Source organism: Carettochelys insculpta, chromosome 1, assembly GCF_033958435.1.
Source record: "Carettochelys insculpta isolate YL-2023 chromosome 1, ASM3395843v1, whole genome shotgun sequence".
Classification (NCBI taxonomy): domain Eukaryota; kingdom Metazoa; phylum Chordata; order Testudines; family Carettochelyidae; genus Carettochelys; species Carettochelys insculpta.
This window is the reverse complement of record NC_134137.1, coordinates 283,647,435-283,753,276: the sequence shown is the minus strand read 5'-3', so window position 1 is coordinate 283,753,276 and position 105,842 is coordinate 283,647,435. Positions and strand designations below refer to the sequence as shown.

Genomic DNA, 105,842 nt, shown 5'->3' with positions numbered 1-105,842 from the left:
CAGAAGAGGCAACTGAGGACTCTCACCTGCATCCTTGCATGGCTGTTGCTGCAGGAATGAACCAGCAGGCCCAGGAGGTATGCAAGGCAATGTTCTTAAGCTATTGCCTAGTGCTAGTAAATGGCTTTCACATAAAGGCTCTTTGGACTAAAGAGCAGCAGCACATCCCTTTGGGCACTTTTTTTAAACTTTAGATTTGTGGACTTTTGCCTTCCCCCGACCCTCCTGGGCAAAGCTGTGCCATGCCGTACAACAGGGGTCAGCAGCCTTTCCGCGGCAGAGTGCCGAAATTTGACCTTTTGACCTCTGTGTACGGTCGGTGTGCCAGTGATACTTTTTAAAGTCACTAATAGTCCTACTTACGACAGTGTCATTAATAAATAAATGACGATGCAGAGCTTTATTGTTTAGGTGGTTGTTGGTAGCATTAGCTGCTCTTTTGTTCATCCACAGGTGACATGGCTCTGAGCAAGTTTACAGCTGCATGGGGGAGAAGGGGTGGAGCTGAGCTCCCGCCTCACATGCTGATGAAAATCAGCTCACGTGCCTCATCAAACTCCAATCCACATCTCAGGAATTCAGCTGAGACATGCCATCTGGAAGTCTGCTAATCACAGAATACCCTAAGAAAGGACATTGCCAGGTAACCTGATTGTGTGATTCTCCGTTGTGAACACTATCACAGGCAGAAATTTCCCTCCACATGGACCAGGGTATAAAGAGGATCCTGACAATCATCATTTGGTCTCAACTCTGCAATCTCCAGCTTGTCTGCGATCTCCAGGCTGCAGGAACATCTCTGCTATGAACTGAGCCTGAATGGGCTGCTGACCCATCCTAACAAAGGAAGTAGTTCCAGAGACTATTAAGATACCATCTGCTGCATGGCTGCATTAAGGAATTCATGGCTGATGTATGTAATCCAACCTTTTTTAACAATCATTACTCTCACCCTATTCCTCCTTTATTAATAAACCTTTAGATTTTAGATTGAAAAGGACTGGCACCGCGTGTTGTTTTGGATAAGATCCAAGTATAGACTGACCTGGGAATGTGGCTGGTCCATCCCCAGTTCACCTTCCTCTTTCTCTCTCCTTCTCTGCCCCCACTTAATTGTCTTGTTTCTTATACAAAACTCTTCAGAGTGACCTTCTCTCGCTGTCAGCCCAATACTTCTATTTCCCCTTGTGATGTAGAAGTGTTTTCATCCATACCATTGGGAGGATGCGGGCAAGACCATGGGGCAATGGAGAAAAGGGCCACACTCTTGCATAAAATACTGAGGAAGCACAACTAAGCACCTCTAAACAAGTGTACCTCAGATACAGGTCCGACCAGCAGTACATTGAGAGACCTATGCAAGGTAAAGACTCAGATTAGAAGTGAGTGTTGCAAATCTCAATAAAGACGCACTAGCAAAGATCTTGGGAGCCAGGGTTGGGCTAGCAGGTACCATTGGGCAGCAGGAAGTATATTTGTAGAGCTGTGTGGGGCTGGGACAGGCAAAGGGATGACAAGGAGTGGTGTGTTTAAGGCGTGAGGTGTATTAACAGACCTGTGTAGAGAGCTCAGGACTGGGATAGCAGAGGATGTGCAGGTAAGGATGCAGGTGGTCATCTGGCTGGTGGAACGTGAATGCCCTCCCATCCCCCCACGAAGCATGCATCTAACCTTCATTATTCCCTATTAAAAATATTCAGACCACAAACATTTATGACAAAAAAAACCCCTCCAGTGATGTGAGATAGCTACTAAGTAAGAGAGAATAATATTGATCTGAAAACCTTAACTACAGAAAAACAACATGTTAACAAAGCCTAGAAACACTAACCCCAACCCTATTCCCACCTGTGTTCCCCAAGACAGTACAGTACGTAACAAACCAGAAACATTCCTGCTGCATACCCCCGGGAAGTATTTAATGTTTGCATCAAAGCAATTGCACTGACTGTGGTTCTGACTGGCAACTGGTGAGATGCTTGTTTTTCCTTAAAGCTTTCTTAAACACCTGAAGTCTTCTCTTTTCATCTTGCTTGGGCAAGTTTTGGGCATTAGCAGAGCCCCTCATCTCCCACAATTCTTCAACTACTCAGTTTGCTGCAGAATCCACTGCTGAAGAATTGTGCTAGCGGGAAGTCAGATTTTTTTTTCCGTTAAGAGTCAGGGTTTCAGCTGGTGTTAACAACTTGTCTACATTGCAGCATTTTATCAACAAAAGGCAGTTTTTGTAGACCAAAGAGGGGAGACGTACAGACTACAGTGCTCCTTCCCCCAGCAAAACTCTCCTGCTCTGCTGATGACACTAAACCACCCCAAAGAGAGCTTTCTGCAGCAAAGTTATATTGACAGGCAGCGTACATGCTGAGCTTGGCTATGACCCTGTAAATGGCCTATAGGTGGTACCCTGCACTGCCTACCTGACCACTCTGGTCAGCAGTTCAGACTCTTGTTGTTCTGCACCCAGGTGCACAAGCTTCTGCCCATTCTCCTTTACAGGACTGTGAATTTCTGAAATTCCCCTTCCTGTTTGCTCCGTGGGGGACAACTCCTATTGCATCTTCCCAGCTGGCCATGACAGCTCCATGAAGCAAAGGCTCCCTGCTTGGAGCACGGCTGACTTATTGGTCTGCTGGCCAGCCACAATACCATAGACTCCTAGGGCTGGAAGGGACCTCAGGAGGTCATCGAGTCCAGCCCCTTGCTTCAAGCAGGATCAACTCCAAGTAAGTCATCCCAGCCAGGACCTTGTCAAGCCGGGACTTAAAAACCTCTAGGGATGGAGAATCCACCACCTCTCTAGGCAACACATTCCAGTGCTTCACCACCCTCCTGGTGAAGTAGTTTTTCCTAATATCCAACCTACCCCTCTCCCTCTGCAACTTCAGACCATTGCTCCTTGTTCCGCCATCTGGTCGCTACTGAATATGCTCATAATGTGACAACGGCAGTAAAGAGCAGCTCAGGATCCATCTGTTCGGAGACGGTAGGCACAAAGTAAAAAGGGATTGTTGAGAAATGCTGTGAAACACAGTCAGAAAACTACATTGTGGGATGCTGAGCCCGCATTCAAGATGACACACTGCAATTCATTCCACCTTCCCACATCTCCTAGCTGCAGCAGGTGGTGAGTAGCACAGCGCATAGCTACCCACAGTGCACTGCTCTCTCTGTCAGTGCTAGAGCACCAACTGTAGATGGGCTTTGCCAAGAGGAGGATTTGGTAAACATGCACAAGTCACGTAATAACAGTGCAGCCGTTTCTGAGTGTCCGCACAACTTGCATTGACAAAACTCTGTAGTATAGACACCTACTCTCCGGATCATCACCTTGTCGTGGTGAGTGGGATTGTGTGTTTCAATGAACCCAAGAGCGATGCCGCAGGGAGTCTCATGCTCCCAGCAGGGTCACCCATGGCCGCAAGATCAAGGGGAATGGTCCAGCCAAAGAACGATCCTGAAAGTCCTGAATGGCAGAAGAAGGGAGGCTAGCAAGGGTAATGCTACAATGGCTGTGAAGGTGGATGGAGGCTGCAGTGGACAGGAGACTCCCAGCTGTCATGGATTCCAGGCCATCGGACCTGCGTTTTCTGTCTGTCAACAGTCACATGGTGGCTGCCGTGCGACAGTCCTCCCACGTTAAAAGAAGTTGTGCACAGGCATCTTCCTCTGTGTACTGTTCTCCCCAACCTACACCCTGCAGCGACTGGTGAATGGCGACGGGAGCAGGCTTGTGAAATCTACAAGCTTTTAGTCATGAACCAGCACGTAGCTGGTGGATGTATGTATCAGTCATTCCATTTCGAGGACTGAGGTGGTAGAGTGGTCCAGCTGCTGCATCCATGACTGAGCAGCCCTATTTAGAATCCACTCTGCTCACTCCACATGGGGAGTGGGCTAGAAAAGGTGCCCTAAACACAATCCACTACAACCCCCTGACGGGATAATCATGTCCAGTGGGTTCGTCTCCATGCAGTCAAAATTGAACCATCAACTTTGAACCATGGAATATTTGGACTCTAATGGACAACCCAGACAGTGAGAGACCCGAAAGATGCATGGCAATTATCACCCATGAGCTGCGATGATTCAACATCGACAGCGCTGCCCTGGCAGAAACACACAGACCAGATGAAGGGACGCTAAGAGGAGGCAGAGGGCACGCCTTTTTCTGGAGAAAACCTCAAAGGAAGAAAAATAAATTCACGGAGTAGGATTTGCCATCAAAACAAACTGACGAAGGTCCTATCTAACATCCCTGTCAGCATCGTATGACTCTCCACTTGACATGTGCCAAAAACCAACAGGCAACTGTCATCAGTGCTTATGCACCAACTCTAGACAATGCAGATGATACGAAGGAGAAGTTCTACGCCCAACTGGACCCAGTCCTGAAAGACATCCCCAAAAGAGACAAGATTATTCTCTTGGGGGATTTCAATGCCAGGGTCCGAAGAGATGCGGATCTCTGGCAGGCTGCCACTGGGAGAGAAGGAGTTGGCGACAGCAATGCCAATGGAGTGCTCCTGCTTACAAAATGTGTGGAACAGGAGCTAGTCGCCATGAATACCCTGTTCCACCAGAAAAACAAGTTTAAGACCTCCTGGCAACATCCTCGATTGAAGCACTGGCACCTCGAAGACTGTGTCATCGTCTGCAGTTGGGATTGGTGCAATGTCATTCTCACGCGTGCATGACTTGTGCTGATGATCGCTGAACCGATCACCGTGTTATTCAATCCACAATGGCAATTAGAATTGTCATCAAATGGAGAAGTCAGAGGAAACAGATCTGATGAATGATCAATGTACGAGGCTTGAAGGACCCCATCAGATGAAGTGACTTCCAGATAGCGCTCCAAAGGAAACTGCTGACAGTACGTCCTGAAGATGAGGAAGAACACTGGTGTCAATTGAAAAATGCCATAACTGGAGCCTGTGGAGAGACCATTGGCTACCAGACCAGGAAGCATCAAGACTAGTTTGATGAGAATGATGTGGAAATTGAACACTTGATTGATGCAAAAAGGAAAGCCTTTAAGGCCTGGCAAAGTGACAACAATTGCACGATGGAGAGAGAAGCACATGCCAAGGCCAAGGCAGAAATGCAACGTAAAACAAGGACTCTGAAAAAACAGTGGTGGACTGATAAGGCATGAGAACCCCATCATCTCACAGACATAAATGATACAAGAGGTTTCTTCAGTGCTACCAAAACTGTCTATGGACCAAGAAACTATGAAATCAATCTCCGGAGATCAAAGGATGGTACCCAACTCTTGAAATACAACGCAGCCGTTGCTTCTCACTGGAGGAAGTATTATAATGAGCTCTTGAACTGCCCCTCCACTGTGGTCCTAGAATCTCTTGACCAAATCCCTCAGCAACTGCCTAGAGAAAATCTTGCAACACTTCTTACCCTGAGTGAGGTCCAAGCTGCCATCAAAGCAATGAAGTGCAACACGGCAACCGGACTAGATGGAATCCCCACCAAAGTCTTCAAAGAAGGTGGGCCAGAGCTCCACAAACAGCTCCATCTCCTGATTCTCAAGATCTGGGATAAGGAGCAGATGCCACAAGATTTCAGAGACACGTGGCTGTCAGCCTTTGCAAGAAAGGCGTCAACTCAGACTGTGGAAACTATTGTAGCATCTCCCTCCTGGCAAGAGCAGGGAAAATCTTAGCTTGAATCCTTTCCAACCACCTCCTGCCACTCTCAGAAGAAATTCTCCCAGAATCTCAGTGTGGCTTCCAACCATTCTAAGGACCAGCAGACATGATCTTCACTGCCTGGCAACTGCAAGAAAAATGTTGTGAACACAATCAAGCCTTATATATGAGTTTCATCGACCTGACCAAAGCCTTCAACTCAGTCAGTCATAGTGCCCTGTGCAACAAGCTCTCAAAGATCAGCTGCCCCAAAAATTCATTAACTTTTTAAGGCTGCTTCATGACAACATGACTGCCACGGTATTGAGCAACAACAGATCCCAAAGCAAACCCTTTGAGGTCAAAATGGGAGTCAAGCAAGGCTGCGTCATTGCGCCATCATTGTTCAGCATCTTCATCGCCATGACCCTTCATTTCACTGATGGCAAGCTTCCAGATGGTCTGAAGAGTGTGTATAGAATGAGCTTTTCAATCTCAGGAGACGGAAGGCTAAAAGCAAGACCTCCGTAACCTTGATCATGGAGGTCCAGTATGCGGATGATAACATGGATGTTGCTCTCTCTCTCAGAGCTCTTCAGACCACATTAAGTGCCTTTGATGAAGCATATGAAAACCTCAGCCATGCACCGAAACCCAAAAAGACCAAGGTGCTCCACCAACCTTCACCAATGCAACAATCTCCTGTACCATCTATTGAAGCCAATGGAGAACTGCTAGAAAATGTGCAGTACTTCCCATACCTTGGAAGTCATCTTTCCACTAAAGTCGACATTGATGCAGAAATCCAGCATCGTCTGAGCCATGCGAGTTGTCTTTCACCACTTAGGACAAATGGTCTTTGAGAGTCAGGACATCTATCCCAAGACAAAGCTCCTTGCATACCGTACAGTGGTTGTTCCAATGCTACTATATGTATGTGAAACCTGGACAACATACAAGCATCATCTGAAGGCACCTGAACAATATCATCAATTCTGCCTCAGGAGAATCCTAAGTATCTCTTGGGAGGATAGGCGCGCCAACACTAGCTTCCTGGAAGAGCTGAACATGACCAGTATTGAAGGCATTATTGGTCATCAACAACTTAGTTGGACAGGTCACGTGATTCAGATTTCTGATCAGCGCCTCCCAAAACAGATTCTGTCTTCTGAATTGGAGAAAGGACAGATGAGTGTTGGGGGCCAGTGGGAGCGATACGAGGACATGCTGAAGGCACACATGAAAAAGTGCAGCATCAGTGTTGACACTTGGGAGACACTTGCCGAAGACTGTCCCCGCTGGAGAATGGCAATCCATAAAGGGGTGGTGCAATCTGAGGGGTTCTGCTGCAGTGCAGACAAGGACAAGAGGCGAACAAGAAAAGAGTGTCAAAAACTACCCCGTGCCCCCTCTAACAGCTATCAACCTCTGCCCCTTCTGTGATAAGGTGTGTGGCTCCAGAAATGGGCTGGTCAGCCATCAATGGACTCACAAATAGGAGGGTGACATGAAGATGTCCTACTTATTATTGAGTGATAGCCAAGAGGGAAAGAGTGTAGACAAGGCCTAATTATCATTGCTCCAAGCTATGCTACTTTATACTGGCTAAGAATCTGGTCTTAAGTTTCTAGCTGTTCTAGTTGTGAAGAAAATCTTCCAGATGTGAATGGAATATATATCTTTTACCCTCAGTGGATGCAAACACTCTGAAGTAATAGCTCCGGGAAAGGCATAAATCTGTAGGGGAACATTTTAACCTCCCCAGACATTCAATAATGAATTTAAAAGTCGGCATTCTTCTACAGAAGAATCGTATCTTCCAATTACAGAGGGAAACATCTGAATTGGAATTAATTTATAAATTGAACACCATTAACTTAGTCTTTAATAAAGATCTTAACACATGCTAAGAATGAGGCACATACAGCCAAATTTATTGGTACTACTAATGACTGATCCTTCCTTCCTTCCTTTTTTTTTTCCTGCTACACATACCCTGGATTTTGTTATTTCCACCCATATAACAGGTGAGTTTTAGCCACGAAAGCTCTTGACCTATTAAATGTAACAGAGAGAGAGCCATGTTAGTCTATATACTATCAAAACATAAAAGCAGTCCAGTAGCACTTTAAAGACTAACAAAATAATTGGTTAGGAGATGAGCTTTTGTGGGACAGACCCACTTCTTCAGACCATAGCCATTCCAGAACAGACTCAATATTTAAGGCACAGAGAACCAAAACTAGTAATCAAGGTTGACAAATCAGACATTATTGTCAAGGTGAGCAAATCAGAGAGCTGGTGGGGGGAAGTCAAGAATTAGATAAAGCAACATATGTAAAAGAGCCCCTATAATGAGCTAGAAAATTGCCATCCCGGTTCAAACCACGTGTTAATGTGTAGAATTTGAATATAAGAGAGAGTTCAGCAGCCTCTCTTTCCAAATGGCTGTGAAAGTTCCTTTTCAGTAAAACACAGACTTTCAGGTCATTAACAGAATGGCCCACTCCATTAAAGTGCTGGCTGACAGGTTTGTGAATCAGGTGTGTTTTTATGTCTGTTTTATGCCCATTAATACTTTGTCTAAGAGAGTTTGAAGTCTATCCAATATACAAAGCATCCCTGCTGCTACTGGGGAACTTTTTCACTCAGACATACTATTTGAGCCCTAACTTGGATTATTCTATTTATTTCCCAAAATCCACAAACCTGGAAAACCCCGGACGCCCTATCATTTCAGGTATTGTCACCCTTACCACTGGACTATCCAGTTACATGGACTCTCTCCTCAAACCCTATGCCACCAGCAACCCCAGCTATCTCCAAGATACCACTGACTTCCTGAGGAAATTACAAAATATCGGAAAAGTTCCTGACAACACCATCCTTTCCATCATGGATGTAGAGGCTCTGTACATTAATATTCCACACGAAGACAGATTACAAGCAATCAGGAATTCCATCCCTGATGTCACCACAGCCAATCTGGTGTCTGACCTCTGTAACTTTGTCTCATCCACAATTATTTCTGATTTGGGGACAATTTATACCTCCAGATTAGTGGAACTGCTATGGGCACCCGCATGGCCCCACAATATGCTAATATATTTATGGCTGACCTGGAACATTCCTCAGCTCTCGTCCCCTATTACCCATCCTCTACTTACGATGTGTCAATGACATCTTTATGATTTGGACCTATGTTATAGAGACTCTAGAACAATTCCACAGAGACTTTAACAATCTGCACCCCACCATCAACTTATGCCTCGATTACTCCGCATGAGAGATACATTTCCTGGACACTACAGTACAAATCAAGGATGGCCTGATTGGTACCACACTGTACCAGAAACCCACTGATCACTATACTTACCTACACGCTTCTAGCTTCCATCCTGCACACACAACTAGATCCATTGTTTACAATCAAGCCCATAGGTACAATCGCATTTGCTCTGATCCTACTGACAGAGACCAAAAACTACAAGAACTTTACCAAATATTCATAAACCTGAATTACCCACCAGGAGAAATAAAAAAAACAAATCGACAGGGCCGGACGAATACCCAGAGACCAGCTACTCCAAGATAGGTCCAAAAAAGCCAAGAACAGAACACCACTGGCCATTACCTACAGTCCCCAACTCAAACCACTGCGACACATTATTAAAGACCTACAACCTATCCTTAATCAGGATGCCACACTCCAGAAGGCCCTAGGTGACAGGCCTGTTCTTTCCCACAGACAATTTCCCAACCTTATGAGGATTCTCACCAATAGCCACAGGCTATACCGCAGGAACACCAGCCCTGGGACTTTTCCTTCCAACAAGGCCCATTGCCAACTTTCTCCATATATCTGTTCTGGAGATACCACCACTGGACCTAACCAGGTTAGTCACAGAATCACGGGCACATTCTCACGTTCCTCAACTAACATCATATATGCCATCATGTGCCAACAATGCCCAGATGCTTTGTATATTGGACAGACTTCAAACTCTCTTAGACAAAGAATTAATGGGCATAAAACAGACATTAAAATACTCCTGATTCACAAACCTGTCAGCCAGCACTTTAATGGAGTGGGCCATTCTGTTAATGACCTGAAAGTCTGTGTTTTACTGAAAAGGCACTTTCACAGCCGCTTGGAAAGAGACGCTGCTGAACTCTCTTTTATATTCAAATTCTACACATTAACAAGTGGTTTGAACCGGGATGGCAATTTTCTAGCTCATTATAGGGGCTCTTTTACATATGTTGCTTTATCTAATTCTTGACTCCCCCTCACCCCCTGCTCTCTGATTTGCTCACCTTGATCATAATTTTTTGATTTGTCAACATTGATTACTATTTTTGGTTCTCTATGCCTTAAATATTGAGTCTGTTCTGGTATGGCTATGATCTGATGAAGTGGGTCTGTCCCACAAAAGCTCATCTCCTAATCAATTATTTTGTTAGTCTTTAAAGTGCTACTGGACTGCTTTTTTGTTTTGACCTAATAAATGTGTTAGTTTTGAAGGTGCCAGAGGACTGCTTATTATTCTCTATAGCTGTGTGAACATCAAAGCCTAACAAGGACACTTGAGATGATAACATTAAATATTTCTCAACTGATCATTTTAGGAGAAACAGCCAGTTAATGTACCTATACATTGTGGTTGGATGAAATAACAGACAATGGGGAGACAGGATAGCTTACAAAGGAAATGAAAAAAGCTGCAGCCTCTCCTCAGTGTGTAAAAAACTTCAGCCAACCTCCCATGTGTCAAAAACATTAACTGACACTCATCTTTTATTAGATACCAAATTTCTAACACTGCATTGTCAACCCCCAGTGTCTCTCTAAAAACTACAATGCAAGCACAATGCAAGTAGCAAACACTGTGGCATGTTAAAATTTTAGGGCAGCATAAATAAAATAAATTGAATTTAATAACAAAATAAATCCTACAGAGAGACACAGCACTGGTTATATGAGTTGTTTTCATATTTAATCCAATAAAATCTCCCATTTTAACTGAATCTCCTACAGAACTCAATACCAGAATAGCACAGACAGCAAGGGACCAAGCTGCTGACAGTCAAAGAGGTGTACTGCACACAGCATAATAACAGCAGAGGATCCAAGTTTCTAAAACTAAGTTGACTTTTCATTAAAAGAACTATTTAAGGAGATGCTGAAATCACAGCTAGTGTTCCAGCCATCTGCACCTGGCCTAGCTTCCTGATGCCCCCTGTTGGAACCTGTGCTCCTCCGTCCAAGTTCCATGAAAGGTTGCTATAGAAGCTGATATTTAGTGACATCATTACAAAACATTTACATTAAGAGCTATTTGTTTGATTATGCCTCTTGTTCTTCTTTGCCAATAAGTTGTCTGAGGCAGGAACCGCATTTACCTAGTATAATGTGACCTGGATTCCATTTAGGCTTCTAGCAACTACTGAGCTAGAGGGGCCTGTCCTTTGCTCCCCTGTGGCCTAGTGACTGCACAATGCATCCCCCAGCAGTGCACTGAGGTCCCCATCTCAGGGCTTGGTCAGTCACAGTCCTGGCTTGGCTCTCCAGACTGCTGTCCTTCTAGGCACAGAAGACATAGAGAGGGCAAGCAGGGTTAAGTACCCCCACTATGATTTCTGCTTGGCTTGCTGGTGATGGTGGTGTTCCTTTTCCCACTGTGCCTTTCCCCTTCTTGGTAACTGAGTCTGGGCAAGAAGTGGAGGGGCCGGGGCACTGGCAACTACTCCAGGTTGCTGCTCTGTTAATAAAGTGTGCAGGCTTCCCACAAGAACTTGGTTGAGGAGGCAGGTGCTTGTCCCACACCCAGGCCTGGCTGTTGAAGCCAGGGGCTGAGCCTACCAGACCCTTTTCCCCAGGATATTTCCAGCTCACTCGGCCCCTCAGGGCCAGCCCTACCAAAGCTGCAGCACTGGCACTTCTCTCTCCTCCTCCACAGTGACTCCTCTGCATGGAAGGGAGGCCTGAAGTTATGAAAAAGGGGTTGCCAGCTCTCTCTGACTGGAAACAGAGAGGTAGCTGTGTTAGGCTGCATTCCAATAAAACAAACCAGCAGTCATGTAACACTTTAAAGACTAACAAAATGATTTATTAGGTGATGAGCTTTCGTGGGACAGACCCACTTCTTCAGATCAATAGCATTTCCAATATAGACTGACAGTTATAGAGAACAGAGGTTAAAAAAAACTGCAGTAAAAACTGACAAATCAAATACGTAGGAGTGAAGGAGGGAGGTGAAGGGTAGGGGATGTTGAGCGTCTTGCTGGAGATAATTATGAACATCTAAAGAAGGGAAGCAGCCCTTGTAATGTGTGAGACAATTGCTGTCTTTGTTCATACCAAGTGTTAACATGTCGAATTTTGAGTATGAACCCCAGTTCGCAAATCTCCTGATGTAATCTGTTTTTAATTTTTTTTTGTTATAGGATGCTTATTTTCAGGTCTTTAACCAAATGGCCCACTCCATCTCTCAGACTGGACACCGTTCACTGTCATGGTGACTGGTCAGGGAGAGTTGGCAATGCAAGAGCAGGGCCAGAGGACCAGCAGGCTGCCCGCTGGAGAAGCAGCAGTTTTGAGAGGAGAATGCCACTTCTCTACAGCCACCCGCTGTGCAGCTGCTCCCTGCTCCAGTAGTTCTCTGGCTCTGAGTGGGACTGGGCCCTTAGGCCTGGGAAGGTGTCTGGGGGCCACAGCCACCCACAGAGGGCCGCAAGTGTTTGTATGGATGGTGCACAGGCACGCATGCTCGGTACCCAGAGCAAAATTCATTCCACCCTGGCTGGAAAAAATAAGAGGGGACAGCAGAGGGTAGCGTGAGCCATGGGAGGCTTATGCCCCGCCCTCCCTGGTGCCCTAAGCGGCTGCATATGTTGCACAAGGTAGGGACGGCGCTGTGCAGTTAGAGCAACACACTGGACGAGGGCGAGCACTGTGCCGTGCACGAAGACAAGAAGAGTTAATGGGCACAAAACAGACATCAAAACATTCCTGATCCACAAACCAGTTAGTCTGCATTTTAATGGAGTGGGCCATTCTGTTAATGGCTTAAGAGTTTGTGTCTTACTGAAGAGGAATTTTCACATTACTTTGGAAAGAGAGGCTGCTGAAGTCTCTTTTATATTCAAATTCGATACATGAACACGTGGTTTGAACCTGGATGCAAATTTTCCGCGACATTATAGGTGCTCTTTTGCATACTTGGCTTAATCTAATTCTTGACTCCCTCCCCCCCCGCCCCCCGCTCTCTGATTTGCTCACCTTGATAATTTTTCTGATTTGTCAACCTTGATTACTGTTTTTGGTTTTGCCTTACATATTGGGTCTGCTCTGGTATGGCTATGATCTGCTCTGGTATGGCTAGGATCTGCTCTGGTATGGCTAGGGTCTGCTCTGGTATGGCTAGGATCTGCTCTGGTATGGCTAGGGTCTGCTCTGGTATGGCTAGGGTCTGTTCTGGTATGGCTAGGGTCTGAAGAAGTGGGTCTGTCCCACGAAAGCTCATCACCTAATAACTTTTGTTAGTCTTTAAAGTGCTACGTTACTGATTTTTTGTTTTGATAGTGTATAGACCAGCACCGCTTTCTCTCTGTTACAAAAGCAAGAAGGTGGCACCTCACCCTCACCCTCACCCTCCCCCGCCCGCTCCGCAGAACCAGGCCCTGCCCCAGGTCACCTCATCGATCCCGTATGTCAATCACCTCCTCCGACCCGCCCCTGAAAGGGGATTGGCCCAGCAACCGGAAGTCACCTGGCCAGTAGCTGGGAGGCCGCTGCGGCGCGGGCTGATTTGCCGGCGGTGCTGTGGCCACGCGCGGGGTACCCAGGTGGGCCTCAGGGCAGCTGCTTAAGAGCCAGCCAGGTTGGTCCTCCGGCAGCTGATGGTGTGTCCCGCCATGCGCTGCGGCATGACAGAGTCCAACTGTGCTGGGGGGGCACCCGCGGGCCCGTTCGCTCCCGGGGTGTGCTTCGTCACGTGATGGGTTATTTCGGGGCCGCGTCGTGGTCCGGCCCCGGCCGTTGGCGCCGCTCCCCGCTGCAGTCCGGGCCCCGTGGGGCCGCTCGGTCCGGGCGTGCGCTGGGCCCCGTGGAGGGGCTGGGCCTTGCCCGGCGCGGCCTAGGGGCAGTTCGAAGCTGTGCCCGGGCTCAAACCCTGCGGGATCCGCTCCCTCCCGGGGCCGAGTGTCACTTGTCTGTGGCCGGGCTCCAGGCGCTGGCCGGGGGGGGTGGTAGGCGCGTCACGTGCCCGGGAACAGTCAAATACCTCGACGAGGAGCACGTCAGATTTGGGGCTCCGCTCAGGGCGCTCCGGGCCGCTGAGGGGCCGAGGCGGGGCAGCTGCCCCAGCGCCCTTGGCACGGCTGCTGCTTCTAGTCCCTTTCAATTGCCGCAGGAGCCCTGGGGCCAGCGGGCAGGGACGCTGAAGGGCTGACTGGGGGCGGTAGCTCCTAGTCTCGCCCTGCCTCTACTAGGGTCCCCCTCAGCCCAGTGATGTCTGTCCGCAGCGTGGGCCACCCGTGCATGTTTACTACTCCAAAAGTAACTAAAGCTTATTTTCCAAAATGCCTGTTAGTCTATAAGGTGCCACAGGACTTCTTGTTATTCTTGAAGGTACAGACTAACAGGGCTACCTGTCTGATACCAACACAAAATGCTTTTCCTGATTTTTCTCCCATCCTGCTCATTTTTTTGTGCATGTCCCTTTCCTGTGGTGTCAGGTTTGAATTATTGGGTGCAGCAGGAAAATCTTAAAATAAAATACATCCTTCTTTTCTTTCTTCTGGTAAGTTGAACATTAGAAGAAATATCGTTACGGGACCTCAGCTGGAAGCAGGAGAAAATAATATAGCATTCTAACTGCTGAGGTCAGTAAAGAAATTTGAAGTGTTTGGTCCACCCCCACCCCCTGCTGGTTGGGGCTGTATTTAAGCTTTCAGTGGTGGTAGGATGGAAGAGAAGGGGCATAGATTGGTTGGCACTAGCCTCTGAGTATTATAAATGATTGGCATTTCCACAGATGTGGTAGAAAGCCCAGAAGTATTAACTACAGAACACTGGGGTACATGAGCATCTGGCTTATTGTAATTAAGGATCAGTTTGTATTATCTGCAGTATCTAATTTAGGGATTTGTAATGTGCCCATCATCTTAATACCTATTACCAACTCACTTTTAAAAAACCATGTGATTTTCCATTCTTTGTTCCTATATATGGGGGATATTATTTTCAGTGGGGAAGGTTTAGGTAGTGTGGGTTCAAGCAGTTGCTTCTTAGACTGCATGAATGAATGCCTTTTCTTTCCCCTCAACCCATAATTGAACATGGCTCTTATGTGGTAATTGCCAAATGGCATCTTTGATTTCCTTCTGACTGTGGCCTAATCATTCCTTTAGGCAGGTAGTGTAGTGGTGCGAAAATAGGGTGATTGTATTTCCCTATGCCACGTATGGGACACCGGGTAAAAATGCTCAGATTTAAGGGAGTTGAACGGCCATCAGTCAGAAGAACTATACAGTACAAATGTTCAAAATAACTTTGCTGATTGAGCACCCATTAAAAGGACACACCGCTCTATAACAAAAATGGGAAAAAATAAAAAATATATGCTTACAGTTCAGTGGTTACTGCTCTTTAGAAGTGCCTGTCTTGTCTTCATCTTGCGGTCTTCCAAAGTGTGGGTTGGTAATGTGAGAGGGAGCTACAGGAGCCAGGGCAGGGAGCTGGATGTGTGTTGGGGGGTGGGCCTGGGTATGTGTGTATGGGTGAGCTGCAGGAGTTAGGTCTGGGAGTGTGCAGGTTAGGGCAGGAAGCTGGGGTATGTGTGTGGAAGGATAAGAGTCAGAATCAGATGTGTGGTGGGGAAGCCCTGGGGCCAGTTACCTACCTTACTTACTGCGGCAAGGGAGCTGAGAGCCATCTGCTCTGGGGTACTGCTGCTGGGAAACCATGAGATGCCCCCTGGATTTTTCCAAGATGCTGCAGGTAACAGTACATGCCAAGGACAGCATGTAGACTGCCCAGTGCACAGGCTCTGTTTAAAGAACTCGCCCCAGCTGTCCCTTTATTGACATGGTGATCCATACACGTGTGCATGAGATGTTACTTACCCTTTGCCTGCTGCAATGTTTCAGGAAAGTCAATGTAATTACATCTGCTTGTAAATTCACAAAAACAAGCAGTCCTGTAGCACTTTAAAGATGTACAGTTTTATTTATTAGGTATTAAACTTTCTTGGCTAATGCCCAGTTCATCAGGACTGCTTGTTGTGTGGGTTTTTTTTTTATTTTGTTTTTAAGCTACAGACTAACACAGCTGCCCTTCTGCGACTGTTTGTAATTTGTGTTGTGGTCATGCCAAGGGGCCTTTAGTCATGAATTAAGTACCCTTGTACAAGCTGCTGTGTCTTCTGCCATATTTTTTGGTTTATTGATTAGAATTTCAGACATCTGAATTAAAATGAAAATATACACAATGGTGCACTGTAGAACTCCGGGGAAAACACTAGGTAGAGAAATGCAGGAAGATCATTTGCCATTTACGAAAGCAGAAAACAATCAAGAAAAGGAAACCAAAGAGAGAAACAAAACACATAGGCAAAGTGTCAAGGTTCAGAGGACAAGCTATGAAATAAGATGAGCAAGAAGGAGCAAGAATAGATACAGTAAAGCAGCATAGAACATACCCTCTTCTGTGAGTTGTAGAAGCCAAGGAAAACTACACTTGCCGTATGCTGTAGTGTCTGGGACATGGTTGCTCTAAAAATAATTGTGTATGGTACTAGAAACTACATGAGAACTCAAGGTCTTACTCTGGCCATGGAAATTATATTTTTGAACTAATGGGAAGGAGGAACAGCACTACCCACCCCACCCTCTCTTTCCCATAGTATTTGCTTGGACAAGGATAGAACATCATACCCTCTAAGGGAGGAAGGTTAGTACCACTGGTGTCCAGTGATGCGGGAGACTAAACAGCTTGCAAACACATGACCAAGGAAATGACAAACTAAACGTAAGATGAGACAACTGTGGCTAGCATCACAGACAGTGGAGGCAGGAGTTGATGTCTTTGAACACTAGCTCCCTGCTGTTTGAAGAGTCTGCTCTACCATCTTCCCCAGCTGTCCCAGGCAGCTCCTTAAACGGCAGCGTCATGCTGTTTAAAGAACCCACCCCACTTGTTCTCCAGCCCTCTCTGCCTCCCAGGCATCCCTTTAAATAGCAGATCAACATACAGAACTACTTGCCCATTTTGTTGTTGTTTTTTCCTCCCCCCTTTAAAAATGATGGTCTCCAAGAAGCTGAAATAAGGGACTCGCATATTAAGAATGGGATGGATGGTCACCCTGTTTTCTGGATGAGCTAAGCACCCAAGTTCCCTGCCAATCATGCTCTCTTAAGAGTCCCTTTCAAAGCCAGAAGGGGGCACAACTCCACACTAACATCTTGGGTTGTCCCCAGCAATGTGAAGCTGTTGGGCTCTCAGCCTGCCTGGCTTCCCACAGCTGCAGGCAGCCAGACAGGCTGAAACCCCCTTCACCCTGCTTCCCAGAATGGCACCGCTTGATAGCCCCCGTTAAACCCCATGCTGGCTCACCCCACCCCAACTCCCCTGCCCCTGTGGCCCCAGCTCACCTCCCCCATTGGGGGCTCCAGCTGCATGCAAGGAGCTCCCCTTTAATCCCCACAAACTGGGATCCAACCCCTGGGGCTCCAAACCATGCCCCAAGCACCCCACCCCGGTGAACCCACCTTCAACCCCTCCCCTGCACTGCTCAACCCTCCAATGGGCCCAGCTCACCCTTCCCCCCTCATGTGTGGGGCTTCAGCCCTGGTGAGCTGCAGCCGTGAGCACTCCCAGACTGAGTCCTTGGAAAGTGGTGGCAGCAGGCACTCCTAGCCCTGGGAAGGCAGCATCCGCAGGTGCTCTGCCCCCACCCCCGCCACCCAAGGGCCTAAATATGGCACAATTCGTCCCTTTCAAAAAATAAGTTGGGATGCCTTTTTGGCATCCCACATATGGGACTGTCCTGCCCAAATATGGGATGCTTGGTCACCCTATGAAGCGGGAGGAGCGTGGGGGTGTGAGCTGCAGCTGGGTGTGGGGTGGTGGTGTCCAGTAGTCTGTAAAATTTGGTAATCTGGCACGAGACAGGTGCCGGATTAAAGGAATTTTACTGTATTTGGATTGAGATTGTGTTTAGAACCCCTTGTTGTTAGGCACTGAACACCTGTGTAATAACGAGGTGATCATTGTCCCAAAGAGTGTGTGATTATAAGGGATTGAGTTGGAGACTTGAATGGAAAAATTTTGGGGTTCACAGTGCAGGAACTTCAGCAAAATAAATATAAAAGATCATTTTGCTGCCTAGCTGAAGCGCTTGTTTGTTTTATTGAGCCTGACAGATGTTATAGACATTCCATAGCATGACATGTCTACAGTGCAGGGACTGAGCAATTTCCCAGACACTTCACCCAACTGTTAAGAACTGTTAGGGCATCCTAGGCCCACCCTGATCTGAAAGGGGCCTTGAGCTTTTAGGGTTTATCTACAGAACTGAAGCTTGGCCTGCATAGAGAGTTCTCCTGGCACAGCTAGGCCACCTTCCTGAGCAAGGTTAGCTATGCCAGGGAAACATGCTGCTTTTGGCACAGGTGTGCATGTGCTGAGGTATTTGCCAGCATAGCCACGTCAGCTAGTTGTGTGTCATTTTCATCCCCTCCCATGCTTCCTGCTATTGTGGCAAAACTTTGTCATGTAGACCAGGTCTCACTGGCCCTCTGCTCTCTTTCTCCAGGGAGACTTGCTACAAGCTACAATGTTTGTTCTAGTGGAGATGACTGATACGGTACGGATTCCTCCCTGGCAGTTTGAAAGGAAACTCAATGACTCCATTGCTGAAGAACTAAATAAGAAGTTAGCTAATAAGGTAAAGCTTTCAGCGCTATTCTTGTGAAGAAGACTTCTGTGCAGCTGTGGGTGACAGAGTAAGCAGCACAAAATTAAATTCAGAATGGTTTGGGTACAAAGATCATTACCAAGATTGAAAACTCCCGAAGGGACCATATACAAAAGATAATGATCAAGAAGATTGAGTTGGAGAAAGTGGTGTGTCTGATGTGATTTCGAATTACATAGAACAAGGAGGAGAGAGAGCATAATATTGATAATCGGAGGGAATACTGAACTGAGAAGAATGCCAGGTGGAGCAGAGAAATAATCAAAGGAACTTAGAGAAGTTGAAAGTAGCAATAGGAAACGCAGGCTAGAGCCACACTGCCAAGGAAGAGCAAGCCACTTACGGCTGTCTTCTGGGGTTTTGTTTTGCACACGTGCAAAACGACGCTTTCAGGGGTCTGAGTTGATCACAAGAGGCAAGGAATAAACAAGAAAGGTCGACAGGAGAAACGCTCCTGTTGACCTTCCTCTGTGTAGGTAGACATGGAAGTTGACCGCTAATAAGTCGATTTTAGCTATGCAGTTGGCATAAATGGGTAGATGATACAGTAGACTGGTGTGGAGCTACTCAGAGAAACTACGCTGCTCCGCACTGGACAGGGAAAAATGAAAAGCAATAGTGAGGGAGGCATTGGATGCCAGTGGGCAATGAACCGATGATTGATGGTGATAATGATGAATTGGCATAGCTAAAATTGCATATTGGTGGTCAACTTCTATGTCTAGTGTAGACATAGCCTGAGCCTTCTGCATCTTGGAGGAAGAAATACCTCTAAACTGGTAGTGTTGAAAGGAAGCATTGGTTGATAGTATCTAACTGCTGTGCAGTAAGCAGTTGAAATGTGATCAAGCACCAAAAAAGCTGATGAGACTTGGTACAGCCTGTAGAAAGGCATCAGACCAAAGACCAGAGAAGTCATGGCCCCGAAATACATAACTACTGGGCCTATGATTAGAATGCAACACACAGTTCTACATGGGAAACTGAAGGGAGTTAGAGAAGGGCAGAAGGAATGATGAGGCTGTGAATACTGACTTATATAGAAATATTAAACGTTTCACTTGGCCACCGATGGCTCAAGATGAAACGATATCTACAAGCTTTTGAAGAACAGCAAAAGAGACGGGGGGGCGGGGGAAGCACAACTGGCAGGGTTGTCCATGGTTTTTGTGGGTTGGGGTGTAAACAGAAGTAAAGGGTAAAACTAACCCAAACTGAACATCAGAAGAGATTTCTGATAGGCTGAGGAGTGATCTCCCAAAGGAATGGCAGAAGCCAGCCCCATTGTTGGGATGCTTCATACACTGAAAGTAATCTTCTTCTACGGAGCGAGTAGTAAATCTATTTGTAATTTGGAAGCTGAGGCTGCCCCAAGTTCATAGGTGCTTTGTCTTGAGTAGGCCAACACGTGCCCTCCCATACCTGTAAGAAAGCCAGAGGGGTCCCTAGAAAGTGGTGATGATGTGCACTGTCTTTTCCCCATGAGGCCTGAGGCCTGCACCTCTACAGTGCTTTGGTATGACGTAAACAGATCTCTAGTTTAGTTCCTCCTATGGCAACTCATCTGGTTGGCCATTTGCATGAGCTTCCTGCTTAAAAACTTGTGTGAAAATGGCATGCGGCAGAGGTTTGAGGGAATTTATGATCTGGGTTCCAAGGCTTTATTGCTTATAGACTTTTCTTTGAACAGGTGGTGTACAACGTTGGCCTCTGCATCTGTCTGTATGACATCACAAAGCTGGAAGACTCGTACATATTTCCTGGGGATGGCGCATCGCACACCAAAGGTCTGCTACTACTTTTTCTTAGTTGTGTGTGTCTCAGAACTATCTCTGATTATACTAGGAAGGCTGCAGGGGAGGGTGAAGACTCAAAACCTTCATTCTGCCAAGGTGGAGATCCTAGAAGGAGCATCACTTGTCCCAGTCAAGAGCAATTTGCTCAGTGCTCTCTGCAACTTGAAATGGGCTCACCTGCTCATACACTCCAGCAGGCCTTCTCTGTGCTCTGAGCAGCATCGCTGCAGTGGGAACTACCTGCTGCTAGATAAACAAAAATGTGAGGGAGGCATCCAGCCTCACTCCCTCTTCTTGGCTGTGTCTATGCTACCTCCCTGCTTTGAAGGGAGGATGGTCAGTAGGGTGTTGGGAGTTTATTAATGAAGTGCTGCGCTGCATATGCAGCACTTTATTAAGCAAATTCCCCCCCCACCCCCAAGCAACTCCGAAGTGTTAAACTTCGAAGTACCAGCTTGCGTCTAGCCGCGGCTCACGCACCAGTACTTGGAAGTACTCCGGGCGTTGTGAAGTACTGGTGGGTGAGCCGCGGCTAGACACAAGCTGGTACTTCAAAGTTTAAAACTTCAGAGTTGCCGCGGGGGGGAATTTGCTTAATGAAGTGCTGCATGTGCACCACAGCACTTCATTAATAAACTCCCAACACCCTGTATAGCTCCCTTTGAAGTAGGGAGGTAGTGTAGACAAGCCCCTCGTGTTTGGCCTGAGGGACAATACGTGGTGAGGCTCCAAGGGGGCAAAGTGAAGGTTGTGTTGTGTGGCAAGTACCCATTTAATTGGATTTCCTGGCTTTCTGATGCTTGAGGGTTTGTCCTTACCCTTAGCGCCATGCTTCCTTGTTCTGTCCCGTTTGCATTTTGAGAACTCCAGCTCTCCTGTGCTGGAAGGATAAGGTGTGTGCAGGAGGCTGTTGAGCACCTGCAACCTCACTTCTGTGTTAACAAAGGCCTTTTTGCCTGTGAACAGTTAAGTCAATTCATCTGTGTTTCAGAACAGCCACTGGCTTTACCTGCGCCCTTCCACTGGGCAGAGAGAACTATTGCAATATCTGTCCCTGGGTTTTGGGGCAGCCTACAGTAGAAACTGTATACGACTCTCAGGCATGTGTTAAGCTGTAGAAATTGTGCTTCTGAGCACTGCTCACCAGCACCATCCTGCTGCCTGCATCTCAGCCACTCCTTAAGGTAAATTTCACCTGTTGTAGAAAGCATCCGCAGCTCCTCTCTGAAACACAGAGCATCCCAGTAGCTGGGCGGGTTCCCAACTGGTAACAAAGGGTGTAGACATTCAGGTATTTGTGGTGAAAAAAGTGGCACTGTCTGAAATTAGCCTCTCCAGATAATATGTCCATCTCTGTTCCCATTTTCTCTGTGCTCATGGCAGTTTTAAATGGGCTCACCTGTTCATACACTCCAACAGAGCTTCCTGTGCTCTGAGTGGAAATTACTGGCTGCTAATTAGATAAAAATGGGAGGGGAGCATCCAGCCCCATTCTGCTGGAGAAAGACTTCATTTGGTTAGTATCAGCCCTACAGAACAGCAGAGTTGGGTTATGTTCTGCTGTGTCAATCATCAGAATAACCAGCCAGGGTTTTTTCTCCAGGAGCTTTAATGCAGGGGTGATCAAAAAGAATATCCATTGGAATCAATAATCCCCATCCTGGCCACTTTGCTCCTATATTATGCCCCTTTTGCCCTCTCTTCCTCTTTTTTAATTCATAAAGTCTATGGGACAAGCATTTGTCTGTTTGGCCGTGTGTACACCAGCCCCAGACTTCGAAATGGCCACGCAAATGGCCATTTCAAAGTTTACTAATGAAGCGCTGAAATGCATATTCAGCGCTTCATTAGCATGCGGGCGGCTGCGGCACTTCAAAATTGCCGCCGCTTGCCGCCACGCGTCTCGTCCAGACGGGGCTCCTTTTCGAAAGGACCCCGCCTACTTCGAAGTCCCCTTATTCCCATGAGCTGATGGGAATAAGGGGACTTAGAAGTAGCCGGGGTTCTTTCGAAAAGGAGCCCCGTCTGGACGAGACGCGCGGCGGCGAGGCGCGTCAATTTCGAAGTGTCGCGGCCACCCGCATGCTAATGAAGCGCTGAATATGCATTTCAGTGCTTCATTAGTAAACTTCGAAATGGCCATTTGCATGGCCGTTTTGAAGTTTGAGGCTCGTGTAGACGTAGCCTTTGTGTGCAGCATACTTGTAGTGTTCCCACAATCTAATACAGGGGTGGCCAACCCATGGCTCTTGAGCTATTAAATGTGGCTCCTCAGAGCTGCATGCTGGGAGTGCCTGCGCCTGCTCCGCACGCACCCCAGTGCTTGGTGTGGGACAAGCTTGTGGGAGAAATGCATGATGGCAGCGGTGGCTCCATTGAGTTGCTGGCATCAAACTGGAGCAGGGGAACGGGGAGGGGATGCCTGGCTCGGGGAGGGGAGCAGAGGGGATCTATAATGTACATATATCATAAGTGGCTCTTTGTGCTCTATGCACTGCTATTTGGCTCTTCATCTCTAACTGGTTGGCCACCCTGATCTCATATGTAGTAATAAATATTGGTAAAGGTTGCTGTGGGAGCCTGTCTGAAATTCCGTGATAACACAGAAAATTGAGGCTGGTTTTAATTCCGTTTTGGAGCAACTTCTCCCATCACTTCCTGGGCAGAAAAACACCTTTTTATAAAAATAAGTAAGTAATATGCAACTTTAAAGAGAGATTCCCATTTTGAAAGTAAATTTCAAAAATATCATCTGAAATTGAGCTTCACTAATGTCTCTGCTATGTAGCAGTGCTGTGCATTGTCATACAACTACCACATTCCACCTCAGTGCCAGTTGCTTTTCAATAGCAGAGGGGGTTATTTAGGCATTGTGATAAAATGGCTTAGACACTGCCTGCGACTTAAGAAACCTGGGTTCTAGTCTTAGTTCTGTCACTGGCCTGCTTGGACAAGTCACTGCCACTCTATGCCTCAGTTTTCCTGTCTGTAAAGTGTGAATAATGATATTGACTTTTGGGAAGTGCTCTGAGATCTGCTGATAAGAGCTTGATGGTGTTATTTACTTGTAGTGGAGTAATGCCCAATGGGGGAGCAGGGCTTTATTGTACTAGGCAGAAAGAAATAGTGTATGGCACACTTGCTTACTTTTTGTATTAGAACAGGGGTTCCCAAACTTTTGCTGGTCATGGAGCACTTGGGCATCATGGCACTTTGTTCAGAACACTTATCTCTTTTACATCATCATACTAACTATGAGGAACATTACTAACAGAAAATATTTCCTAATAATATATTAATTATTGCACGGTAAATGCAACTCCACAAATAGGAACGAGACCAGACATTACCAAAACAAATACAGCAGGGATGACAGATAAAACATCCCAACTTTTTTTTTTCCCCCTGAGAATGGGGACGAGACCGCCTTTATGCAGTTTTACTGGTGGAACACTTTGCCATCGCTTGTGGAACACAGTTTGGGAAACACTGTATTAGAATGTAAACTTCCCAGAGCAAAGAGTAGGCAGGGGAGTGTTACAGTAACAAGGTTATTTAAACCAGTAACACATGCCACATGGTCGCTGAGAATTTTTTAAGTGTTATAGGGGTTTGATTGTGCTCCAGTTATCACTGGTGTGGGGTTGAAGCTGCTAAATAACCATCAGATACAAGATTTGGAGGGGGTGAGGTAGAATTTTTTTTTTTAAATGGCTGTCACCCAGAGAGAATCAAGTAGGTGACTCTCTCAGGCATGGCATCTCTGCTTATTTCCAGTGCATTTCCGGTATGTGGTGTTCCGTCCCTTTCTGGATGAGATTGTGATCGGGGAGATTAAAGGCTGCAGTCAGGATGGAGTTCATGGTAAATTGCAACTTCTGATATTATGGAGGCCCTAGCTGTCGGGCATTGTTTTGAATCCAGCACCCTAGGCTATGAGATAGAGTTGAATGTCTCTATATGTTGGACCAAAGTCATCGTTTATAGTTTGGCTTGGTCAGCAGTAGCTAAACATGACTGCCATCTGACCGGGAACCAGCCTGAAATGCGCATGGGAGCAATCTTGGTTAAATTGTTTGCTTCAGGGTGTGGGCCCTCTTTCCTGAGAGTTTTGCTCAGACTCATATGTCCCCTTTATTTAGTCCTGTATGCACATCCTGAAACTGCTGGGATCCAGATTGTGCAGGGGGATAATCTCACTGGCTGGGGGAGTGGCATGTTTGCCTGGTCTGGAATTCATTTAGCCATACCTTCTGAGAGTCATAATTAAAAGGGTTAATTCATTATCACTGTCCATCACGGTCAGGCTTCTCTTGCCTTTCAGTGATTAGATGCAGCGTCTGTGATTGCTCCCTGTGTTTGAAGTTAGTGACATTTTATTTTACTCTGTAGATTTGACATTTAGTTTATAGTCCGTTTGACACTATTCTTCCTTGTTTTGAGGGATTTTCTCGCAGCAAGTGGGGAGAGAAGCACTTAAAAGAACAGAAGAGTGGGAACGTAGAGCACTAGATCTGCTCATACCAATCCCACCCCCCCACTGCCAAAAAAAAAAAAAAAAAAAGTCAAGTTGATGTTTTGCTGCTTTCCTGTACTTCACCACTGATGGCAAGAGCCTTTACTTCCTAATTTGATGCTTTGCTTTGCAGTTTCTCTTGGGTTCTTCGATGATATTATCATCCCTCCAGAGTCCCTGCAGCAGCCAGCTAAATTGTATCCTTTAACCTCCTCTGTCGTGTTGACTTTTTTAAATAAAGGAGGGAAGTGGCTACAGTTCTTAATTGTCACCTTTAAAACCTTGCATGCCCCATACTGGACTATCAAGAGGCTCAGTAGCAGCAGCTGGAATAATAGGCCTGGTCCAGGGTCATGTGCAGTCAGCTATCAGAGCTGGACAGCTAGCCTCTTTGGGGTCACACCAAGTGAGTTTTGTTGGGCTACTTTGCCATCTGCTAGAAATGAACGGCAAAGTGACTTGAACAGCTGGGGCTCTTGTCTATATCCTAGACCATCAACCTTTTGGCTTGCCTGGGCCACATATAAAATACATAATATAGTTAATGTATATAAATCACATAATAACGTTAAAAGTTTACGATCTTGTGGGGCCGCATTACTAGCTGTCCAGGGCCGCATGTGGCCTGTGGGTTGGACATGCCTGTCCTAGACATTCTCCAGTCTTGTAATTTGCCTGGATCTGTGGCCAACTAGGGCTGTAAAATCCTGTTTAATTTGTTAACTGATTAAACGCAGGAGGGTGGGGAGAGTTGCTCTGGCCAGGCTGGAGAGCCTCTGCCTGCAGCACTCCTTGGGCTACTCTGGCTGGGCTACAGCGACCCTGCCCACGTTACTCCCGGGCCAGTCCTGCCCTGGCTAAGCTTGAGGGAGCCCCAGTGGGGCTGGGGCAGGCCCATGCCAGGTGGGGGCTGTTCCCCATTCAGTTTAGGGTGAGACTTACTGGTCAATTGTTAACATCCCTGTGGCTAGCTCCCCTGCCATAATGTGATGCACTTGGCCAACTGGGTACAGCATGGGTGACTTCTCCATGGAAGTGCTTATGCCTTGGAAGCACGAGCACCGATTACCCTTTGGTGGCTGTAAAGCTAACAGAAACCCGCCTGGGTTCTAGAATCGTGGTGAATCCTGGGCTTCAAACCAAGAACCTCCTACCCCCATGGCTCTCAGGGAGAAGGGCCTGTTGAGCAAGGGAAAGTCACTGGAGTCTTGTGGTCTGTTTTACTGCCTTGACTCTAGAGCTGGCCAGCGATGAAGCAGAGCAGGTCTGGGTGTGGGAGTACGAGACAGAAGAAGGGGCTCATGACCTGTACATGGACACGGGGGAGGAGATCCGTTTCCGGATAGTGGATGAGAGCTTTGTTGACACATCCCCTACAGGTCCAAGCTCTGCAGAGGCCTCTACCTCAGGAGCCACAGAGGAGGTGCAGAAGAAGGAAGCACCCTACACCCTGGTGGTAACTATGTATAATTCATACAGCACCATAGATGTGTGCAGCATTTTAAAGACAGTGCCCCTTCCCCAACTAGCTTATGATCTAATTAGAGAGGGCACAGTGAAGGGTGACAAAGGTAAGAGGAGGTTACTGAGCTCAGTTTTTTTTAAATGTGTATCTGGGGTCTCTGCATAAAACGGAAGACTGAAGACAGGGAGTGAGGTTGCCTTGGGCATGTGGAATAGAAGCGTACCTAGTGCTGCACAGTAGCCTTGTGTCCAACCATTTCTTCCCCCAAGGAACTTCTGATTTAAAGGCCTGCCCAGCAGAGAGGCAAGACTCTCTAAATTAGCACCGCTGCTCACTTACACTGCACCTTCCCAGGGATGCAGGGGGCTATTTGTGTTTGGGCCAGTAGCTACGTTGCCCTCAGGTGATGCTCTGGCCAACATCTAAAACAGTATTGACCAGGTCTGGAGGAGGCTGGACCTCTGAAGGTCATTGTGAGACAGGGAGGAAAGAGGAGAATTCCAGTAGATGAGTCATGGTATTCCCCCTCCTTTTGAATACCCCACCCAGTTGATTGAGCCAACACAGCAAATGTTCACTTCTATCCACTGGCCTCTGACCTGTCTAAATTCTCATCTCATTCTCTCTCCTTCTCTCTGGACAGGGATCCATCAGTGAGCCTGGCCTGGGCCTCCTCTCTTGGTGGACAAACAGTTAGCAGCAGTCTGAACAGGCTCTGCATGGAACGTATGGGATGGATGCTTTCAGGGATTGTGGGCACAGCTGGTGCATTCCTCCCCTCAAGGCCAGGAACAAGAAAGCAGGGCTGCCGTGTTACGGTCTTCGAACCCCCCCCCCCAACAGGTTGAGCAGGCAACTCTGGAGAAGTACCTCCATTAGAACTGTGCAAGCCAAATTATAGGCACAGAAGCTATGTCAGCCAAGCAGCCACGTACTCATCTGGGACTTCGGCAGGCTGTCAAAGCAAAACTGAGGTCAAATGCCAAGTGAGTCTGCTTTTTATTCAAGCCAGCATGCTGTTTTAGTGGCAAGATGGGTGGTGTTGTCTGGCCCGAGGAAGCTGGTAATTTCTTACCACACCCAGTCTGGCTTGAGAAATGTAATGCGGTAGTTGCAAGGGCCTGTGTCCTTCAGTGGAAGTGTTTGGATTTCTTTGGCACAAAACAAGGAGATGTTGTCTCAACATGAGGAAACTGTGAAGTATGGGAAAGGGCTCCATTCCCATACAAGCCATTGTACACCCTGGCACTGAAAGGACGGGAAAGGCTTTGAGAGCTGAGCAAGGATGGTAATTGTGCCCGTGGAGGAACATTCACTTCATTGTAACAAGGGAGCTGGTGTTTTTATAGAGCCTGCTACAAAAATTGAAGGGTATTAGTTTACTAGGAAGCAATTAAGCTGCTGTTTTTAATCCTTTGCTATCTTTTGAAAGCAACTACCTGCTATGGTGCTAACGTAAGATGCTCACAGTGGGATGGGTTGTGGACTTATGCAAAACAAGCTCAATTCTACTAGTGGCTTGGCTGAAATGATTATTTTAAGAGAAGAGTGCTGTATAAGGCCATGCTGTCAATCCCTTCTGGTGGGGAGCAGGGGGTGGTAAGTTTGATGTTAACACTAGATGAATAAATTATTAGCCATACACAAACCAGCCTCCTGTCTCTCAGGAAAAGATAACCCAGCCTCCTGCAGCTTGGGAGACTTACTTCATCTTAATGCAGATACTTTCTGGCAGCCAGTTAATGGGGAGCAGCATTAAAGAGGCAGGAAAAAAATGTTACTTTTGCTGACAGCCCTGAAAGGAAAGTAGGGAACAAAAAGAATTAGTGGGAGCCTCCAGGGCCTAGAGCCAGCATGGTAACGTGTTCTGCATGATTAAACAGCAGAGCTTTTAGGGGCCTAAAATTTCAATAGGTGGCACTTCTGCTAATCATCCTGTATTTTCTGCCAGCAGCTGTGCAGAGAGCCCACAGGTTTGCCTACTTTCCCCTTCCCTGGAGAAGTGGTGGGGGTGGGAGCATGGGTGGCTGCCCCTATCCCTGCTGCTTCCTCAGGGCTTGGGGAAGGGGAACAACAGCTGCCCCATCCCTGCTGCTGAGGCTTGGGGAAGGCAGAAGGAAAGCACCACAGCTGCCCTGTTCCTGCCGCTTCCTGGGACTTGCAGGAGTCTTCCACCTGGCACTGGAGGTGTACCTGTACTCCGCTTCCACCAGGTTCTGCTTAACATATGCCATGTGAAACTTCATTGCTGGAGCTATTGACACTGGGCAAAGAATCAGTTAGGATTTGCTTGTAAATAAAGGAGTAAGTGACAAAGGCCCTTGTTTTGGTCTCCTGTGGGTAAAGGTGCTGTACTAGTCTACATCCCACAGAAGAGCTCTCCTCCTCACAAGCCTCCCGTATTTATGTCAGGGTTCTGGTGGATTGTAGCTGGTGTAGGAGGTCAGAGGGAGCAGTGAATTCTTAAAGCCCTCTCTGGAATCAGGATGATTTTGATCTGTGGAGTAGGGGGGAAGTGGGGTTTGTATAGAGTAGAATTGCTGAGCAGCAAGATTTTGACTAGTAACAGCTTTCTGTAGGATAGATTAATTTATTTCTAGGAAAAAGGGGCAATAACCAGCTCTGGCGCTCAGCCAGGGAAGAAATGTTGGAGGACAGGTGCATGCTATCATTTGACCAGTTCCAGCCAGAAGTGGGCCTTTAGGGCATGTAGGATATACACAAGTGTAAAGGGAGACTAAAGCTGTCTGACAATTGGAGTGCTGCTGTCCTTGATAGTGGAGGTTGGTGCAGTGAAGGCCCGTTTACAGCTATAAGTGACTTCAGAAAAGCCAAGGTCAGATTTAGTCAGGGGCGTTCTGACAATTCACAGTCCACGACTACCAAAAATACCCTAAATCTCTACTTCTGGCACTCTAGTACTGGGTGTGGATTGCTTCCTGCCCCCCAGGTCTAGAGAGCTGCCCATTTCTAGGGCTACTGCTGCTTGAGCAGTCCCCATAACCAGCTGTCTAGAGCCACCTGAGCAGCAGCTGGTGCACCTGGACTGAGGGCAGCCCATAACCACTTCTCAGATGCTTCCCCAAGCTTCTCCCTGAACAGCTTGGGCAGTTTCCAAGACTAGCCCCTGCTCAGTCCCCAGGGCTGCCTGAATAGCAGCTGATGCAGCTGGCTCACAGGATTGCTTATCATGTGGTCCCAGGACCAGCAGCCAGTGCAGCTGGCGTCAGCTGCACCAGCTGCTGTAGAATCACAGCAAGTCTCACAATGAGACTTCTGTGAAAGAATTTTAAGCCTTATTTCCAGCCCGGCTTCAACCTTGTGTGTGCTGAGGCGATAGTGATCAGAAATATCAATACGCTGTGTCAGACCAAAGAGGTTAGTCAATCTTTATTTTGAATTTTATATTTTCACAAGAATCAAAATGTTCCAATTTCTGCAGCCATCCATGAAGTGATTGGGCAGAAAGAGCCAACTGAGCCCTTATCTTCAGAAATAAATACAAGGGAAATCTGAGTCAAGGAGCTAGGGAGTTTGGAAACCAAGCAGCAGCAAACAGCTGCACTTACTGGTCAGTGTCAGTGAACTAGAACAGTAACAAAACAAAGCAGCTATGGTTACATTTGATCAGGCATGTCCAACAGCCATGGAATTGCACTTTTATGATGCCAGGGCCAAGTCCACTGTGTGCGTGTGCTGGTGTTTCACTGTTGCTGCAGCTCCTTCATTCTGTTCAGGGCACTGCCAGCCCGGAACCATTCTATCTGTGTCTCGTTGAACGTGTGGTTCAGCAGGATGGTTTCCTGGCTCCCATTGGGATGTTTGATGATGCATTTCAGGGGCTAGAGAGAAGGGAAGCAAGAGTTTGGCATCTGTGCCTCTGCCAAAGGCTGTCTTCCATCACTCCCTTTAGGAGCGGATAGTCATAACCCTCCCCACACTAGAAGTAATTCTGATCTCTGCGGAGCAATATGCCGCTTATTGCTACAATAAGAAATGCATTGGGTTACCTTTCCAGGTGCAAAGTCTGCCAGACCCACAATGCTCAGCTTGTCTACAGGATGAATCTTGTTGTAGTCAGCTGGGTCAGCAAAAGTTAGAGGCAGCAGGCCTTGTTTCTTGAGGTTGGTTTCTGTAAGAAAGATAGTAAGGGTTAGCCACCCATCACAAAAGATACAGGACAGTTTAATGAACCTGGCATGTGGGATAAATACCATCCCACATTTATTAGGTACTGGAACACAATATACTGACAGTGAAAGGGCTGTCCCTCTGGCAATGGTAGCTTCACAGCCCGTGCTCATTTCATCCAGCAGCTCTCACTTCATTCTTTGAGCAGCAAAACAGAGGACAGTATCTTCCTCATTTCCCCCCTTCCATTTAATGGCATTGGTAATTGGACAAGGAGGAGCATTGTTAGGTGGAAGGGAAGGTCACAGAGGACAAGATGGAGAGGCTCAGAATCAGCGAGAACAACATTCAAACAGTAGTGGTGGATCTTGCACTGTAGAAACAGCTACTGGTTGTCTTCTACAATTTGCTGACACCTCTAGATGCTACAATACAACTATTGATGCTAAGTGTATATGGGGTCTTTCAGCTCTTGTGCATAATGAGATTTCACATTTCCACTACAAAGTTGCTTGACCATGGAATGCATGGCTCAGATTTGGAGCCTTTATGTATCTATTACAACTGAAGAAACAGGTTTTGCTTTTTAGGGGCAGTATGGTAATATTTTATCTGGGCTGTAAGATTGTTGTCACAGATCTCAGATCCAGCACACATTTAACAGTGCAACATGGCTGAAGTGTGAAGAAATTGGGAAGGGAAGCGGCCAAGTGCACCCAACTCTGTTCTGATGCCAATCTTACTGAAGCAGCTCAGGTTGCTTAAGGCACATTTTCAGTGTATATAAATGGAAACAACTGAGATGGGTGGAGATTCAGCCGCAGACAACTTTGCCAGACTGCATTCTGTCTATCACCACTGATTTAGTAACCCCCTTTCCTTCAACAGCCACTTACAAAAAAATCTAAGTCACTATCTGGTGTGTCACACACACCCCACCCTACCCCTTTGATACTTGGTCTGCAGAGCAGAGGAACATGTGGCATGTATTTCTTGCACACCACCTCTGAGAGGAGTACTACTAATGAAGAGGTGGCCAATAATTTGATGCGGTGGGAAGGGAGGAGACACTCCAAGAATTTGTAAGTGATCAAGGACTGCACTCTTCCATATTAGTGAAGAGTATGCGTGGTCTGGGATAGAGCTTGGGTGCCGAAGGGAGCTTGGGATAGAAGACAGGCACAGGAGAAGGCCTGGGCTGTGCACAGGGCATGGGTGTGACCTGGAGAGTGGGACTGGGGTGCAGGGTACAGCTACAGAAGGTGGGATGCAGAGGGTTTGGGTTGTAACTTGGCAAGGAGTTGGAGGGAGGGGGATATAGGTGCCAGGTGCAGGCTCTGCCCAGGAGGTGCTTAGCTTAAGGGGTTCACAACCAGCAACCTAGTGCCACCCTAGGGCAGGCTCCCAGCCTGCTCTGCCCCTGAACGCTACTCAGAGTGGCTGGCTGCAGGCCACAGGCCCCTGGCGAGCCTCCACACACTGCCTGTGCCACAAGCATGACCCAGGCAGTTCCCATTGGCTGAGGGTGGAGGCAGTGCAGACACACATATATGGCCCCCCTCAGCGAGCCACTTTGAGTGTAGGTGGTGGTGGTGGTAAGGAAGCTGCGTGGGGGCCTTAATAGGCTACAGGATGGTGGCAGGCTGGATCAGGCCTGTGGGCCATATTTTGCCTGCCCCATTCCAAAGGCTTTTCAGGCAATACAAAGTGAGGAATGCAAAAATTTAGACATTATAAAAAAGACTGGAATTGTACGCTTTTTGGGTCCCCGTAAGAGTGGACTTCAATGGAGCGTCACCTGAGGGACGTTTGTTCCTCTGTGAAGAGAGATTCATGGATTAAGACCGTAAGAGATCATTAAATCATCATAATCTGACCTATATGCATCACAGGCCACAGAATTTCACCTAGTTACCCTACTATGGAGCCCCATGGTTTGTATTTGGTCAATAAACAATTGCCAAAAAGCATCCACTGCCGAAGACATCAAGGGTTAAGAACCCACCACTTCCCTTGGTACTCTGTTCCAGTTGTTAATTACACTCAGTGAAAAATTGTGCCTTACTTAGTCTGATCAGTTTCCAGCCATTGATTCTCAAACTTCTCTTGGCTAGATTAGACTTTTTAAATGTGGTATCTTTGCCTCAGGACAGTCCTTGTTTTGATAAATGAAACAGATGGAAGAAAACACCCATCTAGTAAAACAAAGAGCTTAGTCTTCTGTTCCTGGTGTACCGCACTCTCTCAATACTTCCTCTTACAAATGAAGACTTGAGGTTTATGACTTAATCTAGCCATGTGGCAAAAATAAAGCTCATATAGGGGCAAAGTCATTCCCTGCTCCTACTGTCCCGTTTCTTCATTTGCTCCTTTTGTCACAGCATGGCCTTTGGAGTGATGAAAAGGATTTGATCTGCCTCTGTACACAAAGGCTGGGTTCAAGAATACAGCCGTCCCTCCAGTCACGTACCTGCTTAGAGCAGCCGTGGGTGATCTTGGGAAAGGAGCAAGCTAGAGGATCACAATCTTTAAGAACAGTGGTAAAATGTCCATTATTTAGTGTCTTCCTATGAGCACTATATACACATACCTGAAAATACCTGTGGCAGGGAGGATGAGTCAGATATACAGGAGCCACAGCAGGCTGGAGCATGTGGGCTCTTTGGCCCTTTGCCCAAGGGGGAATATGGGATTCATTCTCCTATCCCCATCCTTTGGCAGGGGAAACAGCAGAAGTTTCTCTCACTTTGGGCAGAGGTTCTTCCAAAATGATGCCCAGTCTCCATGAGTGTGTGGGTGAAAAGGAGGAGAACTGAGGCAAGCAGTGATGGAAGTCTGACGGGGCTGGGGCACAAGGGGTCAGTGCAGGATGGGTTTCTTTCGCAAAGGCAGAACAAAAGCCGTACTGTACTTTCAGCGAGCTGCAAAGCCAAGCACTCAGAAGTATGCCAAAAATAAACATTACTTATGCGTAGTTGTCCGTCTACACCAGTGATGGGCAACCTAGGCTAGTGAGTGGGTATATGGAGTGGCCACCTTCAACTTGGGATCACAAGATTGTCATAACCAAGATGTTCACCTGGATGGGGGTAATCTTGCTAACTGTGCTTATGTACCTAAGGTTTGCAGGGCGTGCTGACTGAACCACAGCAGCGTTTTGATTAGCTGCAGAGGAAGCACGTGGCTCTTAGTGGTGTGTGCAGTCAGCACCTACCTCACTTCACGTGCCCTTGTTCTGTGCGTGTCATTTTAATACCAGCAGAAAAAATCCTACGTGGACAAAAGTCAGTGAAATCTGGCAACCCTGCACAGGGGCAATGGTAAAACAAACCTCTGGCAGGCCACCTATAGCACCCCCTTGGGCTGCAGGTTACCCATCACTGATTTAATACCTTCATTTTGCGAGCTTACTGCAGAAGGGATAGTCTTTTGCATCCCCAGCACCTCCATAATAGCATCCCTACCCTGGCTTGGGCCTTTAGGCATTACAGCAATAAAATACTTCTGTTACTAATAGAAAAAGCAAAACCAGTCACATGTCAAGCATCAAGTGTTAGCTGCTGGCAGGACACCAGACTACACAGACCATGGATTTGTCCCAGCAGATCCTGTTCTTTCCTGCCCTCAGTGCTGAACACATCAAGGAAATGGGTCTCCCAAGACATAGGCAAAGTCCTCATACACCACACAGTATCCAGGTGCTGCTGGTTGTACTCACCATGAATCCTGGCAAAGTTCTTTGTGATGATGGCTCTGCCTCCCAGGTGACGTGGTTCCAAGGCTGCATGCTCCCGACTGGAGCCCTCACCATAGTTTTCATCCCCAACGACCACCCATTTGATGCCATTTTTCTGTGACCAGAACCAATGCAAAGAACTTTATATTACACAATTACACACAGAGCGTTAAGGTGGCAAAGCCAAGCACTAAGAAGTATGCCAAAAATAAACATTACTTGTGCATAGTCACCCTCTTCAGTTCCTTAGTGCTCTATGGGTTAAAAATCTGCTGAGGAGTTTTCCAGAATGCTCCCTGACCCCCATGTCCCTCTCCTGTCCTATTAAGAGTTAGGCATGGTCATCCTTGGCTATGAAGACCGGAGGAGGCTTCCACTGGAGGCAGCAAGGTTGCAAAAATTTTGGTGGTGCCCAGAATGCAGAGGTCACACCCTTCCCCCTTGTGAACTCCCCACCCCCACGTGCCTACAGCTTAGGGAGGGAATTTGGGTGGAGGCTCTAGACTGGAGCAGGGGATTAGGGGGATCAAAGGGGTGGGGAGGGCTCTAGAAGGGAGTCTGGGTGCAGGTCCGGGGTGCAAGCTCTGGGAGGGAGTTTAGGTGCAGGTGGGGGTTTGGGCAAGTATTTCCTCTAAGCTGTGTGCTTATGCAGCAACTCAGGAGAGATTTAAATGCTGGCCAGCTGACTAACAGAGCACCCACAGCAGGCAGCATGTGTTTCTTCAGGTGGTGCACATAAAATATCTATTCTGCATATGGATGGAAAATATTAGCGGGGAGCGTAAGTCTGGGATGCAGGCTCTGGGAGGGAATTGGGTATCGGTGTCCTGGATATAGGCGCTGGGAGGGAGTTTGGGAGCTGGAAGAGAGAAGGTGCAGGCTATAGAGGTAGTGGATGGTGGGGTGCCATGTTTACTTGGGGCACCCCACTCTGGTAATGACTCCTGGGGAGGTGGAGGTCTCCAGGTGCTGCCGCCCCTGCGCATCGTTCAGCTCTCCCTGCTGTCCTGGGTGATTTAAAATGGCCTGGAAGGCCACAAGGGCAACGCAGCAGAGAGTGGCTTCTGGCTGCTCATTCACCCCAGCTGCCAACATGTATGGCCCTGTGGCTGGAGGAGGGAGATGAGTCTGTGCCATGCACTGCTCCATGTCCTACCGCAAAAGCCTCCTTCTGAGGTCTGACCTCCATACCCACCTCTTTACTGCACCCCGGCTTGGCTGCCTGCTCAACCCAACCCTCCTGCTACGGGTCTGCCCCCAACACCCAAGCTGCCCCTCACTGTAGCCTCACACTTGGGGGATGGGGCTGCCCCGGCCCAGCATGCAGAAAGGGCGGCTCTGTAAGCCACCTCACCCAAAAAGCTCCCTCAGGCAGCAGCTGGTCAGGTGCAAAGTCCCTCCTCTCCTTTTGTCACAGGAAGCCCCCTTGTGGTGGCCCTGGCTGGGGGGCGGAGGGGGGCTGGAAGCACCCTCCCCCTCATTGGCACAGCAGTCAAAAGCCCGCCCTACTGCTGCCTCATTTGCCTCTCTGCAAGAAGCAGCTTTCAGACTCACTGGGGAGAAGCAGGACACCCCCTCAGGCAGGAGAGAGACCAGGGTCCCCGGTCCTGAACATTCATGGAGCTCAGGCACCTGGGGCCGTGGAACTCACTGCCTACGGTGCCCTACACACTGAAATACCTCCCTGGCTGCTGAGCAATCAATTCAGACTAGTCTCCCAGCGTCATTATCCTGCCAGTAAAGGTCATGTAAAAAACAGGAGACGTCACGTCACATGTTCCTGGAACTGCTACTGAGACCCATAATTTTTCTGGTAGATGGAAAGTTAATCCATCAGCGGGCCATAGAGAAAAATGCCTTTAACAGTCCATCCTCCTCAAGTTCATCAAGAAGTTTTCGAAAAGCGGAGTAGTATCAGATTGATCACACAGATGGAACAACGCCAGTGGAGAGAGATTCCACCAGAGCTTAAAGACACAGCTATGCTCTAAAGGGCCACATCTTCCATCACCTTGAGATTTGAGTGCCAAAGCTCTAGGCCACTTTCTTCCAAGGAGGGAGAGAAAACTGGTCATTACCCCACATGATCCAGCTGAAATGGCATCTTGTGGATAGCCCAAGCAGTAAGTGGTGAGATGTGTGTGATTTCTACGCAAATTACTGAGACTGAAAGACAACTGGAGCACTCCTGGAGCCAGCTAGAAGTTTTGTCCCAAGACAGAGTGAACTGGAGCAGACTTGTAGATGACTTAGGCTCCACGTGGTTAAGTGTTCGTAGTTGCGATTAAATTTAATCTGACAGTTACATGAGTGGAAAGGGGCATTTACACTCAGCCTCCAGGAGGTTTGAGAGCTAAGCAGTCACCGGTACCTTTTACCAGAACACCTCCAAATGCCAAAGCATCTCTGGGTAAGTGGGTAAGTCTCACCTTGTAGTAGCGGGCTGTGTCTGGGACTGGCCCAAATTCCTGGGTTAATGCATTCCGCACGGAGTTGGCTTTACCATTCTCAATATTGATGGCTCCGATGAGCAGGTTGTTAGAGATATTGTCCAAGTGGCCACGGAATTTGAGCCAGGGACCAGCGGCAGAGATGTGATCTGTAGTGCATTTCCCTTTTACCTGAAATGCAGGGGGGGGGGGGGAAAAAAAAAAAAAAAAAAAAGATGAGAAATCCTCTCTCATCAGAGAAGGCGTTGGTAATGACTGACTGCATCTCTGGAGCACATTCAGGCCCATATGGGGGTGATGGGCAGCAGGTATGAGAGGCACTACCTCCCCTGGATGTCAGCATTCAACCTCTCCCATCTTTCTGTCCTTATTCTGATGGTTCCTGAAGGCTCACACAACAGCAGCTTTAAGACTCATGACTCTTCCCCTGTTAACTTAGAAGTAAAAACCCTTCCAGCTTGTCAGACCTAGAGGCATAAGATGGAACATGTGAAAGAGACACACAAATGAAGTGTTTGTGGCAGGAAGTGGAGGAATTTCCTCCCCAGACATAAGAAACTCCCAGACAACAGCTAAGCTGGAATGTGCTACTGTAACTATCCTCTTTAGCTCCCTGCTGCAGGGTATTACTGATGTAAATAGATGAGACTCAGGAGAGAATCAGACACTTCTCTGAATAGTAAACAGTGGCACTAACTAGGGTAGGCTAATACCATTACAAGGCCTCTCAAGCCTCATGCTCCAGGATACAAACTGTTCAACTGGCAGTCAGAAGACAACTTCACCTCATGATTATGCTGCTAACTGCGTTATTGAAGAGGAACAGAGAGATAGCCATGTTAGAATGTAGACTAGCAAAACAAACAGCAGTCATGTAGCACTTTAAAGACTAACAAAATAATTTGTTAGGCGATGAGCTTTTGTGGGGCAAACCCACTTCTTCAGAGCTGTAACATTTTTAGTACAGACTGAAAGTTAGAGTAGAGATTCCAAAAGAAATAAAAACCTGACAAATTCTATATATTAACACTTAGTCTCAATAGATAGCAATTATCTCACACATTACAAAGGACTTTTTTTCTGATTTGTCCTCCTTGCTTAATCTTTTTCTGATTATCTTTTTCCGATTTGTCCTCCTTGCTTACTTTTTTTTGGTTCTGTGTCTTAAATATTGAGTCTGTTCAGGTCTGGCTACGGTCTGAAGAAGTGGGTCTGTCCCACGAAAGCTCACCTAATAAACTATTTTGCTAGTCTTTAAAGTGCTACTTGACTGCTTTATGTTTTGATTACAAAGGACTGTTTCCCTTCTTTTGGTATTCATAATGATCTCAGGCAAGATGCTTATCTCGTAACCCTCACCCCCACCCTCTTCAGTTCTATATATCTGATTTATCAGTTTTTACTTATTTACCTCTGTAGTCTATAATTGTCAGTCTGTACTGGTATCAGAGGGGTAGTCTATCTTCAAAAACAACAAGAAGCCTGCGGCATCTTATAGAATAACAGGTATTTTGGAGCATAAGCTTTTGTGGGCAAAGACCCGCTTTGTCAGATGCATGAGTGGTCCAGAGGAGGGTCTAAATATAAAGACTAATGAAAAGGAGGGAGTATCAGTCAAGAGGAGGGCCATGACTGAAATGACCTTGTCAACTCCGGCCCTCCCTCCTTTTCATTAGCCTATATATTTAGACCCTCCTCTAGGCCACTCATGCATCTGACAAAGTGGGTCTTTACCCACAAAAGCTTATGCTCCAAAATGTGTGTTAGTCTATAAGGTGCCACAGGACTTCCTGTCATTTTTGTAGTCTGTACTGGAAATGCTACTGACCTGAAAAAACGTCTGTCCCACGAAAGCTCGTCACCTAATGGAAGTATGTCGTTAGTCTTTAAAGTGCTACATGACTACTGCTTTGCTTTGCATTAGTGAAGGGTATTATTTCCTCTAACACAGACTTTCTGAACTGAGTGAGGTGTGGAGGGCGGGGCGGGGGGCGGGGAAGAGAGATAAAGCATAAAGAAAACAAGTCACTCACCCACCCTTTCCATGATGAAGAGGGCACATGTGCTGCACACACTTGTCATAACTGCTAATTCCAATGGATCATTAGAACAGCTTGTCTGCCAAATCAGATCACCCAATTCCAGGGATTGCTTCAGGTAGTTCTAGAACAAGTTCCTAGAGTCCTTTCAGACCTGAGCCCAATCCACACCCCATTACTGACCTTGATGAGGATCAGCAAGTCTTCCAGATCCTTGCCATCCCACTTATCGAAAGGCTCAAGAAACTGCAAGCGCTGGCTGGTAGGGCTAACATCCACATGCTGCCCACTGCTGTCTTTGGGGGGGTACTGATAGGTGTCCTGGCCTGGGTCAAACTCCTGTAAGAGAAGAAAGATTGAGAGTTCACTACCACTCTCCAACTTCACACTCACAGCAGCATTCGCAAGAAAGAAAAGCCACATTCTTGTATTCACAAGAAATGAGTTCTGGCCTTAACAACGGGAGCAGAGTGGTTGGTTGTACATTAGAGGTCCTCCATGAGCAACATATAGTTCTCCTCCACTGTGCCACCCCCTGCTCCCTCAACAGGGTAGTCCTCTACTCAGTAGTCTCCAAACTACACAGATGCAGCAGGAATTTACATTTCCACTGATGTTACAGCCCCTCCCTTCATCCCTACTTGGCGGAAAGTCAGTCAACAAGAGAAACATTACCAATGTGGGCAGCTCATCTGCATCAGGCGCTTCTAGTTTAAACTGCTTCCCATCGGTGCCAGTCAGTGAGTCTGTTTCAGGATTAAATTTCAGGGTACCAGCAATAGCCAAGGCTGTGACAATCTAAGAAAGTATACAATATCTGCATTAAAAGCACATTTTGCTCACTTCAGCTCTGATTTTCAAATCAGACCTTCAACTCTGCCAGACACCAAAAACTGACTCCCAAAGTCCTCACTATGGGAACTCAGATTTATTTGACCTGATTTCGTTTTATTGGTACCCAAAGCAAACTGGCTCCAATCTCTTCAGTAGTCCCAAAACTAAAGAGCTAAATAAGTTAAATTTAATGGTCTAGTTATGCAGCAGAATAGGAATCACAGCAGGCTTTAGAACCTGTTTGGGGATTTTAGATGGTCCAAGAATTCATCTTGGTAGCTCTTGAGGCAGCCATTGATCTTTCAGTAAGTATTTTATATTGAGAGAATCAAAGCTAATGTTTGCAACAGCCTTTGAGGGCCTTGTCTCATATCCTATTCAATTTAGAGCATTGTCATATGGTCCAATCCATATCAGGGCTGCTATATTCTCTTTGTAATCCCTCTCCACCCACAAAGCAGGACCTTCTCCAAAAGACAGTGTAGTCCTAGAAAGCCAACTCCTCTAATAATTCCACTGAGCTAGCTCCCTTCTGCCATCCCGTCTACTGTACCTCTGGAGAGGTCACAAATGCATGTGTCTCTGGGTTAGCATCATTGCGGCCAGTGAAGTTTCTGTTATAGGATGTAACAATTGTGTTCTTCTCTCCTTTCTTGATGTCTTTCCTACAAAGGATTGCAAAGCAAAGAACATGTGTTCCAAATGCCACCAGATGGTATATTGCTTCTAGAGATACTTCTAGAATTAGCATGATGTTAAAGAGCCAGCTGGTCTGGTTTTTGTGACATCCTCCAGCAGAAGATATCACGCTGTACTTTAAGAAGAACTGGGTCAGTGCTCTGAGCTAACATTTTCTCTCAGGGGTATGGGGTTTAGAGCGCAACACTGAATGACCCACTGATGAGCACTTGAAAAAATCTTGATATTTAATGGGAAGTCAAGCTCTCCATATCTCAGTGCTATTCAAATGATAGTCGAGCAGCACACAGTATTCAGAAAGGGATGCAATGCTATGCCAACACTTCACAATGAAAACGTTAACACACCACTCTCTGAAGCCCTGTACCACTAGCTCTGGAACAGCTCAGAGGTTAGAGCACTGGCCTTGTAAACCCAGGGTTGTGAGCATAATCTTTAAAGGGGCCTTTCAAGGGTCTGGGGCAGGTTAAATTTAAATGAAATCTGTCAGGGATGGTGATAGGTCTTGCCATGAGGGCAGTGGACTGGATGACCTCTCTAGGTCCCCTTACCAGTTCTATGACATGAATCCCTTTCTATGCCACACCGGATTCAGGCCAATCACCACCCTTCTTCGTTTTAAATCCCAGCACAGCCCTAACTTCATCTCTCTCGCACATACCTTTCCTCTTTATTTGCCTCTTCCGCCCCTTCCTAAAAATCAAGCCACACTTGGCAAGAGCCTTCTCACTGCAGTTCCCAGTATCTCACCCACCTCATGTTAAATCTCAGCTGAAAAGTTCTCTTGCCTGTAACTCTTCCTCTCTCTCCTATTATTGATCATGTGTAGCCAAAATGCACCACTTTATTCACTTGGTACTGTTAATATTGTCAGTCTCTGCTATGCCATTATCAGTCTTATTGTACCAACTATGGAAAGTGCTGCAGGATACCAGTCTGTACGGAAAGTGATCTATGAAATCAAGCAGCAGAGGGTTTTTCTTGTGTGCATTCACCCTTACCTGTCCCACTGCCCAATGCATGGCCCACAGGCATTGGCAAGGACCACCCCTCCGACATTCCGCAGGACTTCGGCCTGGGGGAGGAAAGGAAGAATGGTTATTCAGCAGAAAAAGCAGCCCAGCTGTCTGCAGTCCAGCCATTCAGAGTGCAGCTGCCATGTTTCTGGCAGGAGAGATAGCACTAGCTGAGGCATCTTTGCCACAAGCCACTTATTTTCTTGTGCATTTCATCTGAGTCATTTTGAAACAAGTTTGGTCCATGAAAGGCTGTACATTAGTACTGAGGGAGGAGGGATGAGCACTAGTACTGCTCTCCATCCTGCACCCATCTTAGCAGGTTTTGCCTGCCAGTCCAGCACTTGCCCTAAGTACTAAGTTCACTTGCCCAGAAGCCTTCAAGCCGCCCCGCAGGTGTTGGCGTACTCCCTCGTTTCCACATATGGGGCACATGCAACAGAGCGTCCTACAAACAAACATCGAGGGTGGGAAACAAGGGACCCCAGGGACTGTGGGCAGATTTGTTCAGAGGCCGGGATGCCCTATGAGAGGCTGTAATGTGCAGGTTGGAGACTGGACACGGGGGAGTATCAGGTACGTGGAATGGGGTATTTACACACAAGTATACACCAGCACTCCCTCTAATTTTTTCCCCCCATCCATGGGCAGAGTAACTTTTGTTATGTGCACCAAGGCATGTGCCAATATGAACCACCAGTACAAACACACGCTGCCCACTGAGAGTAGCTGTGAGTTCTCTGCTAATCAGTTGCACAGCATCTGACTCTCTCCTGGGCAGCCACCCAAGCACTCAGCTTATGGGGAACAGTGGTGTACACCCAAAAAACATGCAAGGGTTATATGGCAAGTTCACAAGTAGTCCCAGTTTGTATGGGACAGCTCTGGATTTTATTAAGCAGTGGATCTGGTCAGAACGTGGGTTATCATTCTTGCATGCAGAATGGTTTTCTGCCCCTACTGCAACTATTTTTAATGGAAAGTTTTCAGTCAGCCTTACTAAGCCATTTTTTGGGCCTAGTATGCTGGGGCTCTGGTAGTGGGAAGTGGCTATGTGTACACAGCTTTGTTCTCTCTCCTCTGATAGCTCCAATTCCTGCTGGCTGCTCTAATTTCACACAGTTCCAGCCCTGCTGTTCTGAGCACCATGTGGAGATAGCGGGGCTCGTGGCAGCTGGCCCACGTTCTGAAGCCAACTCCTCTACAGCTGGGAGCAGGAAAGGTGGCCAGCCCACCAGTGAGGATATGGCAGCAAGAGGGAATCTAGGGATCAGCAAGAAAAGACTTGAAACTCTCCAGCCTCTGCCCCCTCAAATTCTGTGGCAAAAAGCTGTTCCTGGGGAACAGTTCAAGGATCTCCTTACTGAGGGCTGAGCGCTGAAGGGATGAGGGTGTGCTTACTCACATAGCCATCCCTCTCAATGGTGGCTCGGATCTGCTCCGAGCCAGGTGTGACAGTGAACTGAGACTTGCATTTCAGCCCATGCGCTAGTGCCTGCTTTGCCACGGCAGCAGCACGCCCCATGTCCTCATAGCTTGAATTGGTGCAGCTGCCAATCAGACCTGTGTGGGTTGGATGGACAAACAGGAAGCAGATATTTTACCAGCAGGTATAGGTAATTTCCTCCAGACCCACCCATCAGGGCAGAAAACACACGGATGTTAATCTGAAGTGCAGACAACATAAAAACCAGAAGAAAGAGTTAGGAATGGTTTCAGGTACTGTACCTACCCCAGCTCTCACTGGGAATCTCTGTAGTTTTTCAACCTTATGAATTGCAAAGTGCTGCTTTAAGCTATGGAGGACCTGATCTGTCATCTACCACAAATGGCAGCATTTTACTCAGTTACCCCATTATTGAGACCAATAACTTGTATCTGATTAAAACATATCTGTCAAAGGAATTGGTCTAGACGAGGGGTAGCCAAAACATAGCCCGCAGGCCAGAATTCAGCCCACGGAGCCTTTTCATCTAGCCCACAGAGCTGGCAGCAGCGCCATTTTGAAAGCCACCTGGGTGGCTCCAAGCTGCATGTGGCTCTTTAAGGAGCCACTTGCAGCTCCTGCCACTGCTGACTCCTCCTCTGGCTCCCTGTCCTGCTGCACTGAAAGAGTAGAACTCAGTTTAATTGGTTTAATGGCCAGCAGAGGGGGTCTGGCCATTAAATCAATTAAATTGAGTTCCATTATTTCAGTGCAGCAGGGCAGGGAGCCATGCACACTGCATGTGGGTGAAGGGAGGAGGGGGGCTGGGGGGGAGCCATGCAGCCACCGTGAGGAGGAGACAGCAGCCCAGCAAAGGTGCAGCGGGGGATGGCAGAACACAGAGCTCCTGTGTGAGGTAAATTAATCCTGGGTTTGGGGCTGAGAGGGATTAAGCCAGAGGATGGAAGCTGGGGGGGTAGGCATTTGGGGCTATTTTGTGTTTGGCCCCCAGAACACAAAAAAAATTGGCATGTGGCCCCCGATGAAAAGAGATTGGCCACCCCGGATCTAGATTGAACAGAAATAGCAAGCCACCTCCTCTTGAGGCCAGAACAGTCAGCTAGCAGGAAAAACTGCGGGCTGGGAAACAGGGTACTCACCAACTTTAATATCTACTGGCCAGCCCTCCTTCTCTGCCACAGTGCCGATATCCACCACAGGGTGCGCCAAGTCTGGCGTGAAAGGTCCATTGATATGTGGTTTTAGCTTTAAGAAACAAGTAGTTGAGGAATTGCACAAAGGCTCAAGGGTCACGTTTAACATGTCAACCCCCCAACTCAAAACAAAATGCCCATTTTACCCAATAACAAAATTATAAAAATAATTTATTTCCTCTTGACCTGGAGAATTCTTTTAAAATGGAGTTCTCCGTTATCCACATCAGTTATAGAAAGAGAACAAGTTAGAGAACACTCTCCTAAATTCTGGCGAAGGAAACACCAGAGGACACAAGGAACTCAATTTACTAGGCAGACATCTCTGGACATTCAATCAGGAAACAGGGTTTGGAATTTAAATTTGTCTAAGAAGGAACTTTATAGCATATCATGAAGAAAGACATTTGCTTGAATTGAGTCATCGCATGAGAACTTTGATGTAAAACCTCATCCTTGCTTCAGCCACCTCCTCAGCTGTCCATCACACCTGTTTGTTGTGTCATAAGTTTGGACATTATGGTCTTTGGGGCAGGCACTCTGTTTTTATGTCAGCTGTGAAGTGCCTAGGATTCCCAGCTAGTCTATATACCCCTTGTTAGACTCTTGCCCCTTATTCATCCAAGACAAAGTCATCTCTAAATGTTCACAAAAAAGGTACAAGAAACAAGCTTCACCTCACTGAGGTTAATTTCAATTAGCTGGTCATATTCACAGCCGGCATCTGGCACCAAGTGTCCCTGGAATTCGTCTGCCAAAGCAGCAATTTCTGAAATACGAAAGGAAAGCTGGAAAATGTAGAGGTCAGGAGAGGCTGTGCACTCTGTCTTCAGGTGACTGCCCACGGGCTACTGCCCACCATCACGGGCTGACCTCCACACCCACACCATGTAACCCAAGGGACCACTACTCAGTTAACATAGTTGACCTGCCCTTCCACATTGCGCACACCCTTGAACTCCCTACACACCTGCTACCCTTGGTGTGCAAAAAACCCCACCTACTTACTGCACCTGCTAGTGCATTTCCACCCAACCTCCACAGTGAGTAACATGTGAAATAATTCCTAATGAGTTTGACAACAAGATTCAATGGGGGTAATCTAATGGGGATGAAGTTGGGATTGGAGGCAAGAGATTTTAACACCCTAGCCTCTGACCAAAAACCCTCTGCAGAGGGCATGAAAGCCTCTCTTGATTCTGATCTTTCTATGGGTGCTGATGAGGAGCCCAAGAGCTCTCTGCTTCCCACAAGGGAGAATGTGGTGCTGTCTGCCACAGGCCCCACCCCTGCACTGCAAGGCAGAGCACCCAAGGCTAGAGGAGATAGGTTTGGGGGAAGGCTGGTGGCAGGGTGCGTCTTACCAGCTCGTCCAGTCTTGCTCAAGTATTTCTTCATTCGGTGGTTGTATGGGAAAAGGGAGGTGGTGGCACCAATCTCTGCCCCCATGTTACAGATAGTTGCCATTCCTAGAGAAGGGCCAGAGGAAAGATCCACTAACTAAGCAACAGAGGATCCAAAAGCATTCAGTTCCTCAAACAGAAGCAAATCTAAAATGGGGGAGGTGTGCACAGGAACTTAAGAGTCCAAAGCAGCTCAGACTAAGGTCCATCTGATCCAATAGTCCATCTTAGTAATGTCAAATATTTTGATCCTTTGAATGCACATGACTGTAGAGAAGTTTAAGTGTGAAGATCAGGCCTAGGGCATTCTAGAAGGTAAAAAGCACCTCACAGGACATAAATTACCACAGTTTATCTGATGAAACCACAAAGCATATTTTGCAGCAGTCTCTTTACTACCCGCACAATACTAGGGGCAGTATTCCAACTCCCCCCCCCCCCCCCCCCCCCAATCAACTACACAGCCTCTTTAGTCAGATGAGTCAGTCATACATTGGTCTTGCCAACTGAAAGGAAGTAGAAGTTATTCTCTCACTGACTGAGCATGGAAAGTGAGAACGTTCTGACGTCACTGGCCATTCAGCCATGAATTTCAAGAGCACAGCAGTGAAGCTTTAGGGTGGCGGGGGGAGAGAGAACCTATAGCTCATGGTCTGGATCCAGCACCCAAGGTTCAGGGCTCCCCTCCCCTGCACCCAGCCCACTGGGTGTGGAGCCCTGAGCCTCACAGGCCAGAGTCGCACAAGCCAGGAACAGATCCAGACCACAGGTTCTGCCTGGTGAGTGGGGAAGAAAGTTCTGTGCGCTGCTATGGCCTCTGCCACTCATCCAGCTGGGGGAATGGCAGCACTGCCTGGAAGCTTAGTTGGTTGGCTGGAATTGCAGGCAATAGAAGCAGCAAGAGGACAGAGCCCAGGAACAGCGGGGGAGCACAGAGGGGACATGGAGCCATATGTGCCCCCAGGAAGCTGCAACAGGTAAGTGGCCCCCACTGCCTAATCCCCCAATCCCCAGCCCACTCCCTCTCACCCGGACTACCCACCCCACAGCCTGCTTCCTGCCAGCCCCTCGCACACTGAACCCCTCATTTTTGGCCCCACCCCAAAGGCTATATGTCCTGCAAAAATCTATTAGCCCTGGCACCCCTAGGCTCTGGAGCTGGTGTGTGAGGGAAATGTGGAGAGTGTCTTTTTTCCTGTTTTCAGTAGGGGACCACATCAATGGAGGGGTGGGGAGGGAGGAAACCTGGTAGCTTTTTGGGGGGGTTTGTTTTTCTTCTCACTCCTATTGCCTCCAACTGATTTTTCTGAAGGTCAGTGGCCCCCAACACACAGGTGATTCCCCACCCTGCTGCAGAAACATTTTAAACCTCGGTAAGCGTCTCATTATGAGAGTGCCATTTTTCACACCCCAACAGGGAAGCCCAAAGCTTCTGTCTAGAGTTCCAGAAGCACAGATCACTAACCAATCCTCTTTGATCCACCCCTCATTGCAGTTACCTTCACACACAAACACTCACTACCTATCGCCAGCTTCATTTTCCTTCCTACAGTTACCCGGGCCTGATCAGGTGTCTAAACCTAAGCCCAGGAAGGTCAACCACCTGAATCCTGTCAGAGCCATGAATAAAATTCCTGCTTTCTCTGCCTCCTCCTAACATGGGTGAGGCCCCTGCATCTTGCCCGTGCCAGATGTCCTGAATGGCCATTTCACAAGACTCGTCTTTGGCCACCAGCCATTCTGTGCTCCTGAACTGCTGGAAGAGTCAAAGGTGAGCGATCACTTTGGCCCTGGTGGGGAGCTCTCTCCTTCTGAGCAGTCCCTTGATCTGTCAGCAAGCCTAAAGGGAGATCACTGCTAGAATCAGCCTCTAATGGACAGCAACACATCGCATGAACTACCAGGCCAGTTACAGGGATTGGGTTCTTTTAAAGATTTTCCATTCCATACCTTTCCCATCCACGGTAATCAATCCCAATGATCAAACAGCATCAGTCTGCCTATCAGTGTCCAGAGATCACAGCTTCCAGTAACAATCAACATCCCCAGTAAATGAGATGTTGCCTCACCTGTGCAGGAGATGGAGTCCACACCAGGCCCATGATACTCAATGATGGCACCTGTGCCACCTTTCACTGTGAGGATGCCAGCCACTTTCAGGATCACGTCTTTAGGAGAGCTCCAGCCAGACAGCTTGCCCGTCAGTTTTATGCCAATAACCTATGAGGCACCATCAAAGAGAAAGCTTGCTAAACCATGTACAGTTTAGTCTTCTGCTTAAGCCACGTGGATTTACACGGACCCACTCCTCCTCACATCCAAGTGGCATCAGTGCCCAGAAGCAGGATGTGGGCAAGGAAGGAAATCCTGAAATCTCAAACCCAAGCTCCAAGAAGCATGTGTTGCTATGAGGCCTGAATTCTTTTGCAGTGCTAATTAATGGGAAGTTATTGCTGATGCATCATCTGAAACACAAAAGTGTACAATGCAGGGAGTTTGCCACTGACGCATGGTCTAGCCGCCTCTGGATCAGTCTACTTTCCCACGGCTAAAGCAGCTCAAAGTGCTTCATCTATCTAGGAAATTCTAACTTCCCCTTTTCCTTTTCTCATTATTTCAGCTCTTCACACACTCAGAATTCTCTCTTCCCTCACGGTCTCACCTTTGGGCATTTGAGCTCCCAGGGGATGCCCGCCATGACATCTACTGCATCAGCTCCACCTACTCCTATGCAGATTCCACCCAGGCCACCTCCATTGGGCGTGTGAGAATCTGTACCGATGAGCAAAACCCCAGGGTACGCATAGTTCTCCAAGATGATCTGAAACAAATATAAGTGGGTTGGGGGGTGGGGGGGGGGAAGAAACCTCAGTGAAGAGGAGGCAGGAGCAGAAGGAGCCATCAATCAGAGCAGCAATTTCATTTGTAGGTGGTAATCCCAAGAGAGTCACTAGTTTATGCATGAATCTGAGACCCCCATTCATCAGGCCTGGAAAGGCTTCCTCCCCAAGTCCTCTCCATCAGGCCAATGGGTGCAACTGTCACTGGGGATGCAGTTGCAAAAAGGCCAGGATTAGAATTAAAACAAACACAGGATCTAACTACTCCTTGACCTCCCAGGTCTTATTCTCAAGACCTTTGGCACTGGTGTGTGAGGGGCAGACTTGTCTTGATCCCACTCACAAAACCCTTGAGCTTTATCAGCTGATGAATAAGCCAGAGCTCCTGCTCAACACCACTAAGGAAAAGAAATATAAAGAATAGCACCCACTGACATCCCCTTATGCCTCAAATATCCCACCCAAATACAAACCCCACCCTAAACAAAGTTTCACTCCCAAAAAAGGAGAAGTTCCAAGCACTCTGTGAAGGCTCCTACCCTGATTACACAAAGTGCTCAGATACCAGTGATGTAGAAAACACTATCTAGCTATATGGCCACATGGGAAGCGTTGCCTCCCTTTCCCTTTGAAGATGGCACATTAATGGGCTGAATGTTAAAACATCAGCTACAAGATAAGTTGCAAATAAGAGAGAACTTTAAGGCACATCTTAACTGCACTTGCCCCAAACAACTCCTGCAAAAAACTAAAGTTTCAACTGCATATTCCTCTACCATCTCTTTCCTTGTTCGTGTGAGGCATTCATAAAGTTAACAAGAGAAGCCAGTTAGCTGTGCAGAGGAAGCCATAAAACAAGGCATGGTCCAATAGACAAAACAGACAAACTAAAAGCAACATGGGCTTTTCCATCCAGTCTCCTAATTACAGCTACTGTAAGTATTCCTTATAAAGCAGGTTGAAGAGAATAAGAGAAACTTGCCTTTAAGTTGATTGTATTATGTTAAAGGTGCTAATGGAACATGAGTCCAGAAACATTTTGGCTATGTCTACGCTAGCCTAAATCTTCGAAATGGCCATTTTGAAGATTACTAATGAGGCGCTGAAATACATATTCAGCGCCTCATTAGCATGCCGATGGCCACAGCTCTTTGAAACTGCTGTGTTTCGCTGCCATGCAGCTCATCCAGACAGGGTTCCTTTTCAAAAGGACCCCCAGCAACTTAGGAATAAGGGGATTTTGATCTGCTGATTTCGAAGGGGATTTCAAAGTTCCCAGGGTCCTTTCGAAAAGGGCCCCCATCCGGATGAGCTGCGCAGCAGCAAAAAAGTGGCAATTTCAAAGAGCCACGGCCACTGGCATACTAATGAGGTGCTGAATATGCATTTCAGCACCTCATTAGTAATCTTCAAAATGGCCATTTGCATGCCCTTTTCAAAGATTTGGTCTAGTGTAGACATAGCTTTTTTGTTTTAAAAAAAGTTACTTTCACTCTTAGTGAAATTTACCTCTTGCACTTTGCTGTCTGCATAGTGACTCTAGATTGGTTGTTGTTTTGCTGTTTTCAGGCAATGAGACAGTGCAACAATGTTTGGGTATCTAATCCTACATTCCAAGCACCTCCCTGCCCATTTGTACTAAAACTAAGATCCTGGAAACAAATGTATGCATATTTTTAAAAAGAGTCTCCTCTCCCCATAAAGGCATTATACGTTGGGCTCAAGGTGCTTCACAGCAAAGTAAGATAACCAATTAACCGTTCAGATGAAGGTGTGACACTCTGCCCCAACCCACTGAAGCCAACAAGCACCAGATTAGTTTGACCATCTTAACCTTGGAGAAATATAATGGTGTAGGCCAGGGATGTAAAGAGGTCACCTCGAAGGACAAACAAAGCCAGTCTAGAATAAATAGATGTAGGAGGAAGGGGAGGGGAGAGGAAGGACAGAGGACATCTGCCTTTCCCTAAAAGGAGGGATTATTTTAGCACTTGTGCTCCCATTCTCTTCCCATGACAAGGGGGTGAGCCATTTGCCATTAAAACTCTACAATCAGTCACTCTTTACCTGGTGAATGATTCCCGATCCAGGTTTCCAGAACCCTACTCCATACTTGGCACCTGCTGAGGCTAGGAAGTTGTACACCTCCTGGTTAATGTCCTAGTCATACAGTGAAACAAAGCATTAGTAAGACATTACATTTGGTTTTCTCCCCACAGAGCCAGAACTCAGTCACCATTCACCTCCTAGTTTATTGCCCTTTCTGGACTTTTTGTAGGCAGTGGAGGGGAGAAAAGTCCAGCATCACCGACTTCCAGGAAATCATTTTAAGGCTGGGCAGGACTACCACCATCATCTAGCCTGACCTTCAGCATAACACACCACAGAATTTCACAGTGACACACTTAAGCATCACAAGATTAGGAACATAAGAACGGCCATACTGGGGCAGACCAAAGGTTCATCTAGCCCAGTATCCTGTCTGCTGACAGTAGCCAATGCCAGATGCCCCAGAGGAGGTGAACCAAAAACAACGATCAAGCAATTTGTCTCCTACCATCCATCTCCCACCTTCGACAAAAGGCTAGGGGCACCATACCTTACCCCTTGCTAACAGCCATCTATGGACCTAACCTCCAAATATTTATCGAGCTCTTTTTTAAACTGAGTTAGAGTCCTGGCCTTCACAGCATCCTCTGGTAAGGAGTTCCACAGGTTGACTGTGCGCTGTGTGAAGAAAAACTTTTTTTTCCATTAGTTTTGAACCTGCTACCCATTTTCATTTGGTGTCCTCTAGTTCTTATATTATGGGAACAAGTAAATAACTTTTCTGTATTCACTTTCTCCACACCATTCATGATTTTATATACCTCTATCATATCGCCCCTCAGCCTCCTCTTTTCTAGACTGAAAACTCCCAGTCTTTCTAGCCTCTCCCCATATGGGACCCGTTCCAAACCCTTAATCATTTTAGTTGCCCTTTTCTGAACCTTTTCTAACATCAATATATCTTTTTTGAGGTGAGGAGACCACATCTGCACTCAGTACTCAAGATGTGGGTGTACCATAGTTTTATATAGGAGAAGTAAGATATTCTTCGTCTTATTTTCTATCCCTTTTTTAATTATTCCTAACATCCTATTTGCTTTACTGACTGCCGCTGCACACTGCGTGGATGCTTTCAGAGAACCAGCCACTATAATTCCAAGATCCCTTTCCTTATCTGTTGTAGCTAAATTTGCCCCCCATCATATTGTATGTATAATTGGGGTTATTCTTCCCCAATGTGCATTACCTTACACTTACCCACATTAAATTTCATTTGCCATTTTGCTGTCCAATCACTCAGTTTGCTGAGATCTTTTTGAAGTTCTTCACAGTCTGCTTTGGTTTTGACTATCCTGAACAGTTTGATGTCATCTGCAAACTTTGCCACCTCACTGCTTACCCCCTTGTCTAGATCATTGACGAATAAGTTGAACAAGATTGGTCCCAAGACTGACCCTTGGGGAACGCCACTAGTTACCCCCTTCCATTGTGAAAATTTACCATTTATTCCTAACCTTTGTTTCCTGTCGTTTAACCAGCTCCCAATCCATGAACGGATCTTTCCTCCTATCCCATGACCACCTAATTTACATAAGAGCCTTTGGCGAGGGACCGTGTCAAAGGCTTTCTGGAAATCTAAGTATACTATGTCTACTGGATGCCCCCGTCCGCATGCTTGTTAAGCCCTTCAAAGAACTCCAACAGATTAGTAAGACACGACTTCCCTTTACAGAAACCATGTTGACTTTTGCTCAACAAATCATGTTCCTCTACATGTCTGACAATTTTATTCTCTACTATTGTTTCTACTTATTCTTTACTATTGTTTCTACAATAGTAGAACAACTGTTTAAGGTTACAAAACAAAACCCCACACTATTTGTAAACCATTCTGCTTCCGTTTCATGGCCTTATCTTTTACTTCCTTTCTAGTCCCTTTGCTCTAGCTAGTGCTTTGATAAGCATTTTAGTCCTGTTCTACAGATGGGACGGTGGAGCTAAGTAACAAGCCCAAGGCCAGACAAAAGTAGAGGTAGAGTGGGAAAGAGAATCCAAGCCTCCTGCTAGTAGAACAATTCAATGCTGCCGCTCACTAGGACATCACAATCATTTGTAGGCTCATAACTCTGAAACCTTCCAGGGCAATCATGTATTGTCACAAGCAGAGGGCAGTATGATGTCCTGACATGTTCATGGCAGAGCGGCTGGAGAGCAAATAAGGAACAGGAGTGTATGACTTAGAGATCCTGTTCTCATGCAAACACTTCAGAATAAGGAGAAAGGAAGAACTGTGTGGCAATAATAGAGGAATTGTCTCCACGCAGACCATTTGCTGGAGTTTCCTATGAGGCAGTGTCGGCTCTTCGAGCTTTGTTTGCACTGGGAGTCAGGTCACTTCACTGTTTATGCAGCTCTCTCACCAGACAGAGCATGCTGATGTGCCAGGAGCAGATCCAAGCCAATCTCTGCCCTGCCAGCATTCACTCCATGCCAACTGGCCACATCAAAAGCCAAACCCAGTCAGAGGCAGGCAGGACCTTCGCTTGCTCTAATCACAGAGCGGATGGCGAGGGAGGGAGTGCCCACAGTTGCGGCAGAATGGCCGCAAAGAAAACAATCCCACCACAGAGAACATGTTCAATGCCCAGAGCAAGAGCAGCAGGAGGGCAAGTGGGAGGGAATCGAAGAAAGGGAACACACAGTCTAATAAGAAGGCTCCCAATTCTGAACCTCTTGCACAACCCTCAAGCTTCCCAGGGCACAAGGCATGGGACAAATACTCTAAATGAGGGGAAGTTTGCTCGTGACCTCACTTTCGTGAGCAGCATAATTCACCTTACTATGATATCCTGGGGGGGAGGGGAGGGGGAAAATGCACTTACTTGAGCCAGTATCTTGGGCTATAAATTAGATGATTCAGCTACAGCTCATCCCATATGTACAGGCTCAAAACTAATTCACCAGATTTGATAGCAAGGAAAAAGTTCTTCCTACCTCCAGGACATAAGGGCCAGATTCTCTGGAGCACTGCAATTGGAATTGTCCACTAAAGCCAGAGAAGCCTGTCCCACAATCTATCCTGCAGCCTCAGGCTGAAGGAAAAGCATTGATAGTTCTATCATCTCATCGTCTACGGTATGTTTCTATAGTTCATGGGGTTGTAGGGGAGGAAAGGAGAGGTCCTGCAGTATTTCCATCCCAGAAAGGGAGAGCAACTCTTAGGTGTTAACTTGTAGGAATCAAGACCGTGTTTCTCCCCACACCCCAGGACAGAATGCTGGGTATGTAGGCAGGCATATATGGTGGAGGTTTTCACTTACCTATGCTGTGACATACCACTTTTTGATCACCGCTGGTAAAACATTTGTAATGCTCTAGGGTCCAGCTATTTTCATGCTTCACCCCATTAGAATGGCCTTCCTCTTTCCCAGATCAATGCCTTCCCTCTGCTAAGGATATACCTTTTGTGTTGGTTTCCAAAGCAGCTTTGAAAACCTCCTGCTGTCTTTTCTCAAGATCATGCCTCATCCTTTACACCAAAGGCCATGGATTTGTCTAGTTCACATTATAACCTCCCTGGGGTTTGGGCCTGTCACAACTTTGGTTTTATACTGTATCACATTCATCTACCACGCATACTTTGGTGTGATAATCTGTACAGTACGTAATCTGGTATGACTTCTGTTCCTGTGATTGTTCTCCTGTGTTCTAAACACAGGAACGAATGGTCTTATTTCATGAGTCTTGGTGTAATAATGACCTTAGCTCGCCGCAGATCCTTCTCAGCCCCTAACTGGGCTTCAATGAGATGATCACAGTGAATGGTGGAAGGCACTGCCACTCTGGGCAGGCCACTGCTGATGAACTGTAGCATTGCCATTTGAGCAGTTGCATCCTGCATGGCTACCCGGTCTGGTCGCAGGCGCAGGTAGGTTTTGCCCCGCTCGATATCCTGTTTCACAGGGTCATCCAGGTGTCCATATATAATCTTCTCAGAAAGGGTCAGGGGACGGTCTAATCTATGGGGGCCAGGGGGGGTGGGGAGAGGAAAAAAAATGGAGGAATTTTAACATCAGCTCCTGTTTTTAAACCCTTTTTCCCCATTTAAATATATATATCTTAAACAAGGATACTGCCTTATAGTTCCACACACATTATCCAGGAGAACCAGATTCTGAAGGCCTGTTTTATACTGATATAGGACCATTCAACTCTTCTCACAACACTAACGTGAAGTTACTTCTGACAGCTGGTTAAAAGCACCCAGACATCAAACAGTGCAGAGGTCTTGGCTCAGTACTGATTCAGAAGCATGAGCACTCTTTCAAGAGCCATCAGTACCCCTTTCTGAAGCCTGCACATTTCCCCAGAAGTTTCCAAAGGCACAGATTTGGATGCAGTACAATTAACATTCATCCAACTCTGCTTAGCTTCTGGAATCGGTCTACAGGGGTGCAGTTTAAATCACCTGGGTGCAGCAAACTGGGTGGGGGGTGGGCCAGTTGGCAGGGTGAGGATACCCCACCCTCACCAGAGCCCTGGCAGAGGGGGGTGCCCTCAGGCCCGCTAGAAGGATTTGAGGACTGGCACTAGCCCCAAAGTACATTGCTTGAGAGACCCCAGGTCTCAATAAAAATGATTAATGCCAATGGTAATGTCTTCTGTGATGAACCTAGTTGGTCACACTGAACTGAAATGAGATGCATGTCACAAAGGATGAAGAATGGCCATTACAAGAGAATGATTTTCAACTACAGCCAAAGTGAGTCTGGTGTAAACTGGTGCTCTTGAGCTCACACTAATCTCTGTCAATGGGCGGGAGTTCCATTACCTATGGAAAGCACCACTAGGCTGCCTTTTACTCCAAGTATCTGAACACACAGATACAGAATGACAAATTTCACTGTGGAAACAAAGTGCAAAGAAGAAAACGTGGAAAATTTCTCTTTTCAAGAGTCTTTCTAGTGCTGATCACATACTGTTTCCCATGAATGTGAACAGACTACTGCATAATACATCAAGAGTCCCATCTGAAACCCAACATTAAGCAAAATCCCACCCCCTCGCCCTCATGATAATGTCCAATACCTGGTATGAAATCCAGTGATACTACTACTACTACATCATCTCCTCGTCCATGGAAATGGCCTGATTCTTTACATATAAAGCACCCCTGCCCTCAACACCAGACAGAAGCCACTAACACACAGAATTTTCGTTTGTCAGTGTAACAGCACAGTCATTTAATGCGGCTCTTTCCCCTCTTTTTCTTGTGCTGCCAAAGCCCCTTGAATTCCTTTCCTCTTCTTCCCTCTCCAAACAACATCTCACCCTTACCTTTTACGGACAATACTGATGTTTTTCTCGAGCCTTTCGTAACTGATGTATTCATTAGGCTCAAAGTGGCTCATAGCCACCTTGGCCCTCTGGCACAGAACTGGAGCTACATGATATCGCCGTACCCCTTTACTCAGGGCTTGCTGAAAGAGGAAGACAGATTATATCGATTAGCTATCAAGCACCTGCAGCAAAAAGTGATCTCCCACAAACAAAAGGTAACGGTGCGTTTTCCAGCTTTAATTTCTAATCCTAAGAGCAAGCAACAAAAAAAAAATTGATTAAGCAGTTTTAGAAAATAAAGACCTAACACATTCAAGTGCACCATGTCACCCTACCTCAGCCCCAATTCCCCTCCCCAGAAGCGGGTTCGGGCTCTTGTCCCCAGTTTGTCAGTTATTTTCAATAGAAGTCAGGGACAGGTCACAGACTTCTGTGACGTTTTGCGTATTGCCTATGAACTATACTTAACTTTTACTAAAAAAGAAAATCTTAACATTACTCATGACTAGATGGCCATTGGCCGAACTTTTCAAAGCTGTATAAGGAATACAGATGTCCAATTTACAAAGATTAATAGGAGTTAGATATTCAAACTTCTTAGACACATGAACTAGAAATCTGAGAACTTTCCTCTTTACATGACATCAGTGCTGGTGAGACTCATTTTAATATTTGAGCATTTACTCTTTCTCCCGGCATTCTCCTTTATCCTTAATAATTATTCATTCATTATGAAACTTTTCTGATGAGGGGCCGGGGACTTCAAATCCCAGTGCATTTTACCAGCTTATTACTTTTCCCCTCTAGCACGTTCTTAACAAGATAATCTTAACACTGGCCTCTGACATACTGACTAAAGAATTGCAAGCTGCAAAGGCAAGATTGTCACAGTATTTGGATGTTCTCATTCTTACATTGCTCTCTCTGTATCACATGAATGAAAAAACCCCAAGACATCTATGAATAGTGGGACTGACATTTAAGACTGTTGTATAGCCACTGCTGCTGCTGCAAAATTGCCAACATGACACATTTGTCCTTGTATTAAAAAAAAAAAAAATGTACTATTATTTTGACCATTTTTGAGAGGGGATCATAATCAAAACTTCTAGGAACTACTTTAATACCAAAATATGTCAGACAATTAGCGCTCCTGCCAATTAGGGAACAATCTAAAAGGCACAAATGCAATCACTACTTCTAAAAGATGCAAATCAGAGTTATTCATTAAAATTCATCAATTACAACTCTCTCTTTCGGTTAATAATTCACCACATTTTGGTGGGTATGGTTTGAGATACAACCACGGCACAAAGCACAAGTACTAGAGGTGAAATATTTCATTGTACCACTGACTTAGACCCTTGCTAACACATTGCTCAAAGTGTATAAGCAGATATCTGATTAGCCATGAGACTTTTTTCAATTCCTTCAGGCAAGCTAAAGATCACTTTTCTGTTGCTGAGTTGTTTGTACCCAAGATATACACACCTTACTGTGAAAGCCTTCACTCAATGCTGTAAAGGAACAATAAGCCCCGAATATTCGAAGAATGGAAGAAATACTACTTTCTAAGCCCAAATTATTAAAGGTATTTTACTATATACTGCAAAAATCCTATTCTCTCCCCACCCCCTCTCTGGACTTACGACCAAGGACTCTTTCCCAGACATCTTAATTAGTTTAACTCATCTTCTTTCTCATTACACTTTTAATGATTAATTCTGCTGTGGGACCCTTGCCCTCTAATACCACAAATAAGAACATGAAAAGGCCCTATGAACTGGTAACAAGGAATCTGGGAAAAAAATTCATCCCCATCCTGTTAAATTTACGTCAAGGCTTCACTTCAACCATGAAAGTAGGTGAAGGATCAAGGAGAACTGGGACTGATGGGTATAAAGAAAAAATAAACCAAGTTATAGATTAGCATGGAGGTGTTTGGTGAGTAAAATACACTAATATAAGCTCTGCTTTGTTTTGTTGGAATGGGTCTACAACAGAAGTTTTAGTTTATTTAGCTCATTCTCCACATAAGGAATTTTCAATGGTAGAATTACAGTAACAATCCTTATTTTTACACTGCGAGCTAGTAACAGACCAAAGAATACTTCTCATGCAGATTACTTCTGGAAATTAAAACGGTAGAATCTCCACAACTGTCCACTCTTTTTGTTTTGAGCACAGACTTTGGTAGGATCAATATCTGAAGCAGGGCTCCCCTGTGCTCTGATTTTAGGGAATAGTCAAGGTGGTCTCAGTGTGAATCCTAAAAGATTTGAAGCAACAGAAATCATTGAAATTTTTTGCTTCACTAGACTCAGACTAAATTAACAGTAGATTAGGTATAAATATTTGGATGGTAATTAAGAACATCAAAACCACACAGTAAATCTTTGCTTGAAGCCTGACACCTCAGATTTACCAGGAAGGAGGAAAGAAAAGGAAACATTTCAGAGACAAAAGGTATCCAGCCAGGGGAAGATGCCAGTAAAACAAGGGACAGCTGGCTTCTATGCCACATCCACTTGAACCATTTCCACACTCAGAATGGTGTACAGGTTACACCTCCCTCTTCTGGCACCTGTGAGACCTGACTGGTATGGAACGAGGGAATTTGCCAGACAACAGGAGGTCTCCTTGCACCCCCACAGCCTGCTGCCCCTCCATGCTGGCAGCTCCATGCCCCCACAAGACCTCAAGCCCCTGCTGCCCCTTACCTACAACCTGGCCTATGCTGGCTCCACCCTAGATGCAGCCAGGCTGCTGGTGCCACGCCAGCCCCATGGATAACCTGCTTCAGTGCCATGACGCGTTGCCAGTACCACACTGCTGGCACCGCACCAGCCCCCTGGACAACCAGCTTCAGAGCTCACCGAGCTGCTGGCACCACGCTGGCCCCATGGACAACAGGCTTCAGCCCCCATGGGGCTGCCAGCGCCGTGCCGGGCCTGTAGTCATGGATCCACAACTTTCACAGCCTTTACAAACATAATAATGCTGGTGAAAGATTTTTCCGCATAAAAAGATAAAATCAACGTGACAATACTGATTTTTCAAAAGTCACATCTCTGAAAGTTTCTCCCTGCTACAGTTACAATAATTAGCCATTACAAACACTCAAAAAAGTGATTTACTAAGAGAGAACAGAGGCACAGATAAAGTGACTTGCCTGAGATTATGTAGCGGGTCAATGACATAGTAAGGACTACAGGTTGAATCTCTCAAGTCTGGCACTCTGGTCTGACAACATCCATGGCCCTGCATGATTTTATTTAGCCAGATGTCCACTTATAAGTGTGGCTGAGCTTCCTGTGGTCCCATAACAGTTTGTTTATAGCCTCTAGTCCTGGCTCAGTGTTCTGTGCTGTTATTTAGTTCTAATTTACCCCTACCTGTCTTCTAGGAGCCCAGTAAGCAGTGGAAGTGTTGATAATGTGGTAGTAAACAATACTGACCTCCAATGATTTGGCACTGGTCAGGTCCTGAGGGTGCCAGACAACAGAGGTTCAACCTGTAGTAGTACACACATTCTTACTCTCTGGACTATATGCCTCTAACAAGCAACAACTAAGATGAATATTTCTCTAGTCTAGCAGTGGTTCTCTTATTTGCTTACTTTATACACAGTTGTCAAAGTCACTTTCAGCTTCCTATTTATGCAAGTCTTTCACACAGAGGAAAGAAAACCCAACCCAGACTTTGTACACTCCTCAGACTGACAGCCTTTGCCAGAGGTGGGAAAAGTACCCAAAAAGTTATTTGAGTAAAAGTTCATCCACTTGCACTTCTGGATACTTGAATATAATTTAGATGTGATGTGTGTGCGCATGTCCATGCTTTTACTCAAGTAGTTTTCCAGAGGAACACTGGTAACTTGTACTTAAGTACACCACCACACATAGCTGCACTGTTACTCAAGTATCTTTTTGGGGCACTTTCCCCACCTCTCGCCTTTGCTTCCTGCTAGCCTCAAAGAGGGCCCTACAGCTGTTAAAAGCTTACGGTCCACTTCTTGTGCATAAGCCTATAGAAGTTTATATAGGGCATGGCATTCATCTGCACACACTGATGGTACTTTGAGGCCTCTGAGCCTCACTTCGAAGGCTTGTGGCCCTCCCTGAACCTTCTCCAGTGCCCTGTTTCCAGCCCCACTCCCTCCTTGAGCTAACTTTCTCTTTTCAGGATTGCACCCTGAAATGTCAGAGGCTGTGTCACCATTGGCCCTGCAACGTGGCATGTGCATAACATTTTGCTGCTTTAGCTCCCAACCTGGACTCAACACAAGCAACCAAATAGCATGCACATCATACCACGAGTGTCTAGATATTATCACAATTCTAGTCCAGCGCAAGGAGCCCGGCAGTTTGTCAGCAAACACCAGCCACACACTGGCTTCCAGCCACCTGGGTTACTTACTTGCCAGGTGACACCAATAGTCCTAGTCCCAGATTTTCCCCTCAAAATGCATTTTCTGCACTGTGTAGCCCTCTCATGGACAGGCCAGATATACTGGATCTCCTGCCCCTCTAAGGGGCAAGAATATACAACAGAATGCTACCTTAAATGGAATTACCCAAACAATTCACCAACACTGGATTAGTTCTAATTAAAGAATGAAAATTATTATGTAACTACTAAGAAACAGGTTTTAAGAAGTCATGAGGCCTTTTGTGCAGAAACGTTTACAAGATAAAATGTTTTCTAAAAACTTACACTAGACTTGGTTCAAAGTGAAGTCTTATTATATGTTACCAGAATACAACTGACTAAACTCTCCAGGCTACGACTTACTCCAACGGCCATTTCTTTTTATCTTAAGTTAAGAGATATAGATAGGGCGAGAACTTTGTGTATTCTGCAACTTCCTTGTATTGTTCAGTAACCTTATGAAATGCCTTTTCTTAAGAGTGACCCCCTAGATAAAGTTCTTTCCAGCTGACAGCAAAGAGACATGGAGTCTGATGTGGGAGAGGTACCTTGCTGCAGTTTGCTAAAATGCTAGCCCATTTAATTCCTGCTCCCTTTCCTTCCCAAAAGGATGGCAACTTGATAGGTGATCATCACCACAACTGATAGACAAAGGATAACTCAGAATCTATGAAAAACAGGTTTACTGACTTGTCTGATAAACACACGTCAGTTGTGATTTCAGTTCATATTTATAACTTTACATACAACATTGATACTGATATTTTATCATTATATTATTGACAAATGGGATATTAGTTTTCAAGAGATACCTTACAAACATTTTATACTCAAAGATTATTACTATAACATACAGGGTGTGAAGACAGAAGTGAATTCCATCACACACCTTTTCACCCTCCTCCTTATAAGAGCTGAACAGCTTTGTATAGTGACCAAGAAAGGTGTTGTTTGAAATCACACACCCCACAGCCTTAGGAGATTATGATCAATGGTCAGTAAGCTAAACCTGGTTAACTTTAGGAGGTTCCACCTCAGTTCCAACAATAATAGATTGCTAATACCTAAAGATTTTAAGGTCTTATCTACATGGGAAAATTGACCAGGTAAGGTCTAGTCAACAACTGAAACTTAAATCAACCAAGCTAAATCATTTCAGATTGTGAAAAACTACACAAGTATGACATAGTGAGGTGGAACTAGCACCCAGTGAAGATGCAGTTAGGACACTCAAAAGATTCTTCCATCAATTGCCTCTGGCAGAGATGGATTAACTACACTGACAAAAAAAAACCCCATGCAACCCATTTTTCTAGGTAGGAAGCATGTACAGTACAGCACCATAGTTATGTTGCTGTATACAGTGATTTGTCTATGCTCCATAAGATTATTCTGGAATAGCCAGAGAAGTTTGAATTCACACCCAACCTTATTCTCTAATAACATTCCTGGATACACAGTCTTCAAGACCTGCAGGATGATGGACCCCCAACTTATTGAGTTCTCTCTCCTGTATCTAGTGTTCATAGTATCAGGACTCGCTTTGTCTAGCCATCAGCAATATTGTGGCATTTCCGCTCTAGTTTAGCCTGGGCAAATAGAGTTCCCCCTTGAAGTGTCAAATCTTTATTTTTGTCCTAAAGCTATTGTACAGAACTGTCACAGTCACAATATCTGCCACATTAGAAGGTGCCACTATGGCTGCTGACATGATCCTTACTTAGGTCCTTCACTATCTGCATAATGCTATCTATGTGCAAAAATCCATTCTTGTCACTCGAGTGCTTAACCAGAAGCATACCCAATTGCCCAGCTTTGTTAGTATTATTATTCTTCATTACAACAAATGTCCCTTTTGAAAGAAGTCTAGTCTAATCAGACTTGTTAGCCTCTGGAAATAGTGAATGCCACAGATTCATTATAGTGTGTGCTAACAAAACAAAAAGCAGTCAAGTAGCACTTTAAAGACTAGCAAAATAGTTTATTAGGTGAGCTTTCGTGGGACAGACCCACTTCTTCAGACCAGAGAAGTGGGTCTGTCCCATGAAAGCTCATCACCTAATAAACTATTTTGCTAGTCTTTAAAGTGCTACTTGACTGCTTTTTGTTTTGATAGTATATAGACTAGCACGACTTCCTCTCTGTTACTATTGTGTGCTAAGTATTTCCATGTATTTTTTCCTAAACTGACCCACTATTCATGCCCTCATTTTGACTCCAGTTAGCATGTGATGGAGCAGCACAAAAATAAGGAACGGATACCCCCCCCCCCTTTTTTTTTTTTTTTTTTTTTAACACACTACACACAGTCAGAGCAATTCTTCCTGTTTTATGAAACTAGTCATTAAACATTTCAGTAAGTTAAATTAGTTATTGCAATTAGAAAATGTTACAAAGGCTACTAAAACAACTTTTCAAATAATTTGACAAATTAAATGGAACGGTTAGGACTCATATTTTAAGCATGAAATTATACTTTTCTATATTACCTCCACCCAAGACCAAACATCTACAAGTATTAGTGAATTAAGATAACACAGTTGAGAAGTACTATGGGTAAGCTAATACTATTTCACAGATAAGAAAACTGAAGCAAAGTAGTAAAAATGTTGCAGAAAGTTCATAGATTATCTGTGCAAAACTAGGAACAGAATTTAGATCCCCTGACTCCCAGTTCCATACTTTCAATGAGCATGATTTTCCGTTAGCTTTTTACAATTTTAGAAGGAAAAATTATACACCCATATACATGCCCTCAACTAAATAAACAATAGCCTTGTTAGTTCTTACAATACAAATTTGAACTAAGATATGCCAGAAGTACAAGAATCAGACTGGGCTGAAGTCATGGTGCAAGCACATATAGTGTTTTAGAGATCATTACATATAGGGCCTCTCTTCTAAAAAGCATAAATTTATTCAAGTTCTAGTTGCCCAGAACTTGGAAGAAAAGGTAGGTCTCTTTCTCCCATCACTATGTCTCTTCACAGAGTCCCTGTAATTACTGTACTTAGGGGGAAAAAAAAGTGTGTTCATATACATTTTCCAATCAGTCTTGTGCTCTAATGTTTCAGTGGCAATGGGTGATTTTTAAGTACAGATGAACAGAAGTGACAAGAGGTGAACCCCCACTCTAGAGGTTTACATATACATCAATAAGAATTGTATTTTATTCAACCGTATCCCCACATAAGGGGAGAAAAGAAATGACACAAAGTTAGCTTGAGAAGATACCACGATCACTTTTATTTTTAACAAGTCAATGCAGATACCAGTGAACCATCCACCAGCTCCTGGCACAGACTGCAGCCCAAAGAACCCCTCAAGCAGCTCTAGAGGCAGTGGCCAGAGTACAGCCCTTGCTGGGACAAGGGAGCTGAAGCAGATTTAGTTTCAGGCGGGAAGAATTTGGAATCTGACGCACACCCCGGCAGAGCACCAGGGCCCAGGCACAGGAGAACTGAAGCCAGCACCAACAGGACCCGGCTCACTAGAAGCAGGTTTGCGGTCTGTCCCCCGAAGGTTGGCCCTGGGCCGACCCCAGCCCCGCTGGGCCCCACTTCGCCATTCACCTTGCCCTCACCTTGAGCAGAGGGCACCGCCGCGGTCACCCCAGCCGCGCGGAGAGCGCGCAGCCGGCATGTCACTCCAAAAAGCAGCGCCCAGCCTGCTCCCTCCATGCGGGGAACCCCGCTCCCCGGTCACTATAGGAACAGGGCCCAGACAGGCACGACGGACGCGCTGACCTACAGGGAGGACAAGGAAACCCCGGTGTCTGACCGCCGCCACGAGCCACCCAACGGCACCCAGATCCCCGCCACCACGGGCCGCGCAACGGCGCCTCCTGCCCGCCGCCGCCGCCGCCCCCCGCGCGGCACGCTCGTCACCTGGAAGCGAGCCGCCAGGACACAGTATGGCGCCATTTTGTTCACTGACAAAGATGAGGTCGCATGCCAACCACGTCACCCTTGGTATTTAAAGACTGCTGCCGAGTGGGCGTGGCCTCCGAAGGGCAAAGGGACGGAGTTTCGGCGAGCAACTCCTTCAGGGAAGGACAGTGGGCGGGATTTATAGGTCCTGGAAGGAAAGTATCCCAAGCAGTGGGGGGAGGGGGTGAGATATCCGGCTTAACCGAGAGCACTTTTGGGCGGGCTGGGAGAAGAGCGTTGCGGTTAGTGGATGGTTTATGGACGCTGCAGTGGAGCGATTTAGCATTTGTTATTGGGGAGCTTGGACAGCTTTATGTGAGAAGTCCACATGGACCCTGCCAGGACCGGGAGGTGAGAGGTCAAGGGTGAAAGGGCTCAACGGTGACCGTGTGGAGTGATTCGCGCTCTGACGAAAAATGGCTAAACATCATCCGGATTTGATTTTCTGCCGCAAGCAGGCGGGAGTGGGTGAGACCCGGATGCCCTGGTTCCTTCTGTGCGGGATCTCGGGGCGGGTCGTGCGGGGGAGGAGCACTTCGGCGGGCGGCCCGTTGATGGTGGCACGAGGCACTAGTGTGGGCGAAGGGGCGCTTTGGTGGGCGGCCTGGTGGGGGCGGGCACGTTGGTATCGTGGTATCAGGATGAATCTGGGAATCGGAGGTATCCACAGCCTCTTTCGAGCTCTGCTGTAGACTGTCTGTGTAAGCCCGGGAGGAAAGTTCCATGCCCTTTTCACTCCCCATGAAGTGTTTCATGTCTGGGAGGTGCCATGTCAGTGCTGGACGTTGTTACTAATTTGAGTTGCCTTCCACAAATACAAACATCCAAAACACTTTATAGAAATAGCCTTTAGCCTCGTTCGACCATTTGCCCTAGCCACCTGAGCTTCTCCAGGCAGTCCGGGGCACTTGGCTTTGTGCCTGGTCTGTGTGCTCAGGCGTGCATGCTGTATTCCCATATAAACTAGCACCTCAATGTGTGACAGCGAACTTATGACCTATAAGAAACAGAATGGCCTATTATTGTAATTCCTTCTCTGTAAGTTTTCTATATTAGCTGCCTCTTAAGTGACTAGGTGGGGTTTAATCTGCCTTGCTGGTTTTAAAGACTTTTAATTGCACCCCAGTCATTAGAAAAATGAGTATGTCTGCTTATTCAACCCACTAGCATGTACGTTTAAACAGATATGTGCTTCCTTTAGTGTCCAATATTTTTCAAATGGTCTTTACACCTATTATCCTGACAGTGCCAATACACCCAAGAGAACAAGTGAGCAAATATTTTGCTTTTCTCATGCTCATTAGAACTATTGATTACTTTCCAATTGTAGGGCAAAATTCTATCTTCAGTTAACTGTGTAACTAAGGACAGAAATTGTCTTGCTAAATCTGTATGGTGGTGATAGGACATGAGATGAGCAAGAAACACTTTTTAGAGTAGAACTGTAACTCTATGGTGAGAGGCTTAACTCTATGTGAGACCTGCTCTTCCAGCCTAGTGGGGATCTGTCTGCTCAGTGGTGACTGAGTCTTTTCTGTGATTGTCATTAGGGTATACAACTCCTGATAGCTCAGTACTTAATGTGGTCATCCACTAGTGAGACATTGTTTATTGGAGTAAATTCTGTTGGTTAGAGCAAAGAGCTTACACAGAGCTCTGCTCAAGAGGAAGAAGAAGAGCTCTCCCCAACAGAAGTTGGTTCAGTAAATAACATTCTCACCCATCTTTTCTCTGTGATATCCTGGGACCAACACAGATACAAGAACACTGCATGCATTCATTTACTGTGTTATTTATTTAATACTGTTTTGAAATTTTATAGACTTGTAATACTTTTTAAATTAATACAGATAACTTCCTGAACCTGACCTAAATATGCCAATAGCCTTCAAAAATCAATCATATACTTAAAAATGCGTCGATAGTTTCCTCTCTTAAAACCTGGTACAGCTCCCATTAATGCAGTGGAAAGTTTCTGCCATGACCAATATGTTGTTGCTAAAACCTGAAGCAGTGTAATGAATCTTTGCTATACCTGTGAACGGTGCCATTGAACGTTGTGTGGGAAACTGAGCTCTAAAATCTAGTCTTTGCAAATGTACGCTTAGAAGGATGCTTACGCATGTGTGTATTTATTTGTTATGTTAGGGCTGCCTTTGTATTTTGTTTTTTTAAAAAAAAGGCAATCCTGTAACACCTTAAAGACTAACAATTTTATTTATTGGGTAACGAGCTTTTGTGAGTAAGACCCACTTCATCAGATTTTTACTATTGTAAACAGATTTTTTTAACATTAATTCACTTTTAAATTAAAGTTCATCTACTTAATACAAAAGTATTATTTGGATTGTCTGTTACAATTTGTTTCTGCTTTTCTTATTGCAGCTATTGGAAGACTGTGTGAAAAATGTAAGTATAATATCTGCATGTGGAGTTTCATCAGAGCATGGTTATGTGCACAGCTAGTATTCAGCCTAGATTTCTTTTTCTGCTGTGCCACTGACTTTTATGTGTGTGTAAGCCTGGACAAATCACTCTTTGAAATGGGAAAACACACCTGGGTGTTGTGAGGTTAAGTTGATGAATATTTGAAAAGCACTTTGGGAGGCTTAGATGGAAGATGCCATGCAAGTACGAGTATTACAGTGTGTACCACAGAAAAGGTACAAGGAGAGAGTCCTACCTGTGAATTTTAAAAAAACAAACAAACAAAAAAAAGGAAGGTTTGTGGCCATAGTTTAAGGAACTGGGATTGTATTGATGAGTTCTTGATGATCCACTTGTATTGCTGAAAAAATTATTTGGTAATTTAAAAGTGGGGGGGACATTTCCCCAAAATACCTGTTGCACAGTCAGATAAAGGCTGAAGTCATAATCCTGAGTGTGGGAAGTACACAGCAAAAAATACCTGCAGCTAGGAGATATGAAGAGACGCAGAACTAAGTACATGCTTCTTCTACTATAAAAGAGGATATTTTGGGAAATGAGAGGTTATGAACAATCCTTTCACAGTCACACTATAAATGAAATAAGGGTGTTACCCTGCGTCTCAGAAAATAGTGAGAAAAGGAACAAAGAAGGGAGAAATTTAGTCTGATGGTACGGAAGTGTTTTAAGAGTACATAGGTGGGAGGTGGGGTGGAATAGATTCCACAGTAAGAAGTTGAAACCTCATCACTACAAAGATAAGACTCCTTAGTAGGGGATAGGGATTAGATGACTCAAGAGAGATGGTAATAAGATATGAAGGCTTTCAGCTCTAGGTCAGTGATTTGAATATAGGCCAGGACGTTACAGACTGTCACTGGTATCTGACGGCCGTTTGGCCTATATGAAATGAATTCCTAGAATACTAGGACTGGAAGGGACCTCGAGAGGCCATCGAGTCCAGCCCCCCGCCCTCATGTTAGGTTTCACTGAATTCTTCGTGAAGTTTCCACATCATGGAAATCATTGTGGCTGTCTACACAAATTCTTCCTCTGTTTGGCCTTCTCAGAAATCAAGGATCAAATAGGTCATGAGGATCGAACCTCCTCTTTCATCCTTTAGAGGTAGTACTCAGATCTCATGTTCATGTGGTGGTATGCAAGAATCTTGCATGGCTACTGCCCATGTTCTACTTGCCCTGTAGTTAAAGACTCTCTGTTACTGTCAAGTCAGCAGCTTCTCACAGGTGCTAAATTTCATCAAAAAGTTTGAAAACACAGTAATGGGATGTGATGAAGAGTTTCTACAATGCTGGCTGATCGGAGCATTAGTCCTCATCTCTGATTCTGTTTGCAAAGCAAAAAAAAGGGGGTTCGGGGTTTACTTCTCTGAGGTGAATGAATGAGCCCATCGTTTTATAGTTTGTGGAGGAGCTGTTTGGATCAGAAGCTATCTCCTCTCTGTGGGAATGGTGGAGATGGAAATTCTTTAGCTGAACATTGTGCTTTATTTGCAGGTGATGGTAAATGTGTGATCTGTGATTCATATGTGCGCCCCTGCACACTTGTGCGCATATGTGACGAGTGTAACTATGGGTCATACCAAGGACGCTGTGTGATTTGTGGTGGTCCAGGAGTGTCTGATGCTTACTACTGCAAGGAGTGCACCATCCAGGAGAAGGATGTAAGTTGAATGCAATGCTTCAAGGTGGTCTGTCTCTCTCTTATGGAGCAGATGTGATGTTTATTAACAGTCATGGTTACCTTTAAAGGCAGCTGTGGTCTTATGGAATAAGTATGGAGCTGGGGCTTGGATCACCTGTGCTCTGGTACCAACTCTGCCACTGACTTGCTATGTCGCCACGAAGAAGTCACTTCATCTCTTTTCCTCTCTTTCATGCAGCCCTGGATATTGTTGCTTACCCACCTTTATAAAATGCTATGAGATCTACAAATAAACTCCGGGTTATTTCTTTCATGCCTTTCATCCCAGAGCATTGGAAATTACGTGGCAAACTTCACTGAAGTGGTTCACATTGCCTGCAGCATTACCACTTAAGATGTTATCTTACTAGGTCTCATAAGCTAAGCTTTATCTGGCTCAGGTCACTAGTTTAGAATTCTCAGATGCTGCAAAAAGCGTGTGACTCTACCGCAGTCAACAGTGCATCAGTGACCTTATGTATGTGTGGTGCTGTAGGAGATCTACTACTGTTGGTATTTTTCTTTGGGTCTGAAGAAAAACAAAAGTCATGACACTTGTACCTATTAAAATCCTGGGGGGATGAGGTTAATAAGAATATAGGTGATGGGTCTAGTGTCCTAACCAAATTCCAGCTCAGGTAATTGTACTCTACAGACCTAAAACACTCGTTCCCATTTTATTTGGCTATGAATTTTTCATTTCTGTGATGTTGTATGTTTGCCAACACTACATTCCAACCTAGAAGTGGTGTCTTTCCAGTGGCCTTATGCCCTTATGTTTCTCTAGTAGGATCCCATAGTGCTTAATGACTGTATGCAGAGATCACTCTCATGCTGCTGAAGTACAGCCACCTTTAAGGTGAAGCATGGCAGCGTAACTGTGTGCAGCAGCAGTACGCACCATTAGCTCAGGATGTGAAGAATACCACATCCAAGTGAAACAACAGATGGAACTTAAACAGAATGCAATGATTTAAAAGTGGCTACTCATCTGTGGAAAACTGAGGGCTTTTTTTTTTCTTTTTTAATCAACACAAATGGTCAGGATCACGGTTCTGCTTCCACAGAACTCTGTCTGAAGCTTTAACACTCCCTTAGTTTAGTCAGATGAGTTGATCTTGTTTTCCGAAATTCTTTACATACAGCCTCAAACCAATTCACGAGGAACATGCTTCTGTTAGAGTGGGAAGGAGAAAACAAAGACAAGGTGGACTGTAGGTTACAGCTTTCATGTAAAGAGGCAAAGGCAGCTGGTTCCTGTTTTATGGAGGCACTAGTTCAAGTCATGCCCCATTTGGGGTTATGGTCCAGGGGCATACCATCTCATCCTGGAGAGCAGGGTTGCAGGGAGGATTTCTTTCTTGGGACTGGAAGTATGAGCATATTGAAGGGATGGAGGTGGAGGGATGAAGAGAAGCCTGTAATGGAGCTGCCTGATTTATCACAGATGCCCTGGATTGTGGGAGGGAAGGCTTAGAAGGGCCGCACCTAGGAGGTTCAAAGTGAAACCACAAGGCAGGAGCTAAAGGCTGGTTGATGTAGACATAAATGTGTGGGTGTGGTGGGAAGGAAGAGGACAGAATTATTTTTTTCCCTCTTCTGTCTCTGCCACCCTGCCCATGCCACCTCTTCTTCCTGCCCCATAATAACCAGTGCTTGTACTGCTGCTTGGGTGTGGTCTCTGCAGTTGATGACAGTGTGCCCAGAGCCTTTCTCATCTAATGCAGTCAGGCTTGCACAACAACTAGGGACATATTCCAGTGCCCATTGCTCCCCTCAGCACAGTGCAGTTGCCAACTCCAGCAGCAGCATTTGCCTTCAAGAGGCACACAGATGCCAGGCTGAGTGACCTGTGGGCAAATGTTCTCTGGTGTGCACATGCTCATGGCCCATCTCCCATTATTAGGGAGGGATTTGGTTTATGTTCCAATTTGTATTTAATTTTTTCCGTCTCCCATAACTCATAACTACACCCTTGACATATTCTCCCTAACCTTCTCCTCTCCTGCTGGCAGGGCTGGGATATAGAGGCATTCCCACATATGCTTGCCATGAGTATCTTATGCTTGCAAAATTACTGTGAACTTTAAAACGAATTAGGTTCTATTCTGATGTGTCTAAAGTGTGGAGTGCCTGTGATTGCTTTGGCTGCAGAAACAAAGGGTACAAGAAGAATTGTTAACCCCAAATGGAAGTGGGGGCATCCTGACTCAGGGAGGGGAAAGATTGTTTCCTGAGTCCCCATAAGTTGTGTCTCATAGATAAGAGGAATCCGGTCTCTGGGCACTGTTCATCTTTTTCATCAAACTCATGACTTTATTCAAACTGCTCTCCATGTTCCCGCAAGGAACAGAATGCCCTAGTTAGTGTTAACAGGGCTTCCCTCATCCCCTCCACTTCCTCAGTTCTGCTGGCTGGAGACAGTGGAGTAGAAGGAAAATCTGCCTGCAGGAGAGTTTTGTGGGATGGAGGATGGTCACTCTTCATACCCCATTCAAGCTGTGGATAGCCTGCATGACTAGACTGTTCTGCTTCTAACCATGTCTCTTCTCTCTGCATCTTTTCAGAGGGATGGCTGCCCTAAGATCGTCAATCTGGGAAGTTCCAAGACCGATCTCTTTTACGAGCGCAAGAAATATGGTTTCAAGAAGAGGTGATCCACCTTTTGGTGCTGCTGTACCTGCTGCAGGGTTGGGGAAAGGGTCTTAAAGCATCTCTGGACCTCACTGTTACTGAGACCCAATTAATAGTCTCCAAAGTCTTACAAGTTAAATTATGAGGGGTGAGGGTGGGCAGAAACAAAATTGACTGGGAATTGGATCTTGATAATAGCTGAGTACTAGAGATGGCAAGAGCAGGCTACTGACTCTTGCCATCTCTCAAGTGCAGCTCGTGTCTGCCACGTGGCTCTGCAAAATGCCTGGTGGGCAAGCACTTACATTCTAGAGGGGATCTGCTCTTCTCTCAAGGAGTAGCACTGCTTTTACGTGTCTGGTCCCCTTTCTGGAATTAAGGAGTCACCTACATTTCTCTTTTCCATGCTCTCCTCAGTTGATAAGAAGTCTTCTTACCTGGTCAGACCCCCAAAGTCTGAGGAATCAGGCTGTCTGTCAATCAACTAAAAATCTGAAAATGTATTGTTATGCAGGGAACTTAATCATTGCTCATGGCTGATACCCTTCTGGTATGAGCATAACCATTACATGTCCCTATATTTTCTTTGATTAACCAAAGGCCCTTTCTGTAACTCTCTGCAAAATGTGTACCAATAAAGATTTTTTTTTCCTTTTTCTAACAGAAGGCTTTCTATCTAGTTCATCCCACCAATTGTCCTCCCAAAGTTTCTTATTGTAAGGTGATTGGGGCACAAAGAACTCAGGAGCTGCCAAACTAGAAATGAACAATGAGGCATATGTTCTCTGACAGTGGCCAGTCGTCATCATGCAGACCTCTTTGTGAGGCGCTTTGAGGAAAGTGGGATGTTGCTGCTTGCTTTCTTTCTTTCTCACCCCAGCCATTGATAATTTTGCATCCTGAAGCAGGAGGGTGACTTGCTTTGTGTAAACCTTGCCTCTGCTAATCTATCTGGACGTTGTTTCACCATGCAAACATCCAGTCCCTTTCTAAAACCTCCTGAGTTATTTGTCTCTGCCCTTCTACAGGAAGTTACTTACAGCCTTGTATACTGTAGCTGGAAACCAGCTATTGTATTCCAATCTAATAGCCGTATGCTGAAAACTGGAGTCTGCTTGTTTGCTGAAATCTAACAGAAGCTGTGGACTCCCAGGCTCCTCAAAACAGATCTGGGGAAGAAAATATAGATTGTATTCACTCTCTTCCTCTTAATCTTTAAGGAGCTACTTTTGTTAGCAGGAGAGACAGAAAAACTAAACTGGATTTTGGGTACAGTAAAATTACCGCTTGGGATCTAGAGTCCTAACAAAGTTGTAATTGGATGCACTGTTCACCTCTGAGCCTGTTACCACAACTTAGAAGTACTACACAGGCAGGGATCACAATAGACAGTTGTGGAATTTTCCTTCCCTTTCCACCATGCAGCTAAGCATGCTGTTCCTCACATTTCCAGCCCCACTACTGCTGTGGGGATCAACAGCTTATAGCTCAAGCCTGGGACTTTGATTACTGATCATATAGCTCCATGTTCTGGCTGCAGTGAAAGAGTTAAATTGCCTTATCTAGTGGTTTTCATCCATTGGTTGAGGGGAGAGAGAGCCTGGTTTTTCCTCCTTGGCTTTGTCTCCACAAGCCACTATGGAGAAGACTCCTACTGCCACTAGTGTGTAGCCTAGCTCAGTGCCTCTCCTGTCCTACTTCCGCAGTGGTGGAAGATGAGGCCCTTGTGAAACAGTAAGGGACACCGTAAAGTAGTACTGCATTCTTTCTTATGTGGCAGTTACTTGGCTTGTGTTCCTTAGTTTCTAATCTCCAGATAGGGACCCTAGAAAAGGCAAGCTATCTGAAGGAGAGATTGTGTGATAAGAACTGTGGGAATAATTGCAGGGTCCTTTAAAAAATTAAAACTCATTGAAATGATCTTTAACCCTGTTTAAAGAGCCTACCTTGAGATCTGTGAAGACCAAAGCATAGAACCAGTTCTGCAAGGGCATGGGCAATACAGGCTTCCCTCACACGCTGTCCTGTTGTGCTTCAGCCCTGCCTTAGAAGGGCCTCCGGCAGGACTTTAGAAAGTAATTCAGTCTGAAATGGTTCAATTCAAAGGTTTCCAAACTGATCTGTGGGAAAGTTCATGGGTGTCTGCATAGAGCAGTGTGGTTTTCTTAGTGGCTCTCATAACTCTAGTAGCTGAACACTACATTTAAAGAAGGATTCTTGATATTCTTTTTCCATGTATGTCATTCCTGTAATTACCACAGAGATGCTATGCATCCATGAATGAAAGAGGAGGATTCTGCAAGAAAATCCCTGTATTTACAATGCCCCCACTAGAAAGAAATGGAGAACTGGCCTATTCAATAGTTAATCTCTCAGCTGACAGTGCTAAAAGGGTGTTTTGTAATGTTCTGGGATGCGGACACACCCTGGAGTCCTTTCTCCAGTACAGTTACCAAAAAGATGTCATAACTTTTGGTTAGAAATAAGCTCGGTCAGGGTCATATCAGACCAGTAAATGCCTCTATAACCCAGCCCCTTGAGTCATTTGGTTCCATGTTCCCTGAACCTGAAATGCTGCCTTCTTTAAAAAATTGGATATGGGCAGATGTCCGGATTCTGTTTATATATTGTCTGAGTGTTAGCTTCAGGGATCACATTTTACTACCAGAAATCTTATCTTCATTGGAGCAGCCATATTTTTGTTCTTTCTGGTGCTTGGTGCTTTTTGTTGACATGTTCAAATTAGCAAATGTTTTAATTTCCACAACAGGAAAGAACTTCTCATTTCCTTTGGGATTAGTTGTCATGTGACTTGAAAGTAAAGAATGTTCCTGCATGTGGGAGTACTAATGATGTCCAATTATACCCTGACTGACCTTCCTTGACATTAAACAACTTAGCAAAACTAGCTTTGTTCTGGAAGCCTGGAGATTCCTTCCTTCTTGTGTGACGGTCTGATACATTAGTTCTCCTTTGACATACTAGCCAAGGGTCAAGAATGTATAAGTGGAACAGAATTGTACTGCCTGTGTGTTCACCTCTAGATAATTAAAGAAACATAGTCAAGAGAAAAGCATTTAAGTCCTATATGCTATTAGTAACATCTTATTAAAACTAAAACAATTCCAGAGGTGTAATTGCCTTTTTTTTTTTCTAATGATACTGAGCCTAGGCTGGTCAGTTTCATTTCCTGATGAGTGGCTGGCAGGATGATTTTCTTTTAGCAAAGCAATGGAACGTTTGTATCGTTAATGCATTCTTTTAATCAAATTACTGTTATGTGGAAAGTAATGGGGATAATTCTGTTTGGAAAAATTATAAAAACCTACAACAATGGCCACCCTTTGCAAGCTACATTTTCCCCCCCTCCACAAAAAAAAAAACCCAAAAACAAATTGCATGTACTGTACTTCAGATCTTTTTTGGGGAAGGAATCAGTAGCCATGTATACAGCAGTTCAGTATCCAAAAAGGATTGGTTTTCAGGATACGCTATTGACTGGCTCACCCAGTCATCCTTGACTGCAGAGATGGTGGATGGAAAGAGAGAACTGTGAGGAAAAAGTGAGCAAAGGAGGCATAGAGAGATCCACAGTAAAGGATCCATAGAGAGGTCTTGGGGAAGAGGTTCCTCATGGAAAGCAGGGTTGGGAAAATACACTTTTTGCAATAACCATTTTAACCAGAAGATTGCAACAGTTTCAAAATGATTTATTGTCTTTACCCCTCTTGTTGCTGGAAGCTCTGAGATAATTTTTGCAGTTACACTTCTTGAGTTGAGGCTCCGATAATGAGATTACATATGAGTCTAGTCTACTATGCTACCTTTCTGGGGGATTATTTAGAATAAAAGGAAAATGGAAACATTAACTGTGCCAGACCCTTAGCTGATCTAGTCAAATACCTTGTTTCTTCAAGTGGTGATGCTGGTGGTTAGTTGTCTAGAAGATTGGTGCTCCTTTGTGTTCACTCTGAACCTAACAGTCCTGAAAGGTGAAACTTGCAGAAGGTGGAAGCAGGGTCTTACATAGATACATAGAGAACACTTTTCAAGCCACATTTTTATTTAGATATTTTCCTGTTTGTGGTCTCTGGGGGGTCTAAAGGTATGTCTATGCTGCAGTAAAACACCCATGACTGGCCTGGGTCAGTTGACTTGGTCTCACGGGATTCTGGCTCTGAGGCTATAAAATTGCAGTGTAGATGTTGGGGCTTGGGCTGAAGCCTGGGCCCTCAGACCCTACATGGCAATTTTATAGCTCCATAGCCTGAGCCCTGCAAGGTGAGCCAACTGCCCTAAGCCACTTGGGGGCATTTTAGTGTAGTCTAGACACATCCTTCAGTAGTTGGCTGTATATTTTTCTTGTTCTCAGTGCTTAAAGCAAAGAGCAATCGAGATGAAGTGGGCCACATGAGTGGCGCTCCTTTGTCTGAGAGGGCTGCTTGAGGCCTATGGCCTTCTGGAATTCTTGCTGAGGCCTGTTCGCCCCCCTCTCTGCCTACTTCCCCCATGCTTCTTGAGCACTGGTGCCCTGAAGCCCCATACTTCCTACTCCTTCCCCTCCCTCACAAAACTTTGAGTGCCCTGAATCTGCTGAGTCATATTCAGAACTCCCCCCCCCACACAGCTTGCTCAGCTGATTTGCACCCTGAAAATTCTATGAGGTGGGAGTAGGAAGTGTGGTGCTTCAGTTACGCAATGTGTGAGAGGCACAGGTGGGGAAGGTGAGGTGATAAGAGTAGTAGTAGTCAGAAGGCGCATGAGCCATAGGTGAAACCCTAGTGGGCCACATGCTCAAGCTTGTCCCCCCACTGGCTTAAAATATGGGGCCTGCAGGAGCATATTGTGTATTTGTTCTTTTGACTTGGGATTGATAACATCTCTCCATTTAAAACACAGAAAGAAGAGTCCGTGCAATAGTGTTTGGTGCCATATAAGTAGCAGTACTTTTGAGGAATGCATCAATCCCCTATCATATGCTGTGTTGTGCAGTGCTAGGTATGGAAAGTGTTCCTTCCTGTCCCCTGCTGGTGACTAACTTCCGCCTGGCAGCAGGACTATGATTTCTTAGACTATGTTTCTATTTTACTTTATAATTTTCAGGAAAATGTCTATTTCACCACATCAAAAGCAAACTCTTGTGTTGATGCTTGCTAGGGTGACTGACGAGGCCCTCCTCTTCGTCTGCCACCCATTGGGAAAAGGGGTGTGCCCACTGTGGTACACTCAGAGTTCAACTAGATTTACCCTACTCTCTACTGCCTTCCTCCCCAGGCTAAGGCTACAGCTAGTCTTAAGTAATAATTTATCTTGCTTGTGCTTAAGGTGAGGCCTACTTGCTTGACCTGGATTAACCCAAAGCCCCATCTCTCTGTTCACCCCTACGAGGCCCCGTTGTAAGGCCTCCTGGAGCTTTTGAGAAGAAACCTACAATTCCCAGCAGCCTCTGCTCCCTGGCTGGGGCGTCCCTGCCCGCAAACGCCCCCTTCAGCCGACTGGTTGACGCAACAGACCAATCTGGAGGCGCCTCCTAACCTTGCCAGCCAATGGGAAGGCTGTTGCTACCATGCCGCTGTTATTTTTAGCGTAGTCTGCTCTCGTGCACCTTGCGGCTTGCTCGGGTTGTATCAATGCCTGCGCCTGAAGTGGTGATGATGATGATGATAAAGCCGATGCACAGGCGCGGTGGAAAAAAATAGTCCGTGAGGTAGACGTTGGAAGCAGAGACTTAAGCGGAGGGAAATGCGTCCCAGCAGAAAGCTAAAAGGCCATCCGTGGTGGGGGAGGGCTGATTTAAAAGGCTCTCGGCCTGTTTGCCTATGCCAGCGTGCAATACTGCGCCAGTGAAGGTGCTAGGTGCAGGCGTGTGAAACGAAGACAGAGAAGTGGGGTGTTAGTGCGTTGCAGATCGCCCCTCCCCAGTCTGCCCCGAATAGGCGTTAGAAGGGCTAAGCTATCCGCCCGGCTAATGGACGTGACTGTGCCGGGGTCTCCTCTGGGAAGAGCGGGGCTGTCAGTGAACCCCGGGCGTTGGTTGTCTGGGCCAGAAAGGGCCAAACACACGCACAGGCGGCGGTGTTAGAGCAACCTGCGCCCGCCTTGCCTTTCTGCCTCCCACCGCGCCCGTGCTTGTACGCATGATGCGCCCGTCTGCGCGTATCCTAGGTGCCCGTGCGCGCCCGCGTGTCGGCCACTTACAACTGAGCCACCAATACGGGCGGGGGGGGGGGGCGCGGAATCGGCAATGGCAGGATCGGGGGGGGCTGGATAATCGGTATTCTCTTGAGCTGCGTGGGGCGAAATAATTGGCACTCGCCTGTCTTGTCCCCGCTGCTGGATAGCTTTTTTCCCAACGTGAGGTTGTGGGATTATCAAGCTAGAGAATTTCTATCAACCACCTTTTAAGAGGGAGTGGGGGAAGGGTTCGCCCCTTTAATGGTACAGATTTGATGCTGAGCTAGATTGTATCACGGCATCAGCTCCTTTCTTTTGGAGCGTAGCTGCGTTTGTTCAAAGAGCCCTCTGCTTTGAGGTCAATGAGACGGATGTCTCCGACGATTAGCTGCCCTTTCAAACACACGCACCCGTTCCCACCCAGCGCCGCAGCTGAAGCTAGATGTCAGCTAATCACGCATGGGGGATAAAATTAAAGTCTTGATCGTTTTCCCCCTTTCCTTTGATGCTCTTGCCCTGTCCCAAGTCCTGAAGCGGTAAGGCGCCTGGGGAAATCTCAGGTCAGTCCAGCCTGGCTATGTGACCCCTTCCAAATCCTTCCGTGCCCCTTTCTCCTCTCTCTCAAACCAGGGTATAACGCCACGGTCCGTACGAGCCACTACCCGCAAATACCCAGCGGCCCCTGGTTTGCACCACTGTCCTATCGCTTAGCGGCCAAGCCACCGAGGATCCACCGGCAACAGAAGCAGACAGGAAACAAAGGGCGAGCGGCGAGCTCCCCAGTCACGCCTGAAGCCTGGGAGAGAACAGGCGGCCCCGAGCGCGCGCAAACTGCTCATCCGCGTATACGCCCGCCAAAGAATGCGGGCAGCAGCCACTGCCGATGGACAAAAGGGTTAATTCCCTGCGAGGGTTTGGGGAAGTAGTTCCGGCTCTCCTGTCTCCTCCACCCCCTTGTCCTTTGCGGGACGCGTCACGCTGGGTGTGGAAGAGGAGATCGTTGCGCAGGGTTGCTAAGGGTGAAACTTTTCATTTACTTTGCTCACTTTGGGCCAGGGTGAGGGAGGTTCCGGATCGCAGCCGAGGGATAAGGGGGGGGGGAGAAGACTCACCCAGGGGGCGCCCCCAACAATCCTTCCCACCCAGGCCATACCAAGGGGAGTCACCCACCTGGAACCCAGCCCCCATCCCCACCCCGTGAAAAAGCGAAAAAAGACCCCTCCAGCAACACCCGCCCCAGGAAGGAGAAGGAAGTCGCCCGCCCGTCCCCGCTGCAGCTGCGGACGAAGTAAGTGGGGCGCTCCCTACCGAGCGGGGGGGACACCCAGGGGTCCTGTATTCCTCTCTCTTACACCTGCTAATTGACAACCCCCCCCCGATTGGGACCCCCTGTCTTCCCCGGCCCAGCTCGCGCTGTCTCCCTGTGGCCGGCTTGTCTGCGCGCTCCGCCCGGCGGCTCCCGGAGCCTGGGGCGGAGGAGAAAGCCCCCTGCCTCAGTTTCCCCCGTCCCGCTGTGCACCGTGCCGGACGGCTGGGAGAAAATCCGGCCTTGACGTGCGTTGGGTAGGTGCCCCCATCTGAGTGCTCTCAGCTGCGCGAGGCATTAGCTTTGGTGGCTCTGCCCCCCCTCCCAGCCCCTGTAAAGCTTTTCTGGGGCGAGGTGGGAGCGCTGTGTGCAAGGGGGTGTGCGTGTGACAGCCACTGGGCTTGTGACGCCTTGAAATGCCCGAGTTCACCATTTTGTTCGGGCTTTTGTTATTCTTCTTCGAAGGGATTTACAAATGAAAGGGGCAGATGCGCCCCTCCCCACCCCAAAGAAAACAAGCCTGCGGTTTGGGCTGGGGGAGGGGGCAGGACGGCTGGGGGAGGGGTCTTCCCTACAGGAGCAAAAAAAAAAAAAAAAATGCCGAAAAAGCCGGGGTGGAGGGGGAATCTGTATCCGCTCCCCCCTGTGGAAGCCACTGCCCTTGGCCGAAGGGGGGTTGGGGGGCGTGGGGCTCGGTGCGCTGAGCGCTGCTGCGCACAGGCCTGGATTGTGTTTTGTCAAAGCGATGGTGCTGTTTGGTGCTCGGACGTCCCCTCCCCGGGCCTGGGACGGGGGCTGAAGGGCAAGTGAGGGAGGCATAGCGCAGGAACGGCCCTTCCACCCCTAGCCCAGGAAAATGCGGGTGGTGGGGGTCGGAGGGACAGATATAATCCCAGTGAATAATTTCCCTGTGGGGATCAGGTCCGAGGTTTTTGCTAGCCCCTACGAAAGACTGAGGATGTATTTTGCTACGGGGGGAGGGGAGGGATCCCCAGCAAAAGGCCCTTTCACTCGGCGGCGGGGTTGCTGGCCCGTCTAGAGGACTCGGGCGCTCTATAACAAAGCCAGGTCGCTGGCCTGGGCCCCCATCTGTCAGAGAACGAGAGGGGTCATTTGCCATCTCGCCCGCAGAAGTAAAGGTCGGGCCTACGCACCCTTCCCACAGGGGTGGGCCCTACGCTCCTCGCCTCCGGGCCTGGACACCCTTGGCAGGGGGTTATTACAGGGTTTCCTTTCTTCCACAACCCTCCCGCCCCTAGTCACTTATGTGGGGGCAGAGAATTGCCCTTGTCTGGGAGAGAATCGCCCCTGTCTCTCCTCCCCTCCAGTTGCAGGCCTCTTTCTGGGGCCTTGTTTGGGGTGTGTTGGTTTGGTATTTGATCCCTTCCCCAAGGGCGAGGCAGGTTGGGGTAGGGTGACCTGATGGCAAGTGTTAAAAATCAGGACACTTATTTTTTGTTTTTAGGGGCTGGGGGCCGTGGTTGTGCGTTGCCTATACAAGACAAAGCCCCCAGTAGTGAGATCTCTGGTCACCCTCGCTGTGGGTCAGGGTTTAATAAAGGGGGTGAGGAGACAAGGGACGAAAGGGAGCAGGGTTAGTGGCTTTACTTATTTTTGTTGGAACGGAGGCACAAATGTGGCCTTAAGTCTTTAAAGGCAATTGCAATACCGTCAAAGAACTTTCCAGGAGCCCATCTTGGCGTCTCCTCCCTAGCCCCCCATCCAAGGGGATGGTTTCAAGTAGTGGAGGGGGGATGTCCCGGGTTGTGTGTGGGAAGGTGAAGGGTAAATAGCTTTCCCCTTCCGAAGGGGGGGGAGAACGCTTAGATCCCTAAAAATACCCTGCAGTTCCCAATGACAGGGTACGTGGGGTGTGTGTGGTTTTTTTTTTTGTTTTTTTTTTTGCGTTGGGCAATTGCTAGGGAGGGTTGAGAATACCAACAGCGCATGTGCCGTGGAAAATTTTTTGCCCTGCTCCACTGAGCAGGCGCTGGTTCTTTGGGTCAGGGTTGGCGCAAGGCATATTGGGAACCATAGTTCCGATGCAAAGTAGGTCACACGTCTTGGCTCAGCTGAGAGCCTGAAGAAGTGGAGAGCGAAGGACTACAACTCCCAGGATACTGTGCGTTAGGTATAGCGAGGTGCGGGAGGCGGATTCCTAGTGGTTGTAGAAATTTCCTTGGCTGGGTTTTTGGAAATGTATCATCTTCTGTGAGCCTTGACTGCTGTGCTTAAAGTGAGGTGGGGGCCGGGAGAGAAAGGAGGCTGGGCTCCCAGCTGAGAGAGGCTGAGCTGCAGAACAGCCCCCGAATGTAGGTGTATTTTGTATGGGGTGGAGTTGAGAGGGGTGTGTCCTGCTCCTCTAATCAGCACCATCAAGAACGCTGTGTGATTGGTGATGGTGAATGTTTTTACAGAGACAACAGTAGATCATGCAAACCTTGGTTCTAGAATGTGTGTCCTTAGGGCTCACCCCTCCCCCGGCATATTATTACTTCTTTTTGTTTTGAAGGTTTACGTGCCTTAAAAATTTGGAGTAGAAAATAGATTACCTTTTACAGTGTTTGGGTGGAGGAGAGTGAGGATGGTTAAAGACCAGGGTGGTGTTTTAGTAGGGTGTGGCCTGCAAAGTAACAGGATAATCTTCTATCAGCGTGGCCTTGAATTTTTTTGTAAGCTGTTTCAACTGCGTGCACTTAATGAGGGGGCAGAATTGCAGACCTGTTTTCAGCGGGGTAATTACTCTTTATAAGTTGAAAAATAGACCTTGTTCCAGTTTGAAACTTGTCTTACAAGGTGACTGCCTAGTAGTCCCATAACAGGGAGGAATGGAGATATTCCACGTGTTTGTTTTCATCTAAAGAGCGCAGTCATTTTTTTCCTTCAAGCAAAAGGAGGGAGGGTCAACTTCCCGAGTACCTGCATTTCTGCAACCTAACATCTTTGATGAAACTGTGATCCTTTTTTGACTCCCCACCCCATTCCTCCCACCATGAAGTATTTGTTCAACTGATATGTAGAGGGTATTGGGGGGTGGCGAATATGCACATTTTTCTGTGGCTGGCATTATTTGCAAAGTATGCTATTATACTTTTTACCTTATTCATCAGCTTTAAGACCTTTGCAGCCTCTTACCTGTCCCAGAATGCCTCCTAGGTATGTAAAAGGAAATGTGTATTTTCCCTGCAGTTGTGCAGGTTCAGCTGCAACTGTTACATGGTTAGTATTCAACCTATAGGTTCTTGTATTGGCAATCCAGGGATTAAGGGATCATCATGTAATACATTTTGTTGTGTTAGGTGGGGAATAAGTGGTATCTCTGGCTCTCTTGAAATTGTCACTGACATTTGAAGACATTTGCCAAGGCCTGTTGTATGTAGTGATCCTGGTGCTTGCTTTTGTTTTGTTTAATCTTTTTTAATTGAAACTGCAGACACCACACTCTTGAGAATTCTCCATTTTATAAAAGAAAAAAGTACTCCATTTTTATAACAAATCTTGCAAGCTCGATACTAAATGTGTTGCTGCATTTTACTACTCTTCCCCCGTGCCTCCCACAGTAGTACTGTGTTCCTTTGTGGGGGAAGATGCAAGATTGCTGAGAAGCACTGAGGCTTTGTGCTGTTTTCGGGATATAAATTAAATCCATGGACTGTTTGGATTTTTTTGTAATTTTTTTTACCCCTTCTTCTGAAACATCTGGTGCTCTTCACTGTTAGAGGAGGAATACTGAGTTAAATGGGCCACTGATTGAGCCTGTCTGTCAGTTCCAGTGTGCCCAGGGTTGCTGAGGACCAGTAAGGCTGTTAGCAGTTTTTTATTAAAGATTTCTATGTCGATTCTCTTTGCAAGAAGACTTTTATTATTACCTCCTGTCCTTGTTCTGTTGAAGGGATGGATCTTTGTCAAATACAGGTTTTTCTGATCATTTATATTTTTTATATTTGTATACTGTCATTGTCTCTTATTTTTGGAATGTTCTTGAAAACATGCTTATTTCTCTGCAAAAGCTGTTACAAAAGTATGAAAACCAAGATCCACTAATATCACCTCTCTTAACTTCTGGTCTTTAATGTTCTGGATTGGAACGGTGACCCCACTCACCTCCAGTCTTACCAGGATTCCAGCGGACCATGCTGGATGCCTTTTTTTTAAATCTTAATAACAGAAGTTTGGTTTTATGCAATTTAGTTGGGATAACAAGCTAACTATGCATCTGTAATTTCAGCATGTACAGATTGAACCTCTCTAATCAGGAACTCTCTTGGTAGGCAAACTCCATAATCAACCATGATTTTAGTTAGTTGGATGACCACTTCTCAAGGGCATAGCCAAGTTTCTGTTGTTCCATAAAGTTTGTTTACAGCCACCAGTCCTGACTCCAGTACTGTTATTTAGCTGTCATTTACCCCTAAACCTCTTCTAAGGCCTGGTCTACACTAAGGAACAAAATTGATCCCAAATATGCAATTTTATGTATCGGGATGGACTTTGTTCCTTAGTTTATGTAGATTGGGGCTTTTCGGGCTCGTGCCGCCATTCCTTACTCCATGCCATAACATGGAGTACCAGGGTCGATGGCAGAGCCCAGAGAGGTGGCTGTTGCCCCATTTTCTCACGCACATGGCAAAATCGATCTTCTGGAGATCGATTGTAGTGCATCGAACCCCCTGTAGGTATAAGATGCCCTAAGAGCCCAGTAAGCAGCGGAAGTGTTGGTGATGCAGCTAGAAAATACTGACTTCCTGTGGTCCAGCAAATTCTCTCATCTGGCACTGGTCATGTCCCAAGGATGCTGGATTAGAGAAGTTCAACCTGTGTAGTGGTTCTCCTTTCCTTTGAAAGTCGTGGAAAGCCTCTGTCTCAAACTGTTCAGTCCCACCTGCACAGCAGCCTGAAAATGAATGACCTGTCCTAACTGGCCTTTCAGAAAGCTGCCTTGTATGGTTCTTCCTGGCATATTTCTATTTTATTTTAACTTAGTTGAGTTCCTGACCTGACAAACTTCTCATGGTCCAGTAACTCCTGAAATCCAAACCCCAAAGGCTCGTGGTGCCTTTTTGACTCTCAGCTGTCATTCATGTCCTCTACTCCCTTACTTCCATGCTTGGCTGACCCTGAAGTGGCTTATTTCTAGAACTCTGTAACTTCTTGTGGTAGTTGATTTTGTGGGATTTGCAGCTCCAACTGTCTGTTGTATTCCTGAAAATAACCCACCCTGAACGTAAGTTACCACTATAGTATCTTTTAATGTAGCATGCCATTTTTGTAATAATTTAAACTTCATTTAAAAACAAATTGTGCATGTCATCCTGCATGTTTATTCCCTGCCAGTCAGTCAGCTAGGGTAGGTAACTAGCCCTAACCAGTTTCCATTATTGCTTCTCTTGATCTAAACCGGGTGAGCAAACTTTTTATGTCAAGCCCTGCTTTTCATCCCTGCAATTAGCAAAGCCCCCTGCCCCAACCCATCTAATGTAATCCAAAGTGACAAATTTTGATTGTGTTCATATGGGGGGAAAAGAAAAACTTTTGGCATGTGTAAGGAAATAAGTCTGTAGAATATAAACACTTTATTAATCAGTTTCTAAATGTGAATGCGCACACACAAAAACAGTAATGCATTTCAACATATGTAATGAGATGGATGAACCTGAGACCCAGCAACCAATCATGCTGCATTCTCCCCCCCCCCCCCCCCCCCGCTGCCTTATGAAATTTCACACAATCCCCAAGGGGGCCCACCCCTCACTTTGCACATCCCTGTTCTTGGCCAGTGTTGTCTGGGTTTCCAGCTCTGTGGAGGAAGGCATGGATCCTAACTCTGTGCTTCGTACCAAAAAAGAAGAAAAATCTGTTTTGCCAGCAACGTAGATGGTTCAGGCTGACCACTTGAGAGCATCTTTTAAGCCCATGTTGCCAACATGGGGAATGTGGCATATGCATGTTAGTCTGAGCAGAGCCCACGGTAGTGAAGAACAGACTTGCCTGTGACTAAGCAGTCAATTAAACTGGCTGTGCCGCTTCCCCGCTGAGTGGAGCAGGAGACAATAGTCTGAGATCCTGTCCTTTCCCATCTCTTCTCTTTAAGGATATGACCCACCTATAGAATTCATTGGTACTTGGACAAACACCATTAATGTGGTGTCAAACTCTGGGTTTTCCTGCTTTCTCAGACCTCATCAGGGAGGAAAGGGGGATTAGCTCTGCTTTGGTACGTGAGTTAAAAGTTGCGTGGGCCTCCAGTCTGAGCAGTACTCTCCCATACACCCCTTGCGTCTGGCATAACGAGGGCTGGGAACTATGCACAACAGGTGTCTGCCAGTGTAGGTAAGGTGCACACCTCACACTATTCACCTCATTGAATTAAACTGAGTGAGTAAGGTGAGTGACTGAATGCAAGATGAACAGTGTGCTGCTTTGTGGAGACTGTAAAACTGGGCTACCAGGTAGTGTCTCACTGCCATCATACCCTCACCTCCCCACTTGTCCGTGAGACAGCAGGACCATCGAGTGCACATCTCTGTAAGCCCTCAGCAGCCACCTTCTTCCAGTAAAGTGATGATGGTGCTGTTCCTCAGCAGAGATGCTGGCGTTGCCCTGCACAGTTCAGGAGGAGTTGTGCACTCAGGATGCAGAAAGGCTTGTGATCCTGCCTGGAAGTGATTTCTTTTAATCAGAGGCACCTGGAGTGAAAGGAAATAAATGAGAGTTGAAGAAAGAGACACAATAAAATACATACTACCAGGCCACTGGTCTGATTAGCTTGCTATCCTGTCTTCATTGGTGATCAGTGCTGAATAACTTGAAAGAATGGCATCATGCATAGAATTTGATCTAGTACTCATTCCATTTAGTAGGGTGGAATTTCTTCCTGCCCTCCTCCCATAATCCATTTATGTCATGTAGAATGAGGATTGGGTGCACTTGTGTAGCTTTTATTCTAGGAAGTGTCATTGCAGATGCTGTTAATAGAAATGTCTGATTCCTAATTTAGACATTCTGAATGTGCTGTACCGTTTGCCTCAACAATATTGCAGTTTCCTTGCTCTTTTTTTCTCCCTTCATCCATCTTTCTTTTTCTTCTTTTGTAGGAATATTTTTGGAGCCAAATTTTGTGTATGTGTGTCTTTTGTCTCTTTCAATACACTGCCCTGACTTGCTTGCTGTGAAGGGAGTATGCATCTGGAGATCAAAGTTGCTCTGAACTTCATCATCTCGTACCTGTATAACAAGCTTCCCCGGAGGCGGGCAGACCTGTTTGGTGAAGAGCTAGAACGCCTGCTGAAGAAGAAATATGAGGGCCACTGGTATCCGGAAAAGCCTCTGAAGGGTTCTGGCTATCGCTGTGTCCACATTGGGGAAACAGTGGATCCAGTGGTGGAACTGGCAGCCAAGCGGAGCGGGCTGGCTGTAGAGGATGTGCGGGCCAATGTGCCTGAAGAACTAAGCGTCTGGATCGACCCTTTTGAGGTCTCCTACCAAATTGGCGAGAAAGGGTCTGTCAAGGTTCTGTATCTGGATGACAGTGAGGGCTGCGGTGCAGCTGAGCTGGACAAGGAGATCAAGAGCAGCTTCAACCCTGATGCCCAGGTGTTTGTCCCCATTGGTAGCCAGGACAACTCTCTGTCCAACTCGCCGTCTCCACCCTTCGGCCAGTCACCGAGCCCTACCTTCATCCCCCGCTCTGCCCAGCCCATCACCTTTACCACTGCCACCTTTGCCGCCACCAAGTTTGGCTCTACCAAAATGAAGAAGGGTGGGGGCGGGGGTGCAGGAGCTCAGCAGCAGCAGCAGAGGATGGCCAGGTCACCCACCAACAACCTGCTGAAGCACAAGGGCCTCTCCCTCTCTATGCATTCTCTGAACTTCATCGGGGGCGGGGGGAGTCAAGCTCCTCCGTCGCAGCTCTCCCCCAATGCCAAGGAGTTTGTTTACAGTGGTGGATCTTCCGGAGCCAGCGGTCTCTTCTTCAGTGGTGCCGCAAGCGAGAATCAGGGTGGCAGCATCCCACCAGCCTCCCAGTTCAACACTAGCGCTAGCAGTGGCAGTGGCTTTGACATGGCTCAGGTCTTCAACGGCAGCAGCAACAGTCTCTTCCTGGAGAAGTCTCCCTTTGTGGATGGACTCAGCTACAACCTGAACACCATACAGTATCCCAGCCAGTCATTCCAGCCTGTCGTCCTGGCCAACTGACCAGCAGGGATGAGAATATTTGGGAGAAACAAGAATTGAAGAAGAAAAAAAAAAAAAAAAAAAGGAAAAAGAAAAATGAAAGATAGAAATACACAAAAATTTGAAATCTTATAAATATAGCTTCTTGGAAAGAGACGACCCCTGAGTCATCGTGCTGTGCTGGGCAGCGCTCCTGAAGCACTGAATTGTTTTTTAACTCAATCCTCCTTGTTTTTTCCACCCACTTTTTTACTCCTGTAATGGGTTTGTTTGGTCCAGAAGTGGTAGAAACATAGGTCACTTTATGTTCCTGTCTCCCAACTTCCTCCTCAGAGCTGGGCTTCAGTACCTTGTTCTTTGGTGTAGAGATGGGCTTGTTCTGGGCATTCCCATACCTCTGGGTTCTAGGCTGCCTTGCTTGTGGGGGGTGCATTAGTTTGGGTTTCGATGCTAGTTTAGAGGGGCACAGTTTCATTGCATGCTTACCAGAGAATGGAATGGGGGCTGGCTTGCTTTCCATGTTTAGTCAGTCCCCCTTCTCCGCCTAGGAACAGATGGGGTGGATGTACTGAGTTCTCCTTACCTTGCATGCCGTGAAGTGCTATGCCCTTGTCATCCGAAACCTTTCAAAACTGCCAGAGTTGGTGACAGCCTGTCTCTTGGAGTAAGGTTCCCCCAGCCTCCTTTCCCTTGCCAGCTCCTAGCAATGGTGGGTAAGCTATGGCACTAATATGGAACAGCTGCTTCCAGCTACCTACCTTCTGTGCACACTCACCCAGAAACAAGTGCAAGAGTTAAAACTGCACAGCATTATACCCGTGAGTCCATTTCTGATTTCTTCTCCCTCCCCTTCCACATGGACAAAGGATCTTGTCTGAGCTGATCTCTTCACAGCCGTTGGAACCAGTGTCTGTTCAGTAGGGTTGCTATTTATAGACAAGCACTACAGTAGGTTTTCCCACTGCTGTCTAAAAGAAAGAAGAATTGGCCCTTACGTATTGCACTTGTATTGCCAGAGTTAGATATGCTGCCTCTCATGTGCTTGTCTCTCCCGACCCCCCAATATAAGTAGCATTCACTGTTGTTTCTTTGGAGCAGCCTCCAAATACTTTGCGTTCTCTTGCTGTCAGCTGACTTTGGTTACAGGCTGTGGGAGAGGCGGGTATTTCCTTCTGTGAAGAGGCAGCACAACTTTCTGGGGAGAGCAGTAGGCTGCATTACCTAGGCTGCTTTCCTGATTGGTAGCTTGAGGGATGTCACCTTCCATTTTATTCTTATATTTTTTTAATAAAAGCGTGACCAAACCCACTCAGCTTTCCTGGAAGGATAGGAGGGGGCAGGTGGCTTAATACAGAGGGGAATTCCCAGGATGGGCTAGTGTTAACTGATGGATCCAGCCAGAGGGAGACAGTCTAGAGGGGTCTTGCTGCAGAATAAGCACTAGTAATTTGCAAAGACTGATAATGTGGGGAGAACAAGTGGATAGATAGTCCAGGGCCTAAATGTATTGTTTCTCCCTCCTCATTACTGAGACTAACACAGAGCTAGGAATCCTAAAGCTGCTCCCTTGTTCCCCCCACTGCCCCCAGTAGAAAATGCTGGCGTAAGGGAAGGAATAGGAAGTAGTGACTTTTTGATAGGCTGCTTCTGTATCTTATGATTCCATAGCTTGCCTCCATGCTGTGTGGTGTTCCCTTTTCCTCTAAGATAGAGCAGCCTAGAACCTCCTCCTGGCCCCAGGGCTATCCTGGATTGAGCACTCTAGGTGGGAAGATGGCCTCCTGGGAGTCAGCTTTGGACTAGGAAGAGCGTGAGGAGGAAAGATCTGAAGTGGATACTTCTAGCTCTGAGGCCTTTTTAAAAAAAACAAACAAACTTTTTTTCATTGCAGCTGTGTCTGATGTTTGTTTTTTAACTAGACTCACCCTGAGTATTTCTTCAAGTAAGGGGTAAGATCCGGTTTACTTTCCCAAGACTTCGCTGTCGGTGGAAATAGGCTTTGAGCTCCCATTTCTCCCCACTCCCTAAAAACCCTGAGTTGATGACACTCCAGCCCTCTTCTGCGTGTGCGTGTTGGGGAGTTAGCCTTGCTTGGGTTACAGGACTACACTGCCACAACAGACAGCACCCTGGTCTCCAGAGGGATGTTTCTAAATCCATCCCACTGTTCCATTAACGGGAATGGCACTCTTGGGTTGAATCCCACCACACCATTTCCCAAAGCAGGCTGCTTCACGCTGTGATTAACTGGCAGGTGGGTGGGAAGCCAGGGTGGCCGCTACTAAGCAGTCTGTATGAAACCTGCGGGGTTGAAGATGGAAAGCCTAGAGACACTTTGGATCTGTTTAGTTGATCCTCTTTCCCACCAACTTTACCACTGCCATCCAGTCCTTTCCCCTTTGAGTATACTGTAGACTGCCAGACTATTGCACTGGATTAAATAACTCTCTTCATCTCAGGGGACCGGCTGGCATCCCAGCCCAGTTTCCTTTGTTGCTTCCACCCCACTCATCCTCAAAATGCTGCCATCAGTCATTGCCTGTGTGGGATTGTGTACCCTCTTATGGCATAGGAAGTGGGGGAAAAGATGGACTATCACCAGCCACCTGCTACATGTGTGAAGCTTTGACGCTGCTTTAACCTGCTTATACATATTGTAACTGCTTTAAAATTAGTGTCGCAAATATGAGGAGGGAAAGGGGAGGGACCAACCTCTTTGTATCCTAAAGGAAAAAAAAATGTGCTTCAGAAGCGTTTCTCCAGCACTGGTGGCAATTAAACTAATGGCCTTTTTTGGTCTTGTCTTGGATTTAGGCGTTCAGCTTCAATTTTATTTTTTAAAACCTGCACTAATTAACCTGGTTTCTTAGGAAAAGAGCAAGCGAGAGTTTTTTTTAACTTTTATTTTTTATGGGTTTGTGTTTTTTTTGTTGATGTCTGTTTGTATTGAATAATTTGCTACATTTGTAAAATGTAAGAGGTATATATAATATATGTATATTTCTAACGTAAAAATGTAATTTTTTCTTTGAGATTTTTTCTTAAAAAGAGGAAAGAAAAATATTTTTTCAGGAAAAAAAACTTTAAAAAAAAAAAACGCAGTGAAAATTCCTTTCTCCACACCCCAGCTCCCTCCTGTCTCCTCCTCAACCCCTTGTGAAGAAAGAATCAACAGCTGTGTGATCCTGGAGACCAAGAGAAAATGCGTGAACATGAAGGACAAAATTATGTACGTTTCGTAACATAGAGTGCCTATGTTTGTTGTGTTTGTTTTTTTCATGAGAAGGGGTCTACTGAGAGAGGGGGGCCGGGGGCTGCTGACTTTTTCTTTAGCGAAGGAGGAATACAATCAGAGTTTTGTATTCAGACTGTTGTGCAATATTTTGGAACGGGACATTGGCATGTCTAGAGATTTAGTTAAAAACAAAACAAAAAGTTGATCAAATCTGTACAGTTTCTATTGTTCCAGATTTTTTTAAGTTTGTATTAAAAGCATGATACATAATAGCTTCTCGTCCTGTGTTTTGCACTCAAGTTGGGGAGACTCAGAGTGGGAGACCTTGCTTTCTGGCCTGATAGACAGCAAAATCATCATGGTATTAACGCCCTCCTAGAAAGCCATCTCAGCCACTCTTCCACCTCATGTTGCATTGTGTAAAAGCTCTGGCTCATCTAGTCTGGTACCCTTCTCCACATAAACCCACAGGCCTGTACTCTGGTTTCCCTTCGCAACCAGTGGAGTGATGGATGCTACAGAGGACAATGTAAAAGTCCAGTAAGGTGCCTTACTGTGCAATACAGCAAAAGAGACTTCAGGAAGGCAGCCTTTCTGATGGATAGCAGCAGTGAAGGGGCTTCCACATCTTGTGAATCTCAGTGCCACAACACTGAGCACTAATGAACAGCAAAAGGAGGTACCTCTCACAGCTGAAAGGGGCTGAAAACTAAGCTGCCTCTAGTCCTTGGGGCCCCTTCTCTCACTCAAATTTTGGATTTCTCCTAGTGAATCAATATCCCATCAGTATTGACATTTCTGAAAAATACAGGCTCTCCCCTGACTGATCTAGTCTGGAAGTACGTGTGTGGCCTGCAGCCATATCATGATGAGTTGTAATCTGCCCTGGTTTCCTAAACTCAACAGGCCCAGCCCTGATCACATTTCCCGGGAAAGCCTTCAACAATGAACTTTGGTTGTTGCAGGGAATGGTGGTATAGATGTGCCCCAGCATGCACCATTGGAGACTTTTAGGTGAGAAGTAAAGCCGGTTGGTCTAGCACCCAAAATGTTCCTCTAAGTATGAGTGAAGAAAGTTTCTCTGAAGCTAAGGGCTTAATCTAGTCTTCATCTCACCCTGTAAGCTTGTTCAGGAGCCTCTGGCATTTCTCCTAGCAGTTTGGGTCTGATTCAGGGAGGGAGATAATAATGTCCTGCTTACTGCACACCCACCCTGCCAAGTTCTGGTCGAGTTCAGTATAAAGTGGGATTGTAGAATGTTGAAACTTCCTCTCTGCTATGGAAAGGAGGAACTGAGTTGATCCCTGGATATTTTGTGCATCGTTTTCATTGCAAAAAGCTGCATGATAGGCTATTGTGGCAGCTTGAATCTGTTGGATACGTAATGGGGCAAGTGGAAACAGTCCATCACCTGAGTTTACCAAAACCTAATTACTCTTCCTCTCCTCTGCACTGCTTAGGAACAGTGTTCACTGTAATCTGCGTGCTAAGGCAGCTGCTCAGGAGGGATTCAGGTGCTATCCAGCTGATTAGCAGCACACCCACAGAGGGCAGCCCGTGTTTCTACTGCTGGTGCACATCCAGTTGTGCCTCAGTAAACATAACATTTATTCCACCCAGGAATGGGAAAAAATAGAGGGAACCTTGACAGGTTCTGTTAGTCCCGTTCAAGGGCTCATGCAGAGTGACCCCTCCCTCAAGAAGCTACTGGAAGCTGTTAGTTCCAGCTCCTGCTAGGATCAATTTCCACAAATCTGGCTGCCTGAGTTTCTGGCTAAGCTCCGATGCCAGGCAAAAAAATTGTGGGGCTCTCTGCACTGTGGAAATTGGGGCCTCTCCATACTTCTGATAGGGGATTATGGGGGGTGGATAAGTGCCAGATTTGGCCTAGCTTCCCCTCTATCATGATGAGCACAGCTGTGAGGGGCAGTGCTGGCTGGCTTGTAGCACTTCAGTGCCACTCAGGTTTGTTTTGGGTTTTCCCTTGTGGTGGGTGGAGGCCCTGTAAAAGTGCATGTTTTCTGCTGATTGTTTGTTACCATAGAAGTTGAGTGTCTTTCTCCCTCCGCCTGGATACCATGGGACCAAGGCAGTAACAAGAGTCTGGGTGCTTTTGTGTGTCTGTCTGAGCCTTGTCATGTGTACAATATGTCAAAGTTGTCATTAGACAGGTTTCCTTTGTGTTTGGTTTGCTGAGTGGGGCTGAGCAAAGGTGGTTCCCATGACGTCTGGAGAATAAGATGGTGATGGGGAGGCAGTGATGCAGAGGCAGGAGATAGAGCCTTTCACCTCTATGCCACAGGATCGAACAGAGCCTGAAGCTGGCTGAGGCTGAATGTAGTTGACCACTTCTAGCCCTTGGGGGAGAAGAGCTTGTATCAGCCATGCTCCTAATGAGATAAACAACAAGCAGTCCTGTGGCACCTTATAGACTAACAGATACTTTGGAGCGTAAGCTTTTGTGGGCAAAGACCCGCTTTGTCAGATGAAGCAGGTCTTTGTCCACGGAAGCTTATGCTCCAAAATACTTGTTAGTCGATAAGGTGCCAGAGGACTTCTTGTTGTTTTTGAAGATACAGACTTAACTCGGCTGCCTCTCTGATCCTAATGAGACGGGGGCAAACTGGTTGTTTCAGCAGTGAGGCCAAGGCCTGAATGATGTGGGGAGAACGAACTCTCCACCCTGCCCTACTTGCAGTTCCTCTGGGTCAGGTTGAGGTGCAGTGCTAGGAGGCAGTACATGGTATACCGCACATACTGTGTTAGAGAACGTCATCGTTCCTCACATCCTTTCAGATGGACACCTCTCTGAGGTACTAAAAAGACAGTTTGAGTGCAGTGATCACCTGACCAAGCCCATGCTTCCTAGCTGGAGGGAATAACTACCTGGAGTTTGCCCCCACATGAGTTGGTAACTTAGCAACAGTCTCCGAGGGGTAACTGTGTTCCTCTGTAGCATCATAAAAACCAAGCAGTCCTTTGGCACCTTAAAGACTAACATTTATATATTAGGTAATGAGCCTCAATGGGTAAGACTGATGAGCCTGAGGAAGTGGGTCTTGCCCCTGAAAGCTCATCCCCCTCATAAATATATTTGTTAGTCTTTAAGGTGCTTCAGGACTGCTTGTAACTTAGCCAAGATCCCCAGATGCAATACTCTGGTAACCCAGTGGGAATAGCAGCAAGATGGGCCACGCCTGCTGAAATCACTGGGTAGTTTCTCTAAAGCCTGAGTGCAGGGTGATGGGGAGACAGTAATCTCTGGGGACTCCATTAGCCGGAGGGAGCTTGTGGCCTGAGTCATCCCGAAGGAGGGATCCCACCTGAACAGAGGCAACAGCTTCAGTTGAACACATCGAGCTTCCCACCTGTCTCTATCAGCTTCTGGCAGCAGCACTTTCTGACAGGTTGGCTGCAGGGCAAGGAGGAGGAAAGCCGGTGTCTCATGGGTGTGAAAGTCAGGCCGGGCTAGAGTAGCACTTGGAATTTTGCTGAGCAGAGGAGCACAGGGCAGCTGGGCTGGGCTTGCTCTGCAAGAAAGGAGCATATGCCAGCCGTGCAGCCTCTCAGCTCTTCTCCTGATTGGCTTCACATAACAGGGACAGGGCTGGCAGCAGGCACTGTCCCAGTGCTCCTGCCCTTGCCAAGGTGCTTGAGCTCTAATATGGAAAACAGAAGAAGAGCTTGTAACCTACTCTGTCCTTGGCCTCTTTAGAGATTCTTGTGTGTCTGCCTGACATCACAAGGGACCGCACTGGGGACACCTGCTCCCCTCTGGGGCATAGCTGGTAACTATTCATCATTTCAGGCTGGGAGCTCAGTTGGAACTGGTTGGCCAGAGGAGAGGCTGAATAGCCTGGGTGTCCTGCCAAGCCCTGTTCCTCTCCTGAGTTGCTGCCTCACTGGGTTTGAAAACGAGAGTCCTCCATTGGATTCAAATTACCACTTGCCCTCTGAGCTCTTTCCTCACCCCTGCCCTCGGTGCGCTGCTGTTCGTAGACCCAAATCCTCAGAGGACTACCTGAGCGCTCTGTCCTTGCCTGTTCCTTCCTGGCTGCTGAGCCCCAGGGTGGTTTGTGAAGCCGGAGTACAATCTCAAGAACGGTGGAAAAGTTTGGCCCTACTTAGCAACGTGTAAAAACTTTTGCTGGGTCAATGCATGCAGCTTTTCCCCGTCCCTCTAGGCAGGCTCTAATTCAAACAGTGCATGGACCAGGGTCACCCTGACCACTGCCCCTGCCACTTATGGGGCTACCTGTTCACTAACCTCACCCCAGGCACACACCCCGTGATGGTAATGATTTCCCCACAAGAAACCTTTGATGTTTGTTGAAACTGGAAACTGGACTTTGTCCTGACTACACAGTATAGTGCTGTGCTCGGATAAACGCTGCTGCTGCTTATTAAGCATTATTACTGCTATTGCTGATCCGGCCCGGGGTGTGTGTAACACAGGGGCAGACTCGGGCATGTCTGTAGCCTGCAGCAAAGGAGGCTCACTATGGTGCCAGTGTGGAGGAAGACACGTATTACAGCCTGACTCTGAAAAGTGCTGAACGGCTGCCGTGCTCCTTGCCTTCAGCGAGCATGGCACTCCACACCTCCGACACGCAGGCCTTTGTGGGGAGAGCTCCATCCTGGTTTTACTTTGCCATCAAGGGGGGAATTAATTCCCTCTTCTGGGGAAGCGGGAGGGGGCAAACAGAAAGTCCCTGTGCTCTGCTGGAGTTTATGCAACGCTATGGCCAGGGGAATTTGTTTTTCAGTTGAGTGGTTTTATTTTTGTTGGCAGCACCCGAGGTGGCACTGCCCTGCCGTTCATGCTGCAGGAGGCACTGCCATCACTTTCCCAGCCATGTGTGCTGCGCAGGGAGGGTAAAGCAAGGACAACGTTTTCAGCTAAAAGGAATCAACGATCAATAGCCTGGAGAGGACAGGTTTGGCTTTCTTTGAGAAATCCAAGCTAATATTTTTAAGATGCAGCATGCACGTTGGTGTGGCTGGCTGAGGCAGCTGCAGGAAAGGAGTGGTTCCCCCTACAATGTTATTCTGTCTTCATGTGAAATTCTTCAGTCTTGAATAGTGCAAATCAATGTTCCAACAGCAGCTTTAACTTTTGCATTTCCTGCCATTCGTGTCTTCAGCTGTGCTGCTGTATGTTGCATTAATACAGGTTTTGGGAGATCACTCGTGTTTAAGCAGGAGGGATCAGGGGGACTCATGGCAGTACACCATGCCCTCTTTGCATCCTTCACACCAGTAAATTCTATAGTTCATCTCTCTCCACAGCAACTGACAACTTTAGGGAAGCATCTTAGAGCAGCATCTCTCCCCCGGCTTCCCTGTTCTCATACAGTGCTTGCTCCATGGATGCGCTGGGTGACCAGCTGTCCTGTTTTAGCCCGGACGGTCCCTTTTTTCAGCTCCCTGGAGAGAGCCCTGACTTTTTTAAAAAACAGGCTAATCGTCCCGTATGTTGCAAGCAGAGACCCTCCTTGTAAAGAGACAGCTCCTTAAGGCAGCAGGGGCTGTCTGTTTAAAGAGCTGTCTGCAGGAGGCTGGTAGTTTCTTTAGGTAGATTATTTAAACACGCTGTTACCAGCAGCCCCAGGGGCGACGGTGGGCGGGGAGAGGTGGAGGAGGAGGGGCAGAGCCAGGCTGCATGGCTGCCATGCACTCTGCTCACACTGCCTGAGAAAGACCGAGGAGGCTGTGTCTCAGATACTTCTTCCCACACACGCTGCTGGCAGGAAATAGGGTTGGGAGAGGGAGGGCAGAGCCCTATGGCAGGGAACAGGGGGCAGCCACCCAGGGGAAAGTGGGTACAGCTGCTGGAGAGTTGCATTTAGCTTGGTAGCCCACAGGCAGCACAAATAGGCACGTCTCTAGGGTAAAGGGCAGCTGGGCCCAGGCCAGGAGTTAGATGGGGGGGTTCCTGGGTCTGGAGGAGTCCAATGAAGGGTGGGGGACAGGGCTCAGGAAGGAGCAGGACAGGAAGAAGGGGACAAGGAAGGTGAATCATGGAGGAGGGCTGGTGGGGCTGGATTAACTCTTTTGGAGGCCAGGGCTGTTAGACTTTGTGGGGCCTCTTCAGATCTGGGGTGAGCACAAAAATCATGGGTTCAGAATATGGGACAGAAGGCCAGGGCATGAGATGGGGTGAGAGTGCTCCAGCCAGGAGTCCATGCTCTGAGGTAGAGACTGGGATGAAGGGTCTGGGATGCAGCAGGAGGGGCTCCAGGATGAGGCCCAAGGGGTTTGGAGTGTGGGAGGGGGCTCAGCCTGGCCCACTGATGGATGGGGGCCAAAGGAGTAAGTGCCCAGGACCCCAGATAATTTAAAATGGCCTGAGAGCCCCAGACCCTTTTCAATTGTTCAAACAGATGGAATTCCCCTTTGGGGAAACTAACCTTCCTTCCTCTGCTCCATTTGTTCTGCCTGTGCCTTCCCTCAAAGACCAAACCACACCCCTCCCCACCTTCTGGGAGGAGGTGGACAGAGGTGAGGTGACGGGAAAAATAGGGTGAGGGTAGGGAGTTTGGCTGCTCCACTTTGCATAGGTGCATAGGGAAAGAATTCTGTTTAAAACGCAATTATTGAGGAGTTTTGTCACTATCTGATCAATAATTAAAAAAATATATCCTGTGTTACTTCACTATTTAGTGCATGTGACTTCCATTAAGTTTAAACATTGGTTTGGGGAAGGGTATTTGAACCATTAAGCTGCAACCTAATGTATACCTTAAAGCAGCCTTAATCTGGCTTTGCCCTGGAGAACGAGTGAACTAGCTAGGCTAGGACTGCAGAGGGGGGAGAGTCTCGGGGAGGTAGCCACTTAGTCTGTATCTTCACAAAACAAAATGCAGTCCTGTAGCACCTTAAAGACTACCAGTATTCTTATTAGGTTATGAGCTTTTATGGGACAGACCCAGTTCTTGGAAGCGGTGGCTCACAGGCAGCAACTAGGAAACAAAGAGGCGCCATGTGGCCTGGGCATCTCTGGAGTGCAGAGGGGCAGCTGGGCCTAGTGGTTAGATAGGAGGTCAAGTCACTGTTTGGGAGATAAACCCATGATGGGAGATGGCAGGAGGGTGCATCAGGGGAAGGGAAGAAGGTTTCCAAGTCTTTCAGGGCTGTACCTCTCATGGGGACTTATAAGTTACAAGCTCTGAAAATCCTGTTTCCAGAGTGAGGTATGAGAACGTAGGTCTGTTGTGCACAGACTGGTGGCAGGTTGGAAGGTTTGGCCATGGGCTTGGATGGGAGGTATGTGGTGTGCATGTGTGGCTATTAGAAGTTAGGCTGTGCTGTACCGAATACATTGAGGTATTAGAAGGTATCAGGTGTAGAATAAGATATTGTTTTGCTTTGAAAGCTAAGGGTTTATCTGTCCTAAATCCACTGACTCCAGTGAAATTAAATGAGGGGAAGGGAACTGGCCTAAGTAGGTTTTTTTTTTTGGTTGTTTTGTTTTTTTAAATACCGCTGAAAAAATCTCAAATGGCTCACGTAGTTCCAGAACCCAACCCCAGGGCTCCTCCCTGCCCTCCTGCACACACACCCAGCCCTGATTTCCAGCAGCTCACTCACATACCCCAGCCCTCCCCTGTATAACCCCAGGCTCCTGCACCTCTCACTCTCTGGAGGACAGCAAGAAGAGGACAAGGCAGACATTCTCACAGAGCAACAACCACTCCTTTGTAGGTATAGATTTTTAATTTGTACCTATTTTTGTTACAGTAACGCAGTCTATGGTTTAAATGGGGGCTCAGTCAACTTACTGTTATTTTGAATGTTGGTACTGCACAGTTCTCATGGATTGCCACTGAACTCGCTTAACTCCAAGCAATTCAGCAGGTGTCCCGTATTTCACTTAGGGAAATATCGTGACTCTATGGATGCAGTAAGAACTTAGCTGCGGCTTTATGGAGTAAAGGTGGCAATTCTGAAAGCGAATGGGAAAAACAGCAAGTGTTTTCTGCAGTAAGATTAATACAGACACACAGGCAGGAGCACTCAGCACTGTCAGTGCTCTGCAAATGTTGTGTTGCAGCACACTGATGTGCCACAAAGCAGCACTCACTGCGCCTCAGAGCCATGTGTTGGGAGTGCCGTCCTCCGCTCTGCGCACACACCCCACCACTGGGGGGGAGAAGCGTGTGGCAGCAGCGGTGGCTCTGGAGTGGTGGTGGTGGCTCTGGTGAGTCACCGGCATCGAGTTAGCACAGGTGCGGGGGCCGGGGGGTGCCTGGCTCTGGAGGAGGTGGGGGGAGATTGGGTTAGAGGAGGGGGATGGGGGTGCCTCACTCTGGGGATGGGAGAGGGCATTGGGTTATACATATCAGGTGTGCTGTAAAAGGCTAACAAGCGCTGAAGTGTGCCAGGAGGTGATAAAGGTGCTGAGCGCTGTTCTAAGTCACCCTATGCCACGCCCCAGCTAGGAGAGTGAGTGACAGTGCAGTCGGCCAGTGAAACAACAGAGAAGCCTTTCCAGAATACTCTGGGGTTGGAATGGTTGGCCGGTTACCTAGTGAGCGGGGCGAATGGAACTGATCAGCGCAGGGGGAGCGCAGTCTCCTGCTGACCGGTGAATTCAGTCCTGGTGAAAGGCTGAGAGGTGTGGTGACTGTAGGGGTGTCAGTGTATTCCTCCCACCAGACAGGTACACAATGGCGGTGTTGCTGCTGTGTGCTTTCCGCTTTTTGGAGCGCTGCCTGTGCTTCCCAAAGCAACCAGTAGACGGAAACAGGTGTCATGCGTCGCCCCTCTTTTTCCAGCTCATCCTGTGGCAGGTATCTCGAGTAGGGCTGATCCTAATCGGTGTCCTGGAGAATAACTAAATGAGCCTCCATGAAACATGTTGGAGGGAAGAGGACTGGAGTAGGATCTTAGGCAGGAAAGGTTGGAGAGAACAGAAAGAGCATATCAAACATGAGCTGGTAGCATCCAGACAGCGCATTCCTGAGACCCAAACAGAGGGATCCAGTCTGGAAAGCAAAACAGCCTCGTTACAAGAACAATTGCCCTTGGCATTACCACTAAAATTACAGCCCCCTTTACCTGTAGACAGACAGAACAGAAAGTTCCTAACTGTCCAAAACTCCAAGCAAGGAGCTCACGGGGCCCAGACATTACATTAGATCCTAAAGCACAGCACTGAACATGTCCAGGAAGCCCTGCCAAAATGACTCCACCTCATCCTCCAGTCTGGACACTTGGGCATACAGTTGAATCCACCCAGTGTTAGCACCGATTAGAAAAATAATATTTTTTAAACTACAGACATTTTTACCATTTCTTTCCTTAAGGGAAAATGCCTTTTCCAATCAAGCAAAGTTTTATGGGAAATGTTTGATCAACTCCGCCCAATGCGCAGAGGATGAGCTACCCTCACACACAGTTACAGAGGTGTTTGGAGAAACACCAGCTAGCCATCTGTAGTACATTTGGTAAAGAATAATTCAGTATCAGAACCACAACAAAATAATCCAGGAAAGTCAAACTGGCTCCTTCCTTGAGAAACAAACCACTGAACATATCTTGATCATACAGGTGCTCGTCAACTAACATGCAAAAATAGTAAAAGGAAAAACCCCAAAACCATGGAGCAGGGGAAGTGCTTCGTCTGCCTTGCAGAAAAGCTTTTGGCACTCAGCTGTGAATCCTAAACTGCCATGAAATGGAACTGGTGTCATGATATGTGAGCTAATTGTCCATCAAGTCTACAATGCAAGTAAGCATAACTGCCCACAGGCAGACTTAAACCTGGGACCTCAGTGCAGGCACCTCTACAGCTTGAGCTAAAGGCCAGCTGGCTCTCAGTTTAGGCTGTAGAGGACACTTACTCTTGCTCTGTGAAGTGGTCTCAGTACCACTACATGGGACAGTTAACCGCACATAGGTGTGTGGGTTATGTAAGCAAGGTGTGAACAGAGTTCTCAAACAAGAAGAGGGAGTCAATTGACATGCATAACCTCATCTTGATTCTTTCCAATATATAAACCTGTGACTTGGAAATCTTACTGGAAATATTTCCAAGACTTCCACTGAGAGAAAATGCCTACTGTATTGTCAATGACCTAGTCGTAGTAGCACCTAGGCAACATGGTCCCCCAGGAAATTTACACCTGCTAGAAATCTACTTCATTACAAATTATCTTGGAAAAAACTAAATTCACAGTGTGTCAAAAAATGTCCCCAAATGACCAAAACCAACTAACATTTTACTGCAGACAGGGAAGTCGAATCCTAAATTATACATATCTGGGCCTGATAATACATGCATCAAAGAGATTTAGAGTGGCTACAGAAGTATTAGAAGGGGGAAAAAAACTCCTGCAGGTCTTGACTGCAATAAAGGATCTGCTAGTTTGCTACACTCCTCCAAGAAAATTACTGCTAAAACACATGACCATCTAATTCAGTCCATCATGCTCTGTAGAATTGAAGCCTGGGTCCAGTTTTAACAGCCAATAGCACCATTAGGACCAAATCCCAGCAGGACCCCATACACATGTAGTCTAGCAAACAAATATCCAGGACCACCACCAACAATAACTATAGCACAGAACGGACTGAATCCCTGCTGCTAATCAACACACAAAAAAAGAACATCAATTTCTGGGTCTCTCTCTGCCAGAGTGGGGGGAAGTGAAAACAAAACCCTCCTCCACAAAGCACTATGGGAGCAGAAATTAAACTCAAATAGAAGCATGAGCCACTCCTGTGTGTCATCATTTCTTCAGCCCTCTCACTCTAGTCTCTGACCTCTTGGAGCGAGCAGCCCCACCTGAAACTGAAAAATGCTCAGGAAGTTAAACCAGTACTTCAACTACTACTATCCTGATTCCCAGTCACAGGGAAGAGCAAACCCAAAGCAGTGAGCTACTGCTGTAGATTCCTGCCCAGAGGTATCACACCAACAGAGAGCTTCACCCTGCTGACGTGCTAAGGAAAGGCACCCTCGGCAAATACAGCCTCAGTGAGATTATGGAGGAGCAAGAGTGCAACCTAGGCAACAGTGGAGAGGCTGAGATAAAGAGACATACTCAATTCCAGCATCCAAAATACAAAGGAGCATAAGAAAGATAAGTCCTCAGAGGCTGAGGACATCTCTAAAAGCAATGGAGAGCCTGTGAAAAACCCAAGGACGCAGAGAGAGGCCAGAGGTGGTGTCACACTCTAGCAGCTGGCTACCTGCCCAGGAATGAGCACTGAGAGCAAATGGAGACCAGGGATCAAAGCCCAAACACAGCGTCCAGGGCAAAGGGTGCTTTCCTGAGGAGTCTGTCTCTCCTAGGCACTGGCACCATTCGTGCAGCTCGTCCTGCCGAGAAGGTTTTAAGGAACAGAAGTGGAATTGCTGGAGGGATGCGTGTGTGGGTGCGAGAGAGAGAGAGAGTGCTCACACCCACGGAGCAATGGCTGAATGGGAGGGACTGCATTGCCATAAGGGGGTGAAGGGAGAGACTAATGAAGTGTGTGGCCATGAGGGAGGGGAGAAGAGGGGAGGGAGTGTGTGGCCCTAGGGGGAGGGAGGGGAATGTGTGGCTGGGGGTGGGTGAGAAGGGGAGAGGAGGGAGTGTGTGGCCATGGTAGGTGGGTAGGAGAAGGAGTGTGTGGCCATCGGGTTGGGGAGGGTAGGGACTATGTGGCAGTGAAGGGAGGGAAGGAGACGAGAGGGAGTGTGTGGCTGTTGGGGGAGGGGGGAAGGGAAGGAGACAGCAGGGGGTGTTTGACTGGGGGGGAGCGAGTGTGTGGGCCTGGGTGGGGGATTGAGAGAAGAGGGACATGGAGGGGAGGGAGGGTGTGGGCCCGGGGATGGGATTATTAGGGCGAGAGGGGCGCTGAGACTGTGGCGTTCTGCAGCCAGGGAAGGGGGAATCTCTCTCCCAAAATTAGCAGGTGACATCAGGTGCCAGGGCAGCCTTCCAATCAGTTTGGAAAAGGAAAAAGAAGGCTGCGAGTTTGATGAGTACAATCCCTGGCCTGCTTCTCCTGTCCCTTGGAACAGGCCTATAAATAGACTGTTCTATTCTGGCCCCCTTGACGTCAGAGTCCCAGCTCCTTACCTCTGCTCTGGGCTCCAGGAGCCTGCAGGCAGAGCCCTGCGCTGGAGCCTGCTGCACAGATTAACCCTTCCCCTGCCACCCGCTCGCTGACGTGCATGGCCCACGCATTAATCCTTTGGCTTCTGCCCCGCTCGGGCTTCTTGCTCCATGCATTGACCCTTCGTGCCCCATGCTCATCTGTGCTGCTGTCCAAGTGGCTGAGTGAGAGAGGGGCTCTCACAGACACCAAAGAGGTGGCTATTAAACCTTTCCTATGCCTTGCAAGCTGCTTACACCTACAAGGGGATGGATGCTGACTCTCCAGCATCCCTCAACAGGGGCCAGTCAGGATAACAGAGACCTGGCTTCCAAGCTGAGCCCATCACAGGCACCTCTGTCCTGCCCAGTGACTAACTCTCAGCTGTCAACACCCTCCTCTGCACTCCAGAGACAGCAGCTTCCCCAGAGACTCCCCCTGCTACCGTGAAACCCTCCAAGTCAAATGTGAGTTCACAGCTCAGTGCCCCATTTGGTTTGTTTTCTGTGCCCCAGACCCTATACACCAATATGCAAATCGCCGGTAATAACACAGGTTTCTGAGTAACCATATGCTTCCCCACAGAACATCACTACTCACAGCTCAGACCTGTCCCTCTTTGGGAGCACAGAATGGGAGACTCCACTGCTTTCTGGTTAGAAGGGGGAAGGTTCCTCTAACAGAGGGGGAGGGTAGCTTGGTGGTTTGTGCACTGCCCTGCTAAACCCAGGGTCTTCAGTTCAATCCTTAAGGAGGCCATTTAGAGGTCTGAGGCAAATAGATTTAAGGAAAGAAATGGTGCTTGGTCCTGCTAAGAGAGCAGGGGACTGGCCTCAATAACCTCCCAAGGTCTCTTCCAGCTCTACAAGATGCACATGCAACCTTTTTCCACCCACATACAGATTTCTTCTCTCCATGGGTGGAATAAATTTTATGCGCACCAAGCAATGTGTGAATATGTACCACCAAGAGAGACACAAAATCTAGCTGTGGGTGCTCTGCTAGTCAGTCGGGCAGCATTTGAATTTCTCCTGAGTGGGCACACAAGTGCACAGCTGACCTGGAACCCTGATATGGGACCTCTGAGGTTGAAAAGCATGAAGTCACAGCACCCAGAGGAGGTGGTCTGTCCTCTTCTTGATCCTCATCCAAACCAGAACCCCAGCCCACACCCCAGGCCTGGCCAGGAGAAGAATTCTCCTCAGAGCGGATGATTGGGTTCACTCATGGACAAGGCTGTGAGAGCCAAGTCTGCATTGTTTTAGCATGGAGGGGAAAACCAGTAAACCCCAGATCCCAGGTTTTGTAACTTTAGCCCATAGAAAGAAAGGTGACGGTCCGTCTGAGTGCTTCAGTCCGTCCCCATTTATCGTCACCAGACTATTGGGGGAGCTCCAGACCAGGTTCTGGATCACTTACCTTGTCCTTCAGCGATAGCAGGGGCAGGGAACCCCTGGTGCCTGGCCTGGATCCAGACTGCAGCTTCTCCGGATCCAGACCCCGAGGCTCGGCACGCCCCTCCACAGACTCTGGCCCACAGTGGGGTGGAGGGTTTGGAGCCCTGAGCCTCGTGGGCCGGATCAGGCAAGCAGCTGTCTGGATCCAGTCTCTGCTGAGGGCCAGGGGGCAGGAAACAGCTCCAGGTCCTGCTGCCACTCACAGCCATTCCTCCAGGTGGGGGAAGGGAGGAGGTGTAACAGAGGCCTTGGCAGAACTGCCCAGAGGCCTCATCCCGCTGCTCTAATTGGCTGGAATTCTGGCCAATCAGGGCAGGAGAGGGTGGTGCCTGGGAGCGGGGGTCGGGGCGGGGCACAAAACCCTGTGTATCTGGGGTTGGGGTGAGCAGGTAAGTGCACCCTCCAACACCCAGACCCTGTACCCCTCAACTACCCCTGCACCCCCCCATCCAGACCCCCACTCCCACCCCCTTCCTGCACCCACCCTCCCAGACCTCCCGTCCCCACCCTGACCCTTCCCAGACCCCTCAACCTGCTTGCACTCTCTCCCACCTAGATCCCCATCCCAACCCTGCACCTCCCTGCCGCCCAGACCCCATAGCCCTGGCCCCCACGCAGCTGGGACCACATCAGTGAGGGGTTGTTTGGTTTCTTTGCGGCTCACACAGGTGGCCCACAGCTAGAGTTGCCGGATGTCCTCCACAAAACATTCAACATGCGCATCTCTCCCGTTAGCACGATTGGAGGGGGACCCCAGAACCTCCAGCCCCAGGCAGCCGCTGAGGTGTGGGTGGGGAGGAGATCCCCCTGTCAAAAGGGAACAGAGCTGGCAGCAGCCAGCTCTTTCCCTGAGTGCCACCATGTGGGGGGGGCTCCAGCCACTGCTGTGTGCCCCAGCTCCAGCCTCTGCCACAGCTCCAGGCTCCAGCCTTCCCTGCAGCCCCCGGCTCCAGCCACCGCCACGCGCCCCAGTTCCAGCCACTGCAGCCAGAGCTCCAACCCCTCCCTCCCCACGCACTGGCCCCAAACACCACAGACCTGGCTCCGGCCCCCATGGACCCAGCTCAACTTCAACCCCCGGTGCCCCTGCAGCCCTAACCGCCCCCAGGCTTAACCTCCCTGTCCCCCTGCCACACCCCAACCCACCACCCAAGGCCCCAATTTACGTGAATTTCAAGGTACATGAGGTCTGCGTGGAACTCAGCTCTCACGTATCTTGGGGCATTACCGTATTTTCTTTGAGACGGAATGGGAGAGCCGCCAGCCCCGCCCTCGGCCAGGATGGTAACAGGCCAGCGAGGGATTCCCAACACCTGAGACATGGCAGTGGCAGCCGTGAGCAGCGAGTTATGCGACAGATTCACAACCTCAGACTCTACACGTGCTACAACTTCGCCTCCAGCTCTGCCACACCCACCATTTCACCCCATCATCTGAGCGCCTGCCATCCAATCACAGAGCCTGGCGGGATAGGAGTGGGATGCGGTGGCTGGCAACCAAATCTGAATTACATTGAGGGGCCAGGAAGAGAGAGGCATCCTGCCCACGCCAATCGTCCCATGTGGGAGGCGGGGCTTCACGCTGCCAATCACCAAAGGAAACTCATGTTGAAGATGCCCAACACCAATCCCAGAAGAGCGAGGGATGAGACCCAGAGCCCTCCCCCGAATCAGACGCAGCACTGAAGGCAAAGCGGGGGCAATGTATGGTGAGGCCGGTCGCAGAGCCGTGCGGGTTCAGAAAGGCCCCGCCCCTCCACTGGCTGAGAACTTATAATAAAATTAAAATACTGGACATTCATGTGTCCAGTATTCTTTGATTTTTTTTAACCAGACAGAGAGCCCAAGTACTCGACTATCCAGGCCAGTACTGGACACCTGGCAACCCTACCCACAACTGAAAAAAATGTACTAAGTCCTGTTTCTCTACACACAGCAAAATCTGTCTGCAGCGGGCAGGTTCCTTTCTCAGAAATCCCTTCCCACTGAGCTACGTCTCTGCTGCCTTTCAGGGTCATGCTCCCATCTCCAGCTGCTGACTTGCCCCCTCCAGCCCATATGGCTTGCAAAAAATACATAAGGCCATGCATATATTCAGAGAGTGCAAGGCCAGAAGGGGCTTACTCTGTCCTCTTCTATAAACTAGGCCAGAGATCTTCCCCAAAATAATTTCTACAGCAGATCTTTTGGAGAAACAGAGAGGGGCTACACAGCATAGTCATTTCAAAATAATTATCCCAGTGCTGTAAGTAGCTAATTTTATGCCTGAGATAAGCATATAAAATTGTGCTCCCTCATGTTTGTAAATTCATCTTAGTTATTTAGTATAAAAGGGGAAAATAATAAATGATAGCAAGAACACTTTTTATTATAGTTATGGGGGACTCAGGCCTGCCCAGGACCTGAAGACAGCAGCTGTGTAAAATCTGTCTGGAAGTTAAAGAGGAGGTGCAAAACATGCCAAGCCAGATGCAGTTGAGGCAAGTACCTTGCCTGACCAGGAGAAATGGGCAGGGCAGGAGGTTCATTAAGTACCAAGTGAGCTGGCTGGCACAGATTACAGTTGCAGAGAAAGTGCTTTATGCAGGTGGGGAGGCAGCACGTTGGACACACTGCCTATCAGAATGACCCTGCCATGGGTAGTTACTGGGACAGATCATTTGTTTGAGGGATTCGGGCAAGGAAGGGATTGAGCTCTGGTCCCA

At 47.1% G+C, this 105,842-nt stretch overlaps 4 protein-coding genes across 9 annotated transcripts; 3 read left to right on the top strand and 1 right to left on the bottom strand.

The window, feature by feature from the left end:
* Positions 1–13,417: 13,417 nt before the first annotated feature.
* POLR3H (RNA polymerase III subunit H) lies at positions 13,418–29,655 on the top strand. Of its 6 annotated transcripts, none has more exons than XM_075010033.1 (8): positions 13,418–13,528; positions 14,455–14,531; positions 18,464–18,595; positions 20,316–20,412; positions 24,199–24,285; positions 25,071–25,134; positions 26,186–26,393; positions 27,046–29,655. In XM_075010033.1, the coding sequence occupies exons 3-8, from the start codon at positions 18,485–18,487 to the stop codon at positions 27,097–27,099; spliced, it is 621 nt and encodes a 206-aa protein (XP_074866134.1). In that variant the 5' UTR covers positions 13,418–13,528; positions 14,455–14,531; positions 18,464–18,484; the 3' UTR covers positions 27,100–29,655. The 6 variants fall into 6 exon arrangements, with proteins under 6 accessions (XP_074866134.1, XP_074866174.1, XP_074866143.1 ...); XM_075010042.1 differs by having other exon boundaries at positions 13,440–13,493; XM_075010061.1 differs by having other exon boundaries at positions 13,511–13,528; positions 14,466–14,531.
* Positions 29,656–29,777: 122 nt separating this feature from the next.
* On the bottom strand, positions 29,778–64,045 carry ACO2 (aconitase 2). The gene is made up of 18 exons (XM_075009980.1): positions 63,898–64,045; positions 55,577–55,719; positions 54,000–54,258; positions 50,258–50,350; positions 48,013–48,171; positions 47,420–47,570; positions 45,312–45,416; positions 44,625–44,716; positions 43,894–43,999; positions 42,713–42,870; positions 41,293–41,366; positions 40,146–40,257; positions 39,434–39,556; positions 38,942–39,097; positions 36,699–36,890; positions 34,252–34,384; positions 30,413–30,534; positions 29,778–30,244 (listed from the first exon to the last, which is right to left on the bottom strand). Exons 1-18 carry the CDS (start codon positions 63,931–63,933, stop codon positions 30,107–30,109), a joined length of 2,352 nt encoding a protein of 783 aa, XP_074866081.1. The 5' UTR covers positions 63,934–64,045; the 3' UTR covers positions 29,778–30,106.
* Positions 64,046–64,290: 245 nt separating this feature from the next.
* On the top strand, positions 64,291–73,817 carry PHF5A (PHD finger protein 5A). Its single transcript, XM_075010082.1, has 4 exons — positions 64,291–64,407; positions 66,325–66,348; positions 67,884–68,050; positions 70,638–73,817. Exons 1-4 carry the CDS (start codon positions 64,356–64,358, stop codon positions 70,725–70,727), a joined length of 333 nt encoding a protein of 110 aa, XP_074866183.1. The 5' UTR covers positions 64,291–64,355; the 3' UTR covers positions 70,728–73,817.
* Positions 73,818–77,931: 4,114 nt separating this feature from the next.
* On the top strand, positions 77,932–86,456 carry TOB2 (transducer of ERBB2, 2). Its single transcript, XM_075009965.1, has 2 exons — positions 77,932–78,166; positions 85,279–86,456. The coding sequence occupies exon 2, from the start codon at positions 85,364–85,366 to the stop codon at positions 86,378–86,380; it is 1,017 nt and encodes a 338-aa protein (XP_074866066.1). The 5' UTR covers positions 77,932–78,166; positions 85,279–85,363; the 3' UTR covers positions 86,381–86,456.
* Positions 86,457–105,842: the final 19,386 nt, after the last annotated feature.

Excerpts from the sequence above, each read along its gene's own strand:
- TOB2 (XM_075009965.1), top strand. The coding sequence starts at position 85,364 with ATGCATCTGGAGATCAAAGTTGCTCTGAACTTCATCATCTCGTACCTG.
- PHF5A (XM_075010082.1), top strand. The coding sequence starts at position 64,356 with ATGGCTAAACATCATCCGGATTTGATTTTCTGCCGCAAGCAGGCGGGA. Across the intron at positions 66,349-67,883 it reads TGGAAGACTGTGTGAAAAAT|GTGATGGTAAATGTGTGATC; the intron begins GTAAGTATAATA and ends CTTTATTTGCAG. Across the intron at positions 68,051-70,637 it reads GCACCATCCAGGAGAAGGAT|AGGGATGGCTGCCCTAAGAT; the intron begins GTAAGTTGAATG and ends GCATCTTTTCAG.
- POLR3H (XM_075010033.1), top strand. The coding sequence starts at position 18,485 with ATGTTTGTTCTAGTGGAGATGACTGATACGGTACGGATTCCTCCCTGG. Across the intron at positions 20,413-24,198 it reads TGGCGCATCGCACACCAAAG|TGCATTTCCGGTATGTGGTG; the intron begins GTCTGCTACTAC and ends GCTTATTTCCAG. Across the intron at positions 25,135-26,185 it reads CTGCAGCAGCCAGCTAAATT|CGATGAAGCAGAGCAGGTCT; the intron begins GTATCCTTTAAC and ends AGAGCTGGCCAG.
- ACO2 (XM_075009980.1), bottom strand. The coding sequence starts at position 63,933 with ATGGCGCCATACTGTGTCCTGGCGGCTCGCTTCCAG. Across the intron at positions 44,717-45,311 it reads GAGCAAGACTGGACGAGCTG|AAATTGCTGCTTTGGCAGAC; the intron begins GTAAGACGCACC and ends TTCGTATTTCAG. Across the intron at positions 34,385-36,698 it reads ACACAGCCCGCTACTACAAG|AAAAATGGCATCAAATGGGT; the intron begins GTGAGACTTACC and ends TTCTGGTCACAG.